At 42.3% G+C, this 144,179-nt stretch overlaps 6 protein-coding genes across 13 annotated transcripts; all 6 read left to right on the top strand.

Moving 5' to 3' along the window:
• Positions 1–15,449: 15,449 nt before the first annotated feature.
• On the top strand, positions 15,450–24,970 carry onecut1 (one cut homeobox 1). Of its 2 annotated transcripts, none has more exons than XM_085764910.1 (2): positions 15,450–16,908; positions 21,247–24,970. In XM_085764910.1, exons 1-2 carry the CDS (start codon positions 15,834–15,836, stop codon positions 21,534–21,536), a joined length of 1,365 nt encoding a protein of 454 aa, XP_085621036.1. In that variant the 5' UTR covers positions 15,450–15,833; the 3' UTR covers positions 21,537–24,970. The 2 variants fall into 2 exon arrangements, with proteins under 2 accessions (XP_085621036.1, XP_085621027.1); XM_085764901.1 differs by having other exon boundaries at positions 15,578–16,923; positions 21,247–21,777.
• Positions 24,971–30,934: 5,964 nt separating this feature from the next.
• Positions 30,935–60,693, top strand: atosa (atos homolog A). Its single transcript, XM_085764888.1, has 12 exons — positions 30,935–32,148; positions 50,404–50,588; positions 51,279–51,475; positions 52,877–53,002; positions 53,266–55,168; positions 55,572–55,697; positions 56,777–56,865; positions 57,897–57,993; positions 58,283–58,441; positions 58,605–58,673; positions 59,079–59,278; positions 59,392–60,693. Exons 1-12 carry the CDS (start codon positions 32,118–32,120, stop codon positions 59,543–59,545), a joined length of 3,336 nt encoding a protein of 1,111 aa, XP_085621014.1. The 5' UTR covers positions 30,935–32,117; the 3' UTR covers positions 59,546–60,693.
• Positions 60,694–62,384: 1,691 nt separating this feature from the next.
• arpp19a (cAMP-regulated phosphoprotein 19a) lies at positions 62,385–67,186 on the top strand. Its single transcript, XM_085764877.1, has 3 exons — positions 62,385–62,536; positions 63,481–63,603; positions 65,462–67,186. The coding sequence occupies exons 1-3, from the start codon at positions 62,480–62,482 to the stop codon at positions 65,630–65,632; spliced, it is 351 nt and encodes a 116-aa protein (XP_085621003.1). The 5' UTR covers positions 62,385–62,479; the 3' UTR covers positions 65,633–67,186.
• A 2,202-nt stretch (positions 67,187–69,388) lies between these two features.
• myo5aa (myosin VAa) lies at positions 69,389–122,697 on the top strand. 6 transcript variants are annotated; one of them, XM_085764826.1, is made up of 42 exons: positions 69,505–69,713; positions 81,842–81,952; positions 83,803–83,974; positions 84,872–85,016; positions 87,093–87,249; positions 89,218–89,361; positions 93,354–93,435; positions 94,757–94,864; positions 94,985–95,091; positions 95,832–96,097; positions 96,843–96,924; positions 97,050–97,190; positions 98,206–98,331; positions 99,197–99,280; positions 102,342–102,497; positions 102,857–102,954; positions 103,249–103,335; positions 104,082–104,190; positions 104,322–104,533; positions 104,750–104,906; positions 105,043–105,282; positions 105,417–105,665; positions 106,598–106,691; positions 106,808–106,956; positions 107,177–107,290; positions 107,465–107,599; positions 107,976–108,032; positions 108,205–108,432; positions 109,973–110,073; positions 110,235–110,291; positions 111,801–111,881; positions 112,989–113,187; positions 114,318–114,383; positions 115,050–115,143; positions 115,269–115,418; positions 115,510–115,664; positions 115,919–116,008; positions 116,160–116,310; positions 117,030–117,312; positions 118,128–118,302; positions 118,427–118,507; positions 118,855–119,088. In XM_085764826.1, the coding sequence occupies exons 1-42, from the start codon at positions 69,687–69,689 to the stop codon at positions 119,005–119,007; spliced, it is 5,673 nt and encodes a 1,890-aa protein (XP_085620952.1). In that variant the 5' UTR covers positions 69,505–69,686; the 3' UTR covers positions 119,008–119,088. The 6 variants fall into 6 exon arrangements, with proteins under 6 accessions (XP_085620992.1, XP_085620976.1, XP_085620952.1 ...); XM_085764815.1 differs by lacking the exon at positions 69,505–69,713 and adding an exon at positions 74,118–74,308; XM_085764850.1 differs by lacking the exons at positions 110,235–110,291; positions 111,801–111,881 and having other exon boundaries at positions 69,497–69,713.
• Positions 122,698–122,906: 209 nt separating this feature from the next.
• gnb5b (guanine nucleotide binding protein (G protein), beta 5b) lies at positions 122,907–135,942 on the top strand. Of its 2 annotated transcripts, none has more exons than XM_085764787.1 (13): positions 122,907–123,145; positions 124,046–124,195; positions 125,653–125,764; positions 126,698–126,834; positions 126,957–126,998; positions 127,949–128,025; positions 128,533–128,665; positions 132,214–132,357; positions 132,627–132,718; positions 133,692–133,740; positions 134,132–134,228; positions 134,830–134,996; positions 135,349–135,942. In XM_085764787.1, exons 2-13 carry the CDS (start codon positions 124,070–124,072, stop codon positions 135,358–135,360), a joined length of 1,188 nt encoding a protein of 395 aa, XP_085620913.1. In that variant the 5' UTR covers positions 122,907–123,145; positions 124,046–124,069; the 3' UTR covers positions 135,361–135,942. The 2 variants fall into 2 exon arrangements, with proteins under 2 accessions (XP_085620913.1, XP_085620904.1); XM_085764778.1 differs by having other exon boundaries at positions 122,956–123,140.
• Positions 135,943–138,226: 2,284 nt separating this feature from the next.
• bcl2l10 (BCL2 like 10) lies at positions 138,227–142,193 on the top strand. The gene is made up of 3 exons (XM_085764799.1): positions 138,227–138,338; positions 139,262–139,726; positions 141,215–142,193. The coding sequence occupies exons 2-3, from the start codon at positions 139,265–139,267 to the stop codon at positions 141,335–141,337; spliced, it is 585 nt and encodes a 194-aa protein (XP_085620925.1). The 5' UTR covers positions 138,227–138,338; positions 139,262–139,264; the 3' UTR covers positions 141,338–142,193.
• The last annotated feature ends 1,986 nt before the right edge of the window (positions 142,194–144,179 follow it).

Genomic DNA, 144,179 nt, shown 5'->3' with positions numbered 1-144,179 from the left:
TTTTTTCACATACAGAGCTTGTTCATCCTCAATTTGGCATGATTTATGCAGACCCTGTTATAACTGAAATATTCTCTATTGCTCATCATTTCCCCAGTCTATTACTGTAATTCTATTCCCATCTGGCATACATTTTTAAACTCCTAATTTGTCTAATTTTTATAGCTATTACAGAATCTAATCAAGTATTTAATATATTATCTCAATTAATTGATGGAAAATCTTTATTTTCTTCGTTCCACAAATGAAAATATAGTCTGATGTATTCAGGAACATAACTGGTGTAAATGTGCCTTTGACGGCATCGTGAAAATATTAATCAGTTCTTTTTAGTAATCTGGTGTTTGTCCCTGTATTAATGTCAAAGACGTGTCAATCAATTTCAGAGTCATAGCTGGTGTTCATTTTTTGCCTTGAGCCTTTTTTTCCCCCTTGAGATTATGATTTCCTCTTTTAATAGTCTTCACTACAAAGAAAAGCTACAGGACTTGAATGTTATTGTAATACTGAGAACGGTTTGGTTACAGCTATAGATAATTTTGTAGCATTGTTTCAAACTTACCGTTATCTAACAAAGCATCTGGAAAACAACATCCTAATAGATAGCATGCAGTACGAACAGTGAAAGTCCAGAGTCAGATTGCTCTTCATTAAACGATTTGACCCCAAAATATTAGATTTCAGAGATTCTATTGCATTTAGCATCTTTTCTATCATTATTGAGATGACGAGGGATCAGATCGATTCTGTGTCAAATTAACTTGAAGAACAACAGACTGCCAGGCTTTCTTTGTGTACGTGTGTTTGTGTGTGTGTGTTTGTGCATGTATGTGTGTGCATGCATGTGTGTGTGTATCTGTACATGTATCCAGACGTGTTTCAGTGCACTTAAATGAAATTAATGTCTATGTGCAGGCATGTGTGTCTTCATATATACAGTTTACTGCAATTGTGCTGTATGTGTGTGTGTGTGTGTGTGTGTGTGTGTGTACACATCTGCTGCAGCATGCTGAGTTTGTCTCTATTGAGCTGTTGGTGAAACCTGAACAGCTCTACTGAGAGGCTCCTAACCTGAACCAGGGCAGACAGACAGCGGTCAGTGGTCAGAGAGTATGGACAGTTAAAGGGACAATCTGCTTTAAAAGCAAATGGGTCACAGAGGAAGGATTGGAAGCTTACGTCTCTTAACATCATCATTAACAAGGTTGCATCTGTATAGTGGTTGAGTTTCCTGTTGCTCCAGTGACTGAGCACCAGGCAGCTGAACGGTGACTTGATGCTGGCCTGTTTTCACTGGTCTATGTCACAGACAAAATCCAGTTCCAGAAACTGGTTTAGGGAGAGATGCACCTTGATTTTGTCATCTTGGTATTTTTTATTAAGCAGAACTTCTTGAATTAATAGTGTATGTTGTGGAGGCGATTATGTATGTTTATGTAGTAAGTGCTTTATTGGTATATATTTTGTTATTGCTAAGTTATTTCAATAAAATTCTTGGCAATTGAAATAATTATATTGGCCGTGACCACAAAACCGCTATGTGATACGAACCAAACTGTGGATTTTGTGAATTGTTCGACCCCTAATAAATATATATTATATTAAAACATTTTTGATCTTTGCTCATGATAGTAGTGACATTCATTGACTCTCTCTCCAACACTGAACAGAAAAAAGCTACCTGAGTTGATGGTATGCATGGATGCGACAACAAAGAGGCACAAAGATGTGAAATGTTTTTGTGTACGGAATTAAATGCTATAATTTCAAGATAAAACATGAAATCATAATCACAAAGCCCAAGCAAAGTCTTTTTAGTGGCAGGTCATTACACCGTGGACTCACTAACTTTATGTAATAAAAATAATAATTGTAAATTCTAAGGAATTGAGGAACGATGATGTAGTAAAGCTAAACTTAAATGAATCCTTTAATGTTAAAGCTTAAACCTTCTATGGTCTTGTTTATTAAAAATGAGCTGCGAAGCCCTTAAATTGTGTCTCATGATGTACAGAGTTATTGATCGAATTCTTTAACTGTGCATCTCTGCCGTATGCCGTCTGTAAGCACACTGCACACATTGTTCACACAGTAACAGCTGGTGTAAGACCCACTCACTTAAGCTTTTGATTCCATGCTGAAAGCACATTGTAATGACACACGATTAATTGCAATACTACTCTGTGATTAGTTGCGATTAAAATACTAATAGTACTTGTATTTTGGTGGGAAGATAAAATGAATACATGTGTGGCGTTGGAAATGAAGAAATGGCAATCTAGTCTTTGCTTACTTTATTAATAGAAGTAATGAAAAGGCTTCTTCAGTGGCCAGATAGTCACAGCTGAATACTAGCTGAACAGTAACGTCAAAAGAGACCATGAACCTGCTTTTGGAGCAACATTGGAGTTGTGAACACATCATAGTTTATTTTTTCACAGTCAGCACTACTTTTGATTAATGTATTAAATAAAAGCCTATATGTATCCACCTGCACACCTCAACCTTCATTAACAAATCACATCACAAGCTTTGCTGTGAATGGAGAGTGTTGTCCTTCTGAAGCTGCCATACATCAGACAGGCCACTGTCCATCACAGGAAACATTCACAGACATAGTTTACAACTCGTCTGATAGTCACTGTCACTGACACTGTCAAACAAAAGAGTTTGAATATTCCCACTCTCGTCTGTGATCGAACAACCGATGGCAGCGAGTGTTACCCGATTACTGGCAGAGTCGGGTGGGTTTTCAGGATGCAGGTGGGATGATGAGGCATTCAAAACAATTTGGAAATTCGAGACAAACCCAGCCCCTGTCATATTTCCCGTCCTGGACGTGTTATTTGATTTACAGTAGAAATCTCAATCCAAAAAGGTTGAGCACCAACGAGTCCACCTGCAACGCTCCTCTTCAAAACCCACTGATTCCCACAACATATTGGATTGTTTCCAAAGACTTGATGCTGTAGTTTTAGAGCGTAGGGGCTATTTTGGCAGTTTAATTAATACACAATTGTTACATTTATTCTAGTGGTGCTGTGTATGGGATCATCTTATAATAAACTGCAGTGCCCATGTTCATGAAGGAGCATCCAGTGATGTGATGTGGCTCATTAAAGTGCTGATGAAGCTCTATGGAACAGATCAATAAAATGTCCTGTGTCTGTCTTTCAGACTATGCAGATGACACTTTGTAGTAGGATCAGTTTGCATGTGATTTGTTGACAGTCAGAAAATACATCACATCACCGTACATATTGCGTGCTCCAAGTTATGTCTCAGCAAATTCCCGCGAAGCTTGGACCCAGTAAACACGCCAACAACATCTCCATGAACGTGAATTAATGTACCTCAGATTTTGATGGTGAATTGTGGATTCATCCTGAGGGACGGTCTGGGTGTTTTGATGTGCATTCGCTGCATCCCTCTGCCCTGGCCTTTCGAGGATGACTCGTCTCATCCGAAGCCACTCACAGCTAAATGTCCCATCTGGTAACATTTCCACGTTTCTCCGCCTTAAATCAATAGCAATAATTTTCCTAAGACCCTCATGCACGCACCCACACACACACACACACACACACTCACGAACACAAGGACACATGCATAGGCCCGTTTCTCTTTGTTTCAGCTTCCATTTAATTTGATAGCCGTTTGTGTGGATCTTTGTCCTTTGAGCAATTGGCTTTGAATGTGTACCTCAGTTTGAAACAAAACAATATGCCCGTTCCTTGATGCGCACCGCATATCCTTCTCATATTCTCATCTCTCGATTAAATTTATTGATTGTTTCCCTTCCGATATTCTTGATTTGTGGTTCATTTTTTGAGCGTTTTGGCTTTCCTACAAATCCATACACAGATGATATACTGCAGATCCTCAGGAGCCGACGACGCACACATGCACCAGTCTCCATTTTAGCTCACTCCTGCTGCAGGTTGGGCTGTGTGATGGCCGACACTGTGCTTCGAGGTGGAACGCATCGATGAAGCTCGCTGGAAACCCCCGTGCATGTTAACACACGAGACTAAATACACACTTTCTCTCTCTTCCTTTTTTTTTTTTTTTACTCTCATTTGCTCTCTCGCACATGCAAACACGAACTGGCTGCGCGCTGTGATTGATTCAGGACCGATGGAGCCGAGGTAGTGGTGAGTGATGCTTCGTTATTAATGTATCCAGATGAGATAATTACTCAGCCCTTCTGCTCCTCCGCTGATCAGCCAGTTTGTTAAACACGCGTCGGGGATTATGATGTCAGCCAGATTAAATGATCAATTACACACACACGGCAGAGTGCACGCTCCCTCTCTCTCTCTGTAAGCACACACATAAAACCGCACATGCGAACACAAGCAGCCTATGAAAAAGCGTGGATATTGTGTCCGTGCTCTGTGTGTGTACTGTATGTGTGTGTGTGTGTGTGTGTGTGTGTGTGTTGGTCAGTGGCCGGTTGGTTGGGGGCCCTGGCTTTTGACCTTGAGCTCAGGGGTCAGGCAGCAGACGGCCAGCCAGCTGGACATTTCCATCTCAAAGACCCCGAGGACCCCTCAGCTCTCCCGCACACACACTCTCTCTCACACACACACACACACATACACACACTACCTCTAAGTTCCCCTCCCTCCTTTTACTTGTATCTCATTTTCTCCTGCTGTGGATGGTTGGATGGTTTATGAGTGCGGAGAAGCTCCAGCCATTCATTTCTCCCTAACTGGGGGTCTAATGGAGAGGTCTACGCTGGAAACCTGAGCTCTCACTGAGTAATGAGCCGCCCTTTACTGTCCAGTGTGTGTGCGTGCAGCCTTGTGTGTGTGTTATCTGTGTGTGTATGTGTGTGTGTGTGTGTGTGTGCACGCACTGCCCAGCCGGCACTGTGCGGCCAAGCTCTGACCCTGTAAATGATGTCTCTCCTCCCCTCATCCACAGTGGCTCTTTACTGCTAATAACCTCTGATCAGATCTTAGATGGCAGAGCCCTCCGCTGGGCCTGGCCTACCTCCAGCCCAACGGCCTGCTAATACTCTCCAATCAGCCACGGGCTTCTCCATTGGAGGTTGTTACGCCGGGATCCGTGGCAGGGACGGGTCACGCCCAGCCACCCCCAGCGTAGCAGCCCCAACCAAAGCCTGCATGGCCAACTATACCTATGCCATCTCTGAAGGAGCAGAGGGGCTGGGAGGGAGGGAGTGTAGCAGCAGCAATGTGTAGGGTGGGTGGGTGGGTGGGGGGTGGGGAAAGGAGCCAGGCACTTCTCCACAGTCTAATGTAGTTATGGCCGAGCCGATCAGTCATCCCGACCAATACTAACCATGTCGCTGGGCCTCTCCTCCCCATCTTCTCCACACAGGAGCCACAGAGAGCAGCACTGTACATTTACCTGCAATTAGATTTGCCTGAGTATCCTGCTGGGAGTGATGGAGGCCCCTCAGACCTGGAGATGGCAACAACTTGTGTGTGCGTTTGTGTGTCCATACGTACACGTATGCAATGTGTGTTATAAAAGTGCACACTTACATTTGTGTGATTTTGCTGTGGTGCACATTCCCGTGAGCGTTAAATTAGACTTATAATAACGCTCAAGGAGTTTGTGTGAGTATGTGTGTACTGTATGAAACGCTGGATGTGTGTGTGTGTGTGTGTGTGTGTGTGTGTGTGTGTGTGTGTGTGTGTGTGTGTGTGTGTGTGTGTGTGTGTGTGTGTGTCAGTAACATATTAAGGTCTGGTGCTGCTTGGTGACAGCCCAGTAGTGTTTGCTTGGCCCTTTGCTCAGGCAGTGGATGGATAATGATTTAACCACTGAAGATTAGTGATCAGATGAATACAATGGAGAGGCTGATAGCTGCCTCTGTCTGTTTGCTGTGTCCCTACTGGGAACAGGACAGATCACACACATCCGCAACCACACACACACACACACAGTTACATTAGTTCAGTCCCCTGTCGCTGAGTTCAATGCTAAACTCAATGTACGCATGCACACGACACAGGAGCACTTTAACTAGAGGGAGGGCTCATCTCGTTTGTGTGTGTGTCTGTGTGTGTCCCGTCCTGCGTGCTTGTACAGGTGACTGTGTGAACCTGTGCTGTGTAAACACATCTGCAGTTTCGGAGGGAGGCTCTCTGCCTCATCAGGATGCACACACACAGATTCCATTCCCTTGTCCCTGAACCTCCTCCTCCTCTCCCCCCATCTCTCCATTGGCCTCCCCTCTCCTCTCCTCTCCTTTTCCCTCTCCTCTCCAATCACTCCTTTCTTCACCTTAGCGGTGATTTACAGCTCCTGGCCCCTCCTCACACCTCGACAGCACATTAAGAGCATTTAAACTGTAGCCATTACTAAACAGGGGTCTTTATGGAGCCCGTCCACACATCTAAAGCCCATTACAGCTACATCAAAGCAGGATAACAATGACTAATGAACAATAGATATCATGAGAGACTGTGCCAAATCAGTGTTCACTGTTACCGAGAAGGGGTGTGTGTGGATGAGAGAGGCAGCGAGGCAATCTTGGCTCCATTCATTTTTTTTCTCTCATAAAATGTGTATTTGTTTGTGTGCATGCATGTGTGTGTGTCTGTATCTACAGCATATGCCTCACATACGCATTAACATTGTCTAACAGGTCTGCAATTGAACTTGTCAGCATGTTTGTGTGTGAGAGAGAGAGAGGGGGAGAGAGAGAGAGTATGTGTGAATGCAGTGATGTTTAAATGGCACTTAAGTGTGTCTTTGTGTGCATACAGTGTGTTTAAATTGTGTTTTCTGGGTGTCATATCTTTTTTTCTGCATCTACATGCTGCATGGAGAGCATTTCTATCCACATAAGCACATACAGGATTGACACAATGGGATCCAGACCAAAAAAAAAAAAATCAAACTCCAACTGGCATCTTCAGTCCTGCACTCTACCCGTCGACCTAGCAGCACAGCACCACCCTCATCCCCTCTCTTGCTGAGGCTTTGAGCCCGTGTGAGTGAGGAGGTATTTCCAAGGCTTTGGCCCTGCACTGCAGCGTTGAATGGAGAAGGTGGAAGTGGCGTCCGTAATCCCATAATGGCAGGTACATGATGTCAGGGGGAACCCGTGTAATCCTCTTTTAGATGCAGCTATCATTGTCCTTACCCCAACCACTTTCCCTACTAATCCCTCCACCTACCCCACCCCCCACCCCCCACCCACACCCCAAACACACACACACACACACAGAAACACACAGTAACACACCTGTATACTGTACTCATCATGTTATACATAATTAATCACATTGCACACAACAAATGCACTAAACTAAATACGCTGACAATGTGCAGTCTTACATTTTGTCAGCACCTCCACTGCCTGGTGCTAAAGTGCAGCTTCTCATCAGCCACTTGCCTGTTAATAGAATAATTGCAGGGACCAATGCTTAATTTCCCTAAAATGTCATTTCACGATCTAAATGATATAACCTGCAGAATACAATATTTCTTCATAAACTGCTTGTTAAAGTAGAGGTGATGAAACGGCCCCATCAGTAATATCTCGTCTCTGATTGGCTGATGTTGAAATCACATTTTGTGGAATTTCAGCCTCATCATTGATTTTTTTTTTTGAATGGTATTTCCATTTGCCTGTAAAAAAAAAAATACACATAGAATATTAGAAAATGTGTGCATCCTTTAGACATTACAATGCCCATGTCAACTTCATGAAGGGAGTTTAAGCTGAAACTAAATAAGAGTACGGTCACAGCTGGTAAGAAGAATTAATGTTTAGAAACACTTGCACATTACAACTATAAAGTTTCTTTACTTCTCACTAACAAAGACAGACAACAGTCAAAGTTTCACACACATTCTTATTGAGCACAATGGGAAACGACTCCAAACCGCACACACAAAAGAAGACAGTCTCTTGTTGACATAAAATATATAATCCTTCTCCTTTCTGAGATATAGATTTTCAGGCACAAGTAAAGGACAGCAATCCTTGACCTAACCACTGAGCGCCTTGTTAAATCTGCACACACTGTGCACTGCGCACACATCACTTTTAACAGGTGGAACCTGCTTATTCAATATGACACTTCCTATTGTGTAAATGGCTGAAAGGGTCTTAACTGATCAGGAGGGACACCGCTGTTTGAAACATTATTAAAGTTTAAACAGAGATATCCACTTCAGAGCTTTGCAATTTCATGCTACACTGCACACTACATTTATACTTGAAATCAGAGGGACTGGTTTTATTTAGTTAAGAATTTGCTTTTCAAGAAATTCCACTAGTTTTTCATGCCATTCATATAACATTTGACACACAGCCATAAAATATAGATTAAGACCCGTCCCACACGTGGTGGTTATTCAAGATATAGATATTTGTTTGTCATTAAGTGTTCATAGTTGATATGATCCTGAACATCCAGCTCCTATAAATAAACAAATTCCATTTATGTTCAAATATCTAAATCTTTGTGGAGTAGCATGTCATCTACTATGGATAGAGAACAAAGAAAGAAGAAGCACCTCCAGCTATTTCATCTTAATTTGACACTATAGAATTAATCCTGATTAATTTAGTTAAAGAATAAAATCTGTCTTTCTTTTAAAAATGAATGGTTTATCTGTGCAAAGCAAGGACAGAAAGCATCCACCTTTTTTTATTATTATTTACCTTATAATCCTGTCCCAATGGTATCTGGCAGCACACTGACCACGGAGCCCTCAGGCCACGGGGTCGCTGACCCCTCACCCTTGACCCTCTCAGCTGGTCAAACTCTAACCCTGGGACAGATGGATAACGGACTCTATGCTTTATCTCCTCCTGTCCACACTCTCCTTCTCCTTGCCCTTGCTGTAGCCTTTCCTTTCACCTCTTGTTACCCTTCCTCTCTTTTCCCTCATCTTCCCTGTCCTGCTCTTGATTGCTTAAACTCAGATCCACTCCTGTTGCCACCTATGCGCTCCACTTTCCCTGTGTTTCACCATTACTCCTTTTTTGTCCTCCTCCCTGTTCTCCTGCTCTCATATTTTTCACCCCTTCACATATTTGACCGTTACCCTTTTTTTATTTCCTCTCTCTATCCAGCCGCACACAGGTGCTTCTTTTCTGGAGTGTGTTTGTCACTGCACAGTTTCGCCCTGACTCTGTCATAATAATGTATCAGAATATGACAGACAGAAACAAGCTTGAAAACGTGATGGCCTGTACTCAAATAATTGAAAGCCATATAAAAATGGTTATCTCATCCTATTATTACTACACATCCAATCACTCATTTTATGTAATACTTGACAAGTGATGACACTTGTTTCCTGTCTGCGAAAAGCAGATTTGTGGTGTAACGCTGAAATAAACAATCTCTGTCTGAGCAGAATCCAGTGTAATTATACTTGCATCGACTATCCAGCCAGTCCTACTAACATAAAAAAAAACGAATCAATTAAAGATTAAATATTAATATCAACAAATTTAAAGTGCTTCTTCTGTAACTATGGGTTTATTTCACTAATAAAACGGTGTTTGATCAAAGTATGGCTTTAAGTTTTAGTCATGCAGGCACCATCTACATCCCCATGCATCTCTAAATTTACATTGTATTTATTTTGTAAAAGAGTATGTTAGTTACATCTTAATACAGTTCCAGTTTTCTCTCCCCTCTCTCTCCCTCTCTCTCTCTGTTAATACAAGGGATCATTATAAACATTTATGCAGTAAAGGAGCCTCTCGTGCCAAAGGGGCTGACGCTCAGGCGGATCGAACCTTTCGATTGATACTGAAACAATTTGCATACTGATTCTCTTTCAGTGCGCACGGATCCATAACAACACCGGCCAGCTATTCAAATGCGCCTGCATCGAGAAAAGCACGGAGAGAGGCAACGGCGTCGGAGCAGGAAAAGAGAGGCTTATTTTGTGGGACGGATAATTTGCGATTGGAAACGGAGACGCATGCGGTGGCTGAGGATGTTTACCTGCTCAGGATTTGGGACTCTTGCAGCTCTGGAGAAAAGCTGGAAAGCCGGAGGAGCCGGAGGAGGAGGTCGAGGGAGAGAGGGTGGGACAGTGGGGGGGAAAAAACACACGGAGGAGACGCTCGAATGTGAGCGCATCCTCTGCTTTTTTTTGAGAGTCATGTATGTTGGAGTTAAAGGAGTTTATGTAAATTGCTGTTGAAGGCTGTGTGCTGTATACGGGAGTGAGCGGGGAGGCTGTTAAAAAGCTGCATGACAGAACAGGATCCTGCGGTATAGTCGAGGAGGACTAACAGTGTTGAGTGTGTGTGCTATGATGTTCGTGTGTGTGTGTGCGTGTGCGCGTGAGAGTGTGTTTATGAGGGGCACAGAAGAAGAGGAGTTTAAATGCAGACATTTTGCACCGTGGCACCCCGTTGAGAGGAGACGTGGACAAAAGAGTGCAGTCCAAGTCTGACGCACAGCATCTGACTGTTTCCCTGCACCCTGATAACACACTTTGCACATAAACTTAAAGCAGGCGCGGCTCCTGCAACCTGTGATATCAGTTTATGGCCATGCAGACAACGCTGCCTGCATGGAAGGATAGTTTTCTTAATGACAGATTCATTAAATGTTATAATTACGCAGTGTTATGCCGGGGTGGGCAACATAAGAACGAATTACACGATTCTCTGTGTAGGCTAATGCAGCTCTGGGTGTGCATAGAGTGAAACTGTGGGATTAATATAGACTCAGACACCTTTAAAGTAGCTAAGGAACGCACATCCTTGATTGTTAATAGGCTAATTGACCAATAAATACAGCACGTGATCAACTGCAGTCGTGCACGTGCGCGCACCCACGCACTATAACACACAGGTTAGGACTACTCAGATTGAGATGTGGTGTTCAATAAACTGAACTAAATGTAAATGTGTCAATGTGAAATAGTTCAGGTTCACTCATAGTTCCTGTAAGTGCAAAAATTGCGATGATAATGCCGGAAAAGATGCTGTCAGGTCCCCTGTTGGGAAGCTGCCCCACCCTGGTGTTGCTATCAGGTGGAAAAACATTCATTTAATTTGATACAGTGCGAAAAGAAAAATATTTATTGTTATTATTGTTGTTGTTATTATTAGGTCATAATTTGACGAAGACAATCCTGTGTAAATGTGGAAATATTCAAACAGGAAGGTAATGATTTGCATTTTAGTTCATATCAAAAGAAATATTGTACATTGTGCTTGCATATAGCATGTCAATTGTAGTAGCCACCACAATTATCTATGTATATTCCCAATATATCTAATATTAAAACACTGGTCCAACGTAAAAGTATAAATTATTTGACAAAATGAGTCAATATAGAAATTGTGGCACTAAATAAAAGTACTAAATATTTTTTTTATTATCTCAGCAGAAATGTGGAGGGCGTTTTTTTTTTCTTTTCTTTTTAATTTAATTTCTTCAAAGTTTTTATTAATGCTCATTGAGCCGCAGTCTGTCTGAGCAGGAAGTCGTGTGGATTTGAAGTGCATATTTGGAGCAGCACGGTGGGGCTGGTTTGGCTATCGTTAACACGGTTTTGTTGTCATAATTGGAGTCTCACCAAAGTTACAGGGAGTAATTGGGCGGCATATGGACACCTTAATGTAAAGTGATGCCTTATTAATTTCACATGAGTGCACGAATCAGAGCAAGTGACGCGGAATAACACAAGGGAAGAGGCAGTTGATTTACCCCTGAGCAAGGCAGCAGGTCCGGCATCTGCTGCTCGCCATGATGGCATTTTTATTAATTATGGGAGGGGGGGGGGGGCAAAAAGTAAGAAAAATTCCTCATGAAAGTTGCGAAAATTTAAGTCGTTTTTTATTAATGCAGCTTGGAGGTTTATTCGTTCGTCTCTGGTTATTCATTCATGAGTTTAGTGAGAAAACTCTACCGGTTCTTCTTAAATGCTCTAATACGGGATAAGAAGCTTAAAAAGGAGATGATCTCTCTTTAGCTCCTATGTAATCTTGGCTTGTCACTTGCTAATTGGCTATCACTGAGGTTGAAATAATATTTTTTTAATCCGTATATTATATATACAGTATATATATATTTTTTTTTCAACTTAAGCGTTTTCGACCTTAGAATAAAATACGATTCTTCAGGGCAATTGTTTTAATTAGGATAAGTTAACTTGTCTGTTTCCCTCTAAGAAATCACACCTAATTTAAATAATGACCTCTTAAAATTACAAACTAATTTATAAAATATAAAGGCCTATATATGTGTGTGTGGGTGTGTGTTTGTAGGCTCTATGCAGTCTATTTGAAAAACTCATATTTTCAGGTTAGTTTATTCTATTAAATCAAAGGCCTGAGCCTGATTTCTTTCAGGAATTATAATTGTATTCAGTATCGATTGGCGCGGTGTGGAGTGGTGTGTTTCAAGGCCTATAGCCTACTTCAAATATGCTGTAAAGGCCAGTCACCAACACTGCAATGCACATTTAAAAAGAAAAAAGAAAAAGAGAGAGTGCAGAGAGGCATCATTTCATCATCTTCTCAAATATTTAACGTTTATCTGTATTTCTCTCCAATCATCTCTTTTCCTTTGTGGAGGATTTGGGGATAAATCATAACAATATATTTGCAGGGCAACGATATTTATGAGACTCTGGAGTTAAAAGGTGAAACCAGTAAATTAGTTTACTGGTGCAAAAGGATAAAACAAGAGCAATGAGATTTATTTTCAAAAGGCTAATTCGATTTCCCCATGTATGCGCCCTTATATCAAACTCCGCCATAAATGACAATCTACGGGCCAAAGTCAAGTAGCCTCATTTATAAAAGTTTAGTTTCACCAGATGCCCATTTAGCACGAGCTTATTCTTAAACAAGATGTAATTGTTATTTTCAACATCTATAACGCTTGCAACGCTGTGTCACTTTGCAGAGCTGCAGAAATATTGATCCACGGACCCTTTCTGCGAGGCTTTATATTGTTTCTATTCGGGGTGTGCTGTGGTGGGCTTCACGTGAACGATGCCCCTGATAAATAATCAGTGTGAAACCTGTAGGTAATTGACACAGAGCCTCCAGGTGCCCACTGCCTTGCCCCACTGTGCTCTGGCACGTAGGCCTGCTTTTTTTTTTTTTTTTTGAAGGGTCTCATGAAAAGGAAAGATTGTGGTCTATTTTCCCCAAACTCTGCATATTATGTAGCTACAGACCTGCGAGGCACTGTAACCCTTGCTTGTTGGTTCCTGCCTCCGTTTGCCTTTGTGCTAATAGAATTGAATTCCGCTTGAAATGTATCCTCTTTCAGAAGTGCTCAGAAAACCGTGTCCCTTATATTCTCTGCAAAGCAAATGTCACCGGCTCGTAGGGCCAGGTCCTGTCTATGCACAATGGCCATAGAGAGCCAGCACACATAAACACACAGCTCAGGTCGTGCAGACATGGCAGGAGCTTATCGATCCGTATGAGAATGTGTAGATGAGGTTTGCTGCCATGTAAGGCCAAACCGTGGCTTTTCATATTCCTCTGTCGTAAAAGCTGCATCAAAGTGTGCAACAAAATAAAAGCACACACACACACACAAAAAACCTGTCCCAGACTGTAAAAATAAAAGTGTAAGGCCCCGTTTGATTTTAAATAAGATGAAACTTAATACACTTTTACTATTTTGATTTTTTTTGTAAAAGAGGGATTAAAGTGTATCACAGTGTGCAGCATGATGAAACTCTTTCCAAATTAATTACACTCACAGTGGTTTTGTTGTCAGCCCTGTTGCCTCTAAAGTCTATTATGTCCACAGGACTGCACGGTTGGACAGCCACACTTCGAGGAATTAGTGTCCTTTTGTCTCGACACACGTCACACACACGCCGTTGACATTGACTTCACATCAGAGACAGTTTAACTTCTCTCTTCTCCTCCTCCTCCTCCTCCTCCTTTTTTTCTTCTTTTCTTTTATTTAACTCGTTCAGCCGAGCGTTGGGGTCTATTGTGGGGTGCCTTGACAGATGCGGGGCCCCTAGCAGGTCCAAGGACAGGGAAAAGTCTGAAAGGTTAATCTGTCCCCCCGCAGATGTTGGCTTTGGGAGTCTTGAAGCGTCACCTTTGACATGTCCCTCATTCAGCGGGGGGTCCAGCAGCACACTGGCCGCTACAAGCTGTCACCTCGGCCGGCTGAGGACGCCCTGCGCTACCGCTCTATTAGGGCTAAACGGCCCCTGACATGTAAGTAGGAGTTGGGCTGTTATGAGGCTGCAGCTTTTTGAGGGAGTTTGACACTGACTGCAACAACACGGGGACACACCAGACCAGTCATGGTATGTGTCAGCATGTCACCTCCTGCACAGTGAGTAGGCAATGTGTTATTGTAGGCTACTGATGTCAATGTGTGTTATCTGGACATGTTTGTCAACAAAAATAAAACTGCATTGAATAAATAGTGTGTTTGCATTTTATTTTCGCTGTGTGTGTATGTGTATGTGTGTTTGTGTGTGTTCACATTTTCATACTTAACCTTCCAATATTTCAGGACTATAGGCTACTAAATGTGTGTGTGTCCATCTCCAAATAGGACAATTACATGTTCCCGCATACACATACACACACACACACACACACTCAGACACACAACGCACACACACACACACTGCTGGGCTTGGTTCGTTAAGCCTAATGGTTGAACAATAGACACATCTGCTCATCTTTTTCTATCAAAAGAGAAGGTACTACAGTCTTCTTCGTTTGGTTAAACCGCCACATAGTTTGCAGGGGCGTGGGGGGAGGGGGACGGGGGGGGGGGGGTGTTCAGCTGAAGTAGCCTATAATAATCAAAGAATATGATCTATGTGATGTGCTTTAATACGTTGAGTTACCTTGATTAGATAACTTTGTTTTACTTGCAACTACTGAAATCTAATTATTCTGTTTCTCTGGGAAGATTTGGATGTTTTCAGTGGAAATTTTATGGGTTTTTTTTGTTTGTTTTGTTTTTAAACCCAGACCTCACTTGGTAAAAAAAAAAAAAAAAAAAAAATCAACTCTAAATGAACCCGGAAGTTTACTTCATTTGCACTTAATCATTTAAGGAGGACTGAAGATAAAGACTCATTATAGCCCTAATGGATTTAACATCTTCTAAATAACAATTAGCCCAACAGTTACACTTTGGTCGATGTGTCCGAGTCCACTTCCAGGGGTCGACATGTGTGAGGATTTCTATTCGACGTTCATGTCTTTGCAGACGTTTTTAACATCTCGCTGACGGCCACGGGCTGCTGAATATGGGTTATCGGGGAGAGCAGCTTTTAGCAGGTGGTTTGATACCTCCCTTCCTTAAAAAGGTAGCTGACGTCAGAGCGAGGGGGGCGGTGTGTGCGCGCGCGCTTGTGTGTGTGTCCGAGAGAGAGAGAGAGAGAAAGAGAGAGAGAGCATGGGAGGAGATGGAGGAGCGCGGTGCGCATGTGCGGGCAGTGATCTGTGCTGCGGTGGAAGAGGACTGGAGACACAACTAGAGAGATGGCGCGGCACCCGACCGGAGCGCAAGGACAGCTGGTTGGCGGTGGGGGGGCTTGAATTATAAAGAGAATCAGAAAAATCCAAAAAAAATAAAAATAAAATAAAATAAATAAAAATATTAGAAAATAACGGGGATTCGCCAAAGAAGTTTTCCATTCCGCAAGACGGCATCAGAGGTAGGATAAAAATCAAATAGATGAATATAAGGACAGAGAAGAGGCAATAGCAACGGAGGCTGCTGCTGCAAGAAGAAGAAGAAAAAAAACACAACAACAAAAGAAATTTGAACTTTACTGGACGTGAGGACTTCTGGACATCAGCTAACTCCGGTAGGTCAGATAGATGGTTTGTCCACAGCGCTGCCCGGATCATGAACGCACAGCTGTCGATGGAGAATATTGGCGACCTGCACGGAGTGAGCCATGAGTCCGTGGCCGGTCACGGAGAGCTGCTGAGTGGCCACAGTCCGCATGCCCGTCCGAGCCCCAGGGGTCTCAGCCACCGCGCTATGGGCATGGCGACCCTGCTGGACAGCGGAGACTATCACCCCAGCCACCCCGGACACCTGCATCCAGCCATCAGCATGTGTGAAGCCCCCCCTGGCATGAGTGCGAGCAGCACTTACACCACCCTAACCCCTCTGCAGCCCTTACCCCCTATCTCCACCGTGTCCGACAAGTTTCCTCCCCATCACCACCACCACCACCATCCCCACCATCCTCACCCTCATCCCCACCAGAGGATCCCCGGAAACGTCAGCGGCAGCTTCACATTGATGCGGGAGGACCGGAGTCTGGCGCCTATGAACAGTCTGTATCCAGCATATCATCACAAGGATCCCTGCATGGGCCAGAGCCTCTCCCCGCTGTCTGGCTCTGGTCTGGCCAGCATACACACGTCCCAGGCCGGCATCCCTCCCTACGCTCACCCCGGCGCCGCCATGCCCGGTGAGAAGATGCTCACCCCCAGCGGGTTCGAGGCTCACCACCCGGCCATGCTCGGCAGACACACGGAGCAGCACATGAGCTCCTCGGCGGGCATGGTACAAATCAACGGCCTCCACCACCACCACCACCACCCACACGCCCACCTTGGCGCGCAGGGGCACGTTCAGGGGCTGGGCAACAGCCGGGAGCAGGCCTCCGGGCCCGGGCAGCAAGGTGGAGGTGGCGGTGGAGGCGGTGGTGGTGTTTCTGGGGGACAGATGGAGGAGGTGAATACCAAAGAGGTGGCGCAGAGGATCACCACGGAGCTAAAGCGCTACAGCATCCCTCAGGCCATCTTTGCCCAGCGGGTCCTGTGCAGGTCCCAGGGGACCCTGTCCGACCTGCTGAGAAACCCCAAACCCTGGTCCAAGCTCAAGTCCGGCAGAGAGACCTTCCGCCGCATGTGGAAGTGGCTGCAGGAGCCTGAGTTCCAACGCATGAGTGCGCTCAGGCTCGCAGGTGAGCGAAGCCTCGGTAAAGCCCCCCTTTTTTTGCTTTCATCTTCTAAATGTGTTGCTGAGAAAAACAGACGCTCAGACAGAGGCGTGGAGGGAGGATCACTGGCCCTGAATGCTACCTATCTAATACCCCACTGAGCAGTGGGTTCAAGTGGGCTGGGACTCTAAACTCAGCTTCCAGTTTTTATCACAAACCTTTTATAACATAAGTGAAAACCATTTGAAATTGCACCAGGGTAGCATTCAGAGCAGATGCTCCCTTCAGCCTTAAAAAAAAAAAATCAAAATAACATACCATGTTTCCACCTGTCTTAAATCTGTATGTAAGAAAGATGCTGGAAGTCAAATGATATTACACAGATAGGAGCCAGACCATGCCTTATAGGATCACATAGATTTGAGTCTGGAGGGAAGGTCAAATTCAACACAGTTATTGTTAAACAAGTTGAAAAGTGCAGCATGCCGACCAAGAGTGGCCTGATATCAATACGCATCCCTTTTTTGTTTCTACACTGATTTTCGGTGCTTGTGTGGAACAAGTGCTCATGTCATTTTACCTCAAAGTATCGACCGCTGGACTGTGTGTGCGTAAGCTGATCCTTCGCCCAGAAATCGTTAGGAATGTGTTTATTTTGGTGAAGATGCAGCTGATCAGCCTTTCTGGTGTTGCCCTTGGTGTAAACAGACAGTGGGAAGTTTGTGTATGCACGTGCTCCACAGAGTCTGTGCTAAACCCAGTTTAACTGTCAAATGAAGCTGGAGTCGGGTGTTACTTAGCTGATGAAAAGGCCTCTCGTTTTGGTCAAATAAATACAGATTAGTTCCCAATAGAATAGAATAGAAGCGTGTGTTTATGTTATGGTCGTAAACTTACCCTGGCTGGACTGAGGTTTTTAAATTAACTGATAGACCTCCATTAATCTGTCCCTGAGGTGCGCACGAGTCAATTATTGTGCACAATAAGGCCCTCACGTGCGCTTTCAGACACACACACACACACACACACACACACACACACACACACACACACACACACACACACACACACACACATACACAAATGTTTGTAGACCTAATCACTGACCTACTTGGGGTTACCTACCTACCTGCTTTTTTTTGTTTTGTTTTGTTTTTTGCTTTTTGTGAAAAAGTGAGGGCTGTGGCTACGCACTGTGTCTGTGTGTGTGTGCGCTTGTGTGTGTGTGTGTGTGTGTGTGTGTGTGTGTGTGTGTGTGTGTGTGTGTGTGTGTGTGTGTGTGTGTGTGTGTGTGTGTGTGTGTGTGTGTATGTGTGCTCGTGCGTGAATCGAAATTGATTATATTTCAGTTTTCCCATCTGCTGTTGCTCCTGCTGCTGGTGTGTGTGTGTGTGTGTGTGTGTGTGTGTGTGTGTGTGTGTGTGTGTGTGTGTGTGTGTGTGTGTGTGTGTTGGTTGGTTGGTTGAAGGTGAGATTTTATCACTGACTTTTGCAAATGGTTAAAAAAGAAATTAATTTAGGCTGGGTTTGTATTTTTCATCATCATTTAATCGACAGTGATGATCCTATATTTAAAATAAAAATAAGTCAAGTTGCATATTCATTTCTAGCTATTCTAATTCACAGTGGCTACACCGGGAAAAATGTTTCAGGCCTTTTTCATTTTCCTGAACATGTTGCTCTCAACTTTTTATATTAACATAAAACCTTCGAAGTAAAAAAAAAAAAAAGTCTCTCTGTAGTGAACAATTTTTAAATATCAAATTATAGGTTTTCTGAAATTGCCCGCAAAATACGTTGGGAGAGGTGTAAAAAAAAAATTACAGTTGAACACTAAATTAATTTGAAGAGAATAGGCTGAGCGCCATTTTATCGATCCGTTCGTTCCTATGTGAACTAGATGTGATCGTGTGCTGAAGTAGATGTGATACACTTATTGATCTCAGGCATCTGAAATTAATCTTGGGCCTCTTCTCCTTTTCCCACGTATTCAATTACCCATCTGAATGTTTGAATAGAATAGAATAGAATAGAATAGAATAGAATAGAATAGAATAGAATGATCAAATAAATTCATTCAATGTATTCACTGTAATTGCACCAGTGTTTTTCAGAAATTGAAGAAGGTGAATACTTAAAATACTGATCAGTTTTCAATGCAGTGGGACACTCTAGAAAAGGAAGGGGACTTTTTTTTTTTTTTTTTATGTTGGCAGCATTTTCAACACAGTTTGTTGTTCTCTCGTGCGTCTTTGAGGTTATGAAACGCAGGACTATCGCCACACCGTGTCAGTGGGCCCAGTGTGTGCAGTCTGTGGAGTTATCTGTGTTTGTAATGATTAGCTGGGAGCTGTGTGTGTGTGTGTGTGTGTGTGTGTGTGTGTGTGTGTGTGTGTGTGTGTGTGTGTGTGTGTGTGTGTGTGTGTGTGTGTGTGTGTGTGTGTGATTAACCTGATAACGATGCCGTTGTTAGCCCCCCCCCCTCCCTGGTCCTGGGAGAAGCTCCCAGGCCTCCTGCATGTGCCGGGGCCGGGGCTGCTCTGTGGTGGCTCCTGCTGTCTGAGTGGCCTTCACTCCCATACTGATTTATAGCAGTCCTTACACGAGGAGCTCCGGCCCTCTGTTAATATTTACCAGCCCTGGAGACACCGAGCTGCTCATACTCACAATTACACTTCAGTTTATGGTGGTGCAGATATAGGCCGCTGCACTGTACTCTCTCTCTCTCTCTCTCTCTCTCTCTCGCTCTCTCTCTCTCTCTCTCTCTCTCTCTCTCTCTCTCTCTCTCTCTCTCTCTCTCTCTCTCTCCAAATTTAAATTCAATTTTGCTTTATTGGCATGAATGTTACGAGAACTATGTTGCCAAAGCATCAAGAATCAATGAAACAAAACAAATACAACTCACAGAATCAAATATATACTAATAAAAAATAAATAAATAAATATTTTTAAAGTAGCCTATATAGCCTACATTTATACCCTATGCGTGCGTGTGTGTGCTGAAGTGCTCTCTCTGTTGTTTTGAGTAGGGTCGACCGCAATTTACCAGTTTGATATCAAATTCAATGTTAATTTATCCCAACTAAGTAAAGCTACATTTGGAAGGGAATGACACATATAACATTAAAATAAACACCAAACATATGGTAATATCATTGTAACGTGAGGCGATAGGGCTCTGATTGTGTGAAATAAGTTATTTTTTGTTGGTTTAGAAAGATTTTTTTTTAGAGAGAGGTGTACTACTTGTTCTGCCTCCGATTTCCTTTGTGCATGAGTTGAGGTTTTCTGTAATTAAATATTTTATTAACCCGTAGCATTTAGTAAAATGAACCTGTTCTGGTTTAAGTAACTGCTTTGTGGTCAGGATATGCTTGCTGTTGATGATTTCCCCCTGAGAGTCCGCCACACTGGGCCTCGCTCCAGCAGCGCGCGCCTGCCCCCTCCTGGTCTCTGCTCACAGTCTGGGTTGACTGACTGTGGAGCCAAAACGGGGGGATAAAAACAACAACAAAAACAGCTGAAGGGGCTTTGATTTGCTTTAAAACAGATTCCCACTTTCGTCTGATTTCAGATGTGTATCTGTGGGTTATTTTCCCTTAGGTGTGGTTTACTGTGGCTGTCGCTTTCAGCACCATGGACAGCGCTCATTGTTTCCCGGCTGATAGGTCACTGCCTTTGGCTACATGTGAATGACTTTAATCCTGCCATTATTTTGTATGCACCTGAAGTGTCCAAGTGTGTGGAACAGAAACATCACTGTCTGGCTGCTGCTGTTCAGCTTAGACAGATAGGAATGCATTAGATGGATGTTTGTTTGGGATGTAGAGATGCAATATAGGTGACCAATAGTAACTTTATTTAGCCTAAAAAGTAAGCCAGGGTTAGTGTTAGTGTTAGTGTTAGTGTTAGGATTAGGGTTACATAAAAACCTGTTTCCTATGGATATACCAATGTACCTTTAAAATGTTTGCTTCCATTCCACATGATCACAATCTGAAAGTCAGTCAACCTGACTTTTACTGTTGACCATGTTAGTTTGGATAATGTCACTGCTGGATGCAATTTTCAAATTAGAAATAAAAGTTTTAGTTGGTGGTTTTAATGGTGAAAAAAGCATGGAAATGAATGTACTTTGGTCAAAATGGTCAAGCATTTATATTACCTTTTTAATAACCACAGAACAGGCTTTCATGTCATCACTGCAGGGTCAGTTTATGTAGTGGATTAAGTGGACACTTAAATCCAAAATTGCAGTTCTGCTGTCATAATTCTTGTTTTCACACAAGCATACTGTGCTCTCTCTCACACCAACCCTCTCTTTGTGTGTGTGTGTGTGTCTCTCTTCTGGATTCTCCACAGCATGTAAGCGCAAGGAACAGGACCACGGCAGAAGCGAGCGAGGGAATGTGTCCAAGAAGCCCCGACTGGTGTTCACAGATGTGCAGCGGCGGACGCTCCACGCCATCTTCAAGGAGAACAAGCGTCCATCCAAAGAGCTGCAGCTCACCATCGCCCAACAGCTGGGCCTGGAGCTGACCACAGTCAGCAACTTCTTTATGAACGCACGCCGCCGGAGCCTAGATAAGTGGGTGGACGACGGCTCCGGTCACTCAGTCAACTCTGGCCCAAACGCCTGCACCAAAGCCTGAAGATGGACTGATATGACCAACTCATGGACTGACTCAACCTCGGTGGAAAAGCTTTAAAACTTAAGAGAAACAAAGAGAAACTTAAAAAGACCTTGAAGCAACGTTTTGCCCTTAAACCTGTACTATATTGATATTTATAGTATCCAAAGATGAAAAAACAAACCAAAGACTTCTTGTTTGACCTGCTTTGAAATGTTTGTTTCAGCAACACATTTATGTGTAACATACTGCAAAAAGACTATAATTTTACCCCTCTTTCTCACACACACACTCACTGTCACTGGTCTCTAGCTTTACTATATCCCTTTCTTACCTCCCCACCCGGTATCAATCTGTCATTCACCATCCTTATCTTTAATCTGATTGGTTGGTTTTAATGATGGGACCCTAAACGGAGGTTTAATCAGCCTATTGGCAGTATGATCTGCAGCTGTCCACACCTTTTGAAAAAACAGACAGAATGTGGAGCTTCGGTGGGATTGGCCAATCAACTTTAAAGAAAATAATAATCCTACAGGAGCGACTGGATTGTTGTGCGACCTTGTATGGATCGGTGGCGGTGGACTGCCTGTCTGTCTGTTCAGCTGTCTGTCTCTCTATCAAGCATGGCCGCCCGGACAGACGGGGGGGGGATGCCCATGTGTAGACTGCTAACCCAAAAGACTCACAAAAGAATCACAAACCCTAATCTGAACCATCATCCCCTAACTTCAACCCACATGGTAGTGCTTTCTTCCAACATGCTGAAGCATTGAATGATTTAAAATGAGATACCAAAGCCTTCTACACCCTGAAGCCTCTCATGCAACTTAGAAATAAAAACCACTTAACATGCCATGAAGGAATTTGACCAAAGAGTATATTTTGTAGTTGATAATCTTGAGAGTATTTTTACCTCATTTCCGCCCTTACCTCCTGCGACAGACTGTTAGTTAGGCGCCACAAAGACGAGAATGTTACTGCTCACTCTTCACCCAACATTTTGCTTACATTTATGTTCCCTATAAATGGAGATACTATATAACATTATGGGAAATTACCTTTTGATGTTTGCCTTATAGATGCCTTTTTGAATCAAACCAAATATTCCAGCTTTATCTTCACAATCAGCCTCTGTGAATGTTACTGTTAACGCTGTTTGTGAGGATTAATCATTACAGACACAACCTTTTCCTAGAAGTCTGCTTTTACAAGTGTAGCTCTAGTTTTTACGTGGAGATGCCAGCAGCTGGCAAAGCCCAACAACAACAAAAAAAAATCCATTCTGTAGTACGTTTTCTCTGCAAAGGTGAAAACACAAACTGCTGGCTCTGTGTGTGGACTTACCACTGTGAGGTAGACGGATGGGTTTGTTTTTTTCTTTCTTCTTTTTTTTTTTTTTTTCCTTGAGGACAAACTGTGTCACCACTCTAATAATAAGCATTCAGTATCTCCCCCACCATCACCCCCCCGCAGCACTTCATACGTATTTGATTTTATCTCCTCATCAGAGATGTTGGGTGGAGGGGATGATATCAATGATCAAATCAATTCCAGGCGCTTACACAGCAATGTCAGCTCGTCACCTGAATACGAAAGCACCCCCGTCCCTGCCTGTTGCCAATCCTCCAAACCCCACCCCCCACCCCTGCTCCCACCCACCAAATTACAGCCCACCCTCCTTCCTCCCTTAGCCTGCCTCCGCTCTCCTGGTGAGCTATGCATTTCAGCACTAGGAGGAAAGCACTACACAGGGCTGGCCCAGGGCGGCGTAGCATTAGATATATTAAGCTGGCCCCTTGCCATCATCCTCCTCATGGCCAGGGTTAGCAGCTCTACATTCATCAGATCAAGCGCTGAAGGAGAGGCGAGAGAGAGAGAGAGCTGCTTCGTCGTCTCCGAGAGAAAAACCAAAAAAAAAAAAAGATGACAAGAAACAAACCAAAAAAAATAATGTGTCAAGACCTGCTGATGTTTTATAGTGTGAACCAAAGATGCTACCTCACTCAAGTTCCATACGTGATTTCTATCACTTTGATGATACCAAAGATAACCAAAGATTTTTTCTCATTGCACGGCCTTTATGAGTGTTGTTTAAAGATGTTGTATGTCTCCCTCAGACCTAAACCCCACCTACCCTCCTCCCACCCCCTCCATCTTCTATTTCTTCCCTTCTCTTCCTTTCTTCTCCGCTACGCTCCCCTCCCCTCCCCCTCCCACCTGCACTTAAACCATGCACCCCTGCTATGCGTGCTCTTGCTTCATCTGTGCTCTGATTACAGCATCATAGATAGTCATGCCGATGAAGCTATGGGCAGATATGCTGATCCAGCCATAGATACACACAACAACGGGGTACATTAGACATGCAAGTAATGTGATCTGCCTTTGTTTTGCTTGTTAGCCACAGAAAAAGTGTTCAGTTCTACTGTTTTTTTTTTGTCAGAAGAGATTGTGAAAATGTAAAGCAACCAGTTAAAGTTTGGTTCATGAAAATTTCAAAGTATTCTGTGTGAATTTGATGGAGTACCCCGCTCGAGTGCCATTTTTGGAGATTTCATTTGCAGTTGGCCTCCAAGTGTGTGTATCTATAGCTTGATAATATTGATCCAACAGATAGTTCAGACATCCTCACATGACAGTTGGCAGACAAGCTGACATAGCCATGGGCAGAAATGTTGACTCAACTATAGGCAGACATGTTCCTGAAAGTAGAAGCAGACATGTTGCAATCTCTCTAAAAACTCCCAGGACGAGTGCCTTGCTTGAACCAAAGTGTTAAACCGCTGTTGACCTCTCACCTTTGACTCTGTGAATACCTCAGCCTGTAGAAGGGCCACTACTGAAGAAAAAAGGAAAAAGGTTTTTTGTTTTTGTTTCTTTTTTTAAATCACACCGTGGTGCTTTTGCCAGCGCAACCATGCAATGAAAACATACCAAAGGAATTTCTGTTGTCCACTTCTACAGATTAAACCAAAGGTCTTTGCCCCCCCCCTCCCCTCCACCTTCACCCCCTTTACCCCTCCATCCCTCCTTTCCCCCAGCCTTCCTTGTCTCTCTTGCTGTGTAGGAAGGTCCAGCACTCTGGCCGTGCATGTTCTTTACCAATGTCTCTGAATACCTCATAGTAATAATTCCTTTGAGTTCTGCATTGAGACGTCTATCTGTGAGTAAGGCAGAACTCCACCTGTGTGGTAATTGTTATTGTTACTTCAAAAAGCTGTATGATTATCTATTTTGAAGTTTGTTTTTACTTTTTTTCTTTTTCTTGGCAGAAGTGCTCTGTTTCAAGTCACGGATGACAAGTTTCAGGGTCGATGAAACTTAAGGGATGAAGGGAGAAGTGTATTTTTTATCAGACATTGGGTTATGCCAATATTATGATGGTAGACTATTGCTTTTACAGGGTAAAACCAACTGCTGTGATATTGTGTTCATATTTTCCCTTTTCTCTACTTCTGTGTTGTGATTTTAATTTAATTGCATTTTTGTATTGGTTAACCACTGCTTTAATTTATGCATTTGTAGAAATTCTAGATTTGTACATAGTAGGTTTTTGGGGAAAAAAACAACAACAAAAAGGACAGTTTTATGTTACAGCCTTATTTCCCACGCTTAGATATAACAAAGGAGTAGTTTGTATTCTTCTTCAGCTAAATCCTAGCCGGCATTTCAATGTGTGTTTTAAACACTGCCAGAAACCCAGACAGTTGATTTGCCAATGCAGACAAAGTTATACAGGAGCTACTTTGTTGAACAGCTGGCAAAAAGCAGTGTGTATGTATGTGTGTGCGTGTGTGTGCGTGCTTTTTCTATTCTTTTCACTTTTTAAAAACAGTTATTTTATGGGTATTACTGCACATCCAAAGATTTTTAAAACAAACCAAAAATTAGAAAAAAAAATATGTATAATGTTGAAAAGCACTGGCATTTGTGAGGTAGACTTGTTGAGTTTTGATTTGCCATTCGCACGGGTATAGAATGTAGAAGGCGTAGGACTATGTAGACAAGCTTACTCTACCATGTGGGGAATCTCCTGTTCAATGTACAATCTGAAGCATCTGAAACGAGGGCTGCAAGTCCTCCCGCTCACTTTGCTGTCTCATACACAGAGTGAGGTGGAGTGTAGGCTGGGCAGCCGGTCTGCCAGGGGCTGTGCCGCGGAGCTGGGTCTGTTTTTATTGCCGTGGCACTGCCGCCTCGCTCCATCTAGTATCTGTTCTTTTGGTACGTACTCGTGTAATGACTATGAGCAAAGTCTAATAAAACTGCAAAGAACCTTACAAAGGAATCAGTGTGTGAGTGTGTATGGGGACGATCATCTGAATTGCTCATCTCTTTTTTCTTTCTATGGATGTGTGAGTGTGCGTGTGTGTCCAACTTAAAACGTCAAGTACTGCTGAGGCTTGCAGGTAGGCAAGTCTCTGTGTGTGCTAATCTGTATGTATTTGTGTTCGTCCATCTTTAAATTTGTTTATAATGAATATATGTGTGGGACTGACTGGTTCATATCACAACGGTACAACCAACTCCCTCTGGCTGACAGATTCTTTACTGTTGCTGCTGTTTCCTCTCTGTCACGCTCAGACGGCACAGTCTCTGGGCAATGAAGGTTATCTGCAAAATGTCCAGATTACATCAGCATGTTATGCAGTCACTGTGACACAGAATGGAAAAAGTGAATGTTTTCAGCAAAGTATGGCTGCTTACAATATAGCTATACAGGCCTGTAGTAAAGAAGGAGTGGATGATGCTGTGTGGACCTGTGTTTTCTTATTTCTCTATTATTTATTTTGTCCATAAGGAGTTCCCATATGATGGGTAGCTTAGCTACAAGTCTCATAACAATACTGCGGCGCCTAAGACAATCATCTGGATCTCTTACGCTGGGGAACTAGTTTCTCACCCACAGAGGGGTGTCCTCCAGCTATTCATATACAAAGATGCTTGAAGGGTTTTGATAAACAAGCATATTTGTTGTCATAGACATTTAGGAATAGATTACAGTAGTAGTTCATCTTGCACTTGCATTTCAAAATGAGATCTCATTGCTCTCGTCAGCCTTGTGCTCTTGTCAACCTTGACCTTTTTCTTTTGACCTCTTTCACGACTCACAATGCTTCTTCAGTTTTCAGTATGTGTGTGTGTATGCGCGTGTGTGAGTGAGTGCAAGTGTATGTGCGTGTGAGTGCCAGAGAGGCAATACTGTCGGTGTTACTCTCAGATGTATAACTCCATGTCTCATGACTTGATTTGTCATTGCTGTTTCCCAAGCTTTGCTACTGCTTTCTCAGTGCCGTGCAATATCATCTGTTGTGATTGCTAAGCAAATGAAAAAAAAGAAAGAAAATTGAGAAGCAAGTGATGATGTCATCCAGCTTTTTTCAGTGTTCAGATGTTTCAACATTTCTGTAGTCACAAAAAATAGAAAATAAACTGTTGGTATTTCCAGCTGCTGAATCCTGGCTCTTCTTCTTCTTATGCTTATTTTATCCTTGGTATATGTGTGTGTGTGTGTGTGTGTGTGTGTGTGTGTGTGTGTGTGTGTGTGTGTGTGTGTGTGTGTGTGTGTGTGTGTGTGTGTGTGCGCGCACACTTATTTTGCATTTTGCCTCTTCTTGGTCAGACAGTGAAATTGAATCAATGCAACATCAAATCAGATAAGGAAATAGAGGACAAGAAGCGCAGGCATGAGTCTGTCTTGGGAGGAAAACTGAATGCAAATTGTTGCCTATCAATCCAAGTAAACCACTGGACCTCTATTTGGGCCTGTGGTTGGACCAAAGCTTTGTCAGACATGTCAAAGAAGGAAGCAAACTAGTCCCATCCTGAGAATGCTTGGCTCAATGTAAGATGTCTCAGCTAATAGAATGAGATTTAACTTCTGAGCATGCTTTCAACTGGGGATAGGGAAGAGAGTGACGCCATAAAGACACTACAATGTATCAGACAGATGAAGGATGATTTGGCCATTTATGAATGTACTTGGCTTTATGCCTTCAGTGAGGACAGGTCACAGGACAGTGACCCCAGGGAGTCATCTGGTAGCCTGTCCTTACTGCTTCACCCCATGTGCACTTACTCACTTACTTACTCACAGTCTACTCAGTCTGCAGTTAGGCTTGTAGCCCTTCCATATATAATTTGTTGCATTACTTTATTTATGTCACTAGATGGAGCTCTGGCATGTGTTTTCTCAAACACAAGGACTCCTTTGTGTCACATTTTGTTTACATTTTGCAGGAAAATGTCACAGCTGAAAAGATTTATAATGATATTGGATACGACACTAACTCCTCATTGGAAATAACAACAGAATGGTTTGTTTGGTGATGTTTGTTGCATTTACACTGAATGACTATTGAATGTTAAGATTAGATTTACAACTAAAATTAATGTAGATCATCCATTTGTGACCTGGAAAAAGTCTCCACAATGCTTTAAAATCTGCAAGGAAACACTCACAGGTTGCTGGATCTGCTACTGTCAGCTCCAGGTTTTATCCCTAATTAGTGTCATCGCACTAAGCCTTAACTGTGTCACCAGCCTTTGCAGCTCATCGCCAGCCATGTATCCAATGAAAGTCAGCTGTCATCACTTAAATTTGATTTCATAACAATGGCTGCTGTGAGATTGTGGCTGTGATTGGATAGCTGTAGAGTCATTCAAATCAAATGGCAGTTAGCTGCAAGATGGCAGGTCTTCACAATTGCAAAAAAGCACCAAGAAAGTCATTGTTAAAATTAGAATTAAATTCAGTGATGGCTCTTTACATTAATGGCTGCATTCACTGTACTATATCGCTCTTCTTTTAAATCTCAAAGAGGGAGTATATGTTAGGATAAAACATGTGACATCAGTTTTTGTCTTAGAATTTGTCTTTAGATATGTAACCAGTGTGAATGGTGTGTCATCGACAACTAACATGATACCAACAACTATACCCAGTCATACAAAACAACACAGTAGTTTCTGAAATAAAACCTGTATAGAACATCATATATTTTTGTTATGCGAGTTGTTTTTGCCATACACAGAACCACAGAGCAGCTGATAATAATCACTTGTTCAATTAAAGAGAAAAAAATGTTTGCACACTGGGTAATGCGCTCGGTCAACGTTTCGAAACATTGACCGTCTATTAAATCTTTTGGGAGCATTCAATGTGCAAACATTTTTTCCCTCTTTCATCTATTTTGCTTTTTGTTTAGCACCTGGACGGAAACTGGATGTGCTCTACCCAATAATCAAACAGTTACTTTTATATGGATTAGGTATAAATCAGTGAAAACAGACTTAAGATTTCTGGACTTAGTAGAAACAATGTACACTTGCCAGATAAAGGCCCATTATCAACTGCTTTACATTTGCATTATTGTGGTCTTAATGAATGTATACATTAGTGACTTGTCTCTGGTGTGAGAATCAAAGTGCAAAAGTCGGTCCATTTAAAATTCAATAGGCTGAAACCAAATAAATCTGGCAGACGCTTGTTCTTTAACAAAATATCAACAATGTTTTTTAGTTGATATAGGCCTAAGTCAAACCAAAAAATATCAATAACAATGATGATGATATTTCACACCAAACTCAAGCCCCTATTTTAGAGTCCATCTGTTTGTAGCAAACAATAATAACACACAAAGTGCAGCTGTCAAACAGATTTGTGTGAAGCAGTTTCTAGTGTCATCATTTTGGCCTTTGCCATTGTTCCATGAGGTTTCAACACAGCAGAGCTCTCCCTCTGTCCTTTTTTATTTGTACCAAAATGACAGTGGACTAGTCTTAAGTTTTCAAGTCGAGGAGACTGCATCTAGATGTATAGCCTACACTTTTAAGCTCACCTCCACATAAATTTAGGGTGCATTGTACCCAAACCTCTTCAAACATGTTTCACAAGATTTTTTCAAATGTTGAATTGACATTCTTCATTAGCCTACTGCGATTGACGAAGGTTGGTTGACAGCTGTGAATAGGCTGTTGAATGATTTATTATATTGTGATGTAGAAACTATATCTGGCATTTTGTCATGACAGGCTGAATAAGATGTAATCTTTATTCATTTTTGTTAACAATGCACAAATTATTCAGTTTCGTTATTGAAAAATAGGACAAGCTATGATATATTTCTGAGTCCTTTTGTTTATTGAAACAAGGGGGGGGGGGTTTATTGTAAGATTGTCCACGAGCGACAACAGTTTTTCCCTTTTAAAAGTCAAAACAATCAGTTTAATTAATCTCTATCTGTAGTCAGTGTGGTGGCTTTGCAATTGTCTCTCAGCCGGTCAGGACTTTGTGCTGCAACATACTGTAAACACCGTTTACACACACGATCTTTGGCTTCACGCGAGCCAGCCAAGCCAGAACAAAATGTTCATCACGGAAAAAGACGAAAGCTCACGTGCGCACGTGAACGCGCACCGAATTCCACTGACCAATCAGCACGCGCAGAGTACAGCTCATCTCTTGTTTGTCCCCGCTTCGCCCAGCCCATCGCAATAAGTCCTCTGCTTTTAAACGCCACGCAAATAAAATCAAATTCAAGTCAGAGTTGTTGTTTTTGTATCGCCTTCATTTTCAACCTGTGTTCATCACCGGACACGGCGCTTCCTCCTGGTCCTGCCCCGGAGAAGTTTTGGTACCACTTCTAAAGTTGGTGGTTGCTATCATTGAAGACTAGATGACTCACCTGACGCTGCTGCCCAATGACACGGCGTCGCCACACGGCCGCCATATTGGCTCAGTATGCTCGCTCCCTCAGAGTATGGTGCAAGATCTAGTCTACTATAATAACCAGAACTTGCTCCGTTTTTGACCGATTTTCAAACTGTTTGGTTTGTTATGAACGTCAGAAATGCACGTATGATACTGTATACTTTAAATTACGAATATATAGGCCTACGCTACGGTATATAGGCTAGACCTAGCTTTACTTCAGGCTCAAGGTCCATAGGCAAGACAAACACAACAACAGACACACAACACATGCAATAAAAGAGAATAAAGCTTAAAAATAAAAAAATACATAGGCATATTTGATATCAAAAAATGAAATGACTAGAACGTTAAAAAGAGACTGTAGCCTACCAGTGTACATAATTTTAATCATGTACTTTTCTATAAAAGTAACATCATGCAAATAGTTAAAGTATCATCTATATACGGACAAAATGTCACAGTTATGAATAGTGTTTTTTTTAAAAAGTGCAGATCCCTCATCTGCTGCAGCCAGAGTCAGAGAAGTGCACCGACCCAATATGGCCGCCTGTGAGTTACGTCTGCGCGTGGTCAGGTCCACCCTCTTTGGTTGCTATGGCTGCGAGTTCATGCGAGGCTGGCAGAGAGGGAAGTGACGAGCGGGGCTGTTGTTGGGACACGTGACTGGAGCTGCACTGATCTGTTTTGACAAGCAGCAGGGAGGGAAGTGAGGAGGGGAGGCAGGACTGTAAGCATCACGACCAGGAGGGAGCACTCACTGTTCCCTTTCATCTGCATTTCGCCTGAATATATATATATGTCGACCTAAAAAAAAAACAAAAAAAAAACAGAGTCGTGTAAGTTTAGGCAGTTGGCTGACCTGTCAACGGTTAAAAAAGAAAACAACAACAGCGTTGCAGTCGTTGCCGAGGCTGTCGGAGGCACAGAGAGAGAGAGAGAGAGAGAGTCGGGGCTGTTTGTTTGAAAAAGTTTTAATGAAGATCACAAAGGAAGTCGGTACAGGTGGCGTTTCTTAACGTGAAGTAGATGGCGACCGACCAGGAGCTGGGGACGGATAGAAAGCGGAGCATATTATTCGCCTGATACCGTCGTGAGTGGGGAAGGGGGACTGATAATGCTGAATATTATGCTCTCGTCGTAGCAGAAAATACCGAGACCCCGACCGTCAGTCAGTCAGTCAGTCCGTCCGTCAGTCCGTCGGCATCGGTGTTCGTGGCTGAGCCGTCGTGGCTCCCTGCGCTTCTCCTGCGTGGTTGTCGTCGCCCGCAGACGCGTTAACAGCTCAGTTGACGATAAGGTTAGTTGGTTGAGTTTGCTACCTAGATAACACTGCTGAGTTAGCAGGGCTCGCTGCTCCAAGGCAGGCAGGGGAGGGGGCGGGAGGGAGGGAGGGAGGAGGGGGTCCCTTTAGAGGAGCTTCAGAAATGCATCGCGATGTAACTGGTTCAGGTGGTGTTATCTGAGACGGGGCTGTAAGAGTAGCCAGCTCGCTAGTTACATTACTAGTAGTCAGATTGGTTACTCGCTAGCAGATTGACACAACTCCAGCAGCTGAAGCCAACTGTATCTGCAGCATCCGCGATCAGCTGGTCTTTGTGTTCAGTCAGTCGGACAATACAGTGCGACTCGATGGAAGCGTACAGTAGCATGCTAACAAAGCAATGCTTTGTTGTTGGATAGGGGCCGCTGGCACTAACGCAGGCTTCACAGCTGATATTATTGCTTAGCTAATACAGGAAGTCTCAGGCACAGAGGGTTTGGGGAGGGAGGGGAGAGGGGGTCCAGACACCGTTGTGTTTGCTGTCAAAGGCTGGGTGGGATAGAAGGAAAAAAAAGAAAGAAGACCAAGAAGACCCTGTGAGAAAACCCCTGAAGGCAACCTGATGACACTGGACAACATGAAGCCCGAGCGAGGTATGTGCACAGGGCATCAGAAATACACACAAAATACACACACATCTCTTTGGTGGACTTGATGGTCAGTGTGTGTGTGTGTGGGGCAAGCTGTGCATTTCCAGCTCTGGTGAACTGACTGTACCCATTCTCCTGAGAGGAGAATCAGGCCAGGGGAATTATGTAACAGCTGGTCAGCCTGGTCACTGGTTATGTGAATTAACAAAGCCTGACCCGAGTTAATGGGGACATGGACGTACAACACGCATTTGCTGTTCTAGTTTATTTGGATGTAACCACAAATGCCAGCTGTTTCTTTTCCCCTAACCTGCAAGATCCTCTCCTGCAAAAAAAAATCCACCGTTCCCTTTTCTAGTTGCTTATGTTTTGACAGTCTCTTGCAAGAGGATGCTGCAAAACGCTCTTGACACCCACCCTGTTGTGGAAATAAGGCTCCTGCCTTATGCTCTGCAACCTGTTTACATGTCGCTGTATCTGCAGCAAGAGGTAAAACAGGGATAGGGGGACACCCATGTTTATTCATGTGCAATTATACTAATTTTACTATTGCATTAATTTGTAAAGGGGTTTCTTGATACCTTAATCTCTGCCCTGACACAAGCGACGCAAAGTGTTGTATAAGCTTGTGAGATAAATGGTTCACTCGGTGATTGATTTTACATGGTTGTTTGTGATCCATGATGCCTGGATTTGTTGTCAGCAACACAAAAGCACCATACTTGGAAGTGTGAAGAGCCACTGTTCTCCACCATGATGAGATCAGCTGCAGTCAATCAGGGGTAGTCTGTTTGTTTGTTTGTTTGTACTCTATAGGTTATGAAACGGCAGTCAGGCTGCTGTCTGGCCGGAGCAGGATTTTCCTTAGAGCACAATATGTTGGTAATGGGACTCCACAACACACAGTAAACACGTGCCTTATATGGGCCTAGACTTTTAACCCTAGCCTTGCCTTTGCCTTGCTTGCAGGATCCTTTATATAGAAGCACTGACACCAGACTTCTGTGTGATGTGGCTGGCCAAAGTAAAGGGCACATTGACTGACACTGTACAATGTAATTATAGCCTAATAATGAAGCCTAACATTGTGAGTCAACGGTGAACAGCACCCTCCCCGTCACGCTGTTGTTTTGTGTTGGTGGGGATAATGGCTCTCAAATTGGGGGATATTGAAAGGATTTAGTGCCTAATTTCCTCCACGTCTACCTGTCTCCAATGAGCCAGAAAAGATCAGAGCTGTTGTCCTACGTTACGGCACATATGAACAGTGCATCTGCTCTGCACCCTTCATGGTTTGTCACCATGTCAGGTTGGCTTTCTCACTGTCATGTTCTAATTGTGAAAGCCTGTGCCAGTTGAAGCTGCTCCACAGCAGTGGCTCCCTTCTTTGACTGGCAGTCACTGCGGTGCTATTGTTATTTGGAACGTACTGTTCCATTCCTGTGGTGGAGATACTAGATTGCTTATAGGCCAGATGCCTCCCTTCCTTCTCTTGCCTCTCCTCTCCTCTCCTCTCCTCTCCTCTCCTCTCCTCTCCTCTCCTCTCCTCTCCTCTCCTCTCCTCTCCCTGCTCTCAGAGAGAGGGACTGCAGTGGTGAAAGGAGCTGTTTACTCAGTAGCCTGGACCGTACCGAGGGCGAGCTATAAGCACAGATCAGCGAGTTTCACTGCTCTTCACCTGCTTGTGTTGAGAGTTCCTCGGAGAGCCTCTGTATAATGTATGAGGGAGGGGGGAGAGCTCAACAAGTCCAGACATGTGCATCCAACACTAACACTTCTTTGACAAGTCTCACAAGCTGTGACCTCCTGATCAGGTGGGTGTGAAAAGTCAATCTAAGGCTTCGGGTGGGTGATGAGGTGATAGAGTCACGCTGTAAACAGCCATACCTTAGCTATAGCTCCACTTTTAGCACCTTGAAGGAGGCAATATGGGCACCGACGATGCTGAAATACAACATTTAGATAAGGATTAGTTTCTATAGGCTACTGATGCTGACCAACAGATCCCATATCAGGCTGAATTGGCCAATTTCCTAGTCACTGCTGTGAAAACATAATTTATTAAGGTGGTTAAAAAGCATATTAACAATGTTTTGTGTTAATTTCCCCAACTTCACTGAAAAAGTTGTGCCAATTAGATGAATTATCCTAATTCATTTAATGATAGAGCAAAAACTGAGAAACAGAAAAAGATCACTGGTCTCAGTTAGGACTCCTTTGTCAGCTAATACCCTGAGATTAGGTATCAGGATTGGTACCCAGAGGAAAAAAACAAAAAAAAACTGCTGAGCTCTCGGTCTACAAAGACTTTTGTGACGAGCAGATTTTTCCCCAAAGTTCATGCAGCGTCTCTTTGTGGCACTTGGTGAACCATGCTTTTGTTATAAAGGTAGAAAACCAGCACTTATGTTAACCAGAGTCATCTGACCCCCTTGTTTTTTTTTTTTCCATGTGGAACTGTGAGTCAGGATGGTGTGTGAGGAGTGAGTGAGAGTTGCAGGGAGTGCGCAACAGATTGCAGTTGGCCTTAATAAGCGCTGTACCGTTGAACCATGTGGCTCAACTGACAGTGTTTAACAGGTCCCATAAAGAGCAGCTATGGAAGAAACTCGGGACCTGTTTACACCAGTTGGGCAGAACATAGCTCGTCATATCAGGTTTCAAACTGTTTGAGGTGAGGTGTGGTCGAGGTGGGTTTTATTTGTAGCTTCAAAGAGATGATGTTTTTTTAGTGTATTATGAATAGTCAAAGGCTTGAGTCAGGGCCACATTAGCGGTTTTTACACTTTAAAAATAGCTTGTGTTGGGCTTTGCATTAGACGGTCATATGAGTTCATATGGTGAAATGTGTGAGTAAAGACCCAAGAATGGTGTGACTTGGTGCTTCCTCCTCAACGCCCTCAACCACAGCTCTCGCTCTGTGCCGTTGTCAGACATGGTTTGAACAATATACACAGAGATGACCTCAGAGCTTGTAATGCTGGAGAGACTCAGTCAGCTGGCAAGCCTCAGCGCTGCGCTCCCGCTCCCTTTAATGTTATTTGGTGTGTTAGTATGGCAGAGCTTCCTGTTTGGAGACATTAGTCCCTGGAGGAGTTGAATAATGACCACCCTCCCTCCCCACATCCACACACACACACACACACACATAAAACTTACTCCACTGCCTGCCTTCTGCCGTGTGCTCAGTAAGATTACAGCTGCCCTGAGATGTCCCAGACACATGCCAGCGGATCAGGGTATACACTCTCACTGACGAGAAACCCAGATAACAGAGTGACACACACTCTGTTGTCCCGTACAGCACCTGCTTAGTCCTGTGTTGTCTTTGCCCCCTCCTTGGCGGTGATTTACCCCATGCTGGAGCAGGAGGTCGCCACAACAGGTGCTCTGTTGTTTTACTCCCCTCACACAGTCGGACGCCGTCTGATTCACTCATTTCTTCTCTGCTCTCATGTTTTTTTTCTCACTTAACGATATTCATGTTTAGGCATGCAGTAGGTATTTAATTTAATTTAATTTAATTTATTTATTGAGTTGGGACAATGCACATTCATCATAACTGATGCGTTAAAGGGACAACGAGGAGTTTCTATTCGGTTATAAAAAAGTCTCACGTTAATGTGGATGAATCTCCGCTACCCACAGTTGTTAATGGGCCCATTTTCGATAAATCGAGTCGAGCCGACCAGCGTTTCCTTCGTGGCGAGTCATGAGAATAACGCAGCCAAATCGCCGTTTATGGTCGGAACTACTACGGTAACTGAACCTCTTTGAACCTCTGACTTTAATTATTGATGAATGAAAACATGAGTCCGTCTTGCGCCGGTCAAAGAATTTTACGGTGCGCGCGGAGGCTCATAAATGTAGTGTGAAAACGCTTCCCTTTTCCAAAACTCCTCGTTGTCCCTTTAAGCATCAGTGTAAATGCGCGGGATTTAGCAGAACTGCTAAATTTCAGCCATAGTCCCAAGGCAGGTTCCTACAACATAGACACAGAAGACTTTAAAACCTTGGGACGACAAATCATACAACGGACAATTACAAAACAGAACATCAACAGACAAGGCAAAGCAGACGCAGACAGACAAAATAAAAACAGACAATTTTAACCCACAGTTACAGAACAATAGAACAAAAGCCCCATTTCAGCAGTATTTAAGCTATATGTCTGATTTTTTTTTAATCAATGTTTGAGATTTGTAGTTGTCGCAGTTTCTGATGTGTGATGGTAACTTGTTCCAGGACGCGTTCTCTTACAGAGATGACCACTTATTGATTTTATCAACCAGCTTAAGTCAACATGAGTGCTTCTGTGTATTACCTTTTCAATATAGCACCACAGCCATTTGCTGACCCAGCTCCATTCAATGTGGATATTGGACTCCCTATTGTGCAGCAAGATTCAGAGCTGGCCTTCGCAATGAATACCAATACTTTGTAGGCATTCAGCTGTGAGTTACTATCCTGGCCCCCAGAGTAATCAGCCTAAATCAATGCTGTTGTGACAGGTCGGACTGTAAGTAGCCTAGCCTTGCCTAGCCGCTGTATGGGATTGGGCCCCCCAGTCCTCCCAGTCCTGTAATGCTCTTACATAATGCTGGAACATTTAATTTAGCACGCCAGCCCTTCATTAGGACACATGTACACGTGCAGTGTTACACTGTAAGGATACACTCTACACTTTATGGTCTTAATGTGTAAGGTCACTTCAGTCATAAAGCTGTGTCCACACTTGCACACGCACAGGAATAAAAACAAGCGTACATTTTTAGTACAGCTATACTCCGTATTAAGGCACGAGCCATGCAGACACACAGAAATACACCATCCAGACATGGTTGCTGGACCGGCTGAAGCAGCATGGGTCTTATTTCTGCTGCCAGGGTGCCACTGAGCCAGTGATGTCATTGCTTCTTTGTTCGTCACATCCTCCCGCCCCTGTGGCTCCTCATAGCCAACCAGCAGCCAGCTCCGTAGGTACAGGAAGAGCCATCTGGGCCTGGTGTTTTTTCTTGGTAGGGGTGGTGTTGTGGTGGGCACAGTATCTATGTCTCTTTCCCCCCTTTATTTCCATCTTTTTTAAATAAACCAATAAACCACAATTTCTTACTAGCTTTTACATTAATGCTTAAAGCACACTAAATGGGGTTTGTGGACAGTATTAACATGTTTTTATTTGAGCAAAGTCGCCACATAGTTAGTATCACATGCACAGTAACTCCATGACCAACTACTTCCAGGTGTCCTTTGTGGCGCATCCTTCCTTCCTCTCCAGCATTAAACTTTGATGTGACCTGACTAGATATGTGTGAAGGTGTAAACTCAGCTAGATTCACATGCTCTGCAGAGAAACTACATAATAAAAAGTTTCTTGTCGTGTTTCAACCATGCCTGTTATTTTTGTAGCGACACCAACATGACCGCCATATGTCAAGGCGCAGCATTGGCAGTTTATACAGGCACACAAAAATACCCCATCCAGACTTAGCGCTGGACCGGCTGAAGCAGCAAGGGGGTCATGTTTCTGCTGCCAGGGAGCCCCTGAGTCAGTGGTGTTTACATAGAAGTGTATCATGTGTATGGATGTGTGATTATTGTAATGCTGCAAGCTCTGCGATAGGGGAAAACCTTCTAAAGCTAATTTTTCCATCCTAATTAATCAATGCTCCTACTCCTTGCTCCACTGGTCTTCTTATTTTGCTCTCCTCTCATCCGCCCATCCTCCCTTTATCTCCTCCCTTTATCTCCTCCCATCTGAGTCACATCTCATAGACCTTAGCTGCTGTAACACCTGATAATACCAAGACAATGAGCATTTTTGACAGGTGATCGTAAGGCCTGACAGAATTATCAGTCTAGTGATTAATACTATACATGTTGCATGCAGATATTCTGCTATTGGCATGCATTTTATATGGGGCTAGAGTAAGGACAGATAACACTCACTGTTTTCTATAGTGTTTTAAGTCTTTAATCTGTTTAACAAAGCAGTTCTATTTCAAAGTTATTTTTCTTTTACTATTTTTCCGATTCAGTTGATGTTAAAAGCTAAATGTTCAATGAAAAATTCAGTAGGCCTATATGCAAGACATTGTATTAAATCATAACAAGCTCCCAGGAACGGTAATGTAGCACAACATTGTGCCAGTTTCCTTTTAAGTAATAAGGAAATAAAGAAGTGTTTTATTAGATGCCTCTGATTTATTAGACCTGGTCAGTGTGGATATTGACTGATGGATCTGGATTGACTCCTAAGATGTTGGAATCCTCACCAGATTTTTTTGGTCTGTTACCAGACACTGTACTTCTTGGATTGCAAAGAGTGTTACATAAACAGCACTTAAATCAGGTTCACGCACCACACGTTCATTCAGAATTTAAATATCTGACACTAATATGAAGAGAGAATATCACAAATAGAAGCTAGGTTTAAAAGCAATTTCCTACACCTCTGCATTCATGCTGCGAGTCATCCCCAAATACTAATTAATCAGGAGAAAGCTAATACAGATTCTGATGGGATAATTGATCTATCCCCAATGTGACCTATTCTTTAAAAGTAATGGAATCATGGTTACGCAAGCGCAACACACCACCAGTATCTGTTAGCGGAGAGCGCCTCGGGGGCTCATTGAGGAGGCGTTAAGCACATTGTTTATTAACAACAGCATGAGGTTAAGTTAATTTGAGACTCATCACAACTATCCCCTTTCTTTTTCTCCACTGCCTCATCTCATCTCTTTCAGGACGGCAACTGTCCTCAGTATCAAGAGGCAATTCTCCTGCATTGCTTCATCCTTCCACCAAAGCTGCTGACCGTCTATCCTATTTAACAAGGTTACCAGGTCATTTTTTTCTCGTAACTTGTTTCATTTTTTGGAGGAAGATTTTTGAATCAGACGTGTTATATGGTTACTGTGTGCTGCTGTTGAGATAGGCTGCTACTTCAAGTTTCACAGGTGCTGAAACCAGACTCTAAATGACAAATACATGATGCCAAAAAGCAAAGACGGTTAACAAGAACTGCTTTTTTTTCTTTTTAGCCTTTTGCTTTTTGGGGCAGATTAATCATCCACTTGAGTTTTGCCAAAAGTGAACAGGTTTTTTTTTTTCTTTCCCAGTCATGTCAAGACTTTGGCCTTGTGCTTCCTTGTCTGAAGCGGTTAATTCCAGTCACCAACCACCTCAATCTGCTTGTGCCACAACTGACACACTTTTCACATGGCTCTTGGAGCTAGGCAGCTTGGGTTGCTCAATTCAGACTACCCTTTCTAGAAATTGGCATCGGCAGCACAGGAGAGGTCAAAAGCCTGTGCATTCCTGTTGGACCGGGTGGCTCTGGTTACAGAGAGAGGCTGGTTTGCCCTACTGCCCTACTGTCCTGGCGTTCAGCTTAGATTTTGCCGATGGAGGGGATACGGGTTGGTCTAGGAGATCCCATTTATCTACACTGTTAAAGTTATGGTTAGGGGTTAGGATAAAATTATGATACTAAATAGTTTTTTCACTGTCTTTGCACCACTGCACCTGATATAATATAGGAATTCACTTCTTCTAGAAAATGTAAATTGAATCCAGTAAAGCATGTAGCTCAAGTTTGTATCGCTAGATTAGACAGGACTGCATGATTGTTGGCTCTGCTAGGCCTAAGTGATTCCCACTTTGACCACCTTGTCCAGTACTGCTGTACTCACCCTACTCCACGTTACATAATAGGCATTAGTTAGACAATGAGTTTGCAAAGGGCTGCTCTTGCCTGAATAACAGGAGCTTAGGGGGCCCAGCTACAAAATGTGCAAGGAAGGTCAAAAAGGGCACCACGCAGGGCACAACAAACCTTAGGTGACTGTGAGCGGTGATAATTTTTCTGGCATTTCGGGAAAGACAAGAGGGAGATTAGTGGAGTGGTGTGCATGAACAAATAAATGTCACAAGCAGGCAGGCTACACTTCAGTCCGCTTTAGCCACACATGATGTGCCCATCCATTATTTTGATGTGTGCGCATCCTCACAAGAGTCTTTACAGGTATATCTCAAGAAAATTTACAGCGCAGTGTTTTTTTTTCTTTTTGATGTACACTTTAGTAGACTGCTTCTAATGCATTTATGCACCTGGAAGCTGCCCAGTGCAACCAGACTTCTGCTTAGAGCCACTGAGCAACTCATCTCAATAATGGGGGTTTAAGTACGTACTCAAGGACTTCTGTTGCTATGGTTGTTGAGGATGATAAGAGTGTGCTGTATCTCATAACTCATCTAAAAATGTTGCTGCAGGTTTTGGCATTTGAATTTATGCCTTTGTGGTCAGTAGCCAGACAGCAGAATGCAGACTTTCACCGAGCTGATGTCATGATCCGATCTGGTAAAAGGTGTGCCAATCACTAAGATGAGATAGCTCGGCGAGTCGGCATAGTGCGCGGTTGCGATGAAATCCTGCAGACTCCCTCCTGCCCTCCTTCATCCACCGTTACCTAACCGTGATAGGCTTCCATTGTTACTGGAGCTTTCATCATACATACTGACCTAATACTGTAAGAAGGCATGAACGGCACAGGTGATTTTAGGGGGATTTGTCTGCAAGAACTCAACAAAGGTTCACTGCAGTAAGTCAGTGTGGGTTTAAACCGACTGATCTACTAATGCTTTAATACAGCTTGATTAGAAATTATTGTTGTTTATCCAGTTGCTTACAGACAGGCTAACATGTAGAATTTTTTTTCTTCAGTTTTCCTACTTACAATGACGGCTTTTCTCCTCAGAATTATTACAGGCCTTTTGCCTTGGTGATACTGACATGAGTAATGAGGTTCTGGCACGACCTCGTCTGCTGGCGAGGTGTACAGACTAGGGAGACAGCGGCGATAACAACGTGAAAGAAGTTTTAATTAACAGACATGATTCATCACAAGCCTTAAATGACTTTTTCCACATCAGTTGAGACGAGGGTTGTCTGTTACGCATTTGCGCCTCATGATGAAAAGTTTTTTTTCTTCTTCTTCTTCTTCTTTCCAGTGGCTCCGAGCTTGTTTACCATGTGACTTCACGGGTATGCGAGTTGCTCAGCTTCTAAACAACAGCTCTGTTTATGGCTGACAATAATGGGTGCGAGAGAGAGGGCAAGGTGGTTTGTCAGTTTGGGTCGTGTGTGTGTGTGTGTGTGTTGGCTGTGGGAGAATAATAGCAGCTGAGTTCACAAAACAAGGGTTCTCCTCAGCTGGAACTGTACTAACGTCCCTCAGCCAATCAGGGCTTGTTGCTATGTGTGCTGTGAATCTGCCCCTTTGTGTTGCAGAGTGGGAGAGAGGGACACTCACACACACATGTCATAGATCCCAGAGCTCAAAGTCTCGAAGACACATCTCAGTAAATCCTGGGGGAGGAATGTGGAAAAGTCTTGAGAAAGGAACTCTTAGACTAAATAACTCAAACACACACTTTCTGGTGCTGAGTAGGAGTTGGCTGACAATGTCCAAAGTTTATTTAGGAGATGTTTAAAATACCAATGTCTTTAATATCAACACATCAAGTTGAACCTGGATGATCTTTACCATACTTTATAGTCCCCTGGCACAAACACACCAGTTTCTTGGCAGACTTGGCCTCCACTTCCAGTGTTTTTTAATCTTGTAACACTCAGACAAAAACAGGAAAGGTGAGCTGGCACTGACATGTGAGTCATGTTATAAAACACTATGGAAACACAACTGACCCCGTTATTACAATTGAAGTTTATAGCGGCGGCCCTCTGCTGCTTTGCTATGGAACAAAAGATAAGAGAGTGACATAAACACTCAGGGCATTAACACACACACACACACCTACACAATCACAAGAGAGGGTATGGTCACATTAACAGTTTAAGAGACAGAACAGCTTCAGTCTCAGTGTACAATACAAGGACATGCCCCAACACAAAAAAAAAGCATATAGCCAGCACACAGTCAGAGAGCACAACAGGAGCATTAATTGTCTTCATACACTGTGATGTCAGACTGCAGCTCACTGTCACATACAAAGACCTATATACTGGCGCAGCTCATGCCTACACACTAGACACTACTCAATCACCGTGACAGGAATGTTTAACAAACTGTCTCTGTTGCCTTGGAAACAGAGACAGGTTTTTTTTCTTTTTCTCGCCCTTTCTTCCCTGGTCAACAGTTGTGATCGTTGATCACTGGTTCCCCACTGCTCCCAGGTCAGTCCGCCAGGAGAGAAATGACTGGGACAGTGTATCCATCTTCCTTTGATGCTCCATTGCCTTACATTTTGCGACTGAAACAAATGAAAATGAAAACTTGTAGTTTTGTTAAATTGCTGCAGGGACGCTCAGTTAATTGTCTCTTCAGTCGTATTGCAGTTTGTACTTTCACAGGAAATTTAGCAATAGTGAAAATACTTTACGCCCCAAAGGTGTGAGGTGTGTTGTATAAGTGGATGTTTTCTTTGAATTAATCAATGTAGTCAGCATGTTTGATACTGCTATGTCAGAATCTGTGCTACTGCTTGTCCAGTAGCTTGTGGCCCAGGAACCAATAGCCAGTTGTGTTGCTCAAACAGTTAAATGCTAATTGTCTCTAAAAAATTGGGAGTTAATTTTAACATTTTTCTTCAGACATGCTTAGATATTCTAAAAAATATGCAATACATTTTTCAAATTTTGAGGTAATGTAGGATATCTGTAGTTGTATTTATTAACAGTAATTTAGTCCACATGGGCATCACTTGCCTGTCTCCATGTTTTCAACACAATGAACTTAAAGTCATGGGAACGCCATAGCTGGACAATTGACAATAAAAATAAACACCCAAGACTTATCTGTTGTCTGCTGTCAAAATTTTGGACTGATTCAGTATTTCATTGCCATTATAAGGAACCTGAGAACAATAGACAACAGCAGTAGTTTAGATTTACATTCGCTTAAATTCAAATCACATAGCTCAATTAAGCACAAGCAGCATGGTAGCAGTTGTAACAGCTCATAAGTTGTGGGAATGTGTAGGAACCATACGACCTGATTTTTAATTCAGGGTTCAGTGTTTCGAATACAAAATATTGATGCTGCTGCACTGGCTGTGTTGCGCTGTGTTAGACAGCAACAATGAGCAGTGTCCAGATTTTCTTGGATCCAGTTCTTGGCTGGCATTTGTGTCCTTGATATTTTGCACAGGAAATCTGAACATAAACCAGAAATATGATTGGATTGAACCTCAAGCATAGAAGATTTTTTGGTAAGTGACAGGCACACTGAGGAAGACGTCGTCGAAACCGGTTTGTGCATGTTAAGCGCCGACGCAGTATGTAATAAAAGACAATGAGAAGGACACGAGTGCTGCTGGCCTTTCTTTTGTTTCTTTAAGTTTATCTTTTGGCCGTGCACCTCTTTAGTTTGTTCCTGAGAGTTTTGTTGGAGAGTGCGTGTTTTTCTTTGTTTTTTTAAGTGACTGAATGTTAGAACTACTTATGGTGATCTTACATAAGCACTGCAGGTGCTATATAGTTGATTTATGGCACTGAAAAGTCAGAGGTGCCCTTTACATATCTGATTATGTTACAGCATACTGCATATTCATACAGTACTTGTAGGCCACCGCTGTAGCCTCTTTTCAGGCCTTCATACTTCATGTTGCTCTTTTTCATGGGGAGACGTCATATTTGGACCCACAGTCTTGTGCAGTGTTTGTAGAAATAAAGTTGGCAAAGAAAACTATGAACAAGCAGTTTTAATCCCTCACATGTATAGGGAAAAGGTGATATAGTTTAGTTGGTCTTGCAGACCAGCTGGTCTCCAAATATAGTCCGACTGCAGAACTGGCCATGAAACATAAAAGACAGCATTGCGAACAATTCCCATGGTGGTAGAAATGCAGTCGCCAGAGCTGCTGACACTTCAGATCTGCCACCTGCTTTGCTACCAGTGCATTTAAATACTTGAAAACTTTCTCTGTGCTTTCATAATCTTGGGATTGCCACATATTGGACATCAGGCAGCCTTCAAACGCCCAGCTCAGTGGTGGAATTTAGGGGCGCCTCTTTGTGCTCCTCAGATAATCCACGAGTTGTCTGTGCTATGTGTTGGCAAAGGTTATCTTATCTTATGAAGTAGCTATAGTGACACATATGTGGCATATGTGTCAACATGTAAGGAACTAACTTTGCGCCTGCCGGAGCTTTTCTCACCATCTTGCAATTACTTTTGTCACTCCACAGTTTATGACTTCAGGCAGTCGACTAGCTGCAGTCGCCCGTCTTTGCCGGCAGACGCCATCACAAAGTCATCAAGCGCTTGGTTGTAGAAATCTACACTTTGAAATCAGAGAGAGAGAATGAAAAACAGAAAATGAGAGCTACCAAGTGGCGTCTATATTTATCTCACTGGGGGCTGCAGAAACGAGGTTTAGCATGGAAGAACTGTCTGTGTAATCTCCCATCCTGCCTCTGTATAGACATTATGGAAGTGAAGCTGTACACATGTGACACATGTGCACAGTTTTTGATAAATGAGAATCACATTTGCCTCACTCAGAATTAAGTTTTTGTCTTTATGAAAAGAAAGAAAACAACAACCATTGCCTCTGTAATCTTTATGAGCGTAGGAGAATTTGACAAGTCCTGTGATGCACTGCTTTATTCGGTGCACCCACAGTGCATCACATCGTATTCTGTGTGGTGACATTTTCTTTAGTTATTTGGTGTTGCAACTGTGGCCAAACAGTGTGAACTGTACAATGTTCTTCTGACTACTGCCTTCGATGCAACAGAGAATATGACCCCCTTTTTATTTCAGCACAGGCACAGCAGAACTGGTGTTAAATTTAGATTTGTTTCCTCTTCCTCTCCCTCCACCTATGCACAGTTGAAGTGATGTGATGCAGTCTTGTCATTTGTTGATGCAACTTGGGTTTGAAATAATGAGTTCATGTACCGTGGTAATGCAGACACGGCAGAAGTGTTGTCTTCGAGGAATGAGAAAGTCTCCTTGTGAAGGTATGTGGGGATGTCACATCATGGCCCAAATGATGCCGCTATATAAGTCTTCTTTAGCCCATCAATACTTGCATGTCCACACATGATTCAAGGTTGTATGTGGGGGGGGTTACAAGGGTCGAGTGCAGAATAAAAGCCTTGACTTTGAGTTGTTTCCCACCGACAGCAGCTGCTGACAGAATGAGAAACCTTCAGCAGGGAACATCAAGCCTTCACTGTTTTGTCCCATTCAGAAGCAGCCAGATATCATTGTGTGTTAAGCTGACACACCTCAGCGAGCTCAGCAGACTGCTGCACGGAGGCTGCCTAGAAATGCCCTTCACACACACGCACACGCACACACACAGACACAAACAGACACACACACACACACATAGACCCTCCCAGCAGACTGAGTTATCTAGAGTCTGCAGGTCCTGAATAAAATGAAATCATATTAACTTAAGACCTCAAGAAAACAAGGAGACCAAAAATGCATTTTAAGTCTCAGAAATCGGAAATATCCTCTGATGTCCTTTCTGTGTTTTTTTTCTTCTTCATTAAAAAATCAGTGCGGCATTTCAGACCTTTATTCTCATAGTTTTATTATTTATTCATCTTGTGAAAACGGACTCATCCCCACCGGAGCACTTAGGGCTTTAGTGTCTCACTCAGGGGAGCAGGAGCTGTGGACAGAGTTATTTATTTACCCTCACAACCAGTAAAGGCGTTTAAACTGGAACTAAGCAATTACTGTTAACTTTATCACATTTAAATGGTTTTTAAGCTTTTAGTCATTTAAGTTACGGTAATTTAAATATTTGATGTAGATATTGTCAGGTTGGTCATGGAACATAACTGACTTCTTTGAGGTTGGGTTGGTTAATTTGGTTAATTTAACCAACAAGACTTGTCTGACAATCAAAAAAGTGACAACATACTGTGTTTTCTTTGTGGGTGTGTTTTGTCACACTCAGCTGATGTAGCCTAACACCTCGGTGGCTCAGCCGGTAGATTGCCTGTGCGTTGACTCCAGCCTGGCTACTTTGTTACTTGTTGTCCCCTCTCCCCCTGCTTTTCTTTTTACCCTCTGTCTCTCTCTATCCAATTTTTTTTTAAAGAAAAATGCTGAAAATAAAAATCAGCTGATGCAAATGTTATCTAATTTGCCTTTTTTTTTTTCGGAAGGTTTCAGACAGTTGCATGAAATTGACATGGACAGACAGTTAACTGGAAACAGTGCCAATATCCCTTCCTGTCTGCCTTTGTTGAACTAACTCTGTGTTTCCTATCTGCTTTCTACAATACTCAGCTGTTTTGTCCGATATCAGCCCAGACCGTCTGTCTCTCTCCCTCAGAAGTATGTGTCGTCTCTCCCCAGTCGCTGCCTTGCAGTATTACTATCTTGTATTATCTGTGTGTGTAACACTCAAGACTCTCCCCAATCTCCACAGACATCATTACTGAGGTATGAGGAAAGGCTAGAGAGACTCCAGCAGGGCTTGGATGAAACATGGTCATGCACAAATGACACATGTAGAGTGCAGCACCAGCTGAGCAGAGGAGGATGGGAGTGGCTTTTGCCACTTTGAGTACTTACACGGCATGCAAATTAGCTGGGAGCGTATGTGTGTGTGTGTGTGTGTGTGTGTGTGGAAAGCAGCTCAGCCTTTGCTACAGAAAGAGAGGCAGCCATGCAGTGATTGTGTGGCAAAAGTTCATGGTTTAATGGGTCATCTTATCTGAAAGTGTGTTTGTGTTGGTCTCTCTCTCTCTGTTATAACCAGACCAGAGTGCACAGGAATCTGGCTTCTTTTTTTTACACAACGTAGAGAAATCCAAACACACAAACCTCTCAAAACAGTCCATCTGCCTCTCTGACAGGTCTTAGGTAATGATGAATCACGCCAAAGTGTGTGTGTGTCAGTGTGTAACACTATGTTAGCTATAAAGGCTGACCCCTCCTCTCCCGACCAGTGCGCCTTTTTCCATCCCACATGACTCTATACTGATCTGCTGGCCCGAGGACATGGAGACAGCTGAGAGGTGTGGGCATGAGTGTGTGTGTGTGTATGTGTGTGTTTGTGTGCACATTACAGGCCGAACCAGCCGATCGGTAGGCGGGAATCCAGCTGCACTCGGTGGCAGGCGGTCACAGGTCTAATAATAAGACGCCTGAATCCAAATCCGAACCTGTTACGTAATTCACATCACACGTTATCGGGAGACGGAGGAGAGGTCACACGCACATGGAAAAGAGAAAGATCAGTGTTCCATTATGTGTCATGTATTTAGGTTTGGTTCGCTAAAGTGGAGGATGCATCACTAAAGCCTCTTATTCAAACAGTGGACTTAAACCTGATTATGTCCCTCCTGATTGAAATGTTTTGTGTCTGTGCTTCTCAAGCAGCGCTAGTAGCTGCTCTGGTTCGTTTCTAAGCCAATGCAGGGCGACCAGGAGAGAGAGAGGGAGAAAGAGAGAGAGAGAGAGAGAGAGAGAGAGGGGGGCGTCTGACAAACACACATTAATCCAAACGTACAAACATAAATGGTTAAGATGGCTCTCACATTTTAAAGAGGTGGAGGGGCAGGAATGAATTGGTCATGGTCCAGTGGGAGAGGAAGGAGGAGGTGGAGGATGGTGGGGGAGGATGAGGGGCTGGGGGGGGGGGGGGTGCAGGAGGAAAAGGAGGGATTGAACATTGAACCCTGCTTGTAAAGCTTTAATGATTGGTAAACAATGTGGATTGTTACATAAATTCCCAAATTTGTACCAAGGGCAGGATTAGAGGGAGGTGATCTGCCTGTAATGATTTTAGCATCCTGCATCAGGCTGAAACAACAGATCCTCTGTTTGTCTTCCCCCCGATAATCATTTTTTTTGCTATTTTTATAAACTGTTTTAACTTGTAGCGCTCTGTGCAAAGGTTACTTTCTCCTGGATTTTTTTTTGTGTGTGTGTGTGTGTGTGTGTGTGTCGTTGTGCATCCTGATCACCTCTAAGTCTCCAGTCAGGCTCTGTTTCTTTGTGCTGTGTTTGTGCTTTATAGGAATGTTCTTTTCAGGCATGACGCCCTGAAGAATGACAGCTCTCATCTACGTGTACGCAGGGTGGGCCCCTTAACTAAATCCACCATCACTAGTCCTTTGTCCTGCACCGCACTGCAGTGTGTGTGTGTGTGTGTGTGTGTGTGTGTGTGTTTGCTTTGTGTCTGTGTTTGTTTTGTAACATCTTCAGTGGGTTTGTGTGTTATGGTGATGGTGAGTTTGTTTACCGATGCCTCTGTTTGTCGGCTGTTCACGTGTGTTTTTGTCACGCAGGGCGGGTATTTAAATGTATACGTTGTTCCTGGGTTTGGTTTTTCCTAGAAAGCGGGAACCTGACACCCGCTGTGCACACATGATTGGGGCTCTGGATGTGTGTGTGTGTGTGTGTGTGTGTGTGTGTGTGTGTGAGTGTTTAAGGGGGGGGTATGGGTAGCACACCATTTCTCAGAGGCTGTTTTCCCCCTCGCTCCATTAATCACTGTTTTACTTCCCTCCCTTCATCCATCCATGCTTCCTTCCTCCTTTGCTCCTTGCCTTCTTCACAATATAGCCCAAATCCCCTGACAGCATCATCTTTTCCTATACAAACAGTCAGAGAGGGTTTTATACCTTAGCTCCATCCTATTACTGTACATCAGGTACGTTCAAACCAGCCCCTCATGTAAAGGCTCAGGTAATAAAAACACCCTGTGACCTTGAACGTTGACCTTTGTCATATATTTCTCCCTCTCTCTTCTGTCCCTTGCTCTCTTTCGCTCTCCTGCCGTTGGTCTCGTTCTCTCTTTGTCTTCTGATTGCAGCCCATAAAGAAAAGGAGATTGTCCACCTTTATATAGCCTCACTCCATCTCTTTCACCCTGCATGTATTCAGCCTACAGCTGGCTAACAGAACCCCCCCCCACTCCACTCCCTCCTTCGTCATGTTTTGTGTTGGAGTGCGCCTCTCTCCACGTGCAGCAGCAGCTCAAAGGCATGTAGGAGGAGTTCCCTGTGAGGAATGTGCGTGACTGGCTGGCTGGCAGCAAAACATACACACACACATACACACATATGCACATACACACACACAGCAGCAGCTTGTAGCTCACAGTTCTGCAGAGCCAGCTGAGAGGGACTCTGCCCTGCTCTGATGGGAGGGTGGACTGTGTGTGTGTGTGTGTGTGTGTGTGTGTGTGTGTGTGTGTGTGTGTGTGTGTGTGTGTGTTCTTGTCGGGGACCTGCAGACTTGACAGCATCAAAATGATCAAAACTTTAAAAAAAAAGAAAGAAAATGCACATAGTCGTGACTCCAATTTAAATGGAGACAGAAGGGGTGGGCTGGAGACTGTCAGGCAGGCAGGCAGCTTCTGTACAGCAGTGGGTTTGCTTGCGTGTTGTGAAGGAAAAGAAAGTTGCAATTCTCAGCGCTGCTGTGTATCAGCTGACCTCCTGTGGGATTCTGGGAGGTTTCTCTGGAGGAAAACTGGAGATAGACAGTCAAGACAGGCTCTTCAATCTCCTGCTAAAAATACCCCAGTCAAGATCTTAGCGTCAATTATAACACAAACGGAGCAGGGGTTCAATTAATGTTGCTAAAACCTACAAGAAGCCACAGCTCCACTTGAGTAACAGTTAAGCAGTGACCCGATAAACAACAGCCTCTGCCTTGCCCCCATAAATTTAGCTGTTGTCCACGTCTGTAGTCTTTCCATTTCTGTATTAGCTTGTTAATTTGAACACAAATAGTCTTTTCCTAAACATGGTATAAAGTTGAATCAACCCTCCTCTGTCCTGCCAGCTCTGTGGGTGGTGCAGCAAAGTCTAATTATTTCTGTCCTGTATTGTCCTCGTGTATCTAGGTGAGTTTTTGTTTGGAAATGTTTCGTCAGTGAGTATGAATGATGTTAGTATCCGGTGCTGTCTATGTGTGTGTGTGTGTGTGTGTGTGTTGAAGAGAGAACAGTGTGTGGCTTCACCCCTGAGCTCAGCTGACATGGAGGATCTAAATATATTCCTTTGAAGCAGTCGAACTAGAAAACCTGTGTCATCCACTGCCTTCCCCCCACACCCCTTCTCCAAACAAGCTTTTCCTGACTAAGTTAGCCACATCCAGTTAATTATCTAAACAATGACAGCTTTCCTATGATCATTATAGGAAATACAGGTTGTTCCACTAATTGCATTCCTATTTCAGTCACTTTACTTTTCTCTCTGAGTGTGAAGCTAAACAATCTGCCGACCTTCTGTTGTTCTTTCTCTAGATGCAACGGAGGAGTTTTTTGAGTACGATGCGGAGGAGTTCCTGGTGTTCCTGACCTTACTCATCACAGAGGGAAGGACACCGGAATATTCCGTGAAGGGCAGGACCGAGGGGCTGCACTGTCCGCCGGCCCAGTCGGCCATGCCGCCTCTTCACAAGCACGAATGCAGCGACAAGCTGCCCCAGGTAAACACATGTGAACACCACGTCTGCGTACACAGTCTCTCTCTTGTCTTTGCTCCTGTAAGTGAAGCCAGAAGCGATTCTCTCTCTCCTTTTACAAAGAGGTTGTTGCTGCCTCATTTGTGTCATTCAAGTCATGAGTGTGAAGTGCGGCCCCCTGATCAAACAGTACACAGTGCACATTTGATATATTCTTTATTAGACATTAGCTATAGAGACCAAAACTGTGGAGATCAGACTGTTAACATGTTTAGTTCTGCTGTGAAGTTGGGCATTTTAACATGAGAGTCTGTAGGGACTCAATTAATGGAGTCAGTCACGAGGGGACATTTTGGCCTTTAAATTTAAAAAGCTACTAGGCAAATTTATTTGTATTGCCCATTTTTACAAACGGGTTTTCTCAAAGGGCTTCACATAGCATCATAACGACATCCTCTGGCCTTAGACCCTCACATCGACTGAGGAAAAACTCCCAAGAAAACCCTTACCAGAGGAAAAACGTCAGAAACCCTTAACCCAGGACGGGCCCAGGACTAGATGTTTATATTGTTTTGAGATGTGACCTAAATAAAATCACTGAGAGGTTCAGCACTAAGTGAGGCTCCACTGAGCCCCATCTGCTTTTCCCCTCGACATCGTCTAATTAACACTAACACTCCACCTTTGTCTGTGGGGGTGTGTGTGTGTGACCAGTGCCGGCAGGCGAGGCGAACCCGTTCGGAGGTGATCCTGCTTTGGAGGAACAGCATCCCCATCATGATCGAGGTCATGCTCCTGCCTGACTGTTGCTATGGTGATGATTCCCCCCCGAGTGACCCCATCAGTGACCCAGTCATTAAACAAGATGCTTTGTTGCTGGAGAGATGGACCCTGCAGCCAGTTCCAAGACAGTAAGGGACACACACACACACGCTCAAAAACACAAGGCCACACAGTGACGTCACTTTTTTGATCACATTGATGTTCAATATTCGCCACAATCGCTGTGCAGACTGACATAGTATTTCCAAGGCTGCTGCCTCATCTATTCATCCACTGCTGTCTTCAACAACTTCAGTTTTCATATCCTGGTACATTTAATACTATATTTTGTTAGTGTAATTTAATTGTATGCACAGACCGATGCTTGCACAGTTAAACTCGGTCCCTGAAAAACATCTTTAGAGTTACTCAAGTTGAAGTAATTTAATTTTCCATTTGCACAAGCACATTGTAAGTCTTGTATAGTTATCTCTGACAAAAAAAAATATTTCACATGTACTTAGTGTGGGCCATGATAGTTGTACTGGTACCTTTTATTTTATACAAATGTATGATAAATCAACAAACACCAGTTTAAAGACCCCCTCCCATTAAAATCGTGTTTTTCGTGCTTTTCACATGTTCCTGTGGCATTTTTCTTGTGTTAGAGCACATATCAGCAGAAAAGGAAGTGCAAAATTGCATTTCTGAGTTTTTCTGCCTTCAAACTGCTGTGAACCAATGGCAGACGCAAACTGGCAGTTTCAGGGAGACTGGAGCTGACGTGTCACAGCTCCAGGGGAGGGCACTAGTGCTACAAGCTCCCGCCCTGCTCTGCATCTGGCTCAGAGGTGAAAGGCTTGACAGCTCGGTGTAGCTGTCAAGGTATAACAGGTATAGCTCACCTGGTAGAGCAGCTTGCACCGTGAGCAAGGACTATATTCCAGTCTGGGATCGAATCCCAGTGTGCAGTTTTACGCTAAACGCACTGAATCGGTAATTGTACAATGTCCAGCTGTCAGCAAGCGGGGGGTGGGGTGCGAGGAGGTGGCTGGGCGGGTGCAGAGCAGCGCAGTCTCCGCCCACCCTACAGAGGTGCATTGCTAATGAGCTGCTGGTTTTAAAATGACCAAAAAGGGTCGCGGGAGGGGGACTTTAAAAACTGACAAAATGAAAGAAAAATGTAGACATATGGGGCGGTGCGTGGCGCAGTGGTTGAGGCGGCCGCCCCGTGTGGAGGCTACGGTCCTCGGCGCGGGCGTCCCCGGTTCGGGTCCCGCGTCGGGCGGATCTTTCCTGCGTGTCGTTCCCCCTCTCTCTGCCTCCCCCTTTCCTGTCTATCTCACTGTGCACTATCAAATAAAGGTAAAAATGACATATAATTGGCACTCAGAGGGTTAATTAACCTGATTTTGATTCAGTTTCCTGCACACATAGAAACAGGGAACACTATGCCTGACAAAAACACACGCACACATATTCTTGAACTGTGTTCTCATTAACCTGACATACTGGCACATTTCCACCTCTTTTCACTGTGTTTTTAATAGAAGCGGTGATCGTTTCATTGAGGAGAAGACCCTGCTGCTGGCTGTCCGCTCATACGTCTTCTTTTCCCAGCTCAGCGCCTGGCTCAGTGCCTCCCATGGCATTGTCCCCAGAAACATCCTGTACAGGTCAGACATAGCACTCTCTCAAGACACTGGTGGGCTGAAGGCTTTTTATTCAGGCTGCTGGACCAGATTATTGAAGCTGCAGGAAACTTGACCTACAGTTAGGTTATTTTAGAGTTTATAGGTAGGTGTAAGTCTATGTTCTGTTTTGAAAACTGAATAACATAAAGTGTGGTTGAATTTCTGCAGCCTCTGATAATGCTTCGATACTGTCAGACGTAAGGTTTAACAACGGTCTGTTTATTTAATTCCTCTCTGTCAAACAGGATCAGTGCTGCTGATGAGGAGTTGGTGTGGCAATTCTCCCAACCGCCTTCAGAGCACATTTTCCCCATCCCCAATGTGTCCCAGAGTGTTGCGCTGCAGGTTCACGTCCAGTCGCTCCCCCGACAGCCTACCTACCCCACCCTGGCCTGCAGCATCCATACTGGTCTGCCTCCGCTCTACAGCAAGACCCCCAGCCTCAACCCAAACCTCAACAGCCATGGTGGCCTGCCCACCCTCAAAAAGAACCAGGACCCCAGCAAAGACAACCTCCATCACAACTCTAACATATACAGCAAGAGCTCCAACTCCATGTCTGGCCTTCTCCTCAATGGATTACCCATTCCTAATCTTCCCATCAACAACATCCCCATTAACAGCCTCCCCCACACTGCTGTGCCGCCTCCCTTCAGCAAGAAGAGCCAGGAGCCGAGTGAAAACCATGTGTATCAGAACGGAGAGCTCCCGCAGGTCAACATCCCCCAGCGGCAGGGCTCCCCACTGTTCCACAAATCCTCCCACTCCCCGACACCCTCCCGCTCCCCTTCTCCGCTTCCCACGAGTAAAGCAGGGAAGTGGCTGTACTCGGCCCTCAACGGTTCAGGTTCTGACCCCACACAAGTAGAGGACTATGGCCCCGGCACCAACAACGGCGATAGGTCAAAGGGACCCGTCCCTGAGCCGCTGAGAGCTTTTAAGAACTTCTCCCTGGCTGAGCCGCCCCGCTGCCCCTCCCCGAGGCCCTCTGCCTCCGAAACAAACCCCCTGATTGGCTCCCTGCTGCAGGAGAGACAGGAAGTTATCGCCCGCATCGCACAGAGGCTCAACTTCTGCGACCCCACAGCACCGCCAATTCCTCCCGGCCTTTTTGCTTCTGACAACCTTCCCAAAGCCATGTGGGGCAGTAACCATGACGACATAACTGCCAGTAAGACCAAAGAGCCCGAGGTGCCGCCCTACGAGTCCGTGGGACGCGTGTGGCCCGGCCCCTTCAACACGACGCCAGTGACTGACACTTCCTTCAGCAAACGGGAGAGCTCCTCCCCTAAACCCGCGGTCTGCAGGAAGCTGAGGATGACGGAGACGAGAGACCGAGAGGAGGAGAGGAACGGAGAGAGGGAGAGAGACAGAGACAAGGAGAGAGACAGAGAGAGGGAGAGAGACAGCTCCCTCATTGCCCAGGCAGTACAAGACATCACAAGACTCATCCAGGAGCGACTGTCTGTCCCCTCTCTGTCCCCCAGGCACAGCAGGAGCAGCAGCCCCCTGCACCACACACACACCACGACGGTCACACACACGGTCCGCACGTACTCGCACACCACCACCACGCACATCCCACAAGCATCACACACTGCCACCAACGGCTACGCCAATGGCCACATACCCAGCCACGAACCTCACAGAGGCAGCATGCACACCGCTGCCACCACACACGCGCCCGTTTGCACAGACAAGCCCCCGGCCGACCTGGGGGCCGAACGCCATTCTCCCCGGGCCCAAAACGGTGCTCACTTTACACTTGAAGAACCCTCGTTCAGAGGCCAGACCCACACCCTGGCTGGTCAGCGTTTACGAACTTCCAGAGTGGAAAAGCTCAGAGTCACGACAGCCAGCAGCAGCAGCAGCAGCAGCCATGAAACCCCCCCCGCCTCCCCCGTCCTCGAGAACAGCCCAAGAAATGCTCACGTTTTTAGTTGGACTTGCAACGACGCCAGCCCATCCATGAACTTTAACATAAGCCACAACCACAGCAAGCCTCAGCCTCAGCCTCAGTCCCAGACGCAGATGCAGAACTGTGCGCAAGCCCAGGCCTCTGCCCTCCAGGATGAGAACCAGGCACCTTCGGAGTCTGGATGCTCCAGCGTCTCTAGTGCCGATATGACTCCCCCTTCTACTGTACTGGTAAGTGCCTCTGCATCTAAATGGGTATTAATTGTCCATAATGTGATTGCTCATTAGGTAATCTACAGTTGTCCGTGTTGTCATGACCTGTCCTTTTATTTTATCGATTAAACACACAAGATACGATGTGTTAAATACTCAGATAAAGACAGTGACTACATTCATTTTCCTATCATGGTATTTCCTGGAACTATTCCTTTCATAAGCTGTAGCCATCCACACTTTTTTTATTCAACATCTCAGACTGGAAGGAACCTCCTAATTTATACACAGCTTGGAGCATGTGACACTGCGGTGGTAATAAATGGCATAAGATCTGCCGGAACATGATTTTAATAAATACAGATGATTACGGTTTACTTACGTAGCTTGATCTTAATCCCTTTCCATCTCTGTGTTCCAGCGTGCTCACAGCCCCTCCCCTCTGCGCCCCTGCAACAGCTGGAAGAAACAGAATCGCCACTCATTAGACGCCACAGCAACCAAGGCCTTCCATCCTTGCACCGGCCTGCCACTGCTCTCCAGCCCCGTAAGACAGACATAAACACACACACACTCAGACAGCTTCACAGTCATTATCACTTTCTGCTTTCTATATTTCTGTTTGTCATAACACCGCATTCTCTACCCGGTACTTCTCCCATCTGCAGCATTACTCACAGTGCTTTAGTCAGTTTAAGGAGGTCTGTGAGTGTTTGTCAGAAAGAGACTTTGAGTATCTGGCAGCGACCTTTATTGCGGCTGTGCCACTGAGTGGTTAGTAGTGGAGGTTAATGTACACAGACACACACACACATGTAGGCGGGTAAGGCACGTGACTCTTCTGAGCCTCATCAGCCACAGTAAGCTGTTGCACTAACTTTGTAAGATTACCACACTCCTTGATCATCAGTTTCCTGTCCTCTGATGTGTCTCACTCACACACGTAAACACTAAAATATACTCATACACAACACTGGGAACTCTGTTTTCATAGTTTTCCCAATACACACAAGTCCATGGGTTCACATAGATATAAAACAAAGTTATGTGTTAATATTCTCAATGAATGGGATAATATATTTTGGCAAAACACTAGGTCCGCACACCAGAACCAGCTCCAAAGTTATTCTTTATTCTCACCTTTATGTGTGAAGTTTCGGGTACACAGCCCTTCTTCAGACATGAACCAGGTGAACAAACACACCTCTAATTATACCCAATACTCAAATCATGTGATACCATTTTTATCAGAACAATGTTCTTCAAAGATACAGTGTTCAAAAATATACAAAGTACAAAGATATATAAACAGTACAAAAAAAAAAAAGTGCACTTGCATGCTCACAAAAACATGCTACAGAAATCACATGACAAACATCAGGAAAAAACCCGTCATACGGTCATGTAATATAAGGCATGCCACTAGAATAAGAGTTGTCTCAATACATGAAGTAAAGTCATGTAATGTGAAAAAGGTACATCAGACAAGTCACTAAAGTAACAGGAAGCTATGTAATATATGTTTCCCTTCATTGAAAAGTACTCACAAGGCTTCTCTCCTGTGATCTTAACATTTTCACCTTGACAGTGATAATGTGACATTTATGTATTGTGTGTCTTTTGCAGGTTCCTCAGAGGAAAACTCAAACAGGCTACTTCGACCTGAACACCTCTCTGCCTGGCTGTAAAGGTTTGCCTTGGGCCTCTGGGAAAAGGTACACATTTTCTCACCTGGGATCTCTGTTACTATACTTCCAAGGCCACAGCTCAGTTTGTCCACGAGGACAGGGTCGGGCTAGTTTAGCAGGTTTAATGCAGTTTTCAGCGCTGTAAAAGGACAATGCGTTTTTTGTGTTTTATAGATACCTCCCACATCATCTGTTGTTTATGGTACCATCTGGATCAAGTTACTCATGCTATTCATCATCATTTTAAAACCTGCTTGTTCTTCTCACTTTGTAGCATTTCAGCTGCTACTATGAGCTAGGAAAACTTAAGTATTTTAATGTGTCCTTTGTGTTTAAAGATGAATTAGAACTATTAGTGTTTTTTTAAATATAATTCTCAGAATTATAAAGGATTTATGCAAGAGACAAACCATTTGCTACAGTTAACCACATCCAAATCCTCAGAAGCTAGCCTCAGACCAACAATAGGATGTGGAAGTATTGTGTGTGTGTGTGTGTTGAAAGAGCGGACAATAAGAGTGTTGTTCTGTGTGGTAAGGTTAGGCTCACTCCTGTTCTGCTGACTATTCTTCTCACGCTGCCACCTGCTGAAGCTCTGCTGTACTGTGACTGCATCTAGAATCACACACATTCAGCTCAAAATGGCAGACAGAGCTGAACTGGCTGTATATACACAGAGCTCCGTGGCACTGCCTACACACAGCAGATGTGGGTGGCAGCTCAGTGCTGCTTTTGATAGAGCAGATGTTTCAAGAGTTTGGCATTCAGGACTGAAAGTTCATTTCAGCCACGGGGCAAATTCTGGTCAATGTTTGTCACGTTTACACACGTGATTTTTATAAGACTTAAAACAATAAAGATATTGATCTTTAATACATTTGTGAGTGAACAGGTCTATATCTGACTGACAGACAAATTACTTTTCTTTCTGGCTAGTGAGTCAGGACGCCGAATCAGACATGCCAGGAATGTTTGTCATGCAAGCACCTAAAGATGCTCTTTCACAGATCACTCACTGAAAACAAGCTGACAAGGTGTGTGCCTTTTTATCCCTTCAGGGTGTGTCCAAAGAGCGAGGGGTACACGGACGAGTCACAGCAGCTGTTCAGTGCCAGCGCTCCACCTGCCAGTCTCAGCCTGCTGGGAAACTTTGAGGTATAATACACAAACAATGCTCTGTCTCTTTCCACAATCATGAGTAGCTCACTTTTGCTCATGCCAATCTGTGCCAACAGAATAGTCACAAAGATGAAGGTGGAAATCAAGGACTAGACATAGTCTGGTAGTTTACACTATGTATGTGTTTTCCATTTCACCCAGCGACTCTGCTTATCGGAAGATAAATGTCATTTCTGTCCTTGATGAAAAAAGTCAATTGAAAACCCTGGGTGTGTTCGGTCGTGAGAAGAAAAAATAATTAATGTGTGAAACTGAACTTCTCCAGGAGTGTGTGCTGAACTACCGCCTGGAGCCTTTAGGGACCGTGGATGGTTTCACAGCAGAGGTCGGAGCCAGTGGGTCCTTCTGCCCCAGTCACCTGACCTTACCTGTGGATGTGTCATTCTACAGTGTCTCTGACGACAACGCACCCTCACCATATATGGTGAGATGACTCTTTTTTTTTCTTTTTTTCAGACAATCAATACACTACTCTTTTAACTGTAGCCTACATGACGGAGCTTTAGGCTTAGAGCCACATCTGCAATCGTCTTTTGTACTGTTTTCTTCCTGTTTGTGACATTACATTATCATGTGTTTTCTCACAGGGTGTGATAAACCTGGAGTCCCTGGGGAAAAGGGGCTACCGTGTACCTCCATCAGGAACCATACAAGTGGTGAGGAATTTGTTTTTTTCAGCAAATTCAAAAATGCTCTGAAATATTTGCATCATGGTGAACAACTGGCTGAAAACAAAGAGCAGATTACACCAAGCGGCCAAAAGACAGGGAGACCCCTAGTGGTTGTACAGAAGATAGAGATTAACAGATTTACAGAGAAGGTTTATTTTATTACAAACTGCTTCCAGGGCATGTTATATTTATTTGTGGTGATTATACATATAAAATTTAGAGGCATTTTCCTTAATGTACTTATATGACATTAGCTGGATCATACAGACATTTTATGTGTCTTTCTTTTGCTGTTTTTCTTTATAGATTATTTAAATATGACGAAATGAAGTCACAAAAAGTTAAAAACCTGTCTCAATCCTCACCTTGCTCTCTGGTTATACCACTTAGACCTTATTCAACCCTAACAAGACGGTGGTAAAGATGTTTGTTGTGATGTACGACCTACGAGCCATGCCAGCTGGACACCAGACTTTCCTACGCCAGAGGACCTTCTCCGTTCCCGTCCGCCGTGACCCCCACAATCAAACCAGCAGGAAGCCTCTCACTCTGGGCCAGGGACGCACCTTGCGCTACCTCGTACATCTGAGGTGAAATAACGGAGTTTTGTTTTTCTTCTATTCAGCAGCGATGGCAATTCTACTCCTTTATTCATCCTTCATTGCTTTTTAACCCTTTTTTCTGTCTCTTCCCTCCCACCCAGGTTCCAGAGCTCTAAGTCTGGGAAGATCTACCTCCATAGGGACATCCGTCTGCTTTTTTCCAGGAAGTCCATGGAGGTGGACAGCGGTGCTGCCTACGAACTCCAGTCCTTCACAGAATCCCCCATGGACCCACCGTTCTCTCCCCGCTGCTGAGGCCTGACTCCTTCCCTCCCTCGTCCTCTGGGCAGGCCACTGCTGAGGCTTCAGTCACACCTCGATGCCAGCGATAGACTCTTGCTCAGCCCTGTTAGGCTGTGGCAAGTATTTGAATAGAGGTTTAAGAACAGCAGCCAACAAGACTCACTTGGCCTGTGCCCAAAAGTCTGAAGTTTCATCCCAAGAACTGACAAGGGAGGAGAGGCTAGGAGCCTGGTTAGACATGAAACCTTGTTCTCTGTTGAGTGCACGATTTTGGATCAAAGAGGGTTCAAAGTTATAGTTAGGGTATGCCTCCGATCTTTATTCTCCTGGTTAAGAAGGCCTTGATAGATTTGAAAGGTAATGATTTTCCCTGCTGTTGTGTGCATCCCCTCCAGCGTCTGGCAGGAGAGTATAGACCAGTGATTGTCTACAGAATCAGTTAGACTGTTAAATTATCTCAAAAAGTTTACTCCTGTTTACTCAAATCAAAATGTTAATTGGGCTTTTACTTGACATAATGAATATGTGTTCAATCTGAATCATTTTGTTTTCCATTAATGTGATACCAGGCCCGTTTAATGGCAAAAGAGTTTGTTTTAAATCCTTGAATATTAGATCGATTGGACTGATGGTGAACTCAGCTTTGACCCTGTGATTCCTGAGCTCGGAGCAGAGGTTGTGCATATGGAAGAGGGTGAACTGGGGTGGCAGACTGTGCTGCAACGCCGTCCCCTTGTCCAAAAGAAAAACACATAGCATGGACCACTAACAAAGTCGAACAAGCAATCAAGCTCGATTCAACTGAAAGCATCACAACAGAACATCAGAATTAAATGCACTGTGGATTTTTTTTCTCATTATAACTGGAAATGAAACAGAAAATAGTAATATTCTAATACTTTTGTACTGTTACAGAACCACTTTATTGGAAGTGTCGCAATAGAAAAAGTAACCTTAGTTTAGTGTTTACACATTCATTTTCAGTTTACTTATCATCAGTTTATTTAATATTTAAATTAATATTTCAGTTACTACTTGTGACGTCCGTCATGCTAAGATGATGTAGTGCAAACTGTATATCATAGTATGTATTTTTGACATTAATATTCAAATCTGAAAAAAAATATATCTATATATCTTCTAAAGCAAACTTGAAATCTGCTCTGTCTCTTTGTTTTTAGTTTTCCCAGCATGCTTCCTGTTCTACCATTACATCTCCATGCAGTCACACACTGAGTTGGGGAGGGGTGGGGTGGAAAGAACAGAACAGAACACAAGGGACTACTGCAATGAAACGACCAAATGTTACACCCACTCAAATAAATAAATATATATGAAAAAGAATCTACACTGATGGAAAGTTCAAAGAAGTGAGAAAAGAGCAAATACATGCAGACATTAGACTGTTGTTTTTGTACAAGCACAGCACAGTACACTCTTCAGACACATTATAGAATATGTAGATTATGTTTAAGCGTGTCTAGATGAATTATGTACATTTCAATAGGATATTATCCATGCACATCAATTGGACAAAAAGCCTTTTCAGAAAATATTATTCTGTAATAGCAAACGGTGTTTTAGTCATTGTTCATAGTAGTTTCATAGTAATAGACAAACATTAAAAGAGGATGGTGTCTTTTCTCTATGGGGTACTAAACAAAGATAGCCCGTACACGCAGGTGTGACAAATCAGCCAGATTCATATAAATCATTTTCAGTGGCACAAAATGATTGCAGAAGGGTGTAATTCTAATTTACAATGTATAGGCTAAGTAACAATGAAGAAGACATGAATATAATGAAGGATACAATTTATCAAACAACTATTATTCAAACCAATTTAGTTAGAATTATTATCTGGTGGTTTCAGGAAATTAAAAACACAATGATATACCCACAGGCAGGATTTGTAATTAAAAAACAAAAGATCCAGACAGTATAGACAGTTTTGGTTTACCATAGTTTCCTCTTTATTAGACAAATACCGAGGAAACCACTCATCAAGTAGCAGCACTTGAGTGCTGGTCCTAACCCTCCCAAACACATTAGTAGGCTACATACTTATAGTTGACAAGTGTTCACAGGAAAAAATATTAACATGGCCAAATGTGAGTAAACATCCTTTAATAGGCAAGAGACTGTATCCATCAGTGGTATTTTTTGGTGTTCATGACTATAAACAGTTATCCTGTGCAGTGCAGCTCTGACATACTCCCTGGCTTTAAATACAGGGTGGTGCGGTTTGACAAATAAAAGGGTGTAACTCCTGGACTGCAGTCTACAACAACTGACCTCAGTAGGTGAATACTGCTGCCACTGTAGCAGGCGAAGATGAAAATAAGAGGTGCACTTGTGGCCATTCAACATGGTGGCCTCTGCATAAGTCCATTTTAACAGCCTCACCACATTTGTATGCATCATTGTTGTTGTTTTTTTCTTGCATGGTGACAGCCTGTGACCCTGGTAGGTGTCTGTCACACATCCTCTGCTGCTGCGTGTTCCCTCACTAATCTGCCACAGTGAGAGAGAAATAAACCGTCTGTAGCTATACCATGAACAGAACACACTGTTGTTTATAATGGGAAACCAGCAACTAATCGGTGCAACATTCAGCGTCCTCCAGATCTGAGGATTATTTGACTGAAACCTGGATTTGCGTTGCAGCACATGGGTCCAACAGCTGATCGGGCGGTACGTTATTATGCAACGTAAATCCGATCCCACCACTGTGTGCGGGTGCACGACAGGAGTGCCCGAGCGTGCCCGCGCATGGTGTCTCCGCATGTGACGTAGGATTTCTTGTGCTGGAGAGACACAGTAGCGCTCCTCCTCGGCGGCGGCGGCGGTTGTTGTATGGGTACGGAAAGTCAGAGCAGGGGACCCGTGGATCAGTCGTCCGACTAGTGAGGCAATTCTCTGGTCTGAGATCACGATAATTTAGAAATGTCAGGGGATAATGAAGAAACGCAGACGGCGGAGGAGACAACAGTGGACGAGAAGGTAACTGTGCTGGGTTTTAAACGCGTTGAACAGCGGCATTTTTAGTAGTAACGTTAGCACTGACTTTGTCATAGCTAGCGCTGCGCTACATAGCGTTAGCTCCTTCGCCCCGCGCTTATTGTTGACATACACAACACACAGCAAAATGATCAAAATCTGCGTTATTTGTTAAACGGTTAAAACAACGATAGCGTTACCAGCTAATTGTCTAGACGGGTCGTGTGGCTAACAGAATAAAAATGTTTTTTAAAAATGGTTTGTGTAAATGTCAGAGGTGCCGCTAGCTAATGCTAGCAGCTAACTGTCATGACATTCACATACAGGGAAATCAGCGGCAACAGCAGTTAGCTCAGGTGCTAACGTTAGCCTAACCGTTTTCTCCGCTATGGCGTGAAGAAACATTACTAACCATAATATCCCCAGCTACACTGATTTGTTGCTGTTTTTGAGTGCTGCTAAAGTTGATACCATATCGGCTTTGTATATAACGCACACAACAAACAGTCCAGGCAGCGAATTTACCGGTCGGCGTTAATCCCGGCCGACCGCCCGCCCGCCCAGCCCGGTGGAGCCACACCACCGCGGCTGTAGCAGTAGCAGCAGCAGCAGCAGCGGTAATCTGAACCCCGCAGGTGAATATTTAAGCACCCGTGCTACTGTTGAGGTAACCACCTATGTTAATGTCGACAAATGCGCCATCAAAGCGCAGATATATCCGGGAATTTAAGTTGTAGTGAGCACGTTTGCAATGGTGTACACACTAGGAACAGTTAGATTATTTCCATACCGCAGTGCTATCACTGAGGCCCAGCAGGAGGAAGTACCTGGTTGGTGAATTATTATGCTCTTTTGTTGTGCAAGTAACTGCATTTTAGTTTAGCAAGATTTCTCACTCCCATCCCAGCGCCTCATGCTTCTGCTTTTTTGTTGTTGTTTGTTTCCAGGAGGTTCAGGACAAGGTGATCAGTCCTGAGAAGGCGGAGGAGGCGAAACTGAAGGCCAGATACCCAAATTTAGGAAATAAACCTGGAGGTTCTGATCTGCTTCGCAAACGCCTCCAAAAGGGGGTGAGTTATGATTTGTGTTTGACTGCTAAATGTTCAGGGCCAGTTTCTGACATTGCACTTGTACACTCAGTTGCCAGGTTTTTGGTCATCAAAAGTCATGATGTCTTTCATACAATACACAACACATCGACTTTACTACAAGATACAGTTCCCAAAATTACCATACAGTTGAATCAACACCACTCAACTCTTTCAACAAAAGCTGAGCTTTGTAACCTTCAGGGTGGAGTTATTTATTGCAGGGATGTTGCTTTAGACAGCGTTAGCTTTGGCTCAGTGTATCTCATAAACCTGCAATAAAGGTTAGGGTTGTCTGCATATATATGACCATGCCATATTGCTACTGGACTGAATAGTGCATTGACAAAAATTAGTGGACCGACTGTTTATTTATGTAGAAACAACAAATTTGAGATTGCAGCCTCTCAATTGTGAGCGTTAGCGTTTTCCCAGTTTTTATGGCATTGTTAAACCTTTGCCTGTTGGTCATGGAAACAGAACAGTTGAACTTATTGATTTCTTTATTGGCAGAATAAGGAAGAGGTAGAAACAAACATACTTAACATGTGGTGGCAGCAGCCTTACACTGACAATATTTAGGTGTGTCATATTTCATATCTGTGCTGGGTGGTTTTTTTGATACATTTAATTAAACATTAGGTGCATCACCCAATAAAAATAGATAGAATATATAGTTAAAGTCTGTGTAGAGTGAAACTAGATTTGTTTTCACAGTTAATCAGTACATCACAGACAGATGTCTTATCAACCATCCTGCCAGCTCTGATACTCAGTGTTTCGGATACACACATAGCAGTGAAGAAAAACTACAGCTGGCTGCCACCGGCAACGGGAGCCTTGAGGGCCGCCACCGTCAGCACAGGAGTCTGCTAGTGGAGCCACTCGGCCGGCTCGACCGTGCTAGCCCCGCTAGCCGAGTGGCTCCACTAGCCCCGCCCCTGCTAGCCATGATACCAGCCAAGCGCCATGCTGTCGGCGGCGGCCCTAAAAGTTGTTGCAGTATGGCCCTCAAGGTTCCTGTTGCCAGTGGCGGTTAGCTATGGATCTGACACTCCAGCGTCTCACCCAGACTGTGTATCATTGCCACCTTTGCTGTGTGTGTATCTGCTGCTAAATTTGCGCAGTCGCTCTTATATCGCGGCACTGGACTCGAGCCGTCAGGGGCGGGGTCATAGCTAGCTGGGATTTATCTACGTCACTATGTCCCTATTTAGTCCCTCCCAAAAAACAGAGAAATCCTTGTCCTCAAAAACAGTTTTATCCTCAAACTCCACAGTTCAGTGCTCTAGTTATCCATCTTTTCATGTGTTTCCAAAAACCATATTCTAACACATTTATTGTGTTTTCAATCAAATCTCATGTTTCACTTTACACAGACTTTAATAATTACAACCCCTAATATATTGATTTTGCCAAACAAGCTTAAATATTAAAAAGTGCCCTGTGGAGCAAACCAGTGGTTATATGAAGTATTAATCTCCAAAATGAGGTGTGTTTTCTCCTCTTTTATAAAGAATTTGTAAAGTTTGGGTTTTGTATTCACGCGTGTGTATTCACGTGTGTGTATGCACGCGCACTTACAATACAAATAAAACGGGAGCCAAAACAAAGATGATAACTTTTGGTATTTGGTCTCTTTCCTGTCTAGTTAATGTCAGCTTGATATGTCTCAGTGTAAAGATTTGATATGAAGTATCAGCAAACCTGTACATGTTGCATCCTGAAGATATGGTTGTAATAATATTTACAATATTTCTAACCTTGGTTGTTGCATTATTTGGAGGAGATCACGGTCATTTTTTGAAGAAAAAAAAATCAATTTTGTGTCTCTCTACAGCAAAAGTACTTTGACTCGGGAGACTACAACATGGCTAAAGCGAAGATAAAGAACAAACAGTTGCCAACAGCTGCACCAGAGAAGACGGAGATCACAGGGGACCACATCCCCACACCCCAGGACCTGCCCCAGAGAAAACCCTCTCTGGTGGCCAGTAAACTGGCAGGCTGATGCACGCACAGCCTTGACATCCCCTGCAGCAGCTCCCAGCCCTAACCCTCTCCACTGAAGTCTGAGATCTGTAACTTTACCTCTCCCTCCCCCTTTACTGTACCACCTGTCCCCACCCTCCACCCCCTCCCCGACAGCCTGGACCCCACCAGACAACAACACACACCTAGCAGTCCGTGAACTCGCTAGCTGATACCTTCAAATCCTGTTTATTTTGGTTTCACCCCACTTGGCCCTGTCTCTACTGCCTCTTGTCCTTGTTTTTGTCCCTTGCTACTCCCCCCAGACTGACTGCCCCTCTGTCACTGACCTCTTTCTTTTCCATGTTCCTTTTTTTTTTCTCATTACTTAAATGTAAGATACACTGAAAGACAGGACATCCAAGTGTGAGTGTGACGAGCAGACTGTGACTCATCTGTACGACTGATGGACGATCGATACCACAGCGTTTACTGGCTAAAGAGAGGGTCAAGAAAGAGGCAGAAGCTGCATCTTGTGAGGTTGAAGGGCTTTGGTATAGACATCAGGATTCCACAGTTTGGATATATGTGTGTGTGTGAGTGTGTGTGAGAGTGGGTGTGTATAATACGCATGCTTTTGTTTGGCACAGGGGCAGACATCAGCCTTTTAGAAAGTTTAACAGCAGATTTGTATAATTCACTGTATGTCCTTATTCAAAATTATGCTGTCAATATGCTTGGGTGATGGACTTAGTAAAGTAATCCGGAGGCCATGCGCAGTTTTGTTAACGCTTTGATTGTGAAACATGGGGGAAGCCATACTAAAGGACCATACAGTGAAGCCTAGAGTCTCATAAAGAACTTGCATGTCTGACGCAGGGCTCCCAAAGGCAAACCTCCCTGAGCTCCATTTGAAGTCATGAAGGTGCACTGAACAGACACCTAAATATATGCTCAAAAGCTTGGTTGTGACATAAAAGCACTGAGTGGCAGGTAGATGGTTCATTCAAGGCAACTAAGAACTTCTTTCAAGTGCAGAAGAAGAGGGGGATACCATTGTTGGCTTCAATCTGAAGTGTGATGCTGAAGGTTTGCACTATTTTTATGGTGTAACATTCATTTCAGCCTCAGGGGATGACACAGTCCTCCTCCTGGGTTAGTTTCTAGTTCCAAGTTGTCATGAATGAGGCATTACCATGCCAGAAGAGGGTAGCGGAGTATATGGGACCTGAAAGCTTAACTCTCTTGTCAGTAGGGACCAGTCTTTGTGCTGTGTGAGTAGAAAGCTATTGTTAAAAAGAAATGTACTGGGAGCAGAAAGTGGCATTGGGAACAAAGAGTGTAATGAATTGTGTTCTAATTTGGGGAGGGGGGAAAAAACCTATACTCATGAGTTAAAGTAGTTTTATCTTTAAATTGTCATCAGCCCTGTGTAGTGCTTTTCCAGGGTCCTTGCTGTCTGGATGAAGTTTACCTGCAATGTGGTAAATCTAAGCTAGCACTACATCTGTCTGAGCTGTGCATGTATGTGGCTGCCCTGCTGTCACTTTGTGCCATTTTGTTTTGTAAATAAAATAGTTTTGCACAAATGTTTCATTGTTGCGTCTTTTGTTGTTTTAAAATACACTATATATTCAAAGATAAAATGTCACTTTAATGTGGAAGGAGTACACACATTTCTTTCCCCATGCTTTGAAAATTTGGTTTGAGCACAAACTTTCCACTAAAGTTAGTGTGCAACAAACTTGGAAACATGGATTATTCCACCCAGTCCACAAACTTGTTAAAAGGCTTTGCAGAAATATGAGCTGGAGCGTTGTTCACAGTGAAACCCTACAACATGTAGCAACCAAACAAAATGTCAGTTCAATCAACATGTCTGACAGACTCAATAAAAACTGAACATCTTGGTGTGAGTTTCACAATGCTACTTATTAGGACATTGTAGCTACATTATATCGATCCGGTTTGCCACAATAAATATCTTTAAAGGGGTAGTTCAACATTTTTGGCAAATTGCCCCATTGTCATAATCCCTAGGAGGTTTGTTGCCTTTACTTTCAAGTTGTTTTCCACGCAAATACAGAGACTGCTTGCTGAAAAACGAGTGTATGTAGAATGTACCTTAGAATGTTATTTACAGTTGTGAAAAAATTAGGACACCCCCATTTGGTTTGCGCCGAACATGTCCTCTGTTCTGGTGTCCAAATAATTCAATTTTAGATTAATCTGCCCAAAGAACATTATTCCAGAAGTCGGTCTTTGTCTCCGCTCTCTCTGGCAAGTTACACACATGCACTTTGACATAAACAGCAGCAAGAGGCTGCTGTAGGTCCTGTGATTTTTAGGGTTTTTGGAGACTTCTTTTAACATCTTGTGGTCTGCTCTCGGGGTGAATGGCTCGGACGGTCATACCTGGGGCCTATTGGCAGTTGTTTTGAATGTGCCCCATTTGTAGACTATTTTCTGGACAGTTAAATGGCTTATTTAAAATAGTTTTGAGATCTTTTTTTCAAATACGTTATCAGACTCATAACCTCCTACAATCTTCTTTCTGAAGGCCTCAGGTAGCTCTTTCGATCTCACCATGGTGCTCACTCCCACTTTTAACGGTCAGGAGCACACCAAACTACATTTCTAAGGTTTAAATAGGGCAAGCGTCCTTCAAAATACTGAGTGATAATGTTCAGAGTGCACCTAATGTGATTTACCTGTGTGTGATGTTTGGGGGGGTGACCTAACTTGTTCCTTTAAATTACATTTTACAGAGAATTTTCTTTTCTTCAGTTTTGATTGTTTAGTTATATTACTTGAATCTCCCAGTATTGTTAAAATTGATATTAAATATCCATATGTCCATGTTAAAAATACACAGGCTTTCATTGGGTGACCTGATTTCTTCACATTAGGCAAGGCAAGGCAATTTTATTTGTATAGCCCATTTTTCCAAACAGTTTGTCTCAAATGGCTTTACATAGCATCATAACAACATCCTTTGCCCTTAGACCCTCACATCGACTGAGGAAAAAACCCCAAGAAAACCCTTTTAACAGGGAAAGATTTGGAGAAACCTCAGGGTGAGCAACAGAGGAAGGATCCCTCACCCAGGACGAGCAGACGTACAATAGATGTTGTATACAGGCAAGAAAACAGTTTATAATGTAGAATTTGCAAAAACATAGAATCAAGGCAGCTTCACTGTATATGTACATAGTCAAATTGGAGAATTGGAAAAAAAAGGCATTTGTTTATTTATTTATTTTTAAATATATCTTTATTAAATTTTCATTAAAAAAAACATAGCCTACAGAACAGATGGCAACAAAAAAGTGCAAAAAATGACACAAATGTGTACAAACATACAGCATCAGGGTCGCGCAGAAGGTCCATCAGGTGCGACAAATCATTGTCCTTCATACTTGATGAATCAACCCCAAACTTTCTGAAATACCTCCTGTCTGTCCTTATGAGTGTAAGAACCTTTTTCCAGAGGTAAACAAGAAGTAAGTTCCCTTAACCACAGGAAAAGACATTTCTAGATGAGATTATTAGTTTGTATCAAAACATAAACAGTCTCCAGAATAAAATAAACCACTGCTTAAGAGAACAAGAAGCTTTGTTGCCAAAAGAAAAATATAGATGATGAGGAGTTTTTTTTTCCTCCCAAGAACTAGCCTTTTATTGTTTGGCGTGAGAACAAACAAATCAATCCTTTTGTTGGTGTAATACAAGGTCCTTACCACCTGGGGGCGCAGTTTCCCAGGCGACAGCAGCAGCAGCGGCAGCAGCAGGAGCAGCAGGAGCAGCCCTCCGTGTTTGGCTGAATCATTTCATCCATCTCATACCCAGAATGCAAAGTGAGACACCGAAACCTCAGCAGCAGCAGCAGCAGCAGCAGCCACACGCTTTTCAGGTTATGATGGCGATAAGAGACACATCTTCACCTTGAGTCTGCTACCGAGGAGGATTTCTCTCTCTCTCTCTCTCTCTCTCCCCCCTTCCTCCTCCTCCTTTCTCCGATTCATGAGCACACTCAGCGGGTCTCGTGCGGAGCTTCAGCCCAGATTGGAGAGAGGACGTAGCGACTCATCGTCATGGCAGCGTCGGAGCTGTACACAAAGGTAAACCCGCTGCAGCTCGGCTCGGCTCGGCTCGGCTCGGCTGCTGCTGCTGCTGTTAGCACAACGACTAATAAATACAGCTTTTAGCCGCGGGTCCTAAATGCTTTAGGACGATACATTTCCAACAAAGGGAGAGGTTGTTGTTGTTGTTTTAGTGTGTCCTACTTGGCGTGATAGCCTGCAGCTTCGTGTCGTGTCAGCAGCGGCTGGAAATGAATGAAATTTAGTGTGAAATGTTTAAAATGAGGTCGGTGTGTGTGTGTGAGCAGAGCAGAGAGATGCTGGGTCAGCTCTGTGATGGGGGAGCAGCAGCAGCAGCAGCAGCAGCCGACAATAAGACAACGTTTACAGATGCGACAGAGACTCGTCACCCCCTCCCTCCCTCCTCTCTCTCTCCTCTCTCCTTCCCTTACACGAAGATGATAGAAAATCAGATTTATTGATCTTTTATCTATCGCCTTGTTTTTTTTTTTTTTTTTACCAAAACAAAAATCTCCAAAAATTTCCTCTCAGGCCTTCATATTTTACATCACCTCCCCCTCCTCCCCCTTCCCCACACTGGTAGCTAAGGGGGGAGGTTGGGATGATCGCAAAGGCGGTGCCAGCCATCATGGAGGCTGTGTTTTTTTTTTATACGCTTGATAAAACCATCATGTTTGGCTTCAGCTCCAACCTGTGCATAGATCTGCACGGCTTTGTATTAGTCTTCCACATCATTGTTGTGACTCGTCTCTGTTGTCTGAGACGGGTGTTTTGGGATGTGAGCACAGTGGGTCCTTGCTTCAGGTTGGGTAGCCTATATCAGCTGAGAGATGCTGCTGCTGCTGCTGCTGCGTCGATCGCAGCATCCGGATGGTGTAGCATCCTTCCTCTTAGCATCCAGGATAATAAGAGCAGCCGAGGCCCTAAAGCCTCAGTGTGGCTGCACAGAGCCTCGACTGCTGCTACTGCTGAGCATAATGAAGACTCACAAGGTCATAAGTGTTGTTGTGCAGCTGAAACTAGTATATCTATAATAATAGTAAGCCTGTAGATATAGAAATTGAAAATCTTGTCTGTGTGTGTGTGTGTGTGTATGTGTGTGTGTGTGTGTGTGGGGAGGGAGATGAGTCACCCACCCCTCTCCCTCTTTGACAGCTGGTGTGTTCAGCTTGAATAACTGTTGTGCTGGAGGGAAAACATGACAATAGTGACAATTGCCTCTAAATATGTACCAAACACCAATACTTTTATATGTAAATTTGTGCCATTTGTGTTTATGGAAGCCCCCCCCCCACCACCACCACCACCACCACCCAAGCCTCTACTGTCTTAATAACCATACACAACATGTCAACAAAGATGTCTTTTAAGCAGATGACACAGATTTGAACCCTGTGTGACACTTGGTGTTGTCAGCTCATGGGCTGACCCTGACCTTTAAGCAGAGAGGTTAACAAAAGACAAAACCCAAACTGAGTGTTGTTTGACAGGAAATTGACATGAACAGACAACAGCTGGTTGATTGAAGTGATTTTTCAGTGCAGAAATGCCTTAAAGGGACAACGAGGAGTTTCTAATCGGTTATAAAAAAGTTTCACGCTAATGTGGATGAATCTCCGCTACCCACACTTGTTAATGGGCCCATTTTCGATAAATATATCACTCTGTCTCTATCGTTATTTTGTTAGGCTACTATTAGTGGTGGCGGAGATGCTGGTCGAGCCGACCAGCGTTTCTTTACTTTCAGTTTCGCAACGAGTCATGAGAATAACGTAGCTGAATCGCCGTTTATGGTCGGAACTACGACGGTATGTGAACCTCTTTGAACCTCTGACTTTAATTATTGATAATTGAAAACATGAGTCCGTCTTGCGCCGGTCAAAAGAATTTTACGGTGTGCGCGGAGGCTCATAAATGTAGTGTGAAAACGCTTCGCTTTTCCAAAACTCCTCGTTGTCCCTTTAAGTTCACAGGTTGTGACTTCTTAAATTAGTTAATATTTGTGTTTTTTCGAGCTGTCAGGTAAACAAAAGGACATAATCTTTGGCATACGATCATTTTTGCAATTACCTTTTTTTCTTGTCATCTTTTGATATTCTGTTCTAGCTTTCTCTCTTTACCAAATGTACCAAGTGTGAGATCAATGACTGATAAAAGTTGTGCTTATGAAATGATAAATGAGACTTTGATTCATTTATAATGATAGCAGCTCTTGGTTGCCACTTGGTTGCATCACAAATTAAAGTATATATACTGTATATATATATGGACCTCTGCCTGCTTCCATGTAGCCACTGCTGAGTTCCAGTTGATGTTGGCTGAAGCTGCTGAATTTGTTGCCTCTGCCAACAGGGTTTGGCTCGTTACCACCTTTCAATTTGATCATTTTATTCCATAAGAATCTTGTTGAGTGTTAAATGGTTTTAATTGTAAATGAATAGGGGATAACTTTCAATACGTCAATGTGGCTGGGAAACTTAAAACTGGTTTCTACTTTGAATGGTAGAGTCTGTTTTAGAAGTCAGCCTCTGATGTCAGACCCTTTTCTGTGATTTACTTTTCCAGTGCAGGGGTGGAAAACACTCTGCCCTTTGTGTGTATGAGTCAGCTTTATAGAAGCGTATTGAGTGGGTCCGAGCTGCTTGGTTAACACACACACCACACAGCATCAGATTCTGCTTCACTCTCTGTTTGGATCCAGTCTGACCTGAGCACCAGTATAAAGAGAGGTGAGTCAGAGGTGAAAGTCGGTCTGTTCCATCCACTTTAGCAAGTAACAAAAAAAATCAAAGCTATGGTCAGAGGTGGTGAAACGGTGCTGTGAAACAAGGAAGTGAAGTGATGCCCCATTAGACGACCCACAGATGGCCAGGCTCAATAGAAACTATATCGCTTCTATAGATTTGCTATTCCACAACAGTTATGTGTAGGTGATGCAGAGCAGAGCCTTTCAGAGGTCAGTGACTTGAATCCAGCTGTGGTTGTGGTTGTAAAGCAGCTGGTGGTGAGAAACTAATGACCTGTGCTCACCATGATCAGGAGCACGGTCTGGTATATGCTCTCTTGCCAAGAATTAGATGTGATGGTCGGCTCGGCTCCGTCTTCATATTTACTGCACAGAAATTAGAAAGATAATTGTTGAACAATTAAAATTTCTGTATGAGTAAACAGTGTGTTTATATTCTCATAAAACACTTACCTATCATGTTCGTACGTGTCACATCAAAGGTCACACAGTGAGAGTTTCCATGACCGACCTGAATGAGAGGAAAACACATGCTGCTACATCACTAGTTGGGGTGTTGCCAAAAGCACAGTATGCTTGACCGTTAGTGAGCAGTCTGTGTTATTCATGAATGAAGACAAGATGATGATATGTATGTTTGACTGTCCAACTAGTGATTCAGCAAAACAAAAAAATATATATATAAATGTTTAAATTAATGGGTTGAAGGAGGGATAAGTCAAAGCCGGTGTTACCTCACCCCACACTAATCACTTATGTCATTTTTTCAAGTGTTACACCACTACAATTATATTTGTAAACAGACATTGCATGACCTCATGACAGTCCCCTATATACAGAACAAAAGGCAGCATTCTCAGGAGACCAAACCCAATTTTATGTATGTATAAATTTCATTTCATATAGGAATGTCAACAATCAGAACAGACACGCTTTGTGCACTGTAGGTGTCATCTCAGCTGCACCAGGTGGAGAACTTTACACTATCTAACACCAATGATTTATTTTTTTCTCTTCTTTCCCTAATTTAGAGCATGTGCATTAGATTACTGGCATAACCTGGTTAAAGTAATTGCGCAGTCATGTTGTATATGCTCTGGCATGTGGTCATCGCCTGTTCAACGCAGACAGACACACCGAGGTAGACGGACAGAGAGTTACGCTGCGAGTTTATGACAATAATAGTTTTCTCATATCTGTATTTAGTGTTTCAGTATCGGTTATTTACTCCCTGAGATGATCTGAGACACACGGCTTTAGCATATTTCAACATGTTGGTCAAGCAACTGAAACCGCTGTCATCGTTATGCAATGATGCAAACAGAGAAAAAGAAAAAAAAAGTTCCAGAAATTAGAAATTGATGTTAATGTTACACAAATATACTTCTGAGACAGTGGCACACTTTTAATTGTGTGTGTAGGAAGAAGATTCAGGTTTTTTTTTTTTTTTTTTTTTTTTTTTTACTGCTTGTCTATTTGTCTGTCAGTCGTTGTGTGGAGCCGGGGCAGTGGTTTGTGGGAAAGTCCTGTTTGTTTGCTCCAAGAGTCTGTCTGCTTCAGGACTCATGTGATCGCAGGAAGGAAGCCCGGATATGTGATAGACAGCAGGGACGGCCAGTCAGCTGTCACAGGGTGAGCAACTTTCGGGGAACGTCAGTGAACGCCGCTTGTGTGTCTGCAGACACAATGGGAAGGTTTCATCCACCAGCAAGCTCTGGAGCTCAGCGGCGCTCGATCAGTTAGTGTCTGGTCTTGTGGCGTGTGTGGCTGGAGGCCTCCAGAGAACCAGCAGACTCGCAGCATGAGCTAGAGCCTCGATAAGAGAGACGAGAAGATGAACCGGGAGTTGGAGTTTATGTTTGTCGAAGTAAGTTTTTGCTTCTTTGTTTTTTTAAGAATTGACTCACCACCCCATCTCTCCATTCATTGAGTAGTAGTACAAGTAGATATGTAATATGTGAAGATGAATAATCTAATTAAACTGGCTGATCAGTTGAATAAGGAGCGATTTATTTGCCTTTTTAGCGTCTATGCAGTTATTCATTGAGCGGTCTCTTAAGTTCTGGTCTTGACCGTAGTGTAGTGTCTCTCTACTGGGGGAACATGGGGCCCCAGTCCTGACACACCCTTGTTTCTTAACTCACCTCTGTAGAAAATAGTTATACCACTGAAATCAGAAAGGCTGTAAAAGCTCAATTACAAGCAAATCGGATTTTGCCTCAATCTAAGTAACAACACAATCTTTGTTTCAGATTGTCAGAATTAAATCAGAGGGAAGCCTTAACCAGTTTCTCACCCGTTCATCTAGGTACAGCAGGGCTGCATGTTTGTGCTGCAGAGGGCTGACATCCCAGTTGGCTCCCGTAGAGAAGGAGTATGATCTTCTGTTGACTGATACTATTTGCCATACACTTACCGATGACAGAAATCTCTTTTCTAAGGCGCGCTGTAGGGTGTTGGTGTTGTATTAGATCTGCAGCATTGAAGCAAAGGTTTGACCATAGTGTCTGATATCAAGATTTAGAGCTATTATCTGCTGTGAACCCAAGAGCTCCACTGCGTGCTGACTTCACAGTCTTGCATTCTCCCACCCTGATATAATGTACACAAGTGAAGGAATCAGCTCTGATTAAACTAATGTGATTAGGTGCTGGGCAGCATCACAGCGTCTTAGTAAGAGACTCTGATCCCTGGCAATCTCTGGACATTGGCACGCTAGTGGTGCCAATAGTGTAGTTTGGGAACACCGCTGGGCGTATAGAGGGAAGACAGTCGAGGGTCTTTCCTACCAAACTCTCCACCCGGGGTCGAGGTCTGTGAAACTTGGCGTCATGCTGCGTCTGCCCAGCTGAGCAGAAAAACAGCAGATTCTCACATGAGCGGTATCATGTGACGAGGCTTCTGCAGTCTGGGACTCCATTCACGGCTTTACTGAGAATATGTAGGCAAAACACTTTTCCTCTGCAGAGGTCCAGATGGTCGGCTCTACCACTCTCTACTGTACTGTGTGAAGGTTTTCATCTATTTCCACCTGATTCACTTTTATGATGTGCCCATCTCTATATTCCTTTCATTCTTCCACAAGAACACTTGATAGACCGGCCTCCTCTTCTTGAGGAATATTTAGCTACATGGATAACTTGCAAAGCCATATTTTGACCCAATTTAATTTTTGCAGTTATAATTAGAAATGTGGCAGTTTGATGCAGATGCAATCGGGAATCAGTGCTGAAATGACACAAGTTTAAAGGTAAACTGGACCCCAAATGAAAGTGGTGTGATAAGTATTTATTTAGGCAGCGTTAGGTTTGATAAGTAGGATAAAACCCTGCGAGGGTTCAGAGAAGGCACACCAGGCCAGGGGGACTCGAGTCCGAGAGTGAAAGCTCAGAGCTCAGTATTAGCAGGGTGAAGTCTCTCTAATCTGCTGTTGACTTTGTGCAGATTTGTAAACACTTCTCCTGGATGCCTTGCCCTGCAGTTACAGCCCTATACCCCCAGCATGCATGCACATACACACTGCATGCACAAAAAGTACACTGTGTGCACACACACACACTCTTGCAATGCCCTCATCTCTGTGTCCTCCAATGTCCTCCAGCAGCAGGCATAGGTGAACTTTGAAAAAGACATTCAGGGCATCTGCATGGAAAAATGTGACAATTGTATCATCAGAAAGACCATATGTGCAGTTGTTCTTTATATTCAGGATCAGGAATTATAACCATCTTTGAGCACCAAGCTGTGGTACACAGTTTTAAACTGCATCTTTTATTAATGTAAATGCATCCATAGTGGTTCTTCTACTTTGGGATGTCTACAGTATCCCATGGTCAATGTTTCTGCTTTTGGTGCATTACCAAACGGAGAAGCTTTTGCAATGGTGTAAGTCAGTGGCAGTTGCAGTAGTGGTAGCCTGTAGCCATATGTTAATGTAATGAAATTGCCGTGTAGTTGACTGGAATAAGATTAGCCAGTGTTAAACCCTGAGTTAGTCTAATCAGGTCCTGATCCTTTGTCTCAGTTAAACCAGGATAAGCATCGGCCCAGCCTTGTGTCTTGAGGAGCAGCCACTGCCGGCTGTGATCTGCCCTGCTGATAGCTACTGTAAAAGAAACATTTAGTTCTCTGAGTCGAACTGGATGCTTTTTACCACTTGTTTTTGGACTCTGGTAGAGGTATATAAAAGACAAGAGATATTTGGGTCCTATATAATGCCCATTGCTGTTTGAATTCTAATATGCCACCACGACAGTGGTGATTTTCTTTTTTGCCTTTGATAGTGTCATTTTATTTATGTATTTATTAAGTTTATGGACAGTGTACACACACATTAAACAAGAGAATCTAAAAATGTGTGTACCAGATTTAGCAAAAAGTTAATTTCCATCTGTAGTCCATTACATAGAACACAAATTCACACGTCCAGACCCCAATACAATAAAAATAGTAACATCTATACAACATAAACAATACATAGAAGATGAATAGACATTCCAACCGGCTACTTCTGATGTGAAGTGCAAGGTAGAGATGTGCTTAGGTAAAGTGCTGGTTTGTTTGTAGAATTATACTATCATAGTTAAAGAAATGCAAAGAACTGTCATTGATCATCATTGAGTGTATTGGCCAATGCATGACCAATACTCATGATTCTCAGCATGCATTGCACATGTCATGTTATGTCACTCTTGCAGTTGCACACTTTGCAAAAGTTCCACACAGCCCATTGTTTCAGTGGCCTGGTGGGAAGCAGGACTAACACTACACAGCAGACAGAGCTTCTCTCAGCAGCAGCAGACACCAGAGCATTAACCACAGGTGATTGGTTGTAAGGTGACTAGAAGAAAAATGAAAATCAGCCAGTTCTGATCAGCAGCCATTCACAGTTGGGGTGGCCTTAGTAATCATTTTGGCCTCTACTGCTTTTTAAATTTGATCATTCATTTTTTTTTTTAAATCTGGTAATTATGTGAAGAAACAGAACTGAGGGAAGTCTCGTGGCAAATTGCAAGTTGAGTAGTTCTTCAATCAGTGTAATAACCACATCATAAGTCTCTCTGCTGGTTTGTCACTGCCTGCTCCTTGAGTGAAAGACAAGCAATTAGTTATTGGTTCTGGGCGGGAATCGGGATCACACTGAATGCAATGAATATGTCACCATTCATTTAAAGAGCATCTGTCACTGACTGGCTGCAGTGCAGAGCTGAAGGTGTTGCATTGTTTCTGTGCATTCTCCGCATATAGTGAATGTCGTATCTGGCAAACCTACTTCAGCACTGCACAAGTTGATCAACAAATAACGAAAGCATGGAATGAAATTGAAATTCTCTCATTGGCTGCTCTCATTCACATGCTGAGCAGCGTGTGCACGCAACTGTTTGGGTCATGTGATATTTGATGTCACGCGTGATGTCATTCATAGCACACCAGCCTGATCCATCATCCGTCCCTCTGTACGGCAGACGGACTGTAAGGCTGCGCTCTGACTCATCAACATTTTTGTCTGCAGCTCCCAGATGCTCCTCGTTTCCAGCTTGTGTTTCATGGCGGAGAATGACGTCCTTGAAGCGTTTTAATGTGTGTGTGTGTGTGTGTGTGTGTGTGTCTGTGGTAGAGTTTCATCCTTCATCTCTCCTCTGTTTTCTCAACCCAGGGGAATTTGGTGTGTCTATAAATATGATTCATTGCCTCTGCAGCTGCATTGCATTGCGCTCTGTATCTTTTTGGCCCCTTTTCACACACACACACACACACACACACACACACACACACACACACACACACACACACACACACACACACACACACACACACACACCTATCCATGTAGCTGTGTTTTGGTCCCAAGTGTGAAGAGAAAGAAAGGTGCTGATTGGCAGCATATTTCAGTGTTAACTAATTCAGGATAATCGTGTTTGACACTTAGTGATGTGTGAAAGTGTGTGTGTGTGTGTGTGTGTGTGTGTGTGTGTGTGTGTGTGTTAGGATGATTATCAGGAGCAGGAAGTGCGCTCAGTAATGCAGTGATGTCTCTGTGAGGTGTGATACTGCTCAAAACTCACCACCACAGCTATTTTTAGCCTCAGTCTTCCTCCTCCTCCCTGCCTCCCTGCCTCCCTCCATGTCTCCCTCTCTCTCTGTGTTGCTAGGAGGCTGGCTGCTGGTACAGTCTCCTGCAGGGACCAAAAAGGTGAAACAACTTACAAAATGGTGGGATGAGGATAGAGGAGGCAGCCATCTAGGCTATGTTGTAATTATAAATAAATGTAACATATAGGCTACAGAGCTTTTTTTCAAGTTGTTCAAAAATCATCTTATTAGGGATCATATTAGTTGTATTGCCTTCTCCCTGATCAGCTTTGCATTGGGCCAAATATTGAAACAAGAGTCTGTGTTTCTCATAACACCAGATACTACGAACAAGAAGTAATTGGTTCTTAATAGTTGAAAGCAATGGGCCCATGGTATATTATCTGATTTTGTAACTTTTGTAAATACTCTCTCAACCAGATCTTTTTTTAAAACTGTTAATTGGGGATATGGTGGCAGTAACTTGTCAGTGTTAATAAGAAAGTTCTTCCTGTTGCTGTTTGTTGCAGAGATTTATTTCTTTACTGGCTTGTGAAACTGTTAATGACAGAAAACGTCTTAATTAGAAAATGCCTCACAGTTGACTCAGTCCATCGTAACTGGGGGGTAAAAGGCGTCTGATGAGGAGGATATTTGACATGATGGTTACCGTAGGTGTGAGTGTTTGTGTTGAACAGGTGTGAGGCTGTGACCTGTGGTTTGATCATGCTGGGCTGATAACAGGGAGTTTCTGTCACTTCCACTTCCCCACATTGTTATCCCTTAATTCAAAATCCACATGCAATCATATTCATAACCTACTAATATTTTTTCTGCTTGCCTTCTTCAAACCATCGCTTGATGCCAGTCAATCATCGCAAGTCTGCCAGTCTGTCCTTCAGATCTGAAACGCTCCTCGTGTGCTACTCACGTGTTTCCAATCCCCGTCGTGTTTCCGTGAATGAGGCGTCAGTCACCGAGGAAGATCCTGCTCATTCATGCATTGACGTTTGGCATCTAGGGTTGAAACACTGGGCTAATCTCTTCATAGCTCTCTGCTAAAATAACTCTAAACTCAGACCCAGATCCTGCTCTTGAGTTTAAGATCTTGCAACATCGGTCAAACTCTGACAACATGAACAGACAGCACACTGTTTTTCTCTGGCATCCACCGCTGGTTTCTCAGTTGTGCGTCCCACCTGCCAACATTTCTCCAAGTTGTCGCAATGAAGTGTATTTTTAAGGGATCACCCTCTATTTCTATGAATCTCCTTATGGGCCTCTGCTTAATGAAGATGCTTCACAATGATGTCTGAATGTTAAAACTCTCTCTTTGCTTATTTTATTTTAAACTTCTACTCATCTGTCTGTCTCACTTTGTTTTGCTTTGCTCTTTCTGCAATCTATTCCATTCACGCAAAATAAAAGCAACACAGCACTTATTTTCTCATTTCCTGAAAGCCATGTGTGCACAAGTCTCCGACAGAAAAATAAGCCAGTCAACACATACTTTTGTCGTGCCGTGACGTGAGCTCCCAACGTACAGAGAGAAGTTTATCTTTCACTTGTAAATTGTTTTGGTCTTCTCTTATCAAAAATGTTTGTCTTCAGAAAAAAGAACAGGTTGGATAAAGTTTCCAGTTTTTATCACTGCTTCATTTTTCTGTCTTTGTAGCCTACAGCTTTAATAACCCAGTTTCAGTTGATCTCCAGCTTTCTCTCTCTCCACTTCCCTCTCTCCCACACACACACAGCATTACAACATACTCAAATCATCTTTAACTGATTGATTTCTGGTGTTTTTAATTTATGTTTTTAAATGAAATTGATCCTCAGACACTGTCACTAAGAGGCAAACTTTAACCACACTGCACAGCACTACCTAACCACACTGATGGCTCTGTTTGGTGTTCCTGCAGGGGTGGAGACAGAAAAGGATTAGAGAAAGAAAAAAATCTGACAAAATGGGACAGACAGAGGGTTTTATGGTGGTGGGGCTTTGAAGAAAAATATGTGAATAACACTTTACAGTACTCTTATTAAGGCACTATGGTAATTGCAGATGATAGAATATTAAAACAGCATTTTTACTACACTGCAGTATTAGCAGACACATCTGCCTGAATAAAGATGTAAATCTGTTGTTTTTATTTTATTTCTGTATTATTTCATTTGCTCACAAAAAGAACAGACAGACAGACAGACAGATGGAGGTAGGCAGGGAGGTTGTGGTTTTGTGTGACCATGATGTCATGATTCAGATGATCGGTAGTGGAGCGGCGCGCTAATTTAACTAGGTTCTCACTACAATGAGACCTTTCTCCCTCTCGACTCTGCAAAATTGTCATCAGCAGTTTATGTAACGTCAAAAGAGGCAATGAAATCATTGGTCGTCCAGAAAGACTCTGAGCTCATCGTCATGTGCTTTGGTTACCCAAGTCTTCATGAGGCAGATGTCATTTAAACATGTCTGTAGTCAGGAGTTTACTCCACCTCTGGTGTATTTGTAAGTATTTGAAATAAAACGAGGCTCAGTAAAGCGAAAATCCTCTTTCGTGTTAAGATTATAACACATAAAGGTTTTAGAGTGTAAATCCTGTAGTGATTTGTTGAGGTGTGGGCGTAAATGTGGGGTGGTTTGTACTCTCAGACTTAGTGTGTCCTACATAATGGTTTTAATAAAGACAAAAAAGGGTATTTAGGATATTTTTATATTAGTACTTTCATGTATATGTGTGTGTGTGTGCGACTTACGTCTGTGAACTGGATTCCTTAGCCATGTGACCGGTAGTGGTGATTGTTGTCTGCGATCAGCTGATTCCCTCCAGTCACAAGCCCTGAAGGCCTGAAGACAGACAGTTATACAGCAGCGTGTGTCCGTGTGAGAGAGGCGACTATATCCACAACTGCCTGTTTCAGTGGTTATTGGCTAATATTTGGTCAATTGGTGTGTTCCCACAACTTCACTGACGATTATGAGCCATGTGCTCATGACCGTGGAAACACAGAGCCCAGTGTTTTCTCTGAGGTCATACTGTTTTAACCAATAGAGGAAACCAGTATAAGTAACTCTCCTATCATCCTTCTTCTAAGAAAGGTTTTAGCTGAAGTGAGGTACAGCAAAGTTCACTCAAACAGGATCTTCAATTGATGCTCCTTAACCCCAGGCTGCTTTGAATTTGAGAAGGGAAGAGAGATATAGTTTTCATATGGATGGAGTAATCATTAGCATACAGAACAAACACTTTGGGTACTTTATATTTTTAAGTCCTTTAACTGGATAAATGTCTGTTTTTAACCCAATTATTCTTTTCCTTTTGTTTGTCAGTGTGCTCGAGTGTGGATCCCCGATGCAGAGGAGGTGTGGAAGTCTGCCGAGCTCACTAAGGACTACAAAAATGGCGACGCCTCCCTGCAGCTCATGTTGGAGGATGGAACGGTGAGGATGAATGGAGGAGAGAAAGGGGGGATGAGGAGGAATCAGTCTGCTTTTTCTTCCTCTTAGCTCTTTTTGTTGCTTCCTCTGTCTCGCTCTCTCTGCCACAAAGACGCTTGAAAGCACAGCATCTCATTAGTGGGTATTGGTTTTACCATTAGCACTCCCCACAGATGAGACCCGGTTGCAAAGATGCCCCAAGGAGCATTTCAGATGTATAGCAGTGGATTGAATTCCCAGCTCTTGGAATACAAACAGCTACCAGTACATATTTCTTACCTCTAGCAATCATATATAAACACTCCTGCTAATTAATGCAGACATGGAGCAAATGCATTTGTCATATTGCCCCCTGTGACTTAATATTCATGTGATCATATGTAACTGATTAAATATTCATGTGATCATATGTAAATGTAACTAGATGCAACTCATCAAAGAGGTTACTATATGTTCTATATGTTTGGCTGATCGTTTTATGTCTCCAATTAGTTTTTCAATTATTATTTTTTTAAAAGCAAGGCCACATGCCAGTTTGAGCGCTCAAGGTTATTTGCAGAGCTAAATATCACATACTGTGTCTTTTCTAGCTTTGCATAATGGCAATGTTATTCACCATCAGCCAATGTGTCTAAGAGGATAATCACAAATTACCTGAAGCCCCCCCCCCAAATAAATAAATAAAACTAAATAAAATAAAATAAAATAAAAATAAAAATAATGATTGTTTGAAGAACAAAATTGATGTTTGTACAGTTTTCTATTAAAAACAACATTATATTTTTGGATATTAATTGTAATCCAGAACCATATTTAGATAAAAGAAAATCAATTTTGGATGATTGTGCTGCCTTGTGATGCACAAAGTTCACGTGAGCTAGATTGCTGTTGTTGAAGATCATCAAAATAACTCACTTAATGAGACAGTTAAATAATCAGATTATCTAATTAATCCCTGTTGCGAAGAGACTCCCATTTTGCAGATCAATTATGCTTTCAAACAATCACCAGCCAGACAAAGAGATGCTTTTAATAGGGGAGTCAAAAGTATAAAAATGTGAGAATGCGCAGCATATAATAATGCATGGAAGCCAAAGTTTCGACACGGACAACTAAACCGAAAACACAATCAATACCAGCACAGCTTTGAGTGACTGATGGTTTTTCTCTGGAGCCGTGGTGAATCAGTCGCTTGTCTCATGATGTTTTCAGAAAACTTATGGGATACTGTATGCATATTTTTAGTGGGTGTGGACATGTGTTATCTGTGGTCATTTAAATAGTGCCCCGAGCGCTGTTACTGTAGTTGCCCTCAGACAGACCAACCATGGAGGCTACAACAGACAAACCTGTAAAGGATTATGAAGATATTTATCCAGGAGGAATTTGTCCTCATACCCTGGAGTGGATTTTAGCAACAGAGTTGAGCACGTTTTTTTATATGGTAAGTGAGTGAATCTTGGCGCTGTACAGCTTGTTTGCTTTTGTTTTTTACATTAGTGGTTACTGCATTTATACCATACTGACAGAAAATACTAGCATTGGACAGGTTTCTGTTAAAATCTGCTCTCAGATTGAGTTGGTTTTCATGTGTGTTCTTACATTTAATTATATATATATATATATATATATATATATATATATATGATCTCTGTGGAAGATACAGGTGCAAATCATGATGCTCTGCTGCTGCATAAAGGTGTCAACTCAGTATGTGCTGTAGGATCCTAACACAGATCAAAGTCAGATCCACCACCTAATTCATAGTTTTGTGTTGTGCATTGCATAAAACCGTGTCCTGCGTCTCCGTTTGAACTCTCCCTTGTCTCTCTGGTTCGCTGCTCGTCTCCCAGAACATCGACCACAAGCTGGACCCCAAGACGAAGAACCTGCCTTACCTGCGAAACCCCGACATCCTGGTGGGCGAGAATGACCTCACAGCGCTCAGCTACCTCCACGAGCCGGCCGTGCTTCACAACCTCAAAGTCCGCTTCATCGACTCGAAGCTCATCTACACCTATTGTGGTAGGAAGTCACTCCACACATGTAATGAAGCCAGGTCTTAGTGTGAGACCCTAACGCAAAGAAAAACCCAGCATTGAGAGTTAGTCATAGTCCCTATCACCTGCATCTACATGTCTGCTATTAGTTTTTTATTTTGAATGATATGTTCTAATAATCAGTTGCATAATACATAATGCTAATAGAGGATATTATGGGTTAATTAGTTAAGCACTGCTTTGACGTCTGCAAACTTGAATGACCTTCTTTGTTACTATAAGTAAAGCATTGTTTATTAAAGCCAGTCAACATTTGTATGCTTATCAAGATTCACAGATAAAACTTCCCTTATTAGTTGAGGACTGTAGATATTCATTAGTACTGCATAGTTGTGTATCATTTTCCAGCAAATTGAAGATGATGAATGCAAAATGGGAGATATTTTTCATGGTACATTTTCAGTTTTACTTACTGTATGTTTTAGTCCAGTGTTTTTGCTGTCAAAATATACATTTTGAAAAATACACAATACATTTGAGCCATATGCACATAAACTGATCAGACATAACAGAAAAACAGGCTTTTATGTTGTGGATGATCAGTGTAATTCTTTTTTTTGACTTGGTGTAGCCAAGAAGCCATAGAAAATAAGTTAAACTGCAAATTAGGTTTCATCATTAGTTTTTTTTTTAAGGCTACGGGCCAGTGAACCACAACAATAAAAACAGTCACCTGTTTTCATGTTTTATGTGACTATTGGAGGTTCTTGTTTTCTCCCCTGCTTATATTACGTTGGTATATAAAAAAAAAGGTCTCTTTGATTCTGATAGACAGTATACAATATCCAGTATATTATCAAAGAAGCATAAATGCATCCCAGTTCAGCTGCAGCCAAGCTCATGCCTTTTATCTTTGCCACAGGAATCGTCCTGGTGGCCATCAACCCGTATGAGACGCTGCCCATCTACGGGTCAGACATCATCAATGCCTACAGCGGTCAGAACATGGGAGACATGGACCCACATATCTTTGCTGTGGCCGAGGAGGCTTACAAACAGATGGCCAGGTTTGTGACTGCGTGTGTGCATGTGTTACCTGAGTAGTTCTCCTTCTAGCCTCCCTGTTGCTCAGCCCTCCCTTTCCCTTCAGGGTTTGTAGGTCAGAGCTGTGACAGAAATAGCCTTATGGTGGTCTCACTGTTGCTCACACACACACACACACACACACACACACACACACACACACACACACCTATAAATACACCTTTAAACACTAGTTTCTTTCAAAGAGCCAACCAATGGCGGCTCCTGTCTGGGCATTGATGTCATCAAAACACTAATATACACGTAATATATGAACCTTAAAAAACACTTTTTTTTCTCAGAAGTAAGTCAAAACTGAAACTATTAATGCACTATTGTCTGTTCAGTAGTTTAAGGAAAAAACAAGATTTTGATTCAGGTTATATTTGATTCGACAATAATTAATGAATGAAAATGGCAAACCTATGATATAGTGCGTCTTTTTGAGGTTCGAGGTTCTTTTCATAGGTTTTTGTGCAGCTCATGATGAAACTTCTCAGCTGGTGCTGTATCCTTCTCCTCTTAAGTAACCTGCACCAATCCTCTCAGGTTGAGTGTAAGATCCAGACTCATAGCAGGCCACTTCAGACCGGTCCAGTATTTTCCTCTTTTCATCTATTAGTGGGTGTTTTTATATTGTACATTTTGGCTAACTGGCCTGGAGAAGGAAGTTTCAACGCTGCATCACAACCCCATAAAACGATCTCCATGCTTCACAGTGAGGATGGTGTTGTTTTCCTCCCAAGCTTCCTTTTTCTTCTGTGAACATGGAGCTGATGTGACTCAACAAAAAGCTTTCGTTTTGTTTCATCTATTCAGAGGACGTTTTCCCCGAAGCATTGTGGATTGTCAACATGTATTTTAGCAATGTCCAGTCAGGATTTATTTTCTTTTTTTAATGTTTCTCTTTTCTAAAGTGGAGTCTTCCTCCATTTTAACCTCTTCACCCACTTTAAGTCATAAAGACTTAGATTATGGCTTTGTTCAATTTGGTATATTCATTGTGCTTGACAATTATTTTCTTCCTTATCTCCTCAGACAACTCTCCTCTATTCTGTATGTTCAGCGTTTCTCACAAAGACACCAAACAGCTCGATGAGGACTTTACCTTATTTAAATGGTCAATAATCTGCTTTTATAAGTCTCTACATTTATCTCGACTTCTAAACATTTGTTAGAGGATCTTTGTAGAATGAACAAGGATTCAGCTCTTTTCACTACCTCCATGTCTTAGTCTCTGTCAAACCAAATCCCTGCTTGTATGCAGAACAAAAGTGAAGTATGAACAGAGAATTGTTTCAGTGAGGTGCAGGGATATCAATACTTTTGGGCCCACTGGCAAATACTAGATACATGAAGCTCAGCTTAGTTGCATCACACCAATAACTCATGTCAAGTTTATTTACTTGTTTCCGTATCCCTCTTTGGCATACAGTGTCTGAGTTGGCTTCACAAGACCACAACAGCAATAGCTCTGTAGGAAATCAAAGCTGAGGGTGTAATAGAAAGAGATGAAACCTTGTGAGAGGTCATTCAATGAAATATCCTGCCTTCTGAGACACTAGTGGATCTAGCTTCCCCTCTAGCAGCTGGGAGTTTATTCCAAAGAAAGGTGGCTCAGTAGGAGGAGGCAGCATGAGGATTTTTCTGAGTGCTGTAGTTAATGAGGAGGCTCAGCCCGCTGAGATATTGAAACACACAGAGGAGCAGCCGGGTTTATAAGGTGTGTGAACACCTGCTCTTCTTGTGGGCACTGAAAATGTCCGTGGATGACAGCAGATGACACGTTCTGTCTGCTCAGAGCTTAACCCTGGCATTGTGTGTGTCACACTCTCTGGTTATTGTTTAACTAACGATTTGTTCATATACTTGTACACGTGGGTAACCTGTAACCTCAGCACTAGTTTGATATAATCCTAATGTAAATGAGTGATGTAAAGCCAAAAAAACCTTGCATCTAACAAAAACATGTGCAATATTTTTTCCCCACAGCATCAAATCAAAAGTGCAGCAATACAAGTTCTGTACAGTCTTCTTATGTTTCTTTTCTAACCTGTCAGGGATGAGCGGAACCAGTCCATCATTGTGAGCGGGGAGTCTGGAGCAGGAAAGACGGTATCAGCCAAATACGCCATGAGATACTTTGCTACGGTCAGCGGCTCCGCCAGCGAGGCCAATGTCGAGGAGAAAGTCTTGGCTTCCAACCCCATCATGGAGGTGAGGGACCGACACTGGCCTCAGATTACTTTCCTTTATTTCTTAAAACATGTTGACACTCAAACGTTTACCTACGATTTTCTTTCCACTTTGTGCTGTTGTCTCATTCATCATTGTCCTGGCTATTATTATTATTATAAAGCATATAGGGAAAGTGTTGTGGTGCGTGAAAAACTAGATCTTTACCCCGTCCCTCCACACTGCTGTGAAATCGTCATCAAAAGTGGAAGATCCGGTCATTTCCTCTACAGTACACGATATTCACAAGCTTTGTTTATATGTGGCTGATTTCCTTTGTGCTTCCCATCTCATCTCATCTCTTCTCCTCTTCTCTGGCATTTTCCTCTCTTCCCTTCAGTTTCTCCACCACACTGTCTTCTTGGCCTCAGGCTGCTCTCTGGCTGCGATATCCTTAAGTGCATGTGTATTTGTGTTTTTCTCTCAGCACAGTCATCAGCACAGGAGGGGCTGTGGAGCTCTCCTGTGCCCATATGCCGCTACCCCACTTCCACCCGCACACTCCACCTCCTGCCATCCCCCACCCCGTCCGTCCTTTTCCATCCGCTCTGCTAATATCTCTCTCCTCCTCCTCCCAGCCACCGCTTTCACCTCCAGCCAATCAGAGACGAGCTGACGGAAATGAATAGAAAGCTTTCTTTCGTCGCAGTGATGTCACTTCAGCCTCTAAGCCTGAGTAGATGGTTGCGTCAGCCTTTTTGATATTACAAGATCTATATATGTGTGTGTGTGTGTGTGCAGTGTGAGGTGTTTGTGTGTATGGCTGATGCAGGCAGAGAAGTGGAATACCTGCTCTGCTGAAAGACTCCTTGTCTGCAGTGAAAGACTGAGTGTTTGGCCCTGACCCAGCAAGAAGCCTGTGTGTTCACACAAGATTTAACTCTTTAGGGCGTGTGTGTGTTTGTGTGTTTGCTTGCGTGTAGCCCCACCCATCTACTGACAATTCCTAGTGGGCTCCCGGATCGATCCTGTATATTGAACTACTGTAAGTCTGCTGACTGCAGATGATTTGTCTGCGAACGTATTGTACAGTATCTCAGCAGGAAATGTCTGCCAAAGTATCATTGATCAAACCAAAGTGTGTGTGTGTGTGTGGTGTGTGTGTGTGTGGTGTGTGTGTGGTGTGTGTGTGTGTGTGTGGTGTGTGTGTGTGTGTGTGTGTGTGTGTGTGTGTGGTGTGTGTGTGTGTGTGTGTGTGTGTGGTGTGTGTGTGTGTGTGTGTGTGTGTGTAAGGACAGAGTGCTGTTAAGACATATTAATTCTTTTATAAGATACCACAAATCATATGAAGCCTATATCCAAGTTTTTTTGGTAGACTGGTTTTAGAAACAGGTGAACAAAGGACTTTAGAGACAAATTCTGACGCTGCAACAGTGGTAAATAATATAAAGTGACCATCGGCAACCGTTTAGCGTCGCATAAAAAAAGTGGAAACAAAAAAAAAAAACAGCAGGCCTGGCATTGTCCAATGGTAATCTTATTTGTTTAATCCAGACAAAAACAGAAACACAATAATGGCACATTGTGGTTTTAGGGGGTTTATGTGCTGGACTATTTCAATGACTTTGTGGCAACAACAAGATGTCTGGCTAAGAAATAGAGAAATATTGGATATTGTTACTTTCAGGCAGAGCCAGGCTGCTCCTTTTTTTCCAGACTTTATGCTAAGCTAACAAGCAACAAGCTGTAGCTTCATGGTTAACTTACAGCTGTGAAAGTGGTATAAATCCTCTTATCTTTCATTAAGTTTTCAAATATTTCCCCAAAGAACAGTTTTGTTAAGTTGACTGTCATGAAAATAACCTAATTTTCTCTTTTATATTTTCTGCGCCACCATAGGACTCAACGATTTCCACTCACTATGCTGTTGTGATGGAGATTTTAAACTTTGATTTTATGCAAAAAAAACGTTTCCTGAATCACCATGTTGACTGTTTGTCTATCACTCAGGCTATTGGAAACGCAAAAACCACCAGAAATGACAACAGCAGTCGTTTTGGCAAATACATCGAGATCGGCTTCGACACCCGCTACCGCATCATCGGTGCCAACATGAGAACATATCTGCTGGAGAAATCACGAGTGGTCTTTCAGGTGAGCGCACAAATGCACATTCAGGTTTGGATGAACGCACACACACACACACACACACACACACACTCAACACATTCACACATAACCTGTTTTGTTTCACTCATTTCACTTTTAAAATGACTTACTCTCACTCCCGGACTCATTGCAGTCTTTTAACCCAGCCTCAGACATCACAGACAAAAAGAACAGAGTTAACCTCTGTGCACGTCTGCATCGATACTTGAAGGGTCTCCACACATAGCACAGCATACTCACAGTTCACTAAGTGGCCGGTTTTCAGGGTTGAGGAGTTTCTTGGTCTTTTCAAAGTGGCCTGAGGAAACAAGTGGTATTATTGTGTCCTTCAGTCACATTAGCTGGATTCCTTATAGCAAATCTCCTTCCTGCTGAAGTGTCCTAATGTATTTTCCTGGACACATTCTTACAGGGTTATAAGAGAATTTCCTACAAACCAATATTTTGATTTGTCATTGCATTTGTCATGGCCTCTCTTCTACATTAGCTTGTTTCCTTGACAGTAATGTCTGCAGTAATGTATTTACATCTTGCACTGCAGCAATAATTTAACACACATAAGGATTTGTTTGCTGTTGTAGGAATCACTGTCTTGTTGCCAATACCTGAGTTATTGCCTACTGCCTGATTCAGCTGTTGCATTCTGGGAACAGATCACAGATGAATTACTTGAGGATTACAGCAGACTTTGTTGTTCCCCTAAAAACCAAGACAACTGACTCAGTTCCCTCAAAGATTATTGATAAATCAAGCAACACGCTGCACACACACTTAAACATAACATCAAGAACACCCATGATATCGGTGTATCTGTGACTAAAACAGTGTTGGATCTTAGCGGCTCATATATGACTGTGGAATCGCTGCACACACATGAAGACACACGTACAAGAAGGAGGAAACATGCTGGACAAGAAACTCCTCAGTTCTCCCAGTAGACACCACAGCTACTGTTGCACCATTAGATATAGATAATCAATGTATTCAGTTTGAGATCTTATGATTTGACTTATATAATATGTGCTTTTCCACTTGCATAAAAAAACAAGCTCAGTGATTTGCAGCATCTCACTGTACTTGAACTGCTGATGAGTCATCAGTCACGGTGCTGACTGCAAAATTCTGTGATCCAAATACTTTAAAACTGTATTGGCAACAAGATACTGTAGCAGCACTGACTAGAGGACTCCTTACAGGACATTTACCGTTCTCAGCATAGTGATAACAATAATGATAACTATGCAAGAGCTACAGTATTAATATCTTAGGATATCTGAAATATTATCTCGTGGGGAGGGTTAGTTTGCCTCAGGTCATCTCATTTATAAAGCAGCGTAGGCAGCCAGACAGGCAGACACATCGCTACCTCGTGTCAACAGGAGGAAAAAAGCAAACAGAATGACAGTAGATGCGAAGATTACCCGTCAGTCCAGCCCAGTTCTTTATGAAGAAGTATGCAGCAGTTACTTCCTTGTTCACAAAGTAGGAAGAATCACGGTAAACCCATCCCTTGTCACACTGGGCTGCAACATTTTGGCACTCCTTTTCCTCCTACTGCACTTTCTTTTTTCTGATCTTTAAGTTTTTGTTTCTCTCTCTTAAAAACCTCCCAAAAAGTCACACAGAATTAAAATCAGTGCATGTTTAAAAAGCACTTGTCTTGTAAAGCTCTGTGTAACTACTCTTCCTTATCAATTAAAGCAGAAGTAAGCGATATTTTTGTGTTAATATAAGTCTTAAATAGTTATATCTTTCGACGGCAATCACTTACATAGAGTGTTTGGACTGAAACATGGGTCTGTCAGTCACTCTGCTCTGCTGTAAGCCGAGGAGAAAACTTTTCTTGTATCCTACAAATTTTATCCAATGAGGAGAGAGAACGGCATGAAGGGCTGTGTGTGCAGCCAAGGGATGCGCGTGAATGTGGTGACGTAGGGACGAGGACCAATAGATCCATGACGAGGGCGGGGGCTGCTAACTCCATCGACTGACAAGACGTTATGGTGTGTTCAAGGCAACCCGTAACTCGTGTTTTTCCGACCTGTGAAGTCGTACTAGTTCGATCTGGTACGAGTTCACGGGTCGGAAGTTACGAGTGGCCGTTATAGTGACTTTCACAGGTAAAACAGGTTGGAAAAACACGAGTGGGTTGTCTGGAACGCTACAAAGTCGTAAGTTGTGACTTGAAGCTGTAACTTACGGTTTCAAAAGCCTGCCTGGAACACAGCATTAGCCCAAACGACCGGATCGCTTACTTCTGCTTTAAAGGTGTACAGAAAAGAAAATTGAATTTAAGCCCACTCTGGGTCATAAAATTAGTGTAATAACTCATCTATCAGACGATGTAGGCCAAACTTTGTGCAAAATTATATTTTTGAGTAAATCCGGGATGAAAGTGTGTATTTTTTTTTTTTCGCATTGGATAATGCAGGCGCACGGATTATACGTCAGCCTGTACACGATTCACCAGCCACTGATATTGGATCCGTCATCCGTCATTCAAACATCTGAGACAACACACACACACGGAGCTCAGGCTCGCCCCAAGCTTTGAATATCCCGTCCGCTCGTTAACGACCAATCAAATTCGTTTTCCTTACACGGGTAAACTCGTGTTGACAAACAGGACAAACGGCCATTTCTGTACACCTTTAAAGCAGATATCAGTGGCACGGCCGTTTCGGCTAATGCTGTGTTCAAGGCAGGCTTTTGAAACCGTAAGTTACAGCTTCAAGTCACAACTACGACTTGGTAGCGTTCCAGGTAACTCGTAGCTCGTGTTTTTACCGTCCTGTTGTCTGTGAAAGTTCCCTATAACGGCCACTCGTAACTTCCGACCCGTGAACTCGTACCAGATCGAACTGGTATGACTTCACAGGAAGGAAAAACACAAAGTACGAGTTTCCTTGAACGCACCATGAGTTAGCAGCCCCCGCCCTTGTCAGGCATCAATTGGTCCTCGTGCTACGTCACCACATTCACGCGCATCCCTTGGCTGCACACACAGCCCTTCATGCCGTTCTCTCCCCTCATTGGATAACACTTGTATCCCACAAGGAAAATTTTCTCCTCGGGTTACAGCAGAGCAGAGTGACGGAGAGACTCGTGTTTAGGCTGAAATACTTCATGTAAGTGATTGCTGACGGAAAATAGGACTATTTAGGACTTATATTAACAAAAACATTCCACTGATATCTGCTTTAAGTTTTATTTAGTTAATCTCTTACATAACTGTATTGTATCTTTTGCTCTACCATTGAGTGAGTAGCGCAGTGTATTGATTTAATAAAGGACATTTTATTTCTGCACACACATACATACACAGGTGGTGCACTCACACTCTACTGTCGTGGACAACTCCACTTAGGAATGAGGAAGTTGTTAGTAGGAAGACACAATAAAGTTCCTCCTCATTTTTCACATGCTTGGCTCCAGTGTCACCCGTTTATAGGTGTGAGTGTGTGTGTTATTGTGTGTTTGCAGTCAGTGTTTGAGTAAAGTAGGACATAGGTGACAGACTTTAAAGCTTGTGGCCTTTACATTTTGTTTCCTGCTTTGCAACATGACTTACTTGTTTGCAGATATACTTAATAATTCATACTCGTATAACAAGAGTCCAGCAAATCTATCATGGGTATAAAACAGTCATGTCACATATTGCCTGTAGGTCTGGATTAATGTTGTAAGTGTCATAAAATAAACATGTAACATGCTCATCTGGTGCAGCAACTGAGCCACCTGCTTCAGTGCAGCTTCTCAGTGTCAAACTGTCATATTATAATTATGAGGCAGATATGATGGTAAAGAAACAGGTAGACACAGGCAGCTGTCCCTGCACGACACGGTTGTGATGAGAATCAAATATTTGAAGGTTAGGCCAATAATACTTGTGATCTATTTGAATAAACTGAGCATGCTGCAGTTGTGCGTGTAACATTACTCTCACATTAAAAAAAATGTTTTTCACTTTCTTCCAGGCGGATGAGGAGAGGAATTATCATATCTTCTATCAGCTCTGTGCATCATCCCATCTGCCTGAGTACAAGAAACTGAGGCTGGGTAAATATAGTAGTTTATTGGCTGTTATTAAGTAATTACTGATTATGAATGTGTTAGTTGATCTATAAAATGATAACATGCACCCTAACAGTAATTCATATCCACCTCATGCACTCAGCTCTGTGGCTGACTCATCGAGGCAAAAAAAAAGAAAAAGTTTGTCATTATTTCCTGCTGTATTTATCCCATTAAGAGCCACATGTAAACTGCACCACCAGCTGGAAATTATCCGGCTGTGGGCCCAAGATAGACTCACCCAGGGTATAAAAAAGACCCCAACCTCCCACCCACTCCACATCCCCAAAAAAGACCCTCACTGACCACGGTGAGGTGCCTGAAAAGAGTGGCCACGCATCAGATCAGTTTAGATGCAGCAAACTCATTGACTCATCAGTGGTTGAACAGGCTCTCATACAGAGCGCTCCTACTGTGGCCCTGCACCTGCTCATCCCAGTCATGGGACACACTCACACACACACACACACACACACACACACACACACACACACACACACTCACACACACACACACACACACACACACACACACACACACACACACACACACACACACACAGTCACTCACACTGCTGGCACTGTCACTTACAGCAACTCAGTTGGAACACACACACAGAGACACACACACACACACACACACACACACAGCTGCTGTCCTTTTCTCTCCTGCTGACTTCCTGGCTCGGTAAATGGAGTGGTTGTCACGGCCGTGTCAGTGCCTCTTGTTGCCAGGCAACAGGCCATGCCTTAATTCGGTGTGAAGTGTGCATGAAGACGCTGATTGTGGTGAAGTTGGACTAACATAATTGTTAGACAGAAGAGCGTCGCTTTGACTGTTCTCTCAGACCCAGAATCATCTGCAAAGTCTTGACATTTGGTCTCAGAGTGAAAGCAGGCTGCTCTCAGACAACATGTCTGTGTCCTCGTCGAGCTCTAGAGGATGCATAGAACATATCCACCTAATTTAAAGTAGGTGATAATAAACAAAGAGAAAATAACTGTCTAATGTTTTTTTTCCACTGGGGAAGCAGTGTTTTCTCTTTAATCCACGCCCCTTAGATTCCGACTGAGCATTATTTGGGGATTCTCCTGTTCCTCTCAGCAGTACCAAACAAATTAAGACAGTTGCTATTTGCAAGGCAAACATCATGTCTGACTGAGATTGTTAATTTACCGCTGTTGCTAAAATGTCCCGATTCATGTCTTAAATTGTGTAAATGGTACTTTCCTATTTAATTCAGAAGTTTAAAGGAGGATGCTGCATGTTTTCTTCCTTCATTTATTTTCTCTCTCTCTTCATTCAGGCAGTGCAAACGAATTCCTGTACACAAGGCAGGGACGCAGCCCAGTGATCGACGGTGTGGACGACACCAAGGAGCTTTGCACCACTCGCCATGCCTTCACATTGCTCGGTAACACACACACACACACACACACACAGCTGTGTGGGAGATGTAATTTTTTAAACCAGGGGTGTTATGCATGTCACTCCTGTCAGTGTCAGAGTAACTCTGTGTGTGTGTCTTCTGCAGGTATCAATGAGACCTATCAGATGGGGTTGTTCCAGGTTTTGGCTGCTATTCTCCATCTGGGAAACGTGGAAATAAAGGACAGAGATTCAGACAGCAGCCTCATTCCTGTGAGGATAATATTTATAATTTAGTACTGACCGTCAGTGAGACATGTCTAAGCAAGTTGCATAATATTTACAAATTTCTGTGGTTGAGTCGGTATGCGGTGTGATTGGTTTGGTTTGGATTTTTTAAACACAATTATTTTTCTGTTTCAAGTCACATTTTTGTTTAGTTTCAGTCACATTTTACACAACAAGCCACTCAGTCAAACCTCTAGAGATATTCAAATTTTCTTTATAGTCTTGATAAATGCTGCATCCACTGCCAGTCTATTTTTTTTTTTATCTCTGTCATAAGCAGCACTCAGTTTGAATTATTTAAATGATCCAACGCAGCAGTTTTCCTTTCAAAAACTTGACACCAGAAAAAAATCATATCAAACTGTGGTAAAAAAAAAAAAAAAGTCTTGGATGGGAAATTAACATTAATATCATGGCCTTTAATATTATAGGCAGTCTGAAAACAATTATACATCATGGATTACTGTTATATTAATTATGAATGTGATAGATGACCTATAAAAAGACATTATGCACCCATTCATATTGACCACATTACTCTAGGCACTGTGCAAATAAAGGAGATACAGGACAGCTATAAGGAGTGCATATGGTCTATAAGAGACAGAGTTAGAGATAAAACAATGAGAGAAGAAGTAATGAGTCAGCACTTTAATTCTGAACTATTTATTAATAGCATCGACCTCCTGGTCATGACTAATACCCCCTCCTTTTTTTCTCCATAGCCCAACAATCGGCACCTGACGGCGTTCTGTGACCTGGTAGGAGTGACCTACCAGGACATGTCTCAGTGGCTGTGCCACAGGAAGCTGAAGACGGCCACAGAGACGTACATCAAGCCCCTCCCTCGTCTGCAGGCCACTAACGCCCGTGACGCGCTGTCCAAACACATCTACGCCAAGCTCTTCAACTGGATCGTAGAGCACGTCAACAAGGCTCTGATCACCAACGTCAAACAGCACTCTTTCATCGGGGTGCTCGACATCTATGGGTACGTCTGTGCATTCGCCTGTCTGAGTGGGATTAGTTTTCCAGAGGAGTAACGAAAAGGGAACAAACTTATTTGAGCGTTTGTCTTTTATTTATCAGACTTAAACAAAGGAAGTAAAGAAAAATAATAATTTCAGGAAATATGTGAAAAAATATGAACATCAACTGATGATCAACAGACAAAACTATCCATGTGAAAGCTGGTTAAAGCAGAAGTAAGCGGTATATTTGTGTTAATATAAGTCTTAAATAGTTATATCTTCCGACAGCAATCACTTACATAGAGTGTTTGGACCGAAACACGGGTCTCTCAGTCTCTCTGCTCTGCTCTGAGCCCAGGAGAAAACTTTTCTCGTATCCTACAGTTTTTATCCAATGAGGAGAGAGAACGGCATGCAGGGCTGTGTGTGCAGCCAAGGGATGCACGTGAATGTGGTGACGTAGGGACGAGGACTGTTATGGTGCGTTCAAGGCAGCCCGTAACTCGTGTTTTTCCGACCTGTGAAGTCATACCAGTTCGATCTGGTACGAGTTCACGGGTCGGAAGTTACGAGTGGCCGTTATAGTGACTTTCACAGGTAAAACAGGTCGGAAAAACACGAGTGGGTTGCCTGGAACGCTACAAAGTCGTAAGTTGTGACTTGAAGCTGTAATTTACGGTTTCAAAAGCCTGCCTGGAACGCAGCATTAGCCAAAACGACCGGATCGCTTACTTCTGCTTTAACACTCCACTGTTTCTTTCTCAGGTTTGAAACATTTGAGATCAACAGCTTTGAACAGTTCTGTATCAACTACGCTAACGAGAAGCTCCAGCAACAATTCAACATGGTGAGCAGCATGTGTTTTACCTGTGGGATTGCACATTATATTCAGAGATGTGAAATATTACTGTTTGTATAACACAAGTGTTCAGCTTTACCTCCGACTTCATGTGTGTGTCTGTCTGTGTGCAGCATGTGTTCAAGCTGGAGCAGGAGGAGTACATGAAGGAGCAGATCCCCTGGACTCTGATCGACTTCTATGACAATCAGCCCTGTATCAACCTCATAGAGGCCAAGATGGGAATCCTGGACCTGCTGGACGAGGAGTGCAAAGTACTTTTGATTTAGTCAGATGAATCACACCTACAATACAGAACGCATTGTTTCCAACTAAAAAATATGTACAAAAAAAATACTTTTCCCATGTCAGCCTATAATAATGTATGCATGGGAACAAAAACTGAGCGTATACAATTACATAAGACTTGATCATTTATGAATGCAGTTGAGGGAACAAGCAGGGAAAGTAGAGTACATGCAGCATGTTGAGAGGAGGCTTGTGGGTTGAGAATTTTTTTTTCCCACTCGCACCCATTTTACATTTTACACACACACACACACAACAAACACAAACACCTACATGTATATTTCACATCAAAGTGTCCTGGTGGAAGGACACAATGACCACAGTTTATACATAGAGAAACTGTTCATGCTTATTAGATACTGATCATCTTTCACAGTAATTCAGACAATAGATTAGGTCATAGTTTGTATGTTTTAGTTTTTATTTGTTTGTAAAAGTTTCATACAACAGGCTTAAATATCATTGATAATTACAGAATATACACTTGATGCAGGCATGACTTTTTTTTTAAATGAATGAAAAATTTTATTTAAATTTTTACTACTCACCTTTTTTACAATATTTCGGAAAACAATTTTGATTGACTTTTCTTTCATGGTGGTAACAACATGTCAGCTTTAGTATCAAGTGCACCGAGCTCATATCTGTAGCTTCTACACTTTCATAGCTCAGCCGTATCACTAACAAAGCTAACTAATCTCTATGGCTCATAACCTCTACAGGGTCATTTTATCGGCTGTTGACATTCGAGGTGGGCCACGTTGCTTACATTACTGCAGGGAACTGCGCTTGTTGAAAGAATGTGTGCAATGTTTGAGTGAAAAGATAGAAATATCAGTACAATGCAATGAATCACAATCTCATAACAATAGCAGGTTAGATTCACGCTAAGTTTTGTGTTGGAGTGGTTTTCACTCACGTTAAGTTTACCCTTGTGTTCCTCTGATGGCCTCCTCTGTGTTTTCTCCCTTTGTTTGCCAGATGCCTCGAGGTTCAGATGACTCTTGGGCACAGAAACTGTACAACACTCACCTGAAGACCTGCTCCCTCTTCGAGAAGCCACGCATGTCCAACCGCGCCTTCATCATCCAACATTTTGCTGACAAGGTGGGCCTCAGCGACATTGTTTGTTTGGCAGTAATACACAGTGTTAATCACACCGTGCTCTGGCAGGGCAGGTATCGGTTTGAAGGATGAGTGTGCGGTGTTAGTTTGCCTTTTTTAAGCTGTGTTTAGGAGCAGATTGGCTGCAGTGTCTGCTGCAGTGCTGGTGTGAGATATTTTTAGGATCGCTGTAGGACAGATGACTTATTTTATTGTTATCACTGTTTTCATACAAAAGGGGCATGTTTGCAATGAAGTGTTGAGATTGTGTGTGTGTGTGTGTGTGTGTGTGTGTGTGTGTGTGTGTGTGGATGTAATTCCCCTTAGTGTCATAAGTCTCATGTTGCAATCAGAAAAGGGTTCTTTTTCCTTTCTTTTTTTAGGTCCTTACTATAAGGTTTCAGATAATCGGGTCAAGGATTAATGTAGGATTTCCCCTGAGTTCTCCTGGTATTATAATACAGTAGGATTCATTTGGAAACACTTCTGACCAGATGATTTGCAGTGATTGATGTTGGCCTATTAAAAGACACGTGTATAGTTTGGGCTGTATTTAACCTACCCTACAGACCTTACTGTGTGCCAGTGTTGCTGGTCACCCCAATATGACTGGAAACCAAGAGACGAAAACACAGTTACATAAAAAAGGTTATATGTCCATTTTATTAAGCTTAATGAAATTATCAGTTGGTCTGGTGAATACAGATCCTGCAGATCTGTGCCCCTCTGAGGAAAATCTAAAAATTCACACAAAAAATTGCCAAAACATGGCACCTTGCTAGTCAGGTGGAAATAATTAAAAAAAAATGTTTTAGATGGGTTACATTGTACAGTAACACAAGCTGTTGTTATCTTTTTTGTTGCTCAGGTTGAGTATCAGTGTGATGGTTTTCTGGAGAAGAACAAGGATACTGTGAATGAAGAACAGATCAATGTGCTGAAGGCCAGCAAGGTGAGGTGCACACACACAAACACAGACACACAGACACACATATACTATACATTACAGTGCATACAGTAGGTCAAGAGCAGGTACAGGTACAGCATAGACGGACAGTAAAGCATCCTGCAGTGTGTGTGTGTGTGTGTGTGTGTGTGTGTTTCTGTGAACTGCCAAGCCTGAGGTTTTGGCGCCGGCTGTGTGCGGGAAAATAAACCATTGTTTCCTGAAGGTCTGCAGGCTCAGGGAAGCAGCGCCCTCCACTGGCCACGTGGGGATAATGTCAACTCAAGATTTTTTCAGTCAGGTTTATGTTTTGTTTACAGATAACAAAACTGAACACAGGCACACACACACACACACACACACACACACTGACCCACACCGAGAAATTTGGGTCAGTTCACTAAACATGACCCAATGAGTAATTTATGCTCGTTTTGTCAAAATGGGACACAATTTTGAAATATCCAACAACTTTTACATTATTGATCAATATTTGTTGAACATGTTGCTCAAAATCTAATGGAGCTGAAAATCCTTATGTGAGACTCTACATGGTGATCCAGTCGGTATACACACTCCATGCACGTGCTGTTGAGCCTAAATAAGTGAGATCGCATCTGAATTAACATCACGTGTGTGTGTGTGTGTGTGTGTGTGTGTGTGTGTGTGTGTGTGTGTGTGTGTGTGTGTGTGTGTGTGTGTGTGTGTGTGTGTGTGCGTGTGCGTGCGTGCGTGTGTGGGTTCAGGATCAGTGGATAAAACCCGGTGAGGTCAAAAGGGACCAAAGCTTTTAAATCCTTCCAAATGTTTTGGCTGCATACATACTCATGTGCACACACATGCATGTTTGTCCAAAACACTCACAGAGACCTTGACTGTTCTCTTATAGACTTGGACATGAGCAGAGCTGGGTAAGGGTTGAAATACTGTCTGCTCTAACCTCTAACACAACCACCTAATATACACACACACACAGACATACACACTTGTGGTATTATTGTTATAATGGAGATCAGTGAGATTTAAACAATTGAGATTAAATCCTAATGAGATTTTAATAAGATTTAGTCTAATTAAGTTTCTTTTAGTTCTCAGCCAAGCTTATCCCATCATCTGTTGTGCGAGTGTATGTGTGTGTGTATGAGCTGTTGTGATTATTTGCCCATACTGTACCTCGCTTTAATCAACATGTTAAAAATAGTCTATTTATTTATTCACCCAACACTCACCCACTTTATTTTCTGCCTAACTGTTCAGAAAAAGTGCCAGTTATTCTACAAACATTCAGCAACTAACTATTTTCATTGCATCGCCATATAACACAGTGGCATACAACATGTGGAAAGTAGAATATGCTGCTGCACTAAAAGTTAAAACATGTCTTTGGGTGATTGGGTAAACACATTATTTCACAATGAAAAAGGGCAACACATACCAGTGTCTTGATGTGTGTCGTTGGGATGCACCACTTTTCTTTGTTCCCATTGCTGACACGCAGCAGCTCACCAGTTGTTATCTCAGAGCTCCGCACACTAACAATTAAATATTTCAGCATCTCCGTACGACTCCATATGCAGATACAGCACCTGCACTGCTGCACTGCAACCTGGGAAATACACACAAGAGTCTCACCTGAATGCATCAACATCTGCCTGTAGCTCCAATCAGTCGGTTGCTCTGCAGAAAGCCTGATGCTTTACAGCAGACAAAGCACCCGCCGCTCTCTTGTGTAGCTGTATTTCGAATGCAGACGTATCAGAAATGATCATCCCATCATGCTCCTCACATCTCTTGTACTGTACATCATCATCATTAGTCTGCCTGGTTCTATTTCCTTTCCGGTTTGAATCATGAATGATGTGTATCGTAGTCTTTGATGGGGATGGGGATGATTTTGAACTTGGTTTTTGGTTCCTTTCCTTTTAATGTCATTGTGTTTCTGTTTTCACTGTCTCCATGTGTTGTCCATGTATGTTTGGTTCTGTCCTCATCATGACAACCCTTCCCTGCCAGCAGAAGGTAAACAGAGGCGTTCTTACAACGCTGGGCCGCCTGTAGCTCTTCTCTTAGCTCATTTTTTTTATCTCTTATCTTTCCTCCTCCTCCTCTATCTCTCTGTTTGGCACTGACTTACCAGCACTGAGGAGATTGAAGTTTTTTTTGTGTGTGTGTGTGTGTGTATGCCTTTTGTTTGCTGCATGGGGAGCACTAAAGGCACTCTGAGAGGAGAAAAGGGGATTGGACATTAAAACAAGGGACAAAGAAAGGAGAGTATTATGTTTTCAGAGTGATGCTGAGAGCGAGCAGCACGTTAAGCCTTTGTGGCTCTGGCTGTCCTGCCTTATGGAGGTGGCGAGAGAAGCAGCATGGCGACGCTCAGAGCACAGCAGGAGGACGTGAAGCTGCACAGATAACACAGACAGCATCCTCCTCATATAACCCCAGTGTTATATGAAACATGACTGATGTGTGTGTGTGTGTGCTTTACTAAAGGGCATACATAGTACATTGTATGTCATAACATTGTGGTAAAATAATATTCTGCAAACATATATGTCAATAGCATATTGCCATATATGACAAAACATAACCTTTCATTATTTTCATTGGCTTTTTATAACATTTTAATGACTGTCTGACTGTGAATGAGTTTAACAAACGCTAATCAAGACGTCAAATGATATCTACTCACTCATCTCTGTGAAAATGTTGAGTTTAATTAACTCTCATGTCAAACTGTCTTTAGATCTGATTAATAGGCTTGTTTTTTTGAGGTTTATAAATTTTGAAATTAAAAATATCAATATGCTCAAATTATATCTGTCATCCTGCTTTGCCTTTGCATATTTGCACCACGCAGTAAGTAAGAAAAACCTGAACGCATGGCATTAAGAAGAGACAATTTTACTCGTGTGTGACTTGCAGTAGTGGCGCTGATGTTTTATCTCTTTATCCAGAGTGAAGTGCTTTATCATTAAGTTATTTATCAGCAAGTCAGTATTGTTCTGCAGTGTCTAATGCCACCATCAGCTGTTGTGTTTGACTGTATCACTGCTGCTGTTCCCAGTTTGACCTGCTGGTGGAGCTGTTTCAGGATGAGGAGAAAGCGACCAGTCCCACCGGTCAGGTCCCGGGGACCGGGGGCCGGACCCGCCTCAGCATCAAACCCGACAAGAGCCGGGAAAAGAGCAGCAAGGACCACAAGAAGACAGTCGGCTGCCAGGTTGATCATCTCTCCAGTATTTAGTGATTTAGACTGATGCTGCTGTAAAACGCAGTCACAGGTCGCCTCACTTGATTGATTATAGATGTGGATTAATAATAATAATAAGGTGTAGGTAAAACCCTATTAATGAATTATATAATTATTATCTTATCCACACTGAAAACAAAATCTTTTCATTAGCGTTATTATTATTATTATTATTTTTAATTAATTATAAAGCTATGAACAACTATGCCTGCCGTGTGCTAATCATCCAATGCTGATTATTAAACTTTCACTCAGCTTAATAGTACAAAAGTGATGATGGTGATGATGGTGATGATGATGATGATGATGATGATGATCTTCTCTTGTAGTTTCGTAACTCCCTGCAAATGCTGATGGACACTTTGAACGCAACCACTCCACACTACGTCCGCTGCATCAAACCCAATGACTTTAAGATGGCCTTCTCGTGAGTCTCTGTTTTCTTTTTTTTAAATTTAAAGTACTAAAGTAAATTGTTATTCTGCGTCAGTGAAGTGATTCATTTCCCCTTTCTCCCACTTTTCCTCATACTCTCATTTTAAATTTGACACCAGTAACACTGCCATCCTTCATTCAAATTGGATTTGTGACAACTGGTTTTCCCAAACACATTGTTTGCCCTTATTGAAACATGTATTTTGATCAAACTTGGCCTCTTGGTCAAACTCAGCTCAGGTGTAAATCTTGGTGGCCGTACTGACTGTGTATTTGTTGTGGGCAGGTTTGATCCTAAACGTGCAGTGCAGCAGCTCAGGGCCTGTGGCGTCCTGGAGACCATCCGCATCTCTGCAGCAGGTTTCCCGTCCAGGTACGGACACATCCCAGCAACACTCCTAATGACTCTCAGAGACTCTGATATCTTTAGGATGTGTTGTGCAACCTTCAAGGTTTTTTCCTGATTTGACGTACCGTAAATTCTCAAATAGACGCCGATCTCCTACAGCTACTGGTCGAGTCTGGCTGCAGGTTTGAGCCAAAAAAAAGCCAGTTTCAATTAGAAACTGGGTCCATTTCTATTTTCTGCAAGTTCTTGTGGATGCAGCTACAGATTGTAGCTACAAAACCTTTAATTTAATTGGTGCTGATTAAACTTATAAATGAATGCTGCTCTATTCTTACTCTTTTAAACAGTAAGAAAGGAACAATTTAATTATATTATATATTTTCCCACCTTTGCTGAGCATAAGATTTGTTTGAAATTAAGTGAGAGCCTGTCCCATATAGACGCCTGTCTCAAATATAAGCCGTCGGCAGTTGAAGTAAATAAAAGCCCAGGCTTCTGTTTGATAATTTACGGTATTTATTATCCGTCATCACTTTCACTCAGCACTGGACTTTGGTCTGGCTTTGATTACTAGTCACCTTATAGGCTTTAGAGTAGAGTGATATTAATGCTGAAAACCTTAGAAGTTTTGCAAAAAGATGCATTTTGATCGTCTTTGATCAACAGATAAATTTTTGAACTCTTGAAAACGAGAGTTAAACGTTTGGGTTGTGCAAGTTTTCTTAAAGCATCTGTGTGTGTGTGTGTGTGTGTGTGTGTGTGTGTCACAGATGGACGTACCAGGAGTTCTTCAGTCGTTACAGAGTGCTGATGAAGCAGAAGGACGTGCTCCCTGACAAGAAGTTGACCTGCAGAAATGTTCTGGAGAAACTGGTGCAGGTGAGACCATCTGTGTTTTCAAGTTTTCAAGTCCAACAATAGGAAATGATGTGATTTTTTTTATTTACTTTATGATTACACAGACATCTGTCCCTTTTATCCAACTAACCTCTGTTCCTGTCTTCCATCAGGACCAAGATAAATACCAGTTTGGTAAAACCAAGATCTTCTTCAGGGCCGGCCAGGTCGCCTATCTGGAGAAGTTACGAGCAGACAAGTTGCGGGCCGCCTGCATCCGTATCCAGAAAACCATCCGCTGCTGGCTGGCACGCAAGAAGTATCTGCGCAAGCGCAGCGCTGCCATCACCATCCAGAGGTTCACCAGAGGATACCAGGCTCGCTGGTTAGTCACCTGAAGCCGATGTTCTCCTCCCTGCAGCTGTTCACATACAGAACAATCACATGCAAAGAGAAATCTGACTCGTCTTTGATCAACTTTTATAAAACACTGCTTGTTTAAAAAAAAACAACTACTGCAGACAAATAAGTTAAAGTTCAAAGTAATATTATTGGTAGAAACATGTCTTAATTCAGACACTCATATCTCGGCTCTTCTCAGTTTGGCCAAGTTCTTGCGTCGCACTCAGGCGGCCACCGTCATCCAGAAGTACCAGAGGATGTACGTGGAGAAGAAACGCTACAGGCAGAAGCAGGCTGCCGCCCTGGCCATGCAGACGATCCTCAGAGCTTATATGGCTCGGCAGAAGTACCAGGCGGTAAGATGCACATCACACAAATCACTGCAACAAATAGTAGTAGTAACATTTAAAAATATCCCTGCCGGAGATCCCCATTAGTGCGTGTGCTCTAATTTCTCTCTGCCTTCCTTTTTCTGTTTCTGTGCCTCTGTAGCTACTGCGGGAGCACAAGGCGGTGATCATTCAGAAACGCGTCCGTGGCTGGTTGGCTCGGTGCTGGTACAAGCGCTGCCTCGTCTCCATCGTCTACCTGCAGTGCTGCATCCGCAGGATGAGGGCCAGGCGCGAGCTGAAGAAGCTGAAGATCGAGGCTCGCTCAGTGGAGCACTTCAAGAAGCTCAACAAAGGCATGGAGAACAAGATCATGCAGCTGCAGAGGAGGATCGACGAACAGGTGAGAAGTTGACATCTTTCCCCCAGTTTACCCATAATGAGTTTTATATGAAATGTTCACGTAAATATACATTGATTTTCTCACTATTTACTGATTTGTCAGTGTTTTACTTTTCTGTTTTATCATTTTTCCAGAGCAAGGAAAACCGGTCAGTCAACGAGAAGCTCGTCGGTCTGGAGAATTCTTACTCGGTAGAAAGCGAGAAAATGCGCGGGGAGCTGAACCGACTGCGGGGGGTGGAGGAGGATGCAAAAAACAAAGGCAACCAAGTGACGTCGCTGCTGGAGGAGCTGGAGCGGCTGAGGAAAGAGCTGAGCACCACACAGCAGGAGAAGAAGACCATCGAGGACTGGGCCCAGACATACAGGGACGAGATGGAGAAAGTAAGACAGGATCCACGTGGCCACTGCTTCTTGTTGTCTGTCGTCTCCTCCTACTCCTGAATTTACTCCTTTACTCATACCCCTCACTTTTTCCTAGCTTAATTCATAGGTTTTAAAATCCAAGCAGAATTTTGTGGATTCTTAATTCTCATTAAAGATCCTGTCCTTTCTCCCCCTCTTAGTCTTCCAGGTTTAGTAAGACTGTAAGTGTCAAATAGATTAATAGAAATGACTCCTAAAACTATTGTATTTGCAAAAATATGCACATTGGCATCAGAAAAAAAACGTTTCCCCCCAATTTAGGAGGCACAGCGAACCAGGGGGAAAAGGGCACGTGGTGGGCTCGGAGGGCAGAGTTGCCCCGGGTCAGGTGAGCACAGGACATAGAGTAGCATAATAGTGAGATAGCCACTGAGCTGTGTGTGTGTGCTCTGTGTTACTTCTTTCTCTTGTTCGTGTTTTTGTGTCTGTCTTAGAGAAAATCAAACTCCAAACTCAGGAGAAACATTAACAAATCTGCTGTTCAAAGTCATGTGCTGCATTTTTCAAAGATTTTGATCTTTACCTAATGAGCAGATTAATGAAGGTATTTTCTTAAAAGCTGTGATTAATAATGATTCACTGATTATTGAACTACAAAAGTAAATCCTGTTTTTTAAATCTTTTTCTCTGTTTAGTTCATTGATCATTGTTCATCATTATTCTGCTTGTGTGTCTTGTGATCTTGCATCAAGATTGGTCAGCACTCAGATCTGCAGCAACAGGACTCTGTCTATTTTACTTCAAATATCACAGAAAGGATTTCCTGAACAAGGAGCACTTGTTTCGAGACTCAGTAGTTTCAGTAACGTGTTCGATAAAAGACGAATAAAAGACTTAATCGGTCACATTTGCAGTTGAACTGATCATTTCACATTCACGCGTGTGTTTAGATGGTATCGGAGCTGAAGGACCAGAATGGCTTGTTGAAGAAAGAGAAGGACGACTTGAACAGATCGATTCAGGAACAGAGTCAGCAGATGACAGGTATGCACACATCGTCAACATAGAAATCATACTGACTCGCTGAGAGGACACATCCATCTCGGTCATGCAGAAACATAAAACTCTCCTAAACCACACATCGTGTTTTTCCTCATCAGAGAAAATGACCCGGGCCATAGCAGAGGAAACTCAGCAGCTGGAGACAGATTTGAACGAGGAGCGCTCTCGCTACCAGAATCTCCTGACAGAACACCTTCGCCTCGAGGAGAAATACGACGACCTGAAGGAGGCGATGGTTCTTTCCTCGGTGAGAGAGGCACACTCGCAACCAATAACTTTAGAAGAGAGGTTTTCCGTATTCATATGCACATTCATACATACCGAATGTAAGTGAGGGACGCATTATGTCGTATTCATCAATGAGAGAAGAGAAGAACAATGCAAATAGTAAATGTCAACACAGCAGAGAGTGAAAGCTGAGGTTGTAGTGTCCAAGTCTTACTGTAAGTTGTTGATTTTCTCTCCAGAACGTCTCCAAGCCTGGCCACAGGAGAACAGACTCCACCCACAGCAGCAACGAATCAGAGTACACCTACAACTCAGAGTACGCCGAATTGGAAGAAGGTTCCCGTGCCGCAGAAGTAAGCAGATTGATTTTAAATGTAGTCATATATTGATAAGATACAGTATAAGACATGGTTTCTACTGGTTCAAAGTGGTTGTTGGCATTAATGTGAAGCACCGTGTTCATCACAGTTTAAGTTGCCGGTCGAGAGGTTTTAGGCGTTTAAAATCCTTCTCCCCTAACACTTCAGGATGTGACGCGAGGAATCGACACCTCACTAACCCTCAAGCTGCAGAAACGTCTCACAGAACTGGAGCAAGAAAAGCAATCGCTGCGCAACGAACTGGAAAACAAAGAGGACCAGTTCCAGCGGGCTAGAGCCAGGGTACTGACATCCAGCCTCAGATAGATGTCACTTTATAAACTAATTATACTAATATATACTAATTATAGGCCTCATTCTAGGGGTTTTACTGTTTAAATTTTTTTTTTTTTTTTTTTTAAGAATACTTTTTTGGGCTTTTTGCCTTTATTTGATAGTACAATTGAGAAGGCAGAGACAACTGTAGCCTCTGCCTGCTCAACCCACCGAGCTATATGGTGCCCCGTTTTCATCATTATCATCATCACAAATTTAACTATCCGTGGTTACAAGATTTATTATAGTTAATTACATTTTTTTTTAAATCACCTCTTTTTCTTACAAAGCTGAGATCAGATTTTCAGGTTTCCTTATCCCCATGTTTTGCTCCTTGTTTCAGGATGACGCAGAATTCAAAAAGGCTCGTGGGGCAGAGCTGGAGTACGAGTCTCTCAAGGTGAGTCTCAAGGTGAGAGATCAGAGTAGGGAAAAAATAGGAATGTGACAACGCTCTTATCCTGGTTCATTGATTTCATAAAGGAGCTGAATCCGAAGCCAGGCGACTTCAGAATGCATCTTTTTTCCGCTTGTTCCTTCGACCATGACGCCGAGTTGTTTTCACTTCGCAGCGTCAGGAGCTGGAGTCGGAGAACAAGAAGCTGCGACACGATCTGGCAGAGATGAGGCAGAGTCTGCTGAAAGACTCATCCACAGGAGCCGGGGCCCCAGGCTCCCCCGCTTACAAGGTGCTGCTGGACCAGCTCAACGCCTCCTGTGAGGAGCTGGAGGTCCGCAAGGAGGAGGTGCTGATCCTGCGCTCCCAGCTGGTCAGCCAGAAGGAAGCCATGCACCACAAGGTACAAACACCATCTTTACCCTTTGCCGCTTTTTTCACACACAAACACACACGCACTGTGGAGCTGCAGCAGATGTTGTTGGATGGTGTGCAGTTTGCCTGAAGCCCCTTGTTACATTTCTATGTTTTCACCCCCGGTCTGTGTCTGTGTTCGACTGTGTATCCCAGAACGGAAACAAATTAGATCTTTTACAGACTAAAGATCAGTTTCACGCTAACAAAACATTTTTAAACTTTATGTTTGAATGTCCACAATGTGTTCACTGTGTGTCTAACTCTTCCTGTCTCCACCTTCTCTCCTCCATCCATGCTTTCCCACAGGATGAGAAGGTACAGTTGAAAAACTGCGTCATGCATGAAAATGCATGCATACTTTGTCACAGTGTGTCGTGTATGTAACACCTCGTCAGTGACGACGGCTGATCTGGCAAAATCAAGACTGATTTGCAAAACTAGAGATTAAAAGATCTATGTAGATTGTTTTTAGAAACACCCATGCCACTGCTTGGGAAAAATCATGTAAAACACAGCAGCACATAAAAACACAAGCTCTAAAACACTAGTAGACATTTATTTTATTGGTCATTAATTTCTGGATATTTCCTATTTGCTGAATGATGGTTAACAACACAACGAACCCTTAAACTGGGCGATGTCATAAAAACACAGTGAAATCTGTTTCTCTGACTCAAAAACAGCAAGTTGTACTGTAAGAGGCTTCATACACAGACTCTGTCCTCTCCTGGCTGCGGTCTCTGAGTATCTCATCTGTCTCGTCCTTTGTCTGGCTGAATGGGTTTATGGATTATTTGTTTCGCTTAAAAAACAATTCTGCTCGATGGCCATTCAACAAGCCGTTGAAGCCGTTCGGCATCCATCCTCATGAACGGCCTGTAAAACCTTCAGTACCCTCCTCCGCATGTTCAATTTCAAAGTGCAGTCTGTGGATAATGTGAATTTCTGTCAGCACATGAAAGTAACTTTTAAACTGCATGTGCTGAAATTGATTCTGTCACACCGCTGTCACGTGTCCCCTGTTCAAACACTCAAAACACTTTGATCACAAGTGACCTTTAGCCTGTTTTACTCATCAGCTGATGCTCAGCTCTCAGTGGTGTCAAGCTCATACAAGCGCTTCTTGTCTCTTTAAAGCTGAGAGAAACAGGCCACTGCTTTAATGTTCCCCGTAGATGGACGGTTGTCTCTGAGGCCGCGTTTGACGGCTTGTCACTGTGTGGGCCCGAGGCTCCAGCTGGCTCATGATTGTCAAGTAAAAGGACAGTCGTAGCCGGTAACGACACCGATGCTGGCAGGGAGTCGTCAGTCACACACACGCTGACTGCTCACAGCCATCTATTGAAGCCATTGCCTCTTTTCTCTTTGTCCATACACTTAACCTGAATGAACATCCCAGTAGTCATTGTGGTGATGTGGTTTAGGATGCAGCTGTAGCAACCTAGTGACTCTTTAAATGTGGTGTTATTTTTTCTCATTCACCCCTCCTTTCTAACATCTCCTCCTCTTTCTCTCTTCTTTTCCAGGAGACCATGACCGAGCCGTCTGTCTATGTTGAGGATGTGTCTAAACTGAAGGACGCTGATGAAATCAAACAAGCCTACGTAGGCCTCAAAGACACCAACAGGTACTTTGTTAGACCCAGTGCTCCTCCTCATCTCCACGTCTCTGACTCCTTCAACTTTTGTTTTGTCCATTTTATAACTTATCAAGGTCCAGCTTCATTGTAAATATATGTCTGTCTGTCAGAGTGGTGTGTGTTTGTGAATGCCTCTTTGTCCCGTGCAGATCTCCTAGGTTCATGCGTAAGCCGCTGGAAGTCAATGATCTCCTGAGTAGGCTCAGGTAACAGAGGAGACGTGGCCTATGCATCATGGAGCAGAGCATGCATGGCCACGCTGTCGCCGAACGGGGTCGAAAACTGATGCAAATAATCCGATTTATTGTGAATCTGAAGGAGCAGATTTCACATTGTTGCGCTAATGAAAGCTTGTGTAGCTTTGCGTGGCGTTTAACAGCATGATGAATTAAATGTAACAGCTCTAGCTACAGTTTAGGTCATTTCTCTTCTGCCCTTTACAGAGGTGTATGTTAACCTGTGTTTGCGAGTAGCCTACTCTTTTTTTTTTTTTTAGTTTTAGGGTTTATAGGTTTGCATGAATGTTGCGCATTAACCAGTGTGGTACTGAAGGCTCAAAAGACTCAAACTTTTTCTGGTTTACCTCAGCAACGATACTTAGGGGCTTCAGCAGCTCTGGTGTGTTTTTGAAGATGTTGCAGAGATCCACATTTACAGTGCAGTAGTTAGAAAACGTGTGGCATGAAAGCATGGAAACATCCGAGCTTAAAGGGAAACGTACAACTTTCCATACTAGCTTAACTTCTATTAACCCCGTAGACCCACACAGTGGCGTGCAGCCGGTTTTATACCACTGTAGGAGGCCTCCTCTCTCAGCTTCATGGAATGAATTTGGCATGAGTTCTGCATGAAATGACCCTCCTACCGTATGTTTTCAATTGTGTTTGCACAGCACACCTTTATGGAGGTGTATGTGTTCATACACACACACATTTTGTTTTTTAACTAGAACCCACTATGTTTCCAACAGGTTTTATTCCATTTATTAAATCCACTTTCCTCTGTAGCCCCATCGTGCTCATCTGAAAATACCACACACACACACACACACACACACACACACACATTATTAACACATTAATTATGCTCTGTGATTTAACTGCAGTAGGTAATTAACAGCAGATGTGAGCGATGTTAATGTCTACGCAGAATTTAGTAAAACCATCGTCTCTTTGCATTTGAACTCCCCAGAGCTTCCCATAAAGTGTTGCTGTGCATCACTCCATCTTTCCCTCTTTTAATTTTTCCCATGTTGCTCTTTATGCTGCTCGTAACCTTTGTTCACTGACACCACAGTTGAATCAACAGATCCCATAAAAATGCAGGAAAACACGCACTCACTCAGTTGTATATAGAAAACTGAACTTCACTAGAAAAACACAATTACCTAACAGGCTGCACATGAACTAGAGAGGACTCTACCACTGCTCCATGCATCAAAGCAATCAAAAATGAATCAGGTGGTATCAGGATGATTCAAATGCACGGAGCCAGTTGTCACAAACAGATTTCCATGACAGAATTAGCTGCATACAAAGTTTTGTGGGTAAACCCAATACACCCAAAGTCAACAGGAGGTTGACAGAAGCACACACACACATCACATCAACTTAACAGCTCATCAAAACCTCTCGCTCCCCATCACCCACCCACGCATCCCGCCTTTTGTTTTGTTATTGTGCTGCTCATGTTCCCTTGTGTTGTGTGTCGGTCAGATCCTCTGCTCCAGACTTCCATAAGCTGAATGAGGACGGAGAGCTGTGGCTGGTTAATCAGGGCTTAAAGGAGACCATCAGGTGTTACTGTGTTTCACACACAAGTGTGATTTTTGCGCATGTTTGCCTTTTCTCAGGAAAGGATGCGAACTGCTGGGTTTCTTTACTCATATTTTTTCTCTCTCTCACTTTTTCCCAACTTGTCAGGGTCTTATTAAAGTGTTTTGTCCAGATTTTAAGCAGTTTTATTGCCAAATTCACACCTTTTTATTTTATATTTGGTGGCCATTAAGACGCTGCTGTATGTTTTATGAATGTGGCCTATTACACAATCTCTGGCAAGGTAGAAAACAATGTTTTTGGCACAACAGACTGGCACAGAACTTTACAAGGTGAATAAAATGAAAATTTAAATTTGGTCCATTCCAAATTTTGTAGTGTGTAGTAATGATTACAAGGCTTTGCTTTGACTTTTCCTTTTTATTTATAAGACAGTACAGCAGAATTTGTTTTCATCCTGTTTCTAACCTTGTTTTACTCACCTAAAGTGGCAGCCTTTTAAACATTAGAGCTTCATTTAACTCGATATTCACTGCAGAGCTTGCTTCAAATAGTGTTTGCAATATGTTATATTTGTATGTTTTACTATTTTTCTTTATATCAGGAGTGGACTTACCAGTTCTGTCACAGTTTTGTTTCATCACTAACGGCTTACACTGCTGCAGTGACAAAAACAAACTCACAAGCACTGTTTGACTTGGGTCTGCAGACTCAAATCCTTCAGTGCTTCATCTTACCCTGTCATTTCTGTTCACTCTTTTGACTGAGAGGTTCAACAACTAAAGAGCGTGAAGCTTCATGACTCAGCAGAATAAAGAGAGTGTTCAGAGAGGCTGCGCTCGAGGCTGCTGGTAGCGTCTGTTAGCATGCGGTCGTCCTGCACCACCTCAATGTGGTGAAAGCCTACACCTCTAATTGTCTCTATTTTCATTGCTGTTCTTTTTTTTCTCTCCTTCTCTTCCCTGCTCTTTTTTCACTGTTATTGCACATACACAAATATTCCCTCTCTCCTTCTCTTCCTCCACATCTTCCTTCTGTCATCCCTCACATCCTCTCACCTGCCACATTCCTCCTCCCTCTTCCTCCCTCATCCCTCACGGTCCATTTCTAACCACCCACCTGCCTCAGGTTGCTGGAGCACCAGCTGCAGACCCAGCGGAGAAGTTACGATAGTGAGGTGGAGTCGTTACGTGGCGAGCTGCAGAACGTCAAGGAGGAGAACAACCGTCAGCAGCAGCTTTTGGCCCAAAACCTCCAACTGCCCCCAGAGGCCCGAATCGAAGCCAGTCTGCAGCACGAGATCACAAGGCTCACCAACGAGAACCTGGTACGCAGTGACACATGCACACACACACACATAGATGCAGGCTGAGCAAGAGGAGCCCTGATCATTGCAAAGTGTAGACAGCCACAAAACACAAACATCAGAGACACACCATGTGAACTCATTTGAAACAGCAATTTACCAAAGTAAAAGAACAGCTTGGAGAAGCCTGGAGAGAAATTATGGGTTTTAAATCAATTTATTTATTTATTTGAAAGGGACAATACACATTAATGAACATCAGTATGTGAATACAAATGTAAAAGTGTTGGAGTTAGCAAGCCTGCTAATTTACATCCGCAGTCCCGTCCCATCAATCTTTTGAACATTTTTATGTCCAACTGAACATTAATTTTATACTCGAAGAGTAGTAAAAAGACTCTAATAAAAACTATAATAAAAAACCCTTAATATCTAATAGTGTCAGTATTTCAAGTTACGATATACATGCTGCTGATAATACTGTTGTCCAATTTGAGATAAGTAGCAATAAAAAAGTCATCTCCACTTGAGTCTTGTTCTCAACCTTGGATGGCATGATGTGGCTCATTTAAAGATGTCTTCACCTTTCCACGTCATTGTTTCATTAAAGTAGAGGCAGCAATGCTCGGTGCATTGTCACACCTCAGTATTGATGAACAGTTTAACAGAGTTAAAAGTCATCAACAAATAAAATTAGATGGTTGCATTTTCGTGGCGTTACCAGTGACGCGGCCACTTGATCATCTTTTCTCTGAGCTGATCATCGACTGTGCAGTTACACACAGGAAGTGTTTAAATCGTAACAGCAAATCCCTGGTGCTTTTTAAAAGAAAAAAAGAGATATAAGCCAGCGATAGGGGGTTAAAAAAGATAGTTAGAATTTGAATGATTGTAATCATTAAAGTAATGTATTTAATTTAAGTAAAAGCTGCAGAAAATAACAATGTTTTCAACTCCATTTTTAACGAACTGACCGTTTGAGCAGTTTGTTCCACAGATGAGGAGCATAAATGACTGGATGCTGCTTCACTTTGTTTGGTTTCATTCCCACTTGAGCTTCACACACAAACACTGAAACAGTGACTTGCAGTTTGTCACTCACACACACACACACACACACACTCACTTGTGTGGATGGTGTCACCTGACAGGAGCTCATGGCCGAGGACCCCACAGCATCCAGAGAGGCTCGAGTCATCATTTTACGACGGATGGTTGTATGTAGAGACGGCGTGTCTTTGCCTGCGCTGCGCACACATGTGTGTGTGTGTGTCTGCATGTGTTAGCACTAACTGAGTTGCGTGTTTTGAATGAAACCGCATTAAATTTCGCTCTAACTCTGCGGCAGTGACTTCTAACTCACAGCAGAACAGCTCTGCTCCTTTTTCTCTTTCCTAACAGCCAGTGAGTCCTGCAGCCTCTCTTCCTCTGATGATACAGTTAGCCAAGCAGCTTTCATGTTGATTCAACCCCCCACAGCCCCCACCCCTCACACCACTGTCCTCTTTGATTGTTTGCTTTTCTTACACAACTCATATTTTCCCAGACTGAGCTGACTTTTGATATTTTTTTCAGTTTTTCTCTCAGAAAATAGAGCTTACTTAATTTTATTGTATGATAAATGTGTATTTCTCTTGAACATAGTTGTTTAACCACACTTTATGTAAGATAATGTCTACCAGTAGCGTACCTAATTCCCTCTGGTCTTTCGACTCCTGTGTACAGTGTAAGCTGCAGGTTTACAGATGCTGAATTGTTCATTTTTTACCACTGGAGGGCGACAGTGTGAAGTCGTCAGAGTCAGAGGAGGCTTGCAACCTATCTTCTCTCTTGTCTTTTTGTTTTGCCCTCTCTCCATCACTGTTTCTTGTGGTCTGTTTCAGGATCTCATGGAGCAGCTGGAGAAGCAGGACCGAACCATCCGCAAGCTAAAGAAGCAGCTGAAGGTTTACTCCAAGAGGATCGGAGAGATGGGAGGTAGGAGGCAAATCATCATCCAGCAGAGGCATGTGTAGAAATGTGAATGATAAAAAAAAACAGAGCAGTGCTGTAATGCCTGACTGTCATTGTCTTGTGTGTGTGTGTGTGTGTGTTTGTCCCAGCCGTTCAAACCGAGGGCCAGACATCTCCGGGACAGATGGTGGACGAGCCGATCCACCCCGTCAACATCCCCCGCAGAGAGAAAGACTTCCAAGGAATGCTAGAGTACAAGAAGGAGGATGAGCTTAAACTGGTCAAGAACCTCATCCTAGGTAAGAAAGAAGAGAAAAAACCCTTTTCCTACTCTCCTCTGTGGCTCCACTTCTTCATCCACCACTAAACTTGTCTCTCCCGTCTCTCCAGAACTGAAGCCTCGCGGTGTAGCCGTGAATCTGATCCCAGGTCTTCCAGCCTACATCCTGTTCATGTGTCTGAGACATGCCGACTACGTCAACGATGACCAGAAGGTCCGCACTCTGCTCACCTCAACCATCAACAGTATTAAGAAGATACTAAAGGTATGTGTGTGTGTGTGTGTCAGTAAATGGGTTTGCACTCAGCTCATTTGGAGCCATTGTTGATCCTTTTCGGTCGTATTATCTCCAGCTGGAGTCATGATATCACAATAATGATATGATATGATATGATATGATATGATATGATATGATATGATATGAATACGTGTTATGAGAGAATGTGTTTCTTATTATTTGGAAGTTGCAGGATATTTTGCGTTTGCGTTCACTGACCACTTTGTGTCCTTCCTCCTCAGAAACGAGGAGATGACTTTGAAACGGTGTCTTTCTGGTTGGCTAACACCTGCCGCTTCCTGCACTGTCTGAAACAATACAGCGGAGATGAGGTGAGATTTCGGTTCCTTTTTTTTTAAAATCATTTAATTAATAACCTACTCTTGTTTTAATTGTTCAACAGACAATTATAGGATGGAAATCAATAGCTTTAAGTTGAGGCGTGACCATTAACAACCTGCTTCTTTTCTCTGTGTGTGGCAGGTTTTCATGAAGCACAACACATCGAGACAGAACGAACACACTCTGTCCAACTTCGACCTGGCGGAGTACAGACAGGTGATCAGTGACCTGGCCATCCAGATCTATCAGCAGCTCATCAAATGCATGGAGAACATCCTCCAGCCCATGATAGGTATGTGTGTGTGTGTGTGGTTGTACATGTCTGTGCGCTCCTCTTTCCTATTTTCGTGCATGCATGATAAAATACTATTCACATTAGGGGTGGGAGAAAAAATCGATTCACATAAGTATCGTGATATTTTTTTGACGATTTTTATATTTTATTTTTTTATTTTTTGAATTTTTTTAAATATATAGCCTATATATATTGTGCAATGTGCATTTGTTTGCCTTTTTTACATACAGAGAGTCCAGGTTTTGAGAAGGATTTAAGTACTTTATAATGGAGTATGTTAACTTATAGGCTCCTTCAGTATTTGTGTGCAGATAAATGTTAAAATGTAGCAGTTTACCTCAGTCTATATCTCATTTTATCAGAAAGGTTTCAGAAGCCTGTTTTTTCTATACTATTTTATTTTTGCCTCTTTTATGCAGTCCAGGCTTTTGAAAAGAGAGTAAACATATATATTGCTGCTGAATAAATCTTAAAAACTGACTTACATGTGATGTGTATTTTGGGGGGAAGTATGGTTCCTGGAATAGTCTGTAGACAATCATAATCATTCAACTGTTTCACTGGTGTTAAAAACGCAGACTAAAAATTGAGAAAATCGTCAATATATTAGAATCGCAATTTAAAATCGAATCGACATCCAAAAAATCGTAGAAGAATCGAATCGGGAGAAAAGCATATCGTCCCAGCCCTAATTCACATGCGTGTGTTCCCTGCAGTCTCTGGCATGCTGGAGCACGAGACCATCCAGGGTGTTTCGGGGGTGAAGCCCACCGGTCTGCGTAAGCGGACATCCAGCATCGCTGACGAGGGCACCTACACCCTGGACTCCATCCTGCGGCAGCTCAGCGCCTTCCACTCCACCATGTGTCAGCACGGCACCGACCCCGAGCTCATCAAGCAGGTGGTGAAGCAGCAGTTCTACATCATCGGAGCCGTCACCCTCAACAACCTGCTGCTGCGTAAGGACATGTGCTCCTGGAGCAAAGGCATGCAGATCAGGTAGGAGCCGCGGACCGGGGATGACTGACTCGCTTGACTGTTTTTTCGGGAACACTTTACTTGACGCCTATCTCTATAACACATTATAACCATACTTATAATGAGTTATAATGCAGTTATAGCGTTGTATAACTATAATTATAAACACTCATAAATTATCATAATGCTTTATAACAATAATCATAACACACTATAAAGCAATACAATGCCCACATTTATAATGCATTATACATATAGTTATAATGTGTTATAATTGTCTTATAAACGTGTATAACTATCATTATAAACACTCATAAGTTACATAAGACTTTATAACAATAAGTATAACACATTATAGAGCATTATAACTCTATTATAATACTAAGACCTTATAAGCCATTAGAAAATGCTCTATGATGTCTTATACTTATTGATATAAAGCCTTATGATAATTAATAAGTGTTTATAATGATAGTTATACACGTTTATAAGCCTATTATAACACATTATAACTATATTAATAATGCATTATCGATATGGTCGTTGTCAGTATGTACAATTATAACCTATAATAATACCTGACGTTATAAGTCATGATAAAATGCTTTATAGTGTGTTATGCTTATTGTTATAAAGCATTATGATCATTTGTGAGTGTTTATAACTATAGTTATACAGTATTATAACTGCATTATACTTCATTATAAGTATGGGTATAATGTGTTATAGAGATAGGCAAGTAAAGTGTTACCGTTTTTTCTCCTGCACAGTGTTTCAGTTACAATCACTTTACCTATTGTGTGTATTTGTGTGTGTGTGTGTGTGTGTTTGTGTAGGTACAATGTGAGCCAGCTGGAGGAATGGCTGAGGGACAAAGGTCTGATGACATGCGGAGCCAAGGAGACCCTGGAGCCTCTGATCCAGGCCGCGCAGCTGCTGCAGGTGAAGAAGAAGACGGACGAGGACGCTGAGGCCATCTGCTCCATGTGCCTGGCCCTCACCACCGCTCAGGTAAAACACCCCGACGTTTATTACGCCCACCTTTAAACAATCCTGACTCCAGTCCCGAGTCATGTTTGAAAGATTAATGATTTCACAAACCTGAGGAAGTCTTTTTGCGTTGCTTCTCTTTCAGATCGTCAAGGTCCTGAACCTCTACACACCAGTGAATGAGTTTGAGGAGAGAGTGTCAGTTGCATTCATACGAACCATACAGGTAATTTTCTCTATTTTATGTTTAAACATTAAGGACATGAACGCTCTGAGTCCTGGAGACACAGTTTTCTAACTTCAGTGAATAATTTGACCCACCTACTCCAACATTGTGTTTTACCCTATGCAGCTACAGTATTTGCTAAGTTACAATTGATATAAAACTGCGAACAATTGTGGTTTCATTATCACTAACTTGAGTAATGATCATTTTGAAATTAATATAATTAGTTTGAAAATTTAAATTTTCATATCTCCAAGTGTCATTTTTTTCTGCAATTGAAATGTCCCTGCATATAAACAGTTAATATTCTCCTTCTCACGTGCTCTTTCTCTTCTTTTACTCTACAGACTCGCTTGCGAGACCGTTGCGAGAGTCCCCAGCTGTTGATGGACACAAAGATGATATACCCGGTCACCTTCCCCTTCAACCCCTCCTCCCTCGCCCTGGAAACCATCCAGATCCCCGGCTCTCTCAACCTGGCCTTCCTCACCCGTGTCTAACCCGAAAGCCCTTCATCGTTTTTGGCTTAGTGGCCACTCTTGGAATTGCAAGTCACACAACACCCACTGACCCAAAGAAAAGCCACATACACCATCTGAGCATCACCAACACTTAAAAAATAGGATTTATATCGACACAATTTGAGCATCTATGCTTCAATAAATGAAAGTATTATTGAAAAGTCTCCTGTTGGTGTCCAGTCCTCTGAAACATCCCTCCTCTCAATCTGGACACACATCCCACCACATGCTGAACTGTCAACATGCATCTGTACAGTACTTACATCCTCTGAACGTACACATGCACGCCTACACTTAGTGCACCTTCTCTCTGACAAAAACCCACAGAAGCCACAGTCGTCGTCGCCGCCGCCGCCGCTGGTTTAAATCTGGCTGTAAAACGCCATAATCCACTGCTTGTATAAACGCCTGCCTCATAGAGAAGCCACAGGATCAGACTAACGCCTCCTCCAGTCGCTCGCTCTCCATCAAAACCTGGGTCAGACTTAGCGATCTGGACCCTGATTAGCCCAGCCCCCTCTGTGTTTCAGCTAGTGGTATTGATAGTCGTTCTTGTCATTGTCTTCTTCTCTGGTGAGAATATACGTACCCATAGGCGAGAGTATAGGCCCCAAAAGGAGGCGCCGAGACAACGAACAAGGTGGCAACTTGTAGTCTAGCTTGATACGTCGGGTTTGTACTACAAAGTGAATCCTGAGTCTTAGTACAAAGCCAATTGAGCGCTAATGTTAGCTCTCTCCAGCCGATGTTAAAGATCCAGGCTTTGTTCTGTATACTGTCATTTTACTCTCTGGACAAAGTCAAGCCAAGACAGAGCTCATCATCTGTACTATATTATTTATACATATATAAATATATATATAAATATGAATAATATATATCACGTATTTTATTTATTGCATTTACCTCCGTCCCCACCCTCCCTTTTTAAAATTAGAAGCTCTCTGCGTGAAGAAAACGCGTCCGATATGAAGGACGGCAGCAACGTTTCTTAAGATGAACAGCTTTGTAAAGACCGTTTCAGTTCTGTCGCAGGCTGTTTATGTCAATACCAGATAGATTGTGTAGGATAGTTAAAAACGAGATGATCATGCGTTGGGTTAACAAACTTAGAACATTTGCTTCGTCGTCATCTCCCTGCATTTCTGTCTGAAGAAATGTAGCACAGGATGCAACTGAGGAGAGATTCAGAAGGTTTAAGGTTTAATCTCGGCCCAGAGGGTTTTAGCCTGCTACAATTTTTACTGTTTACAGCTGTGACTAGAGCTGAGCGTCACAGGACAACACTGGATATTTCCTCACACGCCAACAAGACAGTGCAGACACAGATATATGAAGACACCATACATCTCTGCTTACTGCTTTGTCACCCGGTGGGTTTTGCACTCTGAACACTTTCTCCTCCTCCTCTTCTCTGGTCACAGCTCCAGTCGGAGCTTTGAAAATATTTTACCGTCATCATCATTGTGTAATTATTTATTTCAGTATTGTCTTTTTTCCTTAAGACGATGTGTTGTTGTGAAGCCATGTGTCACAGAGGCAGAACGCAGAGAGACGGTTTCACTCTCGGTGGTTATAGACTTACCCAGTTTCACATTCATCTCTCTGCTGCACGTCACACTAACGCTACCTGCAGCTACGTCGCCTCCTGCCTGTCCAACCCGATGCCTTCCTCCTCAGTGATTCCTTATAACCAAAAATACTCACATAGCAAGAGATTTCTTCTCTCTTTGATTGTTTTGGTTCAGATATTCAGACATATTTGCTACATGCTTACAAAAGCTGAGGCTACTGCACCACGTTAGTAACACAACCAGGTGGTGTCCAGCATGCACTGCTACTGCTGCACCTGTCGAACCTGCATGGGTTTAACTTAACAGCTACTATAAATTAACTTGCATGGGTCGGCCTTTTTTTTTTTTTTTTTTTTTTTTTTACAGTAGAGCAATGTTGGTATAGCTGAGTCATTGGATGAGCGTCAGGGAATCTGCTCTTGTTTTTTTTTTTTTAAACAACAAACTCCTTTGTCTGCAGTAAAACTGTCCTGGCTGCCTCCTGTTTTTGCTTACTTACTTTTTTTGTTTTTGCATTTCGTGTTTGTTTTCAACCAAATTTGCCTCTCACCCTCATGTGAACCTCATTTTGCCCAATGACCTTATCCCATATTAATGAACTTATGTTCTCCTCCTTTCAAGGTGCTTACAGGTTTTGAAGTCCTAACATTTTCTCAACTTTTTTTTTTTTTTTTTTAAAGCTTACACTTCATTAAAATCAAGTCCTCAAAAGCAATGAACCGAGTTAGGGTGCAAAAATCTAGCCAGGGAAAAATCTCAGCGATACAGTCCGTGATGAGAAATGAAAAAGTATTATCTGAAGTGAGGTATATCAGTAAAGTTTAACGAACACGGACAAGCAGCAGATTGAAAACGAACTGTAAGTGGAATAAAACGAGTTTAGTATGTGAAGCTGTTTTGTGTTGCACTTGTGTTTGAAAATAATTTGATATCCTTATGTTGGGACCATTTTAATCAATCTGCCTTTTGTTGTATTTTGTTTGCATCTCTAAGTAGTTTAACATGGTCTGTGTAAAGAGTACATATCTGAAGAAATAGGGGTGGTTATAGAAGGAATTGATTAACCATATGAATGTTAAATAATGTTAATGAAGTGTATCACGATTTTAGCTGCACATTGTGGACAAAAAGCCTTATCTGAATTATTTGCTATCTGAATGACTTACACACGTTATCAACATTGTGGCATTGTTTTCTTTTCTGTCAGTGCAGTTTTTTTTCCACTGTAAGATGAATATAATCTGTTATTTGTGATCATTTTTATTTTGATGCAGTGTCCTGTTGTTCTACAGTTGGTGTCACAGATGGGTTGCTGTCAAAATGCACTTTCTAATCAATGCAGAGGAAGTTGAGGAAGTTAAATAACAGATGTAAAGAAATATTTCACACCTTAAAGCCTCTTTGTTTTGTTTTGTTTTTCTTTTGATTTCCATCTTTTCACACAACTGTGGCCCCTGAAGCTTCCGCTACCACATTCCCTGTATGATTGGACGCCAATGACCAGCGATCTTTTTCTTGCTGTATTATTAGAATTTATCAATACATACAAGCCACAGGTACGACGACACACTCAAACCTCAGACTGTCCCTGTGGACTGATGTGTAAAGAGCGAAGAACAGGAAGGCTGACCTACTTTCAGAGGAGAAAACATACACACGTTCATTCATTGGTTTGTATTGTAGAGCAAAGCTGCTGCGTCTTGCTCCCCTGGTTTTCTCTGGGCCTCTTGGACAGAAAGAGAAAATGTCATTTCCTTCACTCTGCGTTTTTACATCAAGGAGAGAGTTGGTTGTATGATACGACGTAGACATTATAAATTACCATTGTTCTTATCAGCACTAGCGTTGATTGTGCCATTTTAAAAAAAACAGAAGATAATATCATCACCCCAGCTGTTGTGGTACTGGTGTGACCATGCTGAAGCCAATACTGAAATGTTTCCTCTCTAAACCCATGTGTACATTTGACAAACTGGACTGTTTGTAGTATCTGGTAGCTGTGCTTAGTGAATGTGTTCACCGTTAAGAAATTAAGAAACTTGGAATAAAATGTCAAATCTGTAAAAGTTAAATAAAAGAATTCAGCACTGTCGGATTGTCTGTGGGAGATTATTTATGTTTTCTTATGACAATGAAATTTAAAAAAGAAATTTTAAATTTTTTACCCACTAAATAATCTGCATCTGCATTATTAATGTTTAAACAAATGAGCCACTTCATACTATAACAAGGAGGCAATGTACTGAATATTACATCATGGAGTTGAAGGTAATGTATAGGATTTCTAGATTTTAAATCAATACTGAGCAGTGGATCAGGCTGTTGATGTATCCGTCCTGGTCTTGCAGGTGTAAGTGCAGCAGGGCTGTATGAAGCACAGAGGTAAAAGCAGAGCAGAGTCGCAGCTTAAACACTTCACTAAGAAGCTTAAAATTCCCTCTCTGTCCCTGGCTGGCAATCCTCTTCACTGGAAAAACTCAACTTGGTTGTCTGTGGACAAAGACCTGCTCCAAGGAGGGAAAAAAAAGTTTTGTTTGTGTGAGGTAAGATTTATTATTCAGCCTTTATTACCCTGTTTTATTTTTGCTGTTATATACCTAGTGTTTGTGGAAATAGGACTCTGTGCACTTGTGTGTTGGTGTGTTTTGTGTTCACATATACAATAGTTTGAAGTCAGTCATGGAGTGGTTTGTGTGAATGTCACTGGAGTTGAGTTAAAATACCTGATGAGTTACAGCTCACTACCTGTTTCATTTTTTCCTGAATATTGGAGCATATTCTGAAAAAAACAAATAATAATAATAATAATAATCTGATGATTACCTGAACAGAAATAGACTAAATGCAACTAAGTTGTGTTCAGCTAATCACAAAATATCTCCTGATCTTGGCACCAAATGCTCTGAAGATCAACTCTCTGTGTTTTGATAAGGTGGTAGTCTGAGTTTGTCCGTGTTGCCTTTACTCACCTGCAAGCTATTGCATTATTGGGTTTTGTAAGACACACTGATCTGAATTGAGTAAATAAATAAATAGAGTGGAAGATCTGTGTTGTAAAAGGTAAATGGGTCTTTAGTGTTTATCATGTGCACCATTCCCAGAATAGCTTTGCTGCACTTCTCTTCTCTGGAGCTCAGAAAAGGATCAGGCTGGAGCAGATTACCAGCTACTTATCCAAGGCCACACACACACACACACACACACACACACACACACACACACACACACACACACACACACACACACACACACACACACAGCCAAGTGTGCCACAACCCACCACAGAAATCCAAAGCGCTTCAAATGAGACAAAGATATTTCCAACCTGTTGTCTAGCTGAATAAATTCATATTTGTGTGTGTGTGTGTGTGTGTGTGTGTGTGTGTGTGTGTGTGTGTGTGTGTGTGTGTGTGTGTGTGTGTGTGTGTGTGTGTTTTCCACAGGCGTGTTGGTGATCGTCTGCAGCCATGTGTGACCAGACGTTTGTGGCCATCACGTTTGGCCCCTGCGACAGCTGTTCGCACGCCCGTCCCCTGATGAACATCTACATTAAGTCGGAGCCCATCAACTACTGCTCCTTCTGTGTGGAACTGGTATGCAAAGTTTTCTTTATGGTTTCAATCTCTCTCTGTGTAGCCAAGAGAACAGTCCACACAGAGAGAGAGAGAGAGAGGAAGAGATGGATACCAGTGTCAGTGAGACCCTTCCTAATCTGTGGCTCTTTGTCAACACCTCAGCAGACACTGATCCCACAGTGCAGACTCGACTGTGACCATCATCAGTCAAACTCCATCAGATCACAACATGGAATAAGACAGAGAAATGAAAGTCTCTGCCCTTATTTTTCATATTACAGTAACTGGATCCAAAATGTTTCGATATAACATAATAAAGTAGTAACACATTTTCTGCAGAAATCACTGCAAATTAAAACCATCAGACTTAAAAAATAATATCTAAAACATTACTGTAGGGTTGACTTGAGTCTGGAAAATACTGAGACTTTTATCACATGAAATGATAGTAAATCTGTTGAGGTCTTGATCAGCTGGACAACAAGAGCTGGAGATGACTTCTTTATTCTCTGTCATGTTGCCTTTTTTGATTTGATTTGATTTGATTTGATTAAATGCTGATATCAGAAAGTGAGCCACACAACTTGAAATATTATGTTTGACTCTTGTTAGGGGACAGGAGATTATCCCAATGCTTTAGATATAGCTACATTTTTGGAAAAAGGTTAACATGCCAAATATTTGGACTGAACTAATAATATTTAACCTCATTATTAAGTAGACTAAAGCAGACTAATGACCCCTGAGCTAATTGGTTACTGCTGTCTATGTGCATCTTTCAAAACAGGTCAAATAGGTCGTAGATATATATTTCCTACAACATCTGGGAACTGTGGCTATTTTTTTAAAATTTTTTAGCAGAAATCATCAAACAGGAGCAAATAGTGTGTTTGTTGGGGAGTGCATGTTTTTCCAAACATAAGATGAATACACATTATGCTTTATATTATTTGCACACTACATGTATAGTGTTCATCATTCCTGTCATCCAGTAGTGTAGGCTAGTGCCACACTGATGCTTTTGAGCTGAGATTAAAGTCACAACTCAAAACAAAACAAAACAAAACAAAACAAAATAAAGCAAAAAGTAAATCACATATGTGGCCTATGAATTGTGTTTTTTATTTTATTTTTATGTAGCTAAACGCATTGGTAGTGAATTACAGTAAGTGTGAAGTACAGACTGTCAGGAGCTGTTTGTCTGTGACCGGTGGGAATAACAATAACAGAGGGAGGAGGGGGCGGAGCAGGGTCTCGCGCGCCAGCATCACTAGTCGCACTCGAGGACAATCTGAGCGAGCCTCTAACCGCCGTCCTGCTCCCCGTCCACATTTAACTCCTCTCTCTTTTTTGTTTCTCCGCTCCTCTCCTGCTCCTCCTCTCCTCTCCCTCTCTGTCTGTCTATCTATCTGTCTATCTATCCGTCTGTCTGTTGTTGTTGTTGTTGTTGTTGCGTCGGGGTGTGCTCCTCTAAGATGGCCTGTCAGGGGCTCCAGAAGGGGGAATCCCTGGCGTCCCTGAAGAACGAGAGCGACAGTCTGAAGAAGAAGCTGGAGGAGGAGCGGGCCAAGCTCAACGACGTGGAGTGTAAGTGGACACACACACACAACAACAGCAACAACAACAACAACAACAACAACACCACAGTAACAACGACTAACAACACAACTACACGTTGAGTTTTAGCTTTTACTCCGAAACTGTTGCAGTTTCATTTAAAGGTTGACAGGTGCAGCAGCTCCAGACTTCAGGCTTAGTTTAGGTCAGTGTGGAGATGATGTGATGGAAATGTAGTTAGCTAAATATTATAAATGTTATTACTCTGACCTCCAGCTTTACTACAGTAGTAGTTGTGTGATGGGTTTAGTGTGATGTTTCCCCTCCAGAGGCTGGACTGAGTTTATGGTTTAATGTCCTGCAGGCTGTAACTTTATTCATCAAACATCCCACATCTTTGTCTTTATGACTTACCTACTGAGCCATAATGTGTTCAGTAATTCACTCTCTGGTGGAAAACAACTCTGTAAATTAGTTTGTTCATTGGTGCTTAATTGTTTTGCATCTCTGTTTTCATATTGTGTGTTTTTGTAGAAGGTACAGCAACGTATCGTATCTCTTTTTCAACAAGAAATATGAATAGCAATAGTCCAGCTCTTGTCCATGGGGGCTCCTCCTAACCTCCAGCCAATGAGGTGATTCGATGATTATACTTGATTGATCAACAATATGATCAATCTTGAAGATGTGATCGATTCTTATAGATGAGATTACAAAAAAGTGTAACTAAGCCTTCCTCATTCATTAACCTTTTTAAATAAATTCCAATGCATCTGACATGATAATTCACTGATTTATTGTATACATTTCACAAATGATTATTTACTCTAACTTTAGATACTTTGAATTTTATTGTTTTTATTTTACAAACCATAAACGAAATGTTGGTCTTTGTGTGTATGTGTGTGTGTGTGTGTGTGTGTGTGTGTGTGTGTGTGTGTGTGTGTGTGTGTGGTCCCTCAGTGCACCAGGTAGCGGAGAAGATCGAGGTGCTGAGTGCTCTCTCTATAAAGACCAGACGTGTGCTGAAGGGTCACGGGAACAAGGTGCTTTGTATGGACTGGTGTAAGGACAATCGTCGTATAGTCAGCTCCTCACAGGTACACACTTGCACGTCTAAAGTATTTTATTTTATTGTGTATTAGGAGAGATGCAGTGTATCAAGTATTAATATATTCATTAATATTTATGTTTGTGTTATTTATTTATTTCTCTAAACTAGGATGGAAAAGTGATTGTCTGGGATGCATTCACACTCAATAAGGTAAGTAGAAGTGTGTGTGTGAGAGTTGTCCAGTCATAAATTGCAAAAAAAATGTGGGAGTGATTACATCATGTTATAGAATAGATTATTTCATGGGGGAAAAAAAGATCCGATTTTGGTGTGGGGTGTAACTTTGACAGCAGTAAGAGTATTGTAACATAATAATATGACAATTTTCCTTTAATGTTAACATAAATATTCAAATCAGAAATACACACAATATGGACTAATGTAATATAATGATATTATGATGATCCATTATTATTGGTTTACTTACTAATTCCTGCCTCGTTTTAATCTGATACAGTCAGACTTCAGTTTACTGCACATTTGCAACAGCAACTCAGTTTAAACCTTTTTGCAAATACACTTTCACTTGAGCTCCTGGTTGTGTGTTTCTACATTTATACCTCAAATCACATTTATACCTCAAATCAGAAGGTTGAGCTTCACGTCCGAACAAAAGGAAAATCGACAATAGATATACAATAATGCAAAACTGGTGCTTCTAAAGGCCTGGTTGCCCAGTGTAACTTCAGATGCTCATGTTGTCTTCGCCATATTGATTGGTGTTGATTCATCCTATACTCCTATATTCCCCTGAGAGAGTGCGTAAATGGAAATATGCGTTTAAAGATTATCTTTCCATCTGTCTCCTGTAATGACTGGGTGTGTGTGTGTTTTGTGAGTATGTGTGTGTTTGTGGCTAAGTGCTCTTAAATGGTGGTTAGGATGGAACAGACATAACCACACCAAACATAATCCCTATTAATACTCGCCACATCCAGATTTACTGCAGCTGTGTGTATAACTAACAGTGTGTTATGTGTATTTAGTAGTTTACCTATTAAAGAGAATATATTTTCTTACTACCAATGATCCATATCATGTTTTAACCCTCTTCTCTGTTATCTGTGTGTGTATGTTCATGTTATTTTTGTGTGTTACAGGAGCATGGAATAGCCCTGCCATGTACATGGGTTATGGCATGTGCTTATGCTCCCTCAGGTTGTGCTGTGGCATGTGGGTGAGTATGAACATTTTCTATCTATCACATATGTTTAATTGACTGGTATCATTTTCAGTAATAGAAATCTAAATCATTCTCAAGTGATAAACTTAATTTATGGATAAGTTTTAGTTTTTACTCTAGTGTAAAACTGCACGACTCCAGTAAGTCAAATGATTGGCTGCTTTTTTTTCACACTTTTGTAAAAGAGCTGAGTCTCCTCTCTGTTGGTTCACTTCAACACTGAGTTTTTTAGTTTGTCAGACAGGGATGTGGTTCTGAAATTATTTAGGTGTCAGCTTTTTAGAAAATTTGTTTGCACTGAACTACGCTGAGAGAAGCAAACCGACCAGGAGCTGCAATGTAAACAGCCTATGCCAGTGTTCAGCCATCTGCTAGGTTTTTGATGTCTGTATAATTGAAACTCACTTCAAATGTCTAGTATAGCAATTGTTATTAGTCTTATTATCGATGTGTTTAATTTGATATTGTTTTGAACTTGATTTTTTTAATATCTTCTAAAAGTGGACTGGATAACAAGTGCTCAGTGATTCCACTGTCACTGGACAAAAACGAGAACTTGGCTGCAAAGAAGAAGTCGGTCGCCATGCACACCAACTACCTATCAGGATGTCAGTTCACCAACTCTGACATGCAGGTGAGCATCAGTTTAGTGTCATGGAACAAACAGGTAAGTCATGGGCAATAAATGACCTGTTTGTGAATGCGCTGTACTTCTTGTTTTGAGCACACAGATTGTGAATACATTTGGAAACGGCGCAGTTGTAAGATTTATAGATAAAACAACAAAGAACGCTTTATTGTAGGGAAATGTTAAGTATTGTTTGGAGAGGGCTTGTTTGCCAGGGGCCTCAATCAGCTGAGGCAGCTAATGATAAATTACAACTTAATACTAGACCTGCAGACAGGTCTTACCGGGTTCCCCTCAGGCCAGCCGCTCATGGTGGAGCTGTCAAGTTGATGCAAGTTGGACCAGGAGGTCCACAGATTGAGAGCAGCTCAGAGATTAGAAAACATTTCACTGAGGTTTGAATATTTCTGAGTCAAAAAAAGCTGGAAAAGCTTCACCTGGTGTCATTTTTGTGCAGAACCTCAGAGAGACACGGCTGGCCCAAGTCTCATGTCAAAAGGAGTAAAACAATCTCTTAAATCTTTGACTTCTCATGCGAAACAGACCCAAAGCACAGAGGTTTCAAGTATTTTGCATTTATACACAATGAGATATAGCATTTACGACAAAACCTCTATGATGGTGACTAGCTGGACTAGGTTTCATGTTGATGGGAGAGACTGTACACTTTTTGGATGATCAAAAGTCATGGATTTTGTCACATTTTTTACATGTTTTTCTTGTGTCTCATCTTTAATCAGAGCAGTAGCAGTTTTAGTAGCTAAACCACCAACATCACACAAAAAAAAAACTAAGACAACCTGTCTGCGCTGTTAATGGTATTTGATGCTGTGAGAGGAGAGGACTCATCAGGGATTTGAATCTGGTACACTTTGCACCTGAAGCAAAAATCATACCCCTAAGAGCAACAAACCCCATGTCGTCCGATAAAAATAGACTACTGCTAAAAGGGTCTTAAAAATGTGACAAAATATTTGTGTTTTATACGTCTATACATATCACTAGTTTTGTTTTTCATCAGCTGTGCTTGCAACTCCCCATCAGGGAAGGAGGGAGGTCAGGAAGTGAAGAACAAGGAGGAAACAGCCGGAGATATTTGGCTTTAATAATTTACTCCACTTTGGCCCTCAGCAAAGCAGAGGATCATAATAGGGGGGGAGGTAAGAAGTGGACAGGAAGGAAGATGAGAGGAGAGAGGGATGGCAGAGCTAAGGAGGGGGCAAAGAAGAGACAAGGGTGGCGGTGGGTGGTCCTCTATCCTGTGTTTATTAATAGACACTGAGTGGCTTTTATCGAGCAAAGAGTGGAGCACACTGACCTGAGGGCAGAACATTTAACACATAGACACACACATGCATGTTTGTTCTTCCTGTCTGCCTCTCTTTCTGTCTCTCACACATGTCCTCCCTCAAACTGCATCTCTCACACAAAGACACATTCATGCACATGAGCACACTGCCACGCTCACAGCCTTTACGACAGACCTTGGAGCACAAAGCTCTGTGCAAGCACAAACTGAAGGCTGAGGAAGTGTTTACTACATATTAACTTGACCACACAGGTATATAAAAGAATTCACATTTACAACATTATAATGTGCTAAAAGAGCAGTTAAGATTGTGTACTGTGTGTGTGGCCAGCTGAGAGCAACATTGAAGCGGTGCACTGGGGAAGACAGGACCCGCTGCTGCTCTGACATGTGATTTGTTGGGGGTTTTGGTTTAAGATATCTTCCCGTGTGCAGAGTGCAATTTATACAATGGTAATCAAGGAGGTTAGCTTTTTCTCTGGGGGAAAAAAGAAGCCACTGCAGTGCAGGTCAGTGAGTGAAGTGGAGCATGACAGTGACTGCAGTATCTTCCTCCTGTCCACTGTCTTTAAATAAAGCTGGCAAATAAATGTAGAGGAATAGATTCTACAATATTTCATAATATAGTATACAAGTATACAATTAATGTAGCATAAACCAGAAATATATGGCACCACAGTACTTTTGTGCGTTACTTTCCTCCATTGCTCATACAGTTACTGAGCCTCCAGCCCATATGTATATTGACAGAGGACATACGAGCGAGTATTAGTTTGCTGAACTGTAACCTAGTAAATTTAAGTTAGACAGTTGCTAACATTTGCTTTACATTTACCAACAGTGTCCATGTGATGCAGAGGAGTAGAAAATTGACATAGCCACAAATGGGAGTGAGGCAGGTAGATGAGATATTTAACTAACACCAGGGGAAAGAAATGGGGTGTCTGAAATCGATTGATATTCCTGCACATAGTCTTCCAGGTATGAATATGGAAAATGTATTATAGTACAAACAACAGGTGAGAGTGATATCATAATGTCTCAAGCTCTCCACGTGGGGTAAGTTAATCAACCCCTGCTAATATTTAATAAATGGTAAAATCAGACTAATGAGGCTAAGGCTCTGCTCAGTGAGGTTTCAGTCGGTGTGTGTGGTTGACTAATAATTGCACTCATGTTGAAACTGGAGCTACCTCTCAGTGCAAGCAGGATGTGGTGTGTTTTTGTGCCTGAGGTCATCCAGCAGGAGCTCTCTAATCCAGCAGCCAGCAGGGATCTCTGGTGTCTGCATGTGTCTCTAAGTGCTCATAATCTGTTTTCATCAGAGGACTGGCTGACATTTGGGCATTTTGTGTGCTTATTTGTATGTGGATACATGATGCACAGTGAGAGCCGAGTGGTGCTAGTGGGGAGATGCTGACCTTTGGCTTTCGTTGTGCATATTGTATATGTGTGCAGCATAGATTTACAAGTATTTGCATATATAATAGCTATCCCTACCTAATTTTATCCTCAATGTTTTTAGGCCTTTGGTGATGTCAAAACGATGTCATGCCTGACACTGAAATTTCATTTCAAATTTATTTGAATATTATTTTACTCCAACAATAATATATATTTTTTAGTTCAGGACAGTGCCATTTCTTATTTTTAAGTGTTGCTGTGAAATTGAGAAAGGAGAGCAAAGCAAGTTGTCAAAGTCAAATACAATATTGAGTTACCACTGTTAATTTGTTATAAAGGTACATATTTAGGAAAAAGAAAAATGTGCTTTTATTTTACATTTATTTAAAATATTTTTTAAAAAATAAACTTTTAGAACATTTTTAATACTCTGTGTTTCTATGACCTAAAGCAGTGCCATGTCAAATCCAATTCATCTTATTTTCACCTTTTTGCCAAGTCATTGTTGAGTTTGTAGTAGAAAACAGAATTTACCCATAAAAGTCCCTCTGTGATTTAACTTCCTTGTTTTGTCTGAACTCGTGTACCATAATACTTTTCGTTTTTGTTTACAAGACCTCATCCACAGCTCCCAATAAATCAGACTACTGTGGTTTTTAGAGGGAGGACAAATTACAGGATGAGATGATACTCACCTCCAAAATGAAAATATATACGCCTAGTCCTTGTGTGGAAGTAATTATTATATTATGTTTTTTGTTTTGTTGGTTGTTTTACATACAGTATCTGGTGTGTGTGTGTGTGGGGGTGTGTGTTTGCCCGCGTTGCATGTGTCTTTTAGCTCCTGACCTCCAGTGGCGATGGCACATGTGCCTTGTGGGATGTTGAGAGCGGGCAGCTGCTGCAGAGTTTCCATGGTCACACAGCTGATGTCTTGTCCCTGGACCTCGCCCCATCTGAAACTGGAAACACTTTTGTCTCAGGGGTGAGTGAGACAGATATGCGCATGTGTGTCTCTGTGCATGTGTCTCTGTGTGTTTTTTTTTTGTAATTTCTGTGGTGGTTATTGAGGAGAAACCCTGAACCTCGTGGTTCTCCTTGGATGGCGAGTTTTCATGGGCTTTTGCAAATACTGAAGAAAATGGATTTGAACAAAACAACCATAATACTTCTTGTTTCTTTGTGTGTGTGTGTGTGTGTGTGTGTGTGTGTGTGTGTGTGTGTGTGTGTGTGTGTGTCTCTGTGTGTTATCAGGGCAGTGATAAGAAGGCCAATGTGTGGGACATGCGCTCTGGACAGAACATTCAGTCTTTTGAGAGCCACGACTCTGACGTCAACTGTGTAAAGTGAGTTCACTTCTCTGCCTGTGCCATTATCATGTCAGCGATATCTCAGTAACGCCTGAGGGAATTTCTTCAAATTTAGCACAAACATTCAGTTGGACTCTAGGGGAACTGATTAGATTTTTGCGATTAAAAGTCAAAGGTCAAGTTCACAGTGACCCAAAACACAATGTTGGCTTTGTGAATGAAAAAATCATGGGGACAAATGTTTCTTCTCTGGTTGAACTCATTAGATGTTGATAGGTCAAAGTGTCACTGTGACCGCAAAAACACATGTTTTTAGCCTTATCTCAAGAACTTGTACAATTATGAAAATATATCACACAATTGGTTTATAGCTCATATGATGTGAAATGAAACTAGTTTACGTAGTGGAGGGATACAGGCATAAACCACTACTTCTAATTTGAGCTTAGAAAATAAAATATGTAATTAATGTTGTGTAGCAAGTGTTGATATACATCCAGTATAAAGTTTTCAGTCTTGTGCTGTGAAGTGAAACTAGCAGAGGATCAACTAAACTTGCATCTACCTAAATTGATCTAAAATAACTTTTAAATCTAACTTCCCAAATGCCCAAATGAAAAGTATTATGATTATAAGTTGTTGTTTTTTTGCCAATATATTTATCATCAAAACTCTGCCAGGTCTCAGTTGATGTAGTCTTGTTCCATGTTCACATTTGAGCTTTTCATGGATGATTATCGAGTGTGCAAATTAAAGGAGAGATTTTGGGTAAAATAATTTCTAAGTCTTAACCAGAAGCAGTAGGAGCATAATTCACCTATCAGCCCCTTTTGTAGAGATTTCATCATTCACTTCATTAAAGCTCATGTTTCAGCTACAGTTCACGCAGCAGAATTTATCTTTATTCAGAAATGACGCACTAACAACAGCGTTAATAAAGCGTCTTTCATGTAGGAAGCTCACTGGTGTTGCAAAATATCTAATCCCGCCCTCTGTCATGTGTTTCTAGGTACTATCCCAGTGGAGATGCGTTTGCTTCTGCTTCTGATGATGCCACAGTGAGTTGTGTCATATGACGTGCTTGTGTGTTTGTGGTGATTTGTTATGCCAATGTGTGTGCTGTGCAAGATTGTTGAAATGACATTCTCAGTGCCTTTGTAGAAGTAACATTGATTGGCGTCATGGTGAAGTCGGTGATTCAGTTTGATATTAATGAGATGATTATCTACACTGGTGGGCAGCACAACACATATCAGAAATAAGATACAGATATCCCAGCTTTTCCTTACTAGGAAGTAAATTTCTTCCATTCGCTGTGTGTAATAACAAGATATAAGATACTAGAAACCCCAACATTATTTACACAATATGAAGCTGCCTATCATAGCTCATTCACAGACTAAAATTAGTCTGGTCTAATTAGCTTTTTGTGTCCTGTTTAATTTTCAGTGCCGTTTCTATGATCTGCGAGCTGATCGTGAAGTAGCCGTCTACCAGAAGGACAGCATCATATTTGGAGCTTCCACTGTGGACTTCTCTCTGAGTGGTAAGGAGGGTTTAGACCACATAAAGTTATGGTTAGTTATCATGATGAGTTATCATATCAAATGTGCTCTACACAATTTGAGTTGATTCTGGAAAAGCTTCAGAAATTAGAAAAACTGCAACAAAAAAAACAAGAAAGACAAACACTTCCAATGTGACCTCAAGTGTGACCTCATTTTCATCTCAAATATGAACTTATTTACACAGATACCATCTGTCTGAAAGTTAACAATCCTCAAAAACATTATCCATATAAGTATTACAGTAATGGTAAGTGATGAGAAAGGCTAACAACTTTCATCCATCACCACACTACAACAGCAGAAACCACACGTTCCCTAACATTAGTCCTGAGTTGTGGAGCCTGAAGAATAAGGGGCTCAATATATATCCACCTCTATCAAGAACAACCATTTAACCAGAGGAAAAACAAAGTGTGGGCGAATAACCTCTGCCATTACCAGGCAGCATGGTCTTGAAGGCATGTTTCACAATTCTGACCATCCCTACCTCATGATTTCAATCTTGTTCGTCCCTACTTCTCCTTATTCCAGATTTCCCTCACTTCCTCATCTATGTACTTTCTTTTCTCCCATCCTCAGGCCGCCTGCTCTTTGCTGGTTATAACGACTACACCATCAATGTGTGGGACGTTTTGAAGGGAACTCGTGCCTCCATTCTTTTTGGTCATGAGAACCGCATCAGCAGAGTCAGATCGTCACCTGATGGCACGGCTCTCTGCTCGGCCTCCTGGGACAACACTTTGCGGGTGAGTGGGAGTTTCCCCGAACAGCATGTTTGGACCACTACGCTGTTTATTTTTGTCATGGTATGGTCTTTGACTGATGAAGCTTAGCCCTAATTTTGTCAGAATCAGAATCCTTGTATAGTCATTCAGTCGGTACAACAGAGATGTACTGCAAAACTAACATTAAACCTTTACAGTGGGCCATGTAGGCTTCCGTCCTTATATAAATGAGACATGCAAATGAAATATCTGAAATCATGTCAAAAAAAGTATGTAGACCTAATAACATTGTACTTTTTAATAAGACTATTATGATTTATTAAACTATGCTGTTACAACTGTCTAAATCTAATTTTCCACTGCTCTCTTGCAGATTTGGGCCTAGTGTTTATATGAAGTTAGTGATCCTGCACTGACAGCACTGACGTTATGTGGCTGCCAACACTGCGACTTCCTGCGGCACACAGAAACACAACCCCCGTCTCCTTTGAGTATACATAAGTCATTGTATAATAACTTTAGGGTGGGTACAGTTCATCAAGTTGGGATTCTCACTTTGTTATTTATAGTTTGATGACTGATATCGCATAATTATGTTAAGTTTTAAATGTTTTTGCTGATGTAGTGGGAAATTATTGTTAGTGTAAAGAGCCAGAATAAACTATCATCAGCAGCATGTGTCTGTTCTGCTATGTAGACCTACAGACAGTTTTGCTGATTGTCTTTTAAATCATGAACACTGGATTATTCTCTGGCCAGTTCTTCTACCTGAACCAAGCTTGTCCAGAATAATGCTGTAGGTGCACATACTGTTGTTATTGTTATTGCCATAGTAGGTGTGTCATGGTTATCATAAACAAGACATTAACTTTAATTTTAACCTCATGTTTTCTTATTTCAAAACACTTAAACCTCAACAGCTTGGGCGAATTTTCAGAGAATAATAAAGGTTTGAAGTATTTATTTATTTTGTGTTTTCGCAGTGTGTTTTCTCTTCAGATTTCACACACAGACTGCTCTCTTTCTTTCTCAGTGCTTACAAACCCCACTGAAACCCTCATGTGTCGGTACTGCTAACAGAATAAAATCAAAGCTATCATTTTCCAGAACAGATAATTGCATTGATTGCATCATCATTTTCTGTGCAGATTGAATTTAAAAGTCTGCACTGCTTTACTCTGCAACATCAATGCCACTTTGAAGAAAATGAATGCAGACTTGATGTTTGTTGCAGTGGATTAGAGAAGATGAGAAGTTTAAACAGTCTGATGTTTCATTTTCATGGCATTAGGAAAACAGAGCTAACGGCTGTCCAGAATGGTAGAATGGAAAAAAAAAAACTCACATTATGTGTTTCAAAATAGTCAGCAAAAATGTAAAGTTTACACGATTCATAACTTTGCCAAAACAGTGATCCACTCCTCTGAGTAGGTTTATCTTAAATAATTAAGCCATTGACTTTTACCACAAAAACATATCCTGAAACTCTTTTCAAAATATTTTAAAAGATTATTAATACACCTCAAAAATGCATGTACTGTATGTTCTGTCATTTGGTTAACCTACTGTAAGTGGAGGAATACATATGTGTTTCTACACTTGGGTTTTATAAGTTTAAGTTTAGTTTAAAACGTTTATTTGTATCAGGTACAATGTACAAAATAACATTAGTCTCGAAATAAGAGATGCATTGTACCGGATTTAGCCCTACTAGCTACTTTATCTTGTTTATTGATCAGACAGTCCTAAGAAGTTACACGTCTTTATTTTTATTTTTTACAGAAGTCAAAGTTCAGCTGTTTATAAACACATCATCACTTGACCTATCACTAGAAAAATCCCCATTCATAAATCATTACTGCGCAGTGATGAAAAACCTGTCCCTACTGCACAGGAGGTTACAAGGACTGCAACAACATTGTTTCTTTCAGTGTGGTGGTGAAAAAACAGGAATATACTAGTATTTAAAGCTTCTCTAAAACACAACACAATCTGTTTGAGGTGATCTGATTCAGGTGAGCATTTGAATTTTAAGCGTGTGGATTCCTTTCTTCCCTTTCTTTGATCTTCTATGTAAGTTAAGTGGAAACTCTGTAATTCAAAAAGGGAAACTGAAAAAAGAGGGTAAAAATAAGCAGTTAAGAGACAGATGTATAAATGACCTAAGGGGAATTACCACACAGAAAGTATCAGCTGAAATGCTCAGCTGTGATTCATTCAGTTTTATTACAAAGTCTCTACACTTTCACTTCCTCTGTGTAATTTACAGACTGCGATGGCCCCAACTGAGAGTGAGAGACAGTAAAACCACACAGCACTGAACCATAACTGTATCAAGTGAAAGCAATAATGTAGCTATCCCAATTTTGCACCTGTAAGATCTGTAAGAATTTCCAAGGGCAGAAAAGTGAAAGCTTGATCGGGGTTTTATATCAACTCACCCTACGCCCACAGACCAGAGCTTTGTCTTAGAAAGAGCAACCAGTTTATTGTTTCAGTTCAAAAACAATGTGATCGGTAGGCTAGCCTATATTTTACAGGGCTGATAATAAAGCTGGCTCAGGCTCAGTCAGCCCTTTTCTGATGTAATTTATCCCCTCTCTGATGTTTGAACTGAAATTCACTGCTTTTTCTCTATATGAATAATTTGGTTTATGAAATGACAGAAAGTTTTGAAAGAAAAAACAACTTCCCCATGGTTCAAGTTGACATGTTAGGTTGACATGTTTGGGTACCGTCCGTCTGGCTACTGCAAAGTGCTATAGGCTACAAATAAATTTTGATTGATTGATTGATTGATTGATTGATGTTTACAGTAAGTCTGGGCCATAATAATGCTGTAGGCAGTTCTCAGAATTTTAATTTTTGATATGCAGTTAGTTTGTTAGTTTAATTAACAAAACATTTCATCTTCATGTCATGGGTATTTATTGGCTCTATTTGACCTCGAATATTTTAGTAGTCTACTGTGATTGATTGATTTTTAAAGATGTGTCTGACTACTGACACTTTCTAGGCTACAATATATAGTCTGTAGACTATAAAAACAACAGGTCTTTGAACCAATTTATACATTATATATATATATATATATACATTCATACATTCAGATACAGGAAGCTAAACCACCAGACTTGTACTTTCCACTGGACCTTGTCGTCATTTTCATAACCGGGCTTTTTTTGCAGCGAGGTTTTCTTTTTCCGTGGTGGAAGGCTGACGTAGTGGCGTAATGACGTCGCGGGGGCGGAGCCAGTAGATAAACGTGCGTCCACAGCTGAGGGGAAGCCGTTGAGTGTGTGTGCCGAGGTTCTCCTTCCGCCGTCCGTGTGTGCAGAGAGCAAGTCTGATATCGCTGGGAGGGTAAGCCTTTTTTGTTTCCTTTATATCCCTTAAGAAAATTACATTTTATCAATCTGAACGTGTCCTGTTGTATATATAAAAACAGCCGCCACACAGTAGTGTCAGTGTAACCGAGTTAAAAGGCGGATTTAAACGCGTTTATGTGGCTCCGGCAGTTGAGCTACTTCGTGTGAATGAGGTCCTTTGTGTCCTCCATTACTCCGGTGACAGAGCATCGCTCCGGGAGGGAGGGAGGCTGAGGGAGAGGCAGCCGGCCAGCCAACTCCAAGTTCACCGCTGAATATACGCGGATAATTCACGTCTAAGAGCTCCACGACATGAACTACTGTGTTGTTAACATCCTTACAGCCGTGGTCCGTGCCGGCGTTAAGCTAAAAGCCGGCTGTCTTTACCGAGAGCTAACGTGAAGTGAAGCGATGCTGCCATCTGTATAAAACTTATAACAGTGAACAAACCGAGACAAGATGTTGACCCGGAGGGGGAAATACCGACAGATTATATACAAGGAGTCGTCTTTATTTGTCAAATCTTGTGTTTGTGTTAACGAAATAAAACAATAAGTTGTCCGGTGTTGGTACAAGAATAATGTTATCATTAGCCAAGCAGCAGCAGCAGGGCTGATGGATGACGACAAAGATAACGATGATTAGTTTAAATCCTAGGCTGTTTGTGAATGGAAATTATAATGTCATTAGAATATATTTACATATAAAATCCAAATAAATCCCATTAAAAAATCGTTTTCTTGTCATTGTAAATTTAATATGTCAGCTTTTGACAACAAAAAAATTGAGTTTCTTCTTCTAGCTGGCTGATAAATTGATAATACCCTAGTTTTGTCATTCTGATGAAGATTTATTTTATTTGTTCTTGTCTTCACACAGTCTGATTTTAATCAATAAAATGTTGATTCCTACCCACAGAAAATGTCATGCGGGCTGTGGAGAGAGACCCTGGCCATGGCAGAGGACTACCTGTACCTTTGCTGCACAAGCCCACAGACAGCCCCTCCACCTCCCAGCGAATCAGCCGCTGCCATGAGGGTCATGGCTCAGGACATGGAGACGCAGCACCAAGCTCGCTTCCACTCCCTCGCTCAGACCTTCGTGGGGCAGTGCGGGCTGGACCCCTGCCCCGGTCTCAGGAAGGTGATGGAGGAGCTGGTGGGAGACGGACATTTGAACTGGGGGAGGGTTGTCTCCATTTTCACCTTTACTGGGGTGCTGGCAAAACAGCTGCTGGAGCACAAGAACGGGAAGCCTGGGCTGGACCCCGGGCAGAGACAGGATCTGGGACTGGGGCCTGGAAACTGCAGGGGACTGGCAGAGACCATAGCTGATTACCTGGGAGAGGAGAAGAAAGACTGGCTGCTGGAAAATGGTGGATGGGTAAGTTTTAACAAGTCCACTCTGGTCCAAGCTGGTTGAGTCACATGGGTGATAACTGCTGATTGAGTCACAGCTAAACACAAACACCAAACCTGCAGATAAGCAGGCTCGCTGGAGGTAAAATGGCATTAAAACAAAAATCCCAGCAAGACTAAAAAGAGAAAGTGATATTTTTAAACTACTTGCATTGGAAATGACCTAGCATGATGCGATTGTTTTCTTCCTGCTTGGGTATACTGTACATATTTAGATCTTTGGGTAATATGGTGGTTTAAAATATGGCCAGGGCATAGTTCAGAAACAGCCTTGTATTTTATTGTTTGCCTTCAGATGTCTCCTGTGGCAGCTGTGATTATAGGAACTGAAGAGAAGCAGTAGACCAGATTGTGGGGAATGCTCCAGAAATACAGACCAGAACAGTGTAAATTCAGGGCCGTGATCAAACATAACTGGGCTTTGAATTATCAGAGATTTTGACAAAAGCCCTTTTGACCACGGCAAATCAAAAAGGCGATTTTAAAAAATGCGCTAGTGGCTTAGTTAGTGGGGAAACCCCGAGCAACGGTTATGATGGACTCTGAGTAAACTATAGTCTGAGGCTTCACCAAAGTGAACACGCCTACAATGAATGTCTGCTTTTGTGAATGGGCTCACCCTGGCCTTCTACCAAATACCCCCTCCACACACACACACACACACACACACACACACACACACACACACACACACCCCTCCTTTCTTCTAGTGGCAGCTGGTTTCAACAGACATATAACCAGCTCAGCCAGATGGACTTTGTAGTAACAGTCAAAGCTCCAGTGTCTCTCTCTGTGTCTGTGTGTGTCTGTGTGTTCGTGTGTGTGTGTGTGTATATGTTGAATTTGGCATTAGCCACATTGAAAGTTAGCGTGGTATGACGAGAAAAACAAGCAGCTGTAAAGCAGCAGGAACACCTGGCGCCGAGAGCAGGTGCACTCACTGGTCGAATGTGTGTTTTTTTACTCTGAAAACACGATGGAGAAAAATACAGCTGCTGAACACCTGCTCAGTTATTATGAGTTTGAATAACTTCACCTGCACTTTTCTGAAAAATTTTCTGCACAAACCTGTTGGCATTTTGACAGTGTTTCTTTCTCAGGCCTGCAGAACTGTGAGAACATGTAAAAAAAAAAAAATAATAATAATAATAAATAAAAAAACGCAGACATCAGCAGCATCCTCTGAGTCCAAATATTTTTCCACTTGCTGTCAGCCTGTGACACATTTTCCCAAATATATTGTATAATTGCCAACAGCCGTCAGCTTAAACTGCTGTTTGCTGGGAGACATTTTGGCAGACCCTTTTTAGTCTCTAAAAATTGCAGTATATGCTGAACTGAAACTGAAAGGCGCTGCGTTGCTAAATATTATCTGTTGCTAGTAAACAAAAAGTTTCATGCTCTTAACCCAACCATTTATATATTTTCTATTTGTTTTGTTTTTTTCTTGTAGGAAGGCTTCTGTAAGTTCTCCCACAACGCCAGAGACGTGAGCCAGGACTTGTCGATGAAGACAGCGCTGTTCGCCGCTGCTGGCGTGGGCCTCGCCGGGCTCACCTTCCTCCTGGTCCGCTAGTTCAGACTTCAACGTCCTTTCGCACGTCCTCATCTCTATGTTCTCATTTCATTTGGCACAATTAAGTAGACATTTTGAATCATCAATGCTGCAAAGACAGGCTTAAATCTCTAGTGAATTCAGGGTCATCAGCTGAATGTTTGCACACGCTCAGACACCCCCCCCTCCTCCCCACACGTACATACTGACATTTTGTCGCTTGCTCCGTAAGATTGTAAAAAAAAAAATATCTCAATGCCTTCATAAATTTTGGAGTGAGAGACATCAGTTTTGCATATTTTCTACAGGTTAATAACCGAAGCACAGGTTTCTACATAGGATCAACTTGCCCTCAATGTTTGTATTTTTTCAACTGTGCAGCTAAAAAAAAACCCCGTAACATTTCAATTTCCTGACATCTTTTTGTTTTTGATTTTAAAAATTCTCAGCTGCCTTTTATTCACGTTTACCTGAGTTGTGTATGTGGTCTAGAGTCGATTCTAGTGTATAATGTAAAATTAATATATTATATTTATATGATAAACTGTAAAGCAGTGGCCCCTTTTTAACAACCCCACAGCTATTTCACTTCATCGTTCAAGTCTGTCCTACATTCATGTGAAATGCCTGACTTCTACGGTCGACAGAGCTGACTGCGGCGCTGGCGACCACACAACGGTGCTATATGTTGTGAAATGTTTCTCATATCAATCTACAAAACCAGGGACCAATCCGACTTAAAACATATTGCAATGCTGTTAGAACAAACGGTTGCTATGGCATTTCCACACCCCAGATTTCTTAAACATTATATTTTTACATTGTTTTGTTCTATTTATTTGTCACTGTCTTTGTAATAAAAGAAAAATCAAATTGACTGTGGACTTTGTGATTCAGTGCAACAACGTCCGTTTTATTTTTGTCAGTGTGGTCTACCGTAACCACTGATCACATTCACATCAACTCTTATTTTTACCAAAACGTCTAATGCAGCAGGTCAGAAGTGGCAGAGAGAGAATATGAATTGTGAATGACTCCACTTTCATGTGCAGACATATTTTCATAAATAAGAGATGCAGTACTGTCTGTGTCTGTGCTGCTATGACCATCACGCTGCTCGGGTTACACAAGAGGAGCTGCGTTCACAAAACACATCACTAATAATTCAGTTATAGTTCATCAATTTGAAACAGCTCTTTTATAATATTAATCAATTTATTCTTCAAACTCTGAATATACCTTTAGTCGCGACAGCCCGTTGAAAGTGTAAATTAAATAATCACCGATTGAAATGGATAAAGTTGGTCTTTTGCCAATTGATGGATTCCCTGCCGAAAGTGCACTAATGTGATTTAAGCATTAAGTTTTAACTTGATTCTATTTTGATTAAATTAAATTGTAGTTTTCAATTTGTAATGTACTTTTTTTTAAAGTTTGATTTTTGTCAAGGGAGAAACTGGACCCAACTGCAGATACAACACCAGGGTGTTGAGTAACAGAAGGTATTTATTTCAAAAGGTGAACAAAAGGGATCCTCAAAGTCCAACAGAAAAGAACAAAGTATCAACAGAGACTACAAGAGTATGGACACAGGAACGCAGATTAGACACATAAGGTAATCACAAGAAGGCAAACACAGGAAGACAGGAAACTGAACTTCAAAATAAAACAGGAACTAAACGGGAGAAGAGACACAAACCATAACTTAAAAAAAAAAAAGATTTAATTCAAGTATCACATTTTGTAATGTTCCCCCGATGTGCTCCTGTGCAGCTGCTGGCAGATACTTCCTGTTTCAAATGATATCCAATCAACTGAATCAACCTCAGGTGCACAGTCAAGGTGACGAAGCATCTCAGATACGATCAATCAAGATGTGCATACCTTCAAATTTTAGTAATTTTGCAATATGAATGGATTAAATTACAAATGAATTAAAACAATAAATTGATTAAATTATAAATTAGCTTCTCTTTCACAGACGTATCTATGTTCACCTGGAGCACTGAAACTGGTCATTATAATATAGAGCCTAGTTTCAACACACCCAAGACTCTGACCTGATCAATAGACGATTAATTGCCATCCCCTACACATGTAGCTAGTTGGTGTTGTTTATGATGCAAAGAACCGTGACTGTGTCTGACGTGGTGTATCTGTGTTTCCTGTTGATTCTGTTTTTACTCTGCCAGTGGAGAGCAAACAGGAGCATCACAAATGGCAGACAAATATGTTGTTATTATCACTGTCTGTTTATCTTATGGATTATGGTACACAGATTATATTGACAGTGGCTCATGTGAATGCTTTAAAACTATCTATCTATCTATCTATCTATCTATCTATCTATCTATCTATCTATCTATCTATCTATCTATCTATCTATCTATCTATCTATCTATCTATCTATCTATCTATCTATCTATCTATCTATCTATCTATCTATCTATCTATCTATCTATCTATACGAATGTCTGGTAAAAACTACAATGCCCAGATATTTAAAGGTGCTATATGTCAGTTTTCTCTGTTGTCAAATTTGGTTTCTAGGTAGTAGTGGGGGCTAGCTAGGGCTGGTTAGCATGCTTACTTTTCCATAAAGAAAAAGGTGATATACTAACCCCTAAATACTCAGCAATATGAAAATCCTAGCACATTTAAAGGTAGGCTAATTATTTAGCAACTCCTGTCTACTTTTGTGTTTTTAAATATTCATGCTGAACCGGTTCACATGGCACCCTAGACAGGCTGGTGAGGCGGGTGAAGACAATGTATATTGATGGTTTTGATTGTCCCATGTGAGTTGTTGACAGTAACAAACTGATAAAACATTTCAAGCCTCTTCCTTTGACATGATACTATA

Source organism: Trachurus japonicus, chromosome 3 (genome assembly GCF_045865225.1).
Source record: "Trachurus japonicus isolate A0001 chromosome 3, Traja_1.0".
NCBI classification, from domain to species: Eukaryota; Metazoa; Chordata; class Actinopteri; order Carangiformes; family Carangidae; genus Trachurus; species Trachurus japonicus.
Note: the sequence above shows the minus strand (reverse complement) of the source record. Positions and strands in the feature narration are given on the sequence as shown.

What these genes read in the sequence shown, in the direction of transcription:
- onecut1 (XM_085764901.1), top strand. Translation starts at nt 15,834, where the DNA reads ATGAACGCACAGCTGTCGATGGAGAATATTGGCGACCTGCACGGAGTG. An exon ending in CGCAGGTGAGCGAAGCCTCG is followed by an intron (nt 16,924 to 21,246) that starts GTAAAGCCCCCC and finishes GATTCTCCACAG; the next exon opens with CATGTAAGCGCAAGGAACAG.
- atosa (XM_085764888.1), top strand. Translation starts at nt 32,118, where the DNA reads ATGACACTGGACAACATGAAGCCCGAGCGAG. An exon ending in CAACATGAAGCCCGAGCGAG is followed by an intron (nt 32,149 to 50,403) that starts GTATGTGCACAG and finishes TTCTTTCTCTAG; the next exon opens with ATGCAACGGAGGAGTTTTTT. An exon ending in TGCCACTGCTCTCCAGCCCC is followed by an intron (nt 55,698 to 56,776) that starts GTAAGACAGACA and finishes TGTCTTTTGCAG; the next exon opens with GTTCCTCAGAGGAAAACTCA.
- arpp19a (XM_085764877.1), top strand. Translation starts at nt 62,480, where the DNA reads ATGTCAGGGGATAATGAAGAAACGCAGACGGCGGAGGAGACAACAGTG. An exon ending in AGACAACAGTGGACGAGAAG is followed by an intron (nt 62,537 to 63,480) that starts GTAACTGTGCTG and finishes GTTTGTTTCCAG; the next exon opens with GAGGTTCAGGACAAGGTGAT. An exon ending in GCAAACGCCTCCAAAAGGGG is followed by an intron (nt 63,604 to 65,461) that starts GTGAGTTATGAT and finishes GTCTCTCTACAG; the next exon opens with CAAAAGTACTTTGACTCGGG.
- myo5aa (XM_085764815.1), top strand. Translation starts at nt 74,276, where the DNA reads ATGAACCGGGAGTTGGAGTTTATGTTTGTCGAA. An exon ending in AATCACGAGTGGTCTTTCAG is followed by an intron (nt 89,362 to 93,353) that starts GTGAGCGCACAA and finishes ACTTTCTTCCAG; the next exon opens with GCGGATGAGGAGAGGAATTA. An exon ending in GGCTCACCAACGAGAACCTG is followed by an intron (nt 113,188 to 114,317) that starts GTACGCAGTGAC and finishes GTCACCTGACAG; the next exon opens with GAGCTCATGGCCGAGGACCC.
- gnb5b (XM_085764787.1), top strand. Translation starts at nt 124,070, where the DNA reads ATGTGTGACCAGACGTTTGTGGCCATCACGTTTGGCCCCTGCGACAGC. An exon ending in GAAACACTTTTGTCTCAGGG is followed by an intron (nt 132,358 to 132,626) that starts GTGAGTGAGACA and finishes GTGTGTTATCAG; the next exon opens with GGCAGTGATAAGAAGGCCAA. An exon ending in CTGCTTCTGATGATGCCACA is followed by an intron (nt 133,741 to 134,131) that starts GTGAGTTGTGTC and finishes TTTAATTTTCAG; the next exon opens with TGCCGTTTCTATGATCTGCG.
- bcl2l10 (XM_085764799.1), top strand. Translation starts at nt 139,265, where the DNA reads ATGTCATGCGGGCTGTGGAGAGAGACCCTGGCCATGGCAGAGGACTAC. An exon ending in TGCTGGAAAATGGTGGATGG is followed by an intron (nt 139,727 to 141,214) that starts GTAAGTTTTAAC and finishes TTTTTCTTGTAG; the next exon opens with GAAGGCTTCTGTAAGTTCTC.